The sequence below is a fragment of the Geotrypetes seraphini genome, chromosome 2, assembly GCF_902459505.1.
Source record: "Geotrypetes seraphini chromosome 2, aGeoSer1.1, whole genome shotgun sequence".
Taxonomy (NCBI): Eukaryota; Metazoa; Chordata; class Amphibia; order Gymnophiona; family Dermophiidae; genus Geotrypetes; species Geotrypetes seraphini.
In genome coordinates this window covers 519,092,758-519,236,936 of record NC_047085.1, presented here as the reverse complement: position 1 = coordinate 519,236,936, position 144,179 = coordinate 519,092,758, and the positions used below count along the sequence as shown (strand labels likewise).

The window sequence follows — 144,179 nt, the reverse complement described above, 5'->3', positions numbered from 1 at the left end:
ATTCTTGGCCAAATATTTGTCAATATAGTAACCCACCAGAGCTAAATAAAATCTACAAGCAAAAGTCGCTGTAAGTCCCGCTAACAACAGAAGGGAGGGACATGGTTCCAGAGCTGGCAAGCTTGCTGCTCACCGGCTCACAGCATCACGTGATCCCAGCGATGCACTTTTAAAGTGGTCTGTACCAGGGCTCCATCGGTGACGTCACCCCACATGTGAGAATATGTTGCCTGCTTGTCCTGGTGAAGTAAAGGCTGCTTTGTTTACCTCATTGGAATAACTACGAGACGGCATTGTATCTTCCAAAACAGACAATATTTGTTTATTGTTAGTATAAAAACTTACAAAATTACAGCAGCAAAGGCATAGCAGAAAAATGTATTGTCAGTTCAGAATATGCAATGGAGAGAAGAACTTACACAACCATATGCCTAGCAGGGGGCTAGCATCTCCCTGCTGGCATACCCAAGTGAATTTCTCTCTGGCCATATCTGTGATGCACATGTTTTTTTATACAGAGAAATTCTTCCTTTGTTCCAAAAAGTACATCCCCGAATTCTGGTCATGTGACCCCCTATTGGTACAAAAAATGTATACCTAACTATTCCTCCTCTCAGTCCACGCCTCTCTCACTCCCCCCCCCCCCCCCGAGAGGGGCCTGACCAGTCCAGAAACAGAGAATTCTTGAACTTTCTTCCTCCAGCTCTGAGATCCTTATCACTTTGCTGAGGCTGATTTGTGGCTCAGGATAGTGTCCTTGTATGCTGAAAGTTGAAACAAAGATGCAAGGGTGACCTTCCAGCAGCCCAGCTGCACCTGGTTCCCATAGGAAAATGTCCAGCATGTTCTTTTAAAAGTTCTGACTTGGTATCAGTCGCCTAAGTCTTCTGCAGAGGATGTTGCTCATTATAAATGGTTTATGGCTTTCCAGGGTGCTTTGCATCTGTGAAGTCATACAGCACTGATAATAGCTCAGCAGAGCCTTAGAGAAGTATCCTCCCAGCAGGGAATGGAGACAAAAACTTTGTAGCAGAGGTCAGCTGGGTTAGCATTTCAAAGGATACATATGTTCACAGATAGCAAAGTACAGGCTGTTCCATCTGATTAGCTTGTAAAGGAAGGCTGTGGGAAAATATGTGTTAAAATGTCTGTAGTGTCCAGCATACACAAGTGAGGCCTGTATGTCCAGTTTATTCATCTGTATGTCCAGGTTATACATGTCACTGGGATAATTCTTATTATGTTTTTTTCCTTACTTTAAAGTACATGTAAACCGTGCTGAGCTCTGTCTTTATAGAGAGGATGCGGTATATAAGCTTAAGGTTTAGTTTAATTTAGAAATTGAGTAATATCTGTTTTATTTCTTAAATCATTAAGAGGGAATATAACTGATTTTTTCCAATTACCTTTATAACCGGAGTATTGAGAATATAAAGCGGTAATATGAATAAAGGCTGGGAAAGATGTTGCAGAGTTTCTGAGGAATAATATGATATCATCAGCATATGTGGCAATTTTAAAGTTCCCTTGATAAGGAAGGAATACCCTGTATTAGTTTAGACTAGCGGTCTCCAACTCAAACCCTTTGCAGGGCCACATTTTAGATTTGTCAGTACTTGGAGGGCCTCAGAAAAAAATAGTTCATGTTTTATTAAAGAAATGACAATTTTGCATGAGGTAAAACTCTTTACAGTTGATAAATCTTTCCTTTTGGCCAAGTCTTAATAATAATATTGTCATTTATAGCTAAAGAGACATATGATCAAGAAACTGCTTTATTTTACTTTTGTGATTATGATAAACATACTGAGGGCCTCAAAATAGGACCTGGCGGGCCACGAGTTTGAGACTACTGGTTTAGACTGTCTGAGTGCCAATAGCAAGGGTTCCAAGGTGAGGTTAAAGAGAAGGGGAGATAAAGGGCACCCTTGGTGAGTTCATCTTTGTTTTTTTTGTTTGTTTTTTTTAAATTTTTATTTCTATTATTCAACAAAATTTTACAAGAATACATCTTGTTACATTAAATACAGGAAAGAAAAAACAATACAGAAGTATTACAGATTCATACTTATAAAAATAATTTTTCCTTTCTTAGACCACCAAAATAGTGGGATGGTCAATCGGAACTTTTTGAGAGAAATTTAACGAGGAACTTAATTAAACGATTAGGCTTTATGTTCTAAACACCAGCTATTAATTTCTATTTTCCCTCAGTCCTTGATGATTTTCTTTACATCCAAGAATTCCTTCAGGTGATTAGGAGAAAAAAATGTATATTTATCTCCCAAATACCTAACTAAGCATTTACAGGGGTATGCTAACAAGAAAGTTGCTCCCAATTTTATAGTATCTTGACGCATAGAAAGAAATTCTTTCCTCCGTTCTTGTGTAGTCTTTGCGACATCAGGATATATCCAAACTTTTTGCTCCCCAAATAATTTCTGTGAATTTTTAAAGAATAGTTTCATAATCATGTTCACGTCTTGCTCAAAAACGAATGATACTAAGAGCGTAGCTCTAACAGTATCAGTAGTAACTGTTTGTTCAAGAAGAGCAGTCACATTTGCAAATTCTATTTCATTATTTTCCCTCCTTATCTCTTTCTCAGTCTCGTTTTCTCCTTCTTGTCTTCCGGGTATCTTCTTATTTGGTAAATAGTAGATTTTATTTATAGGGGGAATACAATTTGACGAAATCTTTAAATTTTCAATCAGGTATCTTTTTAATAAGTCCAAAGGCAATATACCCGGAATTTGAGGAAAATTTAAAATACGGAGGTTCAAACGCCTGTTGAAATTTTCAAATTGCTCCAATTTCTTATTTATAAGGAAACTATCTTTAATTGAAGCCACCTTGAATTGTTGTAAATGCAATATATCCTCCTGCATCTGCTTAGTTTGAGCACTAGAATCCCTTTTCATTATTTCCACAGTTTCAGTCAACGAGTCCAATTTTTCCACTATTTTTGTTACCTTTTCAGATGATTTTTCCATTTTTGACTCCATCCGCTGAAGCAAAGACCAGATGCTTTGAAGAGAGACCTCCGTCGGAGAGGACAAATCCCCCTCTCTCTTGTTGGCTTCCATCAGCAAACTGTCTCCAGACGCTGTGCCCTCGTCGGAAGACCCCGCGCTTCCACTTCCGGGGTCGGGTGTCTCTCGCCACATCGTTCCGGCAGTTGCTGGACACGGAGGAGTGTGGGAAACCGGAGGAGACAGCGATGTTTCTATGCCCGAAAGGGCAAGCGACTCCCTCTCTTCGCCGCCCAACGCCGGGCTCTCCACTCCGCATATTGCTGGTGCCGGAGGAGCCAAAAAGAAGCTTTCCATCGTTAGCTGCCGGGGGGTAGACGCCAGGACCGGCGAGGAAGGTCCCCTGACCACCCCTTTTCTCTTCGGAGGCATAAAGAAAATGAGGTAAATAAATCAGGCAAAAGCTAAAGCTAAACGTGGAGAGATCTTAACGCGTCTCTCACAGCTCCTCACATCGCTGCCATCTTGACCCGGTGAGTTCCTCTTTGAAGTGAAATAGGGTTCAATAACGAACCATTAATGAGAATTTTAGAAGATGGCTGCCAGTAAAGGGAGTGTATCCACGAAACAAAGCTTTCACCAAAATTGAACCCTCTAATAGGAAATTAGCTAAACATTTTTTTGAACCCTGCTAAGCTGATTTTACCACATTCTCCAGCAACAAATTTTATTTATTTGTTATCTATCCTGTCCTCGCCACAGAGCTCAGGATGGGTTACAGGTTAACATACATAATACACAGTTAAAAGGTTACAATTTGCATTATTAGTTACAGTACAAGTTTTTATCCTAATTCGATTTAGGCTGTTTACACTATACATATAATAAGGAATGCCATAAACTTCTAGGATAGAACTATTTCACACAATCAAAATGAGAAATGTATATATCTATATACACACACACACACACTTTGGCATATCTTTCAGGGTGCCAGTATGGATTCTGAGTCTCTGACGTCCTTTTAAATTGCTGTATCATCTGAATTGTGGGTGGTATTGATTTTGCCGCGGGGTAAGCTTAATCACCCTGGCCAGGGTCCTTTATGCCACTTGGACAGGCTTGGGAGAGCCGCCCATGGTTTAGCTCCCGTTAGCAGAAACGCAAAAAAGAGGTGTGGAACTAGACAGGCCATGCGTCGATCGGGGGCATTACCTTAACTTCCAAGCAGACATTGGCACCAGGTTGGCGTTGGCGAAGGTCTCAAGAGTATATGCTATTTTATAAATCATGCCTAACGTTAAGATTATAACATATCTCCAGTGCCCATTTTTGAGGTGCTAAATATAGAATTTAGCCCTCAGTGAGTGTACATGGTTTATCTCCCATGTGGATTCCCTGGTGTTTTTTTAAGCCTGAAAGCTGAGTGAAGCTTTTATTGCACTCAGTACATGTAAATGGTCTGTGCTCTGTGTGGATCCTCTTGTGTTTGTTTAGATGTGACTGCCGAATGAAGCTTTTATTACACTCAGTACATGTAAATGGTCTTTGACCTGTGTGGCTCCTCTGGTGAACTTTTAGATATGATACGTAAATGAAGCTTTTATTACACTCAGTACATGCAAATGGTTTCTGCCCTGTGTGGCTCATTTTGTGTTTTTTAAGATACGAAAGCCGAGTGAAGCTTTTATTGCACTCAGTACATATGTTTGGTTTCTCTCCTGTGTGGATCTTCTGGTGAACTTTTAGATAGGGAAGCTGAGTGAAGCTTTTATTACACTCAGTACATGCAAATGGTTTCTGCCCTGTGTGAATCATTTGATGTCTTTTTAGATGTGAAAGCCAAGTGTAGCTTTTATTACACTCAGTACATGTAAATGGTCTTTGACCTGTGTGGATCCTCTTGTGCATGTTTAGATATTTCCGCCGAGTGAAGCTTTTATTACACTCAGTACATGTAAATGGTCTTTGACCTGTGTGGATCCTCTTGTGCATGTTTAGATATTTCCGCCGAGTGAAGCTTTTATTACACTCAGTACATGTAAATGGTCTTTGACCTGTGTGAATCCTTTTGTGCATGTTTAGATATTTCTGCTGAGTGAAGCTTTTATTACATTCAGTACATGTAAATGGTCTGTGACCTACGTGGCTCCTCTGGTGAACTTTTAGATTTGAAACGCAAATGAAGCTTTTATTACCCTTAGTACATGCAAATGGTTTCTGCCCTATGTGGCGCATTTTGTGTTTTTTAAGATACGAAAGCCAAGTGAAGCTTTTATTGCACTCAGTACATGTAAATGGTTTGTGCATTGTGTGGATCATTTGGTGTTGTTTTAGATACGAAAGCTGAGTGAAGCTTTTATTACACTCAGTACATGGAAATGGTCTGTCTCCCGTGTGGATCATCTGGTGACATTTTAAGCGTGAAAGCAAAAGGAAGCTTTGATTACACTCGGTACATATAAATGGTTTGTGCCCTATGTGAATCATTTTGTGTCTTTGTAGATGTGCAAGACAAATATAGCTTTTATTACACTCAGTACACATAAATTGCTTCTCTCCAGTATGAATCCTTTGGTGCCTTTTTAAGTGTGAAAGCAGAGTGAAGCTATTAGTACACTCACTACATGCATATGGTTTGTTTACCATATGGGTCTTCTGATGACTATTTAGAGATGAAAGCTGAGTGAAGCTTTTATTGCATACAGTACATATGTATGGTTTGTCTCCTGTGTGGCTCCTCTGGTGAATTTTTAGAGCTGAATGATAAGTGAAGCTTTGATTACACTCAGTACATTGAAATGGTCTGACTCCCGTGTGGATCATCTGGTGACGTTTTAAGCGTGAAAGCTGAGTGAAGCTTTGATTACACTCAGTACATGGAAATGGTCTGACTCCCGTGTGGATCATCTGGTGACGTTTTAAGCGTGAAAGCAAAGGGAAGCTTTGATTACACTCAGAACATGGAAATGCATGGATCAATTTGTGTCTTTTTAGATGCGAAAGCCGTTTGAAGCTTTTTTTACACTCAGTACACGTAAATGGCTTGTGTTCTGTGTGGATTAATTTGTGTAGTTTTAGACCTGAAAGCTCAGGGAAGCTTTTATTACACTCAGTACATGGAAATAGTTTGTCTCCCGTGTGGATCTTCTGATGACGTTTTAAGCTTGAAAGCTGAGTGAAGTTTTTATTACACTCAGTACATGGAAATGGTTTGATTGTGGTGCGGGTCTGCTGGTGAATTTTTACAGTTGACAGTTGAGGGAAGCTTTTATTACACTCAGTGAATGTAAACGGTTTCTCATTTTTATGATTGTTTTTGTGCTTTTCGAGTTCTGAAAACAAGGGGTAGCTCTTTTTACTTTTAGGACGAATAAAGTTGAAGCTCCTCTTATATTCCAAACACGTAAGTTCTTTCTGGCGTGTTTTTCCTTTCCTCTTACCCTGGTGGAATTCAGAAGTCACTTGATCACTATTATTAATTTGGAAGGGTCTCTCTGTCAGGTGAACATCCTTCGAGTCTCCTGCAGGCTCTCTTTGATCCTTTGAGTTCTGGGAAATATTCTCACAGACATTTTCCGATTGTCTTTGGACTTGTTCTATTTCTACAGGATCTTCTCCTTGCTTCTTTGCTCTCGTCCTTTCTTGTGTGATCCGATCATCTGTTGGATATAAACAGAAGGTCTTAATCATGTGCTAAAAGTCAGTGCTGGGTTATAAGATATTACCTGTGTATAATAAGAAGGACTGGATATTTTTTTATTTAAAAAAAAATTTATAAATCAAAGTGATGTACAAAATAACATACTGTACATATTATAAAGAGAAATCATATGTACATCGAACAAAATTAATATATCAATCTTTATCAAGCTGGAGTTCCTTCATCTTACGAAGTCCCTACATTAACCCATAGGGACAACACAATGGCAGATTTATTCAGTGTTCAGTCTATACATATTACATAAATGCATCGACGAACAGTTGCGTTTTCAACTGCTTCTTGAAGCTTACGATCTTGACAGAGTCTCATAACATTCAGATTTTCTAAGAGTAGCTTAAGAATTGGTCTGTTTCTTATTTGCAAACCATTGGTTGAAGGGTTTTTTTCTACACAAACTCCGGGAGGAGTGTGTGGTGCAATGGTTAAAGCTTCAGCCTCAGCACCCTCGGGTTGTGGGTTCAAACCCCACCCTGCTCCTTGTGATCCTGGACAAGTCACTCAGTCCTCCATAGCCCCAGGTACATTAGATAGGGACAGATAGGGAAAATGCTTCAGTACCTGATTGTAAATAAACACTTGGATAACCTTGAGAGCTGGTATATAAAATTCCTTCAGAGCAGCCAACTCAGTTCCCCTGAGGTTGTGAGTTTCATTCCTACGGCAAATCACTTAACACTTATTTTGTACCTTGGCCAATTAAGTTTCGGTCTAAATATGTAAACCACAAAGAAAAAGCCTTACACAAGTCCCATCCCCCTTTACCTTCCTTGGAAACGGCATGAGTAGAAGCGGACCAAGTTTCTGTTTCGGTTACGATGCTGAAACAGGCCCCAAATCCTTTTTCTGCCCAATTTTGGTTTCAGCCAAAATGCTAGGCCCATGGTTTCAGTTTTGGCCGAAACTGACCGTGCGTTTTCAGTGGAAGCCAAAATTTGAGCTTTGCCCTGCTCCATTTCGCTCTCTCTAAACACGAGTTGCTTCTCCCCCCCTACTCCCGTATAGATGCCCCCATTTGGGCCTATCTTACATTCCCTGGTGCTCTAGGGGTATAGGCGAGGCAAGAGTGATCCCCAGTCGCTCCCACCCATGAAAGCCATGATCTTAAAACAACCTCTAGTATCAATCTCATGAAACTGCTGCAAGAGATCATGAAAACCATGAGAGTTGAGCTGATATGGGCAAGGATGACTGAGGATTATGCCAGGGTTTGTAAGATAGTCTTCGGGGGCGGGGGCTATTCTTTGTATTTTTTTTTTTCACTGAGATGAATACACTTCCCTCTCCATTTTCACGGGGGTTTGGGGCAGAGCCGGCCCGCGAATATTAAAAAACCGCAAATAATATTTGGGCCAGTTCTGCCCATAACCCCTGCTTCCCCCGGCTATTTTAAGCCCTGAAAGCCCCCCCCCCCCAAGCCTTACCTGGTGGCCTAGTGGGTTTTCAGGGCAGGAGCAATTTTTCTACACTCCTGCCCCGTGCAGATTGCTCACAGGAAATGGCTGCCTTGAGCTCCCGTAGTCTCTTGAGCCATTTCCTGTGAACGATCAGCACGGGGCAGGAGCATGGGAAGATCGCTCCTGCCCCGAAAACCCGCTAGACCACCAGGTAAGGCTTAAGGGGGGGACTTACAGGGCTTAAACTAGCCTGATAAATGAAAATGCATTTCTTGGTTTAAAACCGCGAATAAGCAAATCCGTAGATACGGAATTCGCGAATACGGAAGGTGAAATGTGGTGCGCTCCAAATAAAGGCTTTTGATACAAAAGTTTAGCAGAAATTTAAGTCTGCAAATTTGGGATGATAAGCTCCTGTGGAGATATGATAACAGCCGCCACTCCAAATGTGGAACAGAGTCAACCATTGTAAAAAAGCACTTTTTAGTTTCAGTTTTCATTAGCTTTGATCCATGTGGAGACTTAGAGGTAAAATACAATCTTTCAATAATTAAATTATTATATACTTATATATTCTAGCTTGGAAACTATTTGGGCGATTCTAGAAGAATTTCTAGGCTTTGTTGGGTAAGATGAAGACGCAGAAGCTTGATTCTATGAGAAAGAAACCGGCAGCGATTGTTTTCAAGTTCAAGAACTGGTCAGCTTAGCTTATAGTGTTGGTAGGGAAAGGATACTGCACTGAAATAAAGTTTATAGTGGCGCTAAAAAAGGTTCAAGAAGAGCAACCAAGATGGTAAAGGAGATGGAACTCCTCTCGTATGAGGAAAGACTAAAAAGGTTAGGGCTCTTCAGCTAGGAAAAGAGTCGGCTGGGGGAGAAATATGATTGAAGTCTACAAAATCCGGAGTGGATAGATCAAGTGGATCGATTTTTCACTCCGTCAAAAATTACAAAGAGTAGGGGATACCCGATGAAGTTACAGGGAAATACTTTTAAAACCAATAGGAGGAAATTTTTTTTCACTCAGAGAATAGTTAAGTTCTGGAACACGTTGCCAGAGGTTGTGGTAACAGCGAATAACGTAGCTGGTTTTAAGAACGGTTTGGCCAAGTTCCTGGAGGAAAAGTCCATTGTCTGTTATTGAGAAAGACATGGGGGAAGCCACTGCTTGCCCTGTATCGGTAGCATGGAATATTGCTACTCCTTGAGTTTTGGCCAGGTACTAGTGACTTGGATTGGCCACCGTGAGAACGGGCTACTGGGCTTGATGGACCATTGGTCTGACCCACTAAGGCTATTCTTATGGGCCCCATTTTCAAAAGATAAAACATCCAAATCACCATTTTTGGAACCGATAGACTGTTTTCTATGCTATTGTTAGTTGGCATAAACCATTCGAATTGACACAAACATTTCTGTCTATCTCTGCCGCTGCTTAACCGTTAGCAGAATGTTCTACCTCAGATCTTTGCACACAGGTGAAAACTGACAGCTACAGACCCAAAAAGAAACCAGGCCGATCAAAACATACGAGATGGACATGCAGTAGAAGAACCAGACTAAGCTGCAGATACAACCATTATCTTCCACAGGAAACTGGAGGATGAGCAGAGAGTTGCTGTTCCTTACTGAAGTGCTTTAATTCCTGAGAGATACTGGATGTAATCATACAAGGTATATGACCCCACAGATACAAGAACACTGTTGTCAGCCTAAAGAGAAAGGAAGGGTAAGACACTGTACGGAGTGGGGGGGGGGTGGAAAGGAAGGGAAGAGATGCAGCACCGGCTGGGGAATATTTGAGAAAGGAGGGAAAGAGATGCTACACGTGCTAGGGCAGGGATGGGCAACTCCGGTCCTCAAGGGCCAGAATCCAGTCGGGTTTTCAGGATTTCCCCAATGAATAGGCATTGAAAGCAGTGCTTGCAAATGGATCTCATGCATATTCATTGAGAAAATCCTGAAAACCCATCTAATATAGAAACATAGAAATAGACTGCAGATAAGGGCCACGGCCCATCTAGTCTGCCCACCCTAATCCCTCCCCTACCTTTGCCCTGTGAATAGATCCCATGTGCCGATCCTATTTGGCCTTAAAATCAGGCACCTGCAGTGGAAGACTATTCCAACGATCAACCACCCTTTCAGTGAAAAAGAATTTCCAGGTGTCACCTCGTAGTTTCCCGCTCCTGATTTTCCACGGATGCCCTCTTGTTGTCGTGGGACCCTTGAAAAAGAAGATATCTTCCTCCGCCTTGATGCGGCCCGTAAGATACTTGAACGTCTCGATCATGTCCCCCCTCTCTCTGCGCTCCTCGAGCGAGTATGGCTGTAGTTTGTCAAGCCGTTCCTCGTATGGAAGATCCTTGAGTCCCGAGACCATCCGGGTGGCTATTCTCTGCACCGACTCCAGTCTCAGCACATCCTTGCGATAATGCGGCCTCCAGAATTGCACACAGTATTCCAGGTGGGGCCTCACCATGGATCTATACAATGGCATAATGACTTCCGCCTTACGAAACCCCTTCGTATGCAACCCATGATTTGTCTTGCCTTGGATGAAGCTTGCTCCACTTGATTGGCAGTCTTCATGTCCTCACTGATGATTACCCCCAAGTCTCGTTCTGCTACCGTTTTTGCTAAGATCGCGCCATTAAGGGTATAAGACTTGCATGGATTTTGGCTGCCCAGGTGCATAACTTTGCATTTTTTGGCATTGAAGTTGAGTTGCCAGGTCCTAGACCAGCGCTCCAGTAGGAGTAGGTCGTGCATCAAGTTGTCGGGCATTGAATCTTCGTCCGTTGTGCATTTGCCCACTACATTACTTAGTTTGGCGTCATCGGCGAATAATGTTATTTTACCTCGAAGCCCTTCTGCCAAGTCTCTTATAAAGATGTTGAATAGGATTGGGTCCAAGACCGAGCCCTGTGGCACTCCACTGATCACCTCCGTCATTTCGGACGGGGTGCCGTTCACCACTACCCTTTGAAGCCTACCTCCAAGCCAGTTCCCAACCCATTTTGTCAATGTGTCACCTAATCCTATAGAACTCATCTTGCTCAGCAACCTGCGGTGTGGTACGCTATCGAATGCTTTGCTAAAGTCCAGGTACACGATGTCCAGGGACTCCCCAATATCCAGCTTCCCCGTCACCCAGTCAAAGAAGCTGATCAGGTTGGATTGGCATGATCTCCCCTTAGTAAATCCATGTTGTCAGGGATCCCGTAGATTCTCCTCATCCAGGATCTTATCCAATTGGTGTTTGATTAGAGTTTCCATTAGTTTGCTCACTATCGATGTTAGACTCACTGGTCTGTAGTTTGCTGTCTCCATCTTTGAGCCTTTCTTGTGGAGTGGAATGACGTTAGCCGTCCTCCAGTCCAACTAAGGGAGAGGTTGAAGAGTGCGGACAGTGGCTCCGCCAAGACTTCACTTAGCTCCCTAAGCACCCTGGTCCGGCCCCATTGTTTTGACAGCTCACCGTAGACACTGCTGGGCGTAAACTCAAAGTTGCTAAACGGGTCAACTGAGCCAACCCTTGTCTGTAGCTGAGGGCCAAGCCCCAGCACTTCTCGGGTGAAGACTGAGCAGAAGTATTCATTTAATAATTGGGCTTTTTCCGAATCCTTTTCCACATAGTCTCCGTCTGGATTCCTAAGACGTACAATCCCGCCTGAGTTTTTACTTCTGTCACTGATATACCTGAAGAAGGATTTATCTCCCTTCTGGATGTTCTTTGCCAGAGACTCCTCCATGTGGAATTTAGCCTCCCTGACTGCTGTTTTGACGGCTTTTGATTTGGTCAGGTAGTCTGCTCTAGAGTCCCGTTTCCCCGATTGTTTGTAAGAGATGAATGCTTTTTTCTTCTCCTTGATGAGGTCTGAGATCTCCGCAGTAAACCACTGAGGCTTGTTGTTCCTTCGCCGTTTACTTACTAATTTAACATAGCGGTTTTTTGCTTCCTGCATGGTGGCTTTCAAAGTCGACCACATTTCTTCCACGCTATTGGTTTATGCTTGGCTTTGTAGCACCTGGTGAACAAAGGAACCCATGTCTTGGAAGTTTGTGTCCTTGAAATTGAGGACCTTGGTCAGTGTGGTAGATTTAGTGAAACCTTTCCTAAGATCGAACCATACCATGTTGTGGTCATCTAGATTCCGGCCATCAAGGACCAGAGTTGCCCACCCTTGGGGATGGGAAAGGAATGAAAGATGCTGCTGGTGGGTGGGTGGGTGGGAAGAGAAAAGGAGAATGGTTGGATATGGATGTGTAGAGCAGGAGGGAGAGAGACATATTGGATGTTGTGGTGGAAAGAGAAAGGTGAGGCAGATGGAAGGAGATACAAGAGGGAGGAATGTTGGACATGGTGGTGGAGGGGATGGAGGGAGAGAGACATATTGGATGTTGTGGTGGAGAGAGAAAGGTGGGGCAGATGGAAGGAGATAGAAGAGGGAGGAATGTTGGACATGGTGGTGGAGGGGAGGGAGGGAGAGAGACATATTGGATGTTGTGGTGGAGAGAGAAAGGTGGGGTAGATGGAAGGAGATAGAAGAGGGAGGAATGTTGGACATGGTGGTGGAGGGGATGGAGGGAGAGAGACATATTGGATGTTGTGGTGGAGAGAGAAAGGTGGGGCAGATGGAAGGAGATAGAAGAGGGAGGAATGTTGGACATGGTGGTGGAGGGGAGGGAGGGAGAGAGACACATTGGATGTTGTGGTGGAGAGAGAAAGGTGGGGTCCACAAGGCTAGTCCACTGTTAATGCAATTTCTAGAACTTCCTTCCAACACGCATAGCAGTCGCTGGCCGCATCCCCGAGCCACTGAGGTATCAGCATCTGTGACTCAGGGACGCTGTTGCTGCCTACCAAACGGGACCCTCGACCACCTTCAAAGGAAGTCCTCAACTGACAGAGCTTGAGAGTCCTCATCAGCTGGAGCATTTATTTTTTATATTTACATTAGAGGCTCTGGCAGAGACCCATTTATAAAGTATGTATTCTTCCCAATTAACATTTCCAAATTAATAAAGCGTCTTTGCTTATTTGTTAATTCAGTAGCATAATTAAATGAAATAACTGCTTAAGTTTATGTGAATGGAAGAGATTGCAGCGGGAACGGGTTCGATTTCCAGCAGGGACGGGTTTGATTTCTGGTCCCGCACAACTCTCTAGCTTGGATAAGAAGAGAAGGAGGGAGATGAGGCGGTAACTGGAGGGGCAGATGGGGGTCTAGTGAAGGTTTTTTGAGGAAAGGTGTTAACTATGGCATTTTGAAGACATCAGGCACAGTTGCAGTGGAGAGGGATAGGTTGAGGATGAGACAGATAGGAGGGATGACAGTGGGAGGGACAGTGCTGAGTAAGGTGGTGGGGAGCGGATCGGTGGAGCAGGTAGTGGGTTTGGAGGAGGCGAGAAGAGTAGTTTCCTCTTCAGTAATTTCAGAAGAAAGGCAGGGATTGAGGGGAGGTTGGCAGAGGGAACAGATGGAAGGAGGAGGGAGGTGATCTGGTTGAGAACTCAAGGTGAATTTTCTGAACCTTGTCATAGAAGAACTCAGCCATGGTCGGGGGGGCACTTTGAGAGTTGAATGTAGAAAAGAGACGGCGAGGGTTAGAGCCAAGAGTTTTAGTTAAATGAGCATAGTATTATTGTTTGGCAAGTGAGAGGCAGACTAGAAGGATGTCAGCAGGAATTTGAAGTGTATGATGTCAGCATATCGAGCACAGGTAGCGGAGGTTGGAGGTCAGCCAGGGCTGGAGTTTGGTATGCCTTACAGAACTCGAGATGGGAGGAGCGAGAGTATTTAGAACAGAGGAGAGAATGGTGTTATAGAAGACAGCTGCACTCACAGACTTGAATGACTTGGTAGAAGGGAGGGATGATACAGTGGTGGAGAGAGCGCCAGGATCAATAGTCTGATGATTCCTAAACGTATTGGTAGTGATTGGCCGGGTCTGAGGGGGAAGGTGGTGATTTGTGAACATTAACAGGTGATGGTCAGAGAGGAGAAGACTTGAGGTGCAGAAATTGGTGGTAAAGCAGTTGGAGGAAAAAACAAGGTCAAGGCTACATAAATGACCTAGAGGCGGGAACTAAGTGTGAAGTCATTAAATTTGCAGATGACACCAAACTATACAGCAGGGCTCAAACCAAGGAAGACTGCGAGGATCTCCAAAAGGATCTAACGCAGCTGGAAAAGTGGGCCGAAAAATGGCAGATGAGCTTCAACGTGGGGAAATGCAAGGTCATGCACGTGGGGAAAAAGAACCCGATGTTCACATACAAAATGGGGGGAACACCACTAGGGGTTAGTAACCTGGAGAGAGACCTGGGAGTGATGGTAGACGCAACACTGAAGGCATCGGCGCAATGCGCCACAGCCTCTAGGAAAGCAAACAGAATGCTGGGTATCATTAAGAAGGGTATTACAACCAGGACGAAGGAAGTTATCATGCCGCTGTATCGTGCAATGGTACGGCCGCATCTGGAGTACTGTGTCCAGTACTGGTCGCCGTACCTCAAGAAAGACATGGCGGTACTTGAGGGAGTACAAAGAAGAGCAACCAAACTGATAAAGGGAATGGAAAATCTCCCATATACCGACAGATTGAAGCAGTTGGGACTTTTCTCCCTGGAGAAGCGAAGACTTAGAGGAGACATGATAGAAACCTTCAAGATCCTGAAGGGCATAGAAAAAGTAGACAGGGACAGATTTTTCAAATTAAGGGGCACCACAAGCACAAGGGGGCATTGGGGGAAATTGAAAGGGGACAGGTTTAGAACAAACGCTAGGAAGTACTTTTTCACTCAGAGGGTGGTAGATACATGGAACGCGCTTCCAGAGGCTGTTGTAGACAAGAAAACACTAAATGGTTTCAAAGAAGGTTTGGATAGATTCCTAGAAGAAAAAGGGATTGGGGGGTATAGATAGGTATAGACCATTGCTCAGTCAATGGGCCTGATGGGCCGCCGCGGGAGCGGACCGCTGAGCAGGATGGACCTATGGTCTGCCTCAGCGGAGGCAACTTCTTATGTTCTTAAGGCAGTGGCCATCTTGGGGGCAAATTTCAAAAGAAATGGTGTTAGCACACCCTGAGTCATCCATCCCTGTCGATTTTTGACAAAAATCGAGGGGTTTTAAGGAAGATAGAGGCTTTAGAAAAAAAGATTGTTTAAAATCCAAGATGGCTGTCGCCAGAAAAATCACACCAAAATCATTCATGGAGACTTAATTGAAAACCTGAAAAATGCTGAAACACAAGTTTTAGAGGTGGGGGACCTGAACCCTGACACCAGAAACCCTTAAAATGAGATTTTGTTCAAATGATCACACATAATTGGAAGAACCATGACAGGATTAATTATACTTTTTGGTGGGTAAATGTGTGTACCATATATAAGTATGAAAGAATGATGGCGGAACGGCTGGGGACTAGTAAGTCCTTTAATGATGTATGGAGTCCATTGACTACTTTTGTTTCTTCCCCTTTCATTAGATTTCTTTCCACATCCAGGGAGGGTGGGTGGGGGGAGGGAAATATACTTTGAAGAGTTAAATTATTTAATTATAAAATTGCAAGTACATTATATGTATTATTGTATTAATAATTAAGTTGAGGAGTGGGCATAAATGGGAAGTACTCAGACTGGGAGGAAGTGACTAGTGGTGTGCCCCAGGGCTCGGTACTTGGGCCGATCCCATTTAATATTTATATCAATGACCTGGAAGACGGAATATCCAGTGAGATCATTAAGTTTGCAGACGACACAAAGCTATGCCGGGCAATCAGATTGCAGGAGAATAGCGAGGAAGTCCAGAGCGACTTGTATCAGTTAGAGAAATGGGCAGAGCAATGGCAGATGAAGTTCAACGTGGAGAAATGCAAAGTAATGCATTTAGGTAATAAGAATAAGGAACACGAGTATAGAATGTCAGGCGCAACTCTGGGTAAGAGCGAACAAGAAAAGGACCTGGATGTACTTATAGATAGGACCCTGAAGCCATCAGCACAATGCGTGGCAGCGGCAAAGAAAGCAAACAGAATGTTAGACATGATAAAGAAAGGAATCACGAGTAGATCGAAGAAAGTCATAATGCCGCTTTATAGAGCAATGGTCAGACCACACTTGGAATACTGTGTCCAACATTGGTCTCCCAACCTAAAGAAGGATATAAAACTGCTGGAGAGGGTGCAGAGACAAGCAACGAAGCTAATAAGAGGTATGGAGAACTTGGAATATGAGGAACGACTCAAGAAACTGGGACTGTTCTCCCTTGAGGCTGCGAGGGGACATGATCGAGACGTTCAAAATACTGAAAGGCATCGATAAAATAGAGCAGGAAAATAAATTATTTACATTGTCCAACGTGACACGGACAAGAGGACATGGTTTGAAGCTAAGGGGGGACAAGTCCAGGACAAATGTCAGGAAGTTCTGCTTCATGCAGCGAGTGGTAGACGCCTGGAATGCTCTCCCAAAAGAGGTTATTAAGGAATCCACTGTGCTAGGATTCAAAGGCAAATTAGATGCACATCTCCTTACGAGAGGCATAGAGGGTTATGGGTGACTAAAACTACATCAGGTGTATACCTGACAGGGCCTCCGCGTGTGTGGATCGCCGGACTCGATGGACCATGGGTCTGATCCGGAAATGGCAGTTCTTATGTTCTTATGAGGATGGGAGAAAATGATTGTTTAATGCATCGATTGTATAGTTAATAATGTGTTTCATGTAGTTTTCCTGATTAATCAAAGTTTGAAAATCAATAAAGATTTAAAACTCAGTCTCATACTATTTTCAGATCTCAAACATTTTCTGGGTTGATAAGATTTAAAAAAAACCAAAAACTAAAAACCTTTAGTACCATTGGAGAAACGTGATATAAAATTTGCTGTATGATTGAAAGAACCTTAAACTGTGAAAGAATCTGTCTGTTAGCTCTCACTGCAGCTGGGAGAAATGGAAAGGACTTTTTGCCTCAAACTTCCAAAAACGACCCCAAAACTGGAAGTCTTCAGGCCTGCCAGTCAGCCGGATCCTGTCAGACACCTCAATCCTAGAAGCATGACCGGAGGAGGAAAGATGCAAATTATACAGCCAGCGTCCTCTTACCCAGAGGGTTCTTATTCAGGGCACCCACAACCTGTGCTCAAGCCACTGGAAAAAAATCTGAAAGCAAGCTGGCTCCCAGTGGGAACAGACCCTGAGCCCTAAAGTAGTAAACAGCAAGCGGGCCCTACTGGTCTACCCAAAGGTTTGCTCTGCAAGCTTTAGTTCGGCTCCACGGAACCCGAGTCCTATCCCTTGCAGCAAATCCTCAAATATGGGGTCCCTCGACACTGAAGCCTCAGAAAAACCAAACTTAAATCCTAAAATTTAGAAACCCCAAAGCAGAAACACCTCTGCACAATTGGGTTGCAGAAGGAAAATCTGAAGGGCGCTATACTCCACTGGCAATGTGTGAGGTGCTGAAAGCTGTATCACACGTCTGCAAAACCCAGTTTGCGGGAACTGATTGATCACCTAAGGCAGTGGTTCCCAACCCTGTCCTGGAGGACCACCAGGCCAATTGGGTTTTCAGCATAGCCCTAATGAATATGCATGGAGGAGATTTTAATGCCTGTCACTTCCATTATATGCAAATTTCTCTCATGCATATTCATTAGGGCTAGCCTGAAAACCTGATTGGCCTGGTGGTCCTCCAGGACAGGGCTGGGAACCACTGACCAAAGGTACTGACTCCCGAGTAGGTGTACCAGAATGTCAGTTGTGTATTTTTTCACTAATGTGATCAACTGAGTGTGACAGTGCCTCAACATAACATTTTTCAGCATTAATATATTTTTGTTTTGCTGTGTGATTTTTTTCCCCCCTTTCTCCATTTGCTTTTCAGCTTTCTAATGTCTTAATACAACTAAAAAAATGTAGATTAATCTCTTACCCAGCGAGATCAGGGTCTCATAATTCTCCTTCATCACCTCCATGTAAAGCTCTTTCTGCTCTTCATTTAAATAGTCCCACTCCTCCTGGGAGAAGGAGATAAAGATCTCCTCAAATGACACCCACATCTGAAACACAAACCAGAAACACACTCAGCATCTTCTGCATTGCATCAATCAGGCGACCTCCCAGTGCCGGTGCTCACTGGTGAGGGGGAAAGTTTGATGGGTGTATTTAATTTAGAAGCAAGTGAGACATATTCCCAGAACAGGGTAACATTTCAGAGAGTTGCTAAGCACTGGAGAAAGAGCAAAAGATTAGGTTCCTATCTTTGCTAAATCTTCTTTCTTGTAAATCCACACTTATTCCGGGGCCAGTGGGTTATTTTCCCATACTTGCCAGGACTTTGTAGAAAGCCTCAAATTTCAGAGACTTAAGCTCCACCCCTTTCACCTCAGCACTGGCCCCTTAGGAATCAGTTTGTACTAAAGCAACCAGGAACATATGTAGAAGACAAGAACAAGAAACACTGACAAATAAGTCTAATCTGCTCATATCAATAAATGTAAAACAGCAACAATTAAAAACAATTGAACCAGGTCATGAATCATTAGAAACCTGACAGAACAAAAACAGTGCTATAAGGTAGAGAATGACATGGGGACAAAATTGTCCCCGTCCCCACAGGAACTCAATTTCCCCATGAGTTTTGTCACTGTCCTTGTCTCTACCCCATTCCTATAAACTCTGCCTTTACTACACAAGCCTTGAACACTTATGATTTTAAAGTGTTTGAGGCTTGTGCAGATGAGGACGGAGCTTGCAGGGATGGGACAGGGACAGGAAAAGAACTCAACGGGACACGAAAATGAGTTCCTGCAGGGACAGGGAAAAATATGTCCCCGTATCATTCTCTACTATAAAGAGACACAGGCTGTGCTGCCAGAAGAGTGCGCCTGAACTAAGGGACCCGCCCAAATATAAGTGCTGAACCCATTCTAATGGCACTCTTATAAAGGCTGGTCAGAAATCCCGCATGCCAGTACCTGGAAAGGCAGACAATCAGCGAATCAGCAAAGCACAGGGAGGGTTCCTGGAAAAAAGTGTGGATTTACAAGAAAGAATATTAGCAAAGGTAAGAACCTAATCTTTCATTCTTGTACAATTCCACTTTATTCTGGGACTAGTGGGACGTAACAGAACAGTCCCGGAGAATCAGGGTGGGACTGATGAGCCCACTGCCAAAACAGAGGAACCAAAAGCAGAATCCTGCTCGGCTGCCATATTGACTCTGTAAAACTAGGTGAAGGTATGCAAAGAGGACCAGGTAGCAGCCCTGCAAATCTCTGCCAAAGAGACTGCCGACAACTCTGCCCAAGAAGATGATACCTCTGGTAGAATGGGCCTGCACCACGAGGAGTGGGCTTCTTGCCTGCCACAACGTAAGCCACAGAAATGGCCATACAGATCCATCTGGAAATGGTGGCCTTAGAAGCTTGCCTGCCCTTGCGGGTAGGACCCACCAGAACAATAAGATGGTCAGAACGATGAAAATCATTTGTAACCTCCAGATATCGTAACAAGAGCTTGCGTACATCCAAGGACCGCAACACCCAATTCTGCTCCCTCAAGCCGAAGGAAACAAAAGCAAGAAGCCGTACTTTCGGAAGAAAAGAAGGAATAGTATGCAGCAGCACCACACCAGAATCCGTAATACGTAGAAAAGGATCTTGGCAGGAAAGAGCCTGAAGCTCTAAAATCTTGCAGGTGAAGGTAATGGCCACCAGAAAAACAGTCTTGATCTTAAAATCCATTAAAAAAGGCCTGCGCCAGTGGCTCATGTGGGCGAGCCAGAAAGCGGAGAATGAGGTTCAGATTCCAAGACGGACAGGGAAGTCGCAATGGACTCCGAAGCCCTGCGTGAGGTGAGAGGGATAAGGGAGCCAGAGCCTGATCCTATTGGAGCCGAACCAAGTCAGCATACCAATTGGGTGCAAACAAGGATCACAGGACCTCTGTGGACTGCAATCCTTCGCAACAGATGCCCTATCATGGGCCATGGGGGGGGGAAGACATACAAGAGACCTTCCTGCAGCCAGGGCTGAACCAGAGCATCCAGGCATTTGTACTGGCCTCGTAATGCCGACTGAAGAACTGATCGGCTTTCTTGTTGGCTGCAGTTGCCACGAAGTTGAAAATGGAGTGACCCCACAGGCCCACTATACAATCGAACGCCCTTTGAGATAGGGACCACTCTCCGGGGTTCAGAGTCTGACGACTGAGAAAATCTGCCTGAACATTGTCGAGTGGACACAAGGTGTCTCTCCACCCACAGGAAGAGAAGTTGAGCCTCCATGCTCAGTGAAGCACTACTGAAGCCCCCTGCTGGTTGATGTAAGCCACCGCCGTGGCATTGTCCGAGAAGACTTGGATAGCTCGATGACAGAGGTGACTTTCAAAGTGGAGAGCCAGTTGAATCACTCAAAGTTCCAGGCGATTGATCGACCACTTGTGCTCCGAGGGAGCACACTGGCCCTGAACAGAGATGGTCATACACACCTCTCCCTAGCCTTTGACTCGCATCCATCGACAGAATCACCCTGTCCGAAATCCAAAGGGAAAGACCCTTAGAGAGTGAGAGAGTTCGCAGCCACCAGTATTCCCTGACAAAACTGAAGACATTGATAAACATTGCCATGGTAGGCAAGACACTTGCCTTAACTACTCAAATTAGTCAAACATGTTTCCCTCTAGCTCCCAACGTCTACCAAAGGCATGGGGGCGGGGGTTGTTCGGGGAGCATCTGGCGTCAGGAGGGAGTAGGCATCCCTCTTGCCTTTTTTTTCCTGGTATGAAGGGGGAGGGGAGGGTTCAGGGGGGCTCCTGTGACAAACGGACGTCTTTCCCAAGGTTTGCCACAGGGAAATTATGGAAAGTATATAAACCCCAGTGCAGAAGGGCTGACCAGGTCAGTGCCCAGGACAATAAATTAGCTGACTACCTGGTGAGTGACAATGAAAAGGAAATAGAACAGGAAGGCTTAGACTTACCTGAAACAGTCCCAAAGCCAGGCAGGAAGAAGCTGCCTTGCTATTTTCCATTGCCTGTAAGGCAGAAAGCTCACAAGCAGTTTCCCCTCAGAGAAACGGCATGGGCTGAGGAAGGAATTCCCTTCCCCCATCCAAAGCCAAGGGGGAGTGGTTCTTCCCCTCAGCTTAAAGCCAGGCTCGTTAGAGAGCAGAGGGAGGAAGGAGGAGGAGCAGAACGCGGCTTGGCATTAGAGCAGAGGCAGGACGGGGCTGAGCAGTTCCTCAGCACTGACTGGGAAATGACTGAGGAACAGGCTGGTAATTTGGCCACTGAATTCCTTTCCCCAGAACCCATGATGTTGGAGGAAAGTGGGGCTATACAGGAAAGCTGGCCAGAGGAGATGGAGAGCTGAATATCCTGGAAAGGTCTGTGAACAGAGGTCTGGTTTAGGCTGTATTTTGCTGTTTGCTCTTTGAGTTAATGACTGTGGGAGTTACTAGGGAAATAATCCTGTATTGCAATTTCACATGCTGTTTTGCTGGAGTGTGAAAAGGATACAGTAATCTCCTCTGCAGGTTATGTGCACAGCTGAACCAAACGCCAGGCTGTAATGCTGGCTAGTTTAAAGCCCAGAATTTCCTGACTTCCACACTCCGTGAAAGTGCCCAGCTGTAAAGAAATTGCCATAGCAACTAACTAATTCAATTAGTCTGCCGGCCTCATAGGAAGAGTGAAATTAACCCTCTCAGGGAAAAGCCTGCTCGGGACTAGGGAGAAAGTCCAGCCCAGCTGGAGAGATTAAGAGCACTGTAGGACAGCACAGAATATTTCTCAATCATGAACAAGAATGTCTCTCCTGTAAAGCTACAGGAGAAAATTATTGGTGTTAACTGTTTCACTGCCTAGCCTCATGGCATATTAAGGACTGTATGTGTTTTACCAATCAAGTCCAGAGCTGCTTGCTTGGTGACCATGAGAGAAAGAAACTTTTCCTGTTGTTTTTGTATGATGTTCCTGCTACCAGGAAAACCTGGAGTGGCACAGTAATTCCACAGCCGGTGGCCAAATAAAAGCTTATGTTTTCACCAAGGCCATTCTGACAAAGTGTGATTTTTTCCAAAACCCTCGGAGAATAAGCTTAGTTGGGCATTTGCCAGCGACTACCAACTTGAAAGGTGACCCTAATTCTAAAGGGACCACGCCAGTAACAAGCTTCATGTCACTACCCGACGGCTCAAGGTGTTCTCAGAGAGCGTGGGTGTGACACTCCATTGGCAATTTTCTCTTGGAGGGGATTCCTTATGCCACGTTTGTGGGGAGTTACTGGGAAGGGCTCGTTGGGGGACTTTCTTGAAAAACACCAGGCAGACCTGTCTGTTTTTTCAAATAGCTAAAACCTCTGTTTGTTTTTGCATAGCCATTGGCACATCAATTGCTTGGCTACTTTAAATGGGGTTTTAGCTAATTTGCATTGCCAGATCAGTAAACAGGCGATCAAGCGGAAAAACACGTGGTAAAAGTGACGATCGCTGACTTTAGTGCATCTAGCACAAAGTCCTGGCAATTAAGACGGAAATAGCCCACTGGCTCCAGAATAAACTGAGAATGTACAAGAACGTGCTGCTATTCAAGAGTTTGGTCCTATGAGTCCCTAAAAGCAGCATCACAGCAAAATGCCGGCCGCTGTCAGTGGGACCATATTAAGAACATAAGCAGTGCCTTTGCTGGGTCAGACCAGAGGTCCATCATGCCCAGCAGTCCACTCGTGCGACAGTCCAGGACCTCTATAGTAATCCTCTATCCCCTTTTCCTTCAGGAAATTGTCTAATCCCTTCTTGAACCCCAATACCGTACTCTGTCCTATCACGCCCTCTGGGAGCACATTCCAGGTGTCCACCACCCTTTGGGTGAAGAAGAACTTCCTGGCATTGGTTCTGAATCTGTCCCCTCTTAATTTTTCTGAATGCCCTCTCGTTCTTGGAGTTTTTAAAAGTTTGAAAAATCTGTCCCTCTCCACTTTCTCTATGCCCTTCATGATCTTGTTAGTCTCTATCATGCCCCCTCTAAGTCTCAGCTTTTCCAGGGAAGAGCCCCAGTTTCTCCAATCTTTCAGTGTATGAAAGGTTTTCCATACCTTTTATCAAACATGTCGCTTTCTTCTGAACCCTCTCGAGTATCGCCATATCCTTCTTAAGGTATGGCGACCAATATTGGACACAGTACTCCAGAAGCGGGTGCACCATCGCTCGATACAACAGCAGGATAACTTCTTTCGTTCTGGTTGTAATACCTTTCTTGATTATACAGTGGTGCCTCGCATAACGGACGCCTCGCACAGCGAACGCTGCGCACAACGAACTTTATGTCTTGATTCGTACAACGAACTTCGTTTCACACAACGAAGTCGCCCGAGCTGCATCCTTCCGCGCAGGCACTGCGCTTAACTGCCCTCTCTCCGCCTGGCTCCCTCTTGCTCCCCCCGACACGATCGGGGCAAGAGGGAGCCCAAGCCCTCTTGCCCCCCCGACTCCCCGACACGATCGGGGCAAGAGGGAGCTCAAGCCCTCTTGCCCCCCCCCCGACTCCCCGACACGATCGGGGCAAGAGGGAGCCCAAGCCCTCTTGCCCCCCCGACTCCCCGACACGATCGGGCCAGGAGGGAGCCCAAGTCCTCCTGGCCACGGCGACCCCCTAACCCCACCCTGCACTACATTACGGGCAGGAGGGATCCCAGGCCCTCCTGCCCTCGACGCAAACCCCCCTTCCCCCCAACGACCGCCCCCCCCAAGAACCTCCGACCGCCCCCCAGCCGACCCGCGACCCCCCTGGCCGACCCCCACGACACCCCCAACCCCCTTCCCCGTACCTTTCTGTAGTTGGCCGGACAGACGGGAGCCAAACCCGCCTGTCCGGCAGGCAGCCAACGACGGAATGAGGCCGGATTGGCCCATCCGTCCCAAAGCTCCGCCTACTGGTGGGGCCTAAGGCGCCTGGGCCAATCAGAATAGGCCCGGGAGCCTTAGGTCCCTCCTGGGGGCGGGGCCTGAGGCACATGGGCCCAACCCGACCATGTGCCTCAGGCCCTGCCCCCAGGAGGGACCTAAGGCTCCCGGGCCTATTCTGATTGGCCCAGGCGCCTTAGGCCCCACCAGTAGGCGGAGCTTTGGGACGGATGGGCCAATCCGGCCTCATTCCGTCGTTGGCTGCCTGCCGGACAGGCGGGTTTGGCTCCCGTCTGTCCGGCCAACTACAGAAAGGTACGGGGAAGGGGGTTGGGGGTGTCGTGGGGGTCGGCCAGGGGGGTCGCGGGTCGGCTGGGGGGCGGTCGGAGGTTCTTGGGGGGGGGCGGTCGTTGGGGGGAGGGGGGGTTTGCGTCGAGGGCAGGAGGGCCTGGGATCCCTCCTGCCCGTAATGTAGTGCAGGGTGGGGTTAGGGGGTCACCGTGGCCAGGAGGACTTGGGCTCCCTCCTGGCCCGATATTGTCGGGGAGTTGGGGAATCGGCGGGGCAAGAGGGCTTGGGCTCCCTCTTGCCCCGATCGTGTCGGGGAGTCGGGGGGGGCAAGAGGGCTTGGGCTCCCTCTTGCCCCGATCGTGTCGGGGAGTCGGGGGGGCAAGAGGGCTTGGGCTCCCTCTTGCCCCGATCGTGTCGGGGATTCGGGGGGCAAGAGGGCTTGGGCTCCCTCTTGCCCCGATCGTGTCGGGGAGTCGGGGGGGGGGCAAGAGGGCTTGGGCTCCCTCTTGCCCCGATCGTGTCGGGGGGTCGGGGGGCAAGAGGGCTTGGGCTCCCTCTTGCCCCGATCGTGTCGGGGAGTCGGGGGGGCAAGAGGGCTTGAGCTCCCTCTTGCCCCGATCGTGTCGGGGGTGCCAGGGACCACACGGAGTCACCCACCGTACCACCCGATTCGGGTAAGCGCAGGTATCGGTGGGTGGCTTATTTGCGGGGGGGGGGGTGCCTTATTTTACATTTTTTTCTAAAAAGGGGGGGCTGTCTTATTTGATGGCCCTGCCTTATCATCGGGGAAACACGGTAGAAAAAAAAAAAAATGAACAGTTAAGTCCCAGTTTTTGCCGCTGAGATTCTGCCCTCTCTCACTGTAAAATTAGACTCTACTTAGTCTGTCTTTAAATTTAAAAAATGTGTGTTGTTTTAAAAAACAATTATGTTTTTAGATGTATCTAAATAAAAATAATAACCAAAAATTTATCTTTTTTATGTCATCTTAGCATATTTTATGCTGCAGAACGAATTATTTTTTTTTACATGTATTCTTATGGGAAAACGCGTTTCACATAACGAACGTTTCGCATAACAAACTTGCTCCTGGAACCAATTAAGTTCGTTGTGTGAGGCACCACTGTACCTAGCATTCTATTCGCCTTCTTAGAGGCTGCTGCGCACTGTGACGACGGCTTCATTGTCTTGTCCACTATAAGAACATAAGAAGTTGCCTCCGCTGGGTCAGACCAGAGGTCCATCGCGCCCAGCAGCCCGCTCCTGTGGCGGCCCATCAGGTCCATGACCTGTAAGGTGATTTTTGTCTGAAACCCTTCATTCCCTGTTCCCTTCTATCTGTTAACCTTCTTAGTCCTACCTCTATTACCCCCAAGTCCCTTTCTTGGGTACTTTCACCCAATAACAGCCCCTCCCATCGTATAGCTGTACTTTGGGTTTCTGTTTCCTACATGCAAGACTTTACATTTCTCTACATTGAACTTCATCTGCCATCTCGTCGCCCACTCACCTAGTTTGTTCAGGTCCCTTTGTAAATCTTTGCAGTCCTCTTTAGTCCTAGCCCAACTAAATAGTTTGGTGTCGTCTGCAAATTTTATTACGTCGCATTTTGTCCCTTTTTCTAGATCATTTATAAATACATTGAACAGCAGCGGTCCGAGCACCAACCCCTGCGGAACACCACTCATGACCCTTCTCCAGTCCGTGTAGTGGATCTTCACTCCTACCCTCTGATTCCTACCTGCCAACCAATTCTTGATCCATCTGTGTACGTCTCCTTCCACCCCATGGTTCTTCAGTTTCCGAAGTAGGCGTTCACGGGGTACCTTGTCAAAGGCATTTTGGAAATCTAAGTATACGATGTCTATAGGGTCCCCTTTGTCCATCCGTTTGTTAATTCCTTCAAAGAAGTGCAATAAGTTCGTTAGGCACGATCTTCCCTTGCAGAAGCCATGCTGGCTTGTTATCAGAAGTTTATTCCTTTCTAGCTCATCGATGCTGTCTTTAATCAGCACTTCCGCCATTTTCCCCGGAACCGAGGTCAGACTTACCAGTCTAGTTCCCCGGGTCACCTCTTGATCCCTTTTTAAAGATTGGCGTAACATTGGCTATCTTCCAATCCTCCGGGATCACGCCTGTTTAAAAGGATAGATTACAAATTTGCTTTAGTAATTCCGCTATTTCCTCCTTTAGTTCTTTCAGTACTCTAGGGTGGATTCCGTCCGGGCCCAGAGATTTGTCAGTTTTTAATCTTTCTATCTGCTTGTGTACGTCTTCAAGGCTTACCTCCATGGATGTTAATTTTTCTGCTTGGTCTCCTTTTAAGATTTGTTCAGGTTCCAGTATGTTGGATGTGTCCTCTATTGTAAATACTGACGAAAAGAACATGTTTAGTCTTTCCGCCACTCCTTTCCTATCTCCATCATCCAGCGGTCCCATCTCCTCCCTAGCCGGTTGCTTCCCTTTAACATATCTGAAGAACGGTTTGAAATTTCATGCTTCCCTGGTTAGCCTCTCTTCTGGATCAGTCAACTCCTGTGTTTTGCCTGTTGTGTCTTCCCAGCATTTTTCCCACTCAGTATCCTCAAGGGATACCTTCTTCCAAATCATTCTGAAAATGTTTTAAAGCTTTTATCACACCTTAAGCACAGCTAAGTTTGTTATTTTTACTTGCACCTGAGTTTGTTATGAATTTTAAGGAAGGTTTTTTTTTGTGCCATTTAAGTGACTGTGCTTTAAGTCAACTGATGATCCTAAGTCATTAACAGTGAGGCTCTGATGCTTTTTCTTTCCCACATTTTGTATTATCTTTTGAAGAAGTCAAGGCGTAAAGCAGAAAAAGAGTCTGTAGATCTTATATTTCAGATCTCCCAAAGCTGGGAGTAGACAGTGTTTTTTAGGCCCAGAGTAGGGTCATAGTTTAAGTTTGGTTGATTCTGTTTTAAGGCTTTGTTTGGTTTAGCTCCCAAACATATTAATTGAGCTTTTCTCTTTTGCAACCAACAGACATAAGAGAAACTCACATCTGAATTTTGTTTTTCCGCCTGTTAGAGGATGTAAACTTAAAAAACATCATCAAAATCTTTTTTCATATCAAGCAGCGTTATGGGGTAAGGATTTAGAACAATTGCTTTTGCTTACTGACACTTATGGGGAATTTAGGAGACATCGAAAAACATATCTGTTTTCGAAGTATTTAGACATCTAATTCGTAAAATTTTTATTATGCACTATTTTGATTATTTGAGTGTCTCTAATTATTGGCTTTTAACTTTTTCAGTTCTATTCAACTTCTTTTATTGGTTTTAATTTGTTTTTTTAAACTTAAAACAGTGTTCCCCTGTGAATTCGCGGTCCCAATCATTCGTGGTATTTTCCAGACCGCGAAGGGGAAGCAGGAGAGGGCAGCTGGTGTGCCAGCGCATGAAGGAAATTGCTCGCAGTCTGCTCCGACTGCCTCCTCCTGATTGGCGAGGCCCGACTTTAGTACAGGAAGACGCGGTTGCTGCAGACTGCGAGCGATTTCCTTCACGCGCTGGCGCTCCAGCTCCCCTCTCCTGCCTCCCCAGACGAAAAACCGTATTTGCGGTTTTTTGATATTTGCAGGGGGGTGTCTTGGAACGGAACCCCCGCGAATATCGCGGGAGAGTACAGTACTGTAAGCCACATAGAACTTTACGGCCTTGCGGTATATAAACTGATTATTATTATAATAGTCAGTAAGCCTGTTACATTAACGGGTGCTAGAATAGATGACCTTCAATGACATAAGTACATAAGTAGTCGCCTCCGCCGGGGCAGACCAGAGGTCCATCCAGCCCAGCGGTCCGCTCACGCGGCGGCCCATCAGGCATATTGCCTGGTCAGCGGTCCCTGACTAATTTTATTGCCTACCTCTACAGTTATCTCTAAACCTTCCACTGCTCTTATCTGTACCCCTCAATCCCTTTGTCTTCCAGGAACCTATCCAGGTCTTCCTTGACCACCTCAACTTCTTGGTAAAAAATGCTTCTTTAGTCTTCATATGCTGAGGAAAGTGAGATCGTACTTTCATCATTCTCACTTCGTCGTCCTTGTTCAATCCACCATCCTCTCTAGACTGGATTATTGCAACTCCATCTATTTAAGCCTAACTAAAAAAGCTCCATAGACTTCAGCTAATCCAGAATGCCGCGGCCAAGCTTATTTTCGCAAAAGGCAAGTTCAACCACGTCTCCCCACTCCTATCCGAACTTCACTGGCTCCCAGTTCATTCCAGAGTCCTCTTTAAATGTGCCTGTTTAGCCTTCAAGATCCTACATGGCATCCTCCCTCCCGTTATCCCACTCTTCTGGAACTCCTCTAACCCTAATTCCACTAGATCCTCCCAAAAACTGAAACTATCATTCCCCTCTTCAAAAGGTATAACCCGCGTAGGAAAACTAGGAACATCCCTCCCCTTTAGAACCACAGAACTCTGGAACAACCTCACATCCCTGCTCAGAATTTCAAGCTCCCTCCAATCCTTCCGCAAACACCTGAAAACTTGGCTCTTTTCAAAAATCTAACACTTCCCGCTCTTTGGTTCTTTATCTTCCTAGCTCCTTTCCTATAACCCTTCATTGTAGCTCCTTTTCAACCTAACCCTGTAAACGGTGCCGAGCTCTACGCTTGTGGAGATGGCGCGGTATACAAACCTAAGGTTTAGTTTAGTTTAGATGTCTGTCTTTGTTTCTGTCTCTCTCTCTCCTTGGCGCTGTATTTTTTCTTTGTCTCTCTCTCTTTGGCTGCTGGCCGGCTGCCTGTCTCTCTGGCCCCCTGTCTGTTGTCATCTTTCTGCCTGTCTCTCTGGCTCCCTGTCTGTTGTCATCTTTCTGTCTGTCTCTCTCTGGCCCCCCGAGCAAACCAAGATTGCTGCCAGCCCCCCCAGCACACCCCTCCCTCCAAAGAAGCCCCTTTTCCCTCTTCCCTCCACTTCCCTGTGCAGCAGTAGAAGCCGGACGCATCGCAGCACCTCGAAGGACACCCTCCTGCCATTGCTCTTGCCGCCACGCACCGCAAATCGAACACAGCCACGGAGTCAGGGATCACGCCGTTGTAAGTGCGCATGCGCGCTTAGGGTTTTATTATAGAGGATTTCTTTCAGGAAACTTCCCAGGGCTGAGGCTCAGCAGAGGGAGAAATTTGGGTGGATAGGAAATATAACATAGTAACATAGTAGATGATGGCAGATAAAGACCCGAATGGTCAATCCATTCTGCCCAACCTGATTCAATTTACATTTCTTCTTCTTAGCTATTTCTGGGCGAGAATCCAAAGCTTTACCCGGTACTATGCTTGGGTTCCAACTGCCGAAATCTCTGTTAAGACTTACTCCAGCCCATCTACACCCTCCAAGCCATTGAAGCCCTCCCCAGCCCATCCTCCACCAAACGGCCATACACAGACACAGACCGTGCAAGTCTGCCCAGTACTGACCTTAGTCAATATTTAATATTATTTTCTGATTCTAAATCTTCTGTATTCATCCCACGCTTCTTTGAACTCAGTCACAGTTTTACTCTCCACCACCTCTCTCGGGAGCGCATTCCAGGCATCCACCACCCTCTCCGTAAAGTAGAATTTCCTAACATTGCCCCTGAATCTACCACCCCTCAACCTCAAATTATGTCCTCTGGTTTTGCCATTTTCCTTTCTCTGGAAAAGATTTTGTTCTACGTTAATACCCTTCAAGTATTTGAATGTCTGAATCGTATGTTCCCTGTCCTTCCTTTCCTCTAGATCAGGGGTAGGGAACTCCGGTCCTCGAGAGCCGTATTCCAGTCGGGTTTTCAGGATTTCCCCAATGACTATGCATTGAAAGCAGCGCATGCACATAGATCTCATGCATATTCATTGGGGAAATCCTGAAAACACAACTGGATTCGGCCCTCAAGGAGGGACTTTGGGGACCTCTGATGTATAGGTTACGTCTCTTACATGTTCTATATCAGGGATCTCAAAGTCTCTCCTTGACGGTCGCAATCCTGTCGGGTTTTCAGGATTTCCCCCATGGATATGCATTGAAAGCAGCGCATGCACATAGATCTCATGCATATTCATTGGGGAAATCCTGAAAACACGACTGGATTCGGCCCTCACGGAGGGACTTTGGGGACCCCTGATGTATAGGTTACGTCTCTTACATGTTCTATATCAGGGATCTCAAAGTCTCTCCTTGACGGCCGCAATCCAGTCGTGTTTTCAGGATTTCCCCCATGAATATGCATTGAAAGCGGCGCATGCACATAGATCTCATGCATATTCATTGGGGAAATCCTGAAAACACGACTCGATTCGGCCCTCAAGGAGGGACTTTGGGGACCCCTGATGTATAGGTTACGTCTCTTACATGTTCTATATCAGGGATCTCAAAGTCTCTCCTTGACGGCCGCAATCCAGTCGGGTTTTCAGGATTTCCCCCATGAATATGCATTGAAAGCAGTGCATGCACATAGATCTCATGCATATTCATTGGCGAAATCCTGAAAACACGACTGGATTCGGCCCTCAAGGAGGGACTTTGGGGACCCTTGATGTATAGGTTACATCTCTTACATGTTCTATATCAGGGATCTCAAAGTCTCTCCTTGACGGCCGCAATCCAGTCGGGTTTTCAGGATTTGCCCCATGAATATGCATTGAAAGCAGCGCATGCACATAGATCTCATGCATATTCATTGGCGAAATCCTGAAAACACGACTGGATTCGGCCCTCAAGGAGGGACTTTGGGGACCCCTGATGTATAGGTTACATCTCTTACATGTTGTATATCAGGGATCTCAAAGTCTCTCCTTGACGGCCGCAATCCAGTCGGGTTTTCAGGATTTCCCCCATGAATATGCATTGAAAGCAGCGCATGCACATAGATCTCATGCATATTCATGGGGGAAATCCTGAAAACCCGACTGGATTCGGCCCTCAAGGAGGGACTTTGGGGACCCCTGATGTATAGGTTACGTCTCTTACATGTTCTATATCAGGGATCTCAAAGTCTCTCCTTGACGGCCGCAATCCAGTCGGGTTTTCAGGATTTCCCCCATGAATATGCATTGAAAGCAGCGCATGCACATAGATCTCATGCATATTCATTGGGGAAATCCTGAAAACCCGACTGGATTCGGCCCTCAAGGAGGGACTTTGGGGACCCCTGATGTATAGGTTACGTCTCTTACATGTTGTATATCAGGGATCTCAAAGTCTCTCCTTGACGGCCGCAATCCAGTCGGGTTTTCAGGATTTCCTCCATGAATATGCATTGAAAGCAGTGCATGCACATAGATCTCATGCATATTCATTGGCGAAATCCTGAAAACACGACTGGATTCGGCCCTCAAGGAGGGACTTTGGGGACCCCTGATGTATAGGTTACATCTCTTACATGTTCTATATCAGGGATCTCAAAGTCTCTCCTTGACGGTCGCAATCCTGTCGGGTTTTCAGGATTTCCCCCATGAATATGCATTGAAAGCAGCGCATGCACATAGATCTCATGCATATTCATTGGGGAAATCCTGAAAACCCGACTGGATTCGGCCCTCAAGGAGGGACTTTGGGGACCCCTGATGTATAGGTTACGTCTCTTACATGTTGTATATCAGGGATCTCAAAGTCTCTCCTTGACGTCCGCAATCCAGTCGTGTTTTCAGGATTTCCCCCATGAATATGCATTGAAAGCAGCGCATGCACATAGATCTCATGCATATTCATGGGGGAAATCCTGAAAAACCGACTGGAATACTGCTCTCGAGGACCGGAGTTCCCTACCCCTGCTCTAGATACTTGGATCTCTCAGGGCTGCTTGGGAAGTGCAGCAGAGTTTGCACCAAGATGGAGGCGGGGGGGGGGGGGGTGGGTTAGGGACGGTCTCTTACCCTCGCAGAAGCTCGTGCGGGCATTTTCCCGAATCAGAGGCTGTTTCTAGCGCGGGATTTGTCTCGCGCACCGCCGGAGGGAGGGAGAGAAGGACAAAAAGGGCGATTACGCTGCCAATGAGATGGACGAAAGAACGAAACAAGCTCCGTTGCGCAGTCTACAGACTCATGACATCACATCTCTTCTAGTGCTGATTGGTCAAAATGGTGGGGAGAGGAGGAGTTTGGATTTTGTCCTTCCCTGCTGCTCGTCTCCACAGCACTACCTGCAGCCCTGGCTCCTCCCTCCCATGACATCACAAAGGAGAGGCGGAGCTTCAGAGTGAAAGCTGAGATGCAGCCCTTTCTTCTTGGGTCCAGCCCTTCTAGTGCTGATTGGTCAGAGGGGTCCCGGGGCGGGGAGAGGAGGAGCTTGAGCCTAGTCCTTCCCCCATTTACCAAAGCATCACCTCTAGCCCTAGCTCCTCCCTCCCATGACATCACAAAGGGAGGCGGAGCTTCAGAGTGAAGGCTGAGAGGCGCAGCCTTCTCTGCTTGGGTCCATCCCTTCTAGTGATGATTGGTCAGAGAGGTCCCGGGGGCGGGGAGAGGAGGAGCTTGAGCCTTGTCCTTCCCCCATTTACCAAAGCATCACCTCTAGCCCTGGCTCCTCCCTCCCATGACATCACAAAGGGAGGCGGAGCTTCAGAGTGAAGGCTGAGAGGCGCAGCCTTCTCTGCTTGGGTCCATCCCTTCTAGTGATGATTGGTCAGAGAGGTCCCGGGGGCGGGGAGAGGAGGAGCTTGAGCCTTGTCCTTCCCCCATTTACCAAAGCATCACCTCTAGCCCTAGCTCCTCCCTCCCATGACATCACAAAGGGAGGCGGAGCTTCAGTGTGAAGGCTGAGAGGCGCAGCCTTCTCTGCTTGGGTCCATCCCTTCTAGTGATGATTGGTCAGAGAGGTCCCGGGGGCGGAGCTTGCGCCTTGTCCTTCCCCCGCTGCCCATCTCCACAGCAATACCTCCAGCCCATTTCGGGGTTGGGGAGATTAGAGCGGGTCTAGGGGTCTGGCAGCAGCGGAGGGGGGAAGTTGAAAGCAGCGCGAACGACGGCCAGAGCGGGGCCTGGCCACAGCTATCCAGGCTTTGCCAGGGGGAGGAGACGGTCATGACGTCACAAGGGGGAGGGTGGAGCTTCACGAAGACTAGAGCGCGCCCTGCCAGCTAGTCTAGAGTCTCCTCCTCCTGGGAGGGGCGGAGCTTGTGGAGAGAACGCACTGAGAACCGCAACGCTGGGACGGACGAGCCAATGGCAAGGCTGCCGCTCGGGAGGGCGGAGCCAGGGCTTGGAGAACGGCCTCGGCCTCCTTCCCTCCTCGTCTCGCCCTAGGAACGGAGCCGACCAATGAGTGCCGCAAGGGGCAGAACCCGCCCCAGGAATATTCGGACCAATCGGTGCCAAGAGGAAGCTCGGAAGCTTCCGCGCCGCCAAAGCTTCGGGCCAATCCGAGTCGGGAGGCCGTCCGTGACGTCACCATCCGGCGCCCAACTGCAGGCGAGCCTTGAGTTGCTGCTTCCGCCCTGAGGCTGAGGAAGAGCCTCGCCTTCGTTTGTGATCCTGGGAAATGGCCGCAGGAGCTTCTGCCCAGGTGGGTCTTGTTGAAAGGAGAGAGATTTGGGCTGGGCCGGGTTTCTCGGGCTGAGAGAATCCACCATTCCAAAATGACAACCTAAATTCATTCAAATGATCCAAAAATGTAATAAGAACATGAACATTAAAATATATCCCAAAACTCAGAGGAATTTCACCACATTCGCATATCTCCAAAGTGAACAATGAACAATACATTCATATAATAAGAACATAAGAACCGCCATCTCCAGATCAGACCTTCGGTCCATCAAGTCCGGCGATCCGCACACGCGGAGGCCCAGCCAGGTCTACACCTGGCGTAATTTTAGTCACCCATATCCCTCTGCCTCTCGTAAGGAGATGTGCATCTAGTTTGCTTTTAAATCCTAGAACGGTGGATTCCACAATAACCTCCTCTGGGAGAGCATTCCAGGTGTCCACCACTCGTTGCGTGAAGCAGAACTTCCTGGACTTGTCCCCCCTTAGCTTCAGTCCATGTCACAATCTCAGCTCTGGAATGTTGCTACTCTCTGGGATTCCGGAATCTTGCTATTCATAAGAACATAAGAAGCACCATCTCCAGATCAGACCTTCGGTCTATCAAGTCCGGCGATCCGCACACACCGAGGCCCAGCCAGGTGTACACCTGGCATAATTTTAGCCACCCATATCCCACTATGCCTCTCGTAAGGAGATGTGCGTCTAGTTTGCTTTTAAATCCTAGAACGGTGGATTCCGCAATAACCTCCTCTGGAAGAGCATTCCAGGTGTCCACCACTCATTGCCTGAAGCAGAACTTCCTGATATTTGTCCTGATATTTGTCCCCCCCCCCTACTTAGCTTCAGTCCATGTCCTCTTGTCCGTGTCACAATCTCAGCTCTGGAATGTTGCTACTCTTTGGGGTTCCGGAATCTTTTGTTACTCTTTGGGATTCTGGAATGTTGCTACTCCATTGCAACATCACTGATGAGGTTGCCTCTGAGGCACTGTGGAATGAGGCATTATAAGAACTGCCACCTCCGGATCAGACCTTCGGTCCATCAAGTCTGGCGATCCGCACATGCGGAGGCCCAGCCAGGTGTACACCTGGCATAATTTTAGCCACCCATATATCCCTCTATGCCTCTTGTAAAGAGATGTGCATCTAGTTTTCTTTTAAATCCTAGAACGGTGGATTCCGCAATAACCTCCTCTGGGAGAGCATTCCAGGTGTCCACCACTCGTTGCGTGAAGCAGAACTTCCTGATATTTGTCCTGGACTTGTCCCCCTTGGCTTCAGTCCATATCCTCTTGTCCGTGTCACGTTGGACATTGTAAATAATTTTTTTCCTGCTCTATGTTGTCGATTCCTTTCAGTATTTTGAAAGTCTCGATCATATCCTCTCGCATGGTGGGGAAGAAGATCAAGAAGAGGATTAGCACTGTAAACACACTAGAGCAAGCATGGTCCCTTTTTAAGGACATAATAAAATAGTTCACTATTGTCCTTTTTGGAGATATGCGAATGTGGTGAAATTCCTCTGAGTTTTGGAATATATTTTAATGTTCATGTTATTATTAAATCATTGACTCATTAAATTATTGGATCATTTGAATGAATTTATATTGTAATTTTGGAATAGTGGATTCTCTTGATTTAGAGCTCCTTTTATCAAGCGCGCTAGCGAGGTTAGCACGTTGGACATTTCATCACGCGCTCACCCCCGCGGCCGGCTAAAAAACTAACGCCTGCTCAATGCAGACATTAGCAGCTAGCACGGCAGGCGGTTTAACACGCGGTATTATGTGTGTTAAACCCCTACCCGCAGCTTGATAAAAGGACCCCTAAATGTATTTGATTAGTTGGGAATCTATATGATTTATGTACTTTCTCTCTCAGGGGTTTTTTGTTTGTTTGTATAACTGAATTATATAAACCCAGAAACCCTTCCCTCTGCCCTGAGAGGTCTCCCAAAATAAAACCCAAAACATCTCCCTCTGCCTCACTGAAACAGAACTAGTCTGGGACTGTGTGTTATGTGAAGGTAAATTTTGGTGCAGTGGTTAAAGCTACAGCCTCCACCCTGAGGTTGTGGGTTCAAACCCACGCTTTTCCTTGTGACCCTGGGCAAGTCACTTAATCCCTCCATTGCCCCAGGTTCATCAGGTAGATTGTGAGCCTGCCGAGACAGACAGGGGAAAATGTTTGAGTACCTGAATAAATTCATGTAAACCGTTCTGAGCTCCCTGGGGAGAACGGTATAGAAAATTGAATAAATAATAATAATTTTTTTAAAAAAAAATTTAGGGTTACCATATGGCTCCAGAAAAAGGACGGATTGAGACATCCGGGTTTTACTTCATTTGCTTGCACAGGAAGTAAAACCCGGATGTCTCAATCTGGCCTCCCTTTTTCTGGAGTCGTATGGTAACCTTATGTAAATTTCCCTCCACCCTATGAGCATCAACCCTGGGAGGCCTCTTTCTTGGAAGTGCTGCAGAAGATGAGCATGGTGTTTCTGGTTTCTATTTCAGATGCAGGTGACGTTTGAGGACATCGCTGTCTCTTTTTCCCAGGAGGAGTGGGAGTATTTGAATGAAGAACAGAAGGAGCTTTACAGGGAGGTGATGAAGGAGAATTATCAGACCCTGATCTCACTGGGTAAGGGAGACCTTGGCATCATTACAAAGAGAGAGTGATCCCTTGATATCCTCTCAGGACTGCGCATGCTGGGGTCAGTACTAGGGACTGAGGGGCTGAGTGTTTGGCTTCTACCATGAGATGAATGAGAATATATTTCATTATATGGCAATGCAGTAACGAATGAGGTGTGCAGAGAGACTGTTCAGTCCTGGGCTGTCTGCCATCATATTCAGTGGCTGTATTTGCAGGGCTTCAGTTAGACATCTGGTCAACTAGGGAAGGAAATGCCAAAATGGGGCTCTGTAGAATCAGGTTGTTGTTTTATTATTCAATTTCATACTGGATATAATTGATGTTACCACTCGGCCCTGATTTATTGTGAGAGGCAGAATTTTAATGAGGAAATGATTTTTTTTTGTTCGTTTTCACTTCACACCTTTTATTAGTTTTTGAGGCGGTCATGAGCACTTTAGCACTTGTGTTTATTTGGCACTGAGAAATTCTAAATCTCTACAAAGTATTTTGGGATACCAAATGAGGTAAAAAGAGACCCAAAATGAAAGCCTAAATTGTTGTGCGTCTTTTATTTTTTCTGATCTGTAGACCGCTATTGAATTTAGTGATTCTCTTACTGATATAGCCCAAGAATTAAACATAAAAATGACTTGTCATATGGTTTCTTATTTTTCCAGTGCCTGTTTTAGGTTTTTCAGGCGTGCTGCAATCCCCTTATGCTCTTTGATTGGTTTATTTCTTCTGTTAAAAGGTTTATGCTATTCTGACTTCAGCAATGCTGGCTACTTTGATCATATAGTAGCTGTGATTCTCTTATAGTTATGCAGGCAGTCACGCAGCCTAGGGACACTCTGATGCAGACCGAAGTCCCCTGGGGTTGTAATTTTCATGGGTAGTGGTGATGCTACAAACTCGCCGAAGATAGCCAAACATCTTTCTCAGATTGTTTCCAAATAAATAATGCTAATGATATATATATATATATATATATATATATTGTAGCGGAGCCGGTACCTGTGACTTCAGTGTTGCCGGTCTCTGCTCATTTCAATGCAACCTCGACGCGCTTCCTTAAGGTAGGAAGTCCTGCTGGAACACTCTTCATAATGCAGAATACAAAATCAGTACAAAAACAGTTCGTGGTGCAAAATCAAGTCCCTTTATTATGTACTGGAATGCTGGAGTCTATTTTCCCACGCAGTCCTGACTCCACAATTATAAGGATATTCCACAAACAAAAAATATAGCTGAGTCCAAACAGTAAGGCTCAGCCACCACCTTAATGCAGGTAAGTAAAGTCATAACATAGTCCAACAAAAAACCTTGGCCTCAGATAGTCCAAATAAACATCCAAAAGAAATGCTGCTGCTTTAAACTCCAATAGTCTTTCAGCCTTATAGCCAGTACTGTTAGTAGTGCTGGAACCAAGCCCTGAAGTTCAGCTGGCTTCTTCCCAATCAGCTTCCCTGAACTGATTTGGGGGAGGGGAGTAAGTGAATCCACTATTAAACTTTTCTGTAAAACAGAATGCCACGAATGGCCCCACTAACCCTCCTTGTATGGAAAGTGGATTCTCCCCAAACTACTCACTTCCCTCAGTTAATTATAACCGCCAGAAAGAAAACTAAATAAACTTCTGATCTTCTGGTATTTAAAGTTTAGAACAGAACAAAAACGTTTTTTTTTCTTTCTGCTTTAAATCAGCATAGCAGTATCACACTCATTCCACTCACAGGGTAATTTGCTTTAAGCAACACACAGAGCAATTATTACTGCTACCTTGTAACCTAAGCAGACCTGCCACTTAACTTAGATCCATGGAAGAATCTTCAGGCAGTCCCTCAGTCTGGGTCCAGTCCATGGACTCTGGAACTGTTTGCTGGCTGGTCACAGAGTCAGCGTCAGCTCCCCTCATCTCAATGTCCTGTATCTTGAGAGCAATATCAGGTGAGTACTCTCCTGAAGCAGGTCCAGGAGAAACTAACTTTTTCCTCCTGAGAACCTCCTCTAAATGGCACAACCGAGCACGCCCCGTTCTTAGGGAAGGAGGAGCTATCTGTACTGCAGGCTTAGCTCTTCCTGGTTTCTTGATTATTCCCTTCAGCTGGGGACTAGCAGAGAGAGCAGGCTGCCTTAGAGGCTGTTCCAGGCTATTCCCCAGAGTACCCTCTACTCCCTGAAGGTTATTTGTTTCTACATTAAAGGGCCAGTCAGTACTTTCTTTGCTACTGCTACTCACCCTATCTATTTGAAGAGCCTTTTGTAACCTAGGGCTAGCTTTAGCCCTAACAAGGCTAGGCACGAGTCTAGCTTTAGGGCTAGGATCGTGACAATATATATATATATATATATATATATATATATATATATATATATATATATACAGTGGAACATTGGTTTACGAGAATCTTGGAGAGAACTAGAGCCCAGTCGGGGGAGAGGCATGATCTTCAGGCACCGGCACCTCCTGTGGGTTGGTGCTGCGCGCCGATGCCACATTGGGGGTAAGCATTCAGTTTGGGTGGGGGATGCTGGTTCACATGGGGGGGGTTGAGCGTTCACGGGGGGGCAGCGTTTGTGGACGTGGGGGCGAAGCTGGTTCACGGGCAGGGGGACTTGCAAATTGAGTCATGATTTGTGAGAATGTTTTGCTCGTCTTGCAAAACACTCACAATCTGTGGCACTCATAAACCGAGGTTTGACTGTATATGTGTATGTTTATTTAAAATTTGATTTACCGCTCCTGCATTTTACTGACCTAAGCGGTTTACAAAGTATGAAACGAAAATGAAATTCGGTACTTGAGAAAAACAACTCGATCTGTCCCAAAGGCTCACAATCTAGCTAAAGTACCTGATTAAAATTAATAATAATAATAACTTTATTCTTCTGTACCGCCACAGTCGGATGACTTCTAGGTGGTTCACATCGAAGAAGGCTGGACAATCAGCGAATTACAGAATGCAAGAAGTGAGGGTACAACTTATTACACAAGAAATAGATAAAAGGACAGCATATTACACCGAGATTGACAGAGGGAAAATATAACTTAGTAAGTGGTGAGGCTTCTGTTTAGGAGATGAATTTGTCAAACAGTACGGTTTTAATTGCTTTCCAGAATGCGCTGTAGGTCAGCCTGGTTCTATGAATGTAATTTCCCAGCTCAAAAATCATAGAAATAATGAAAGAAGATAAAAAATTAAAAATAAATCAAATTTAAGAGATAGAGAAGTCTCTGAAGCGGCCTGATAGCAAACAATCGTATTTTAGTGCAGGTCTTAATACAACTCCCGGCACAGATCCGTCACTGGCAGAGCTTGAGAGCATCAAAGAAATGAATATTTCTAAAACATCCACTAAAATTATTATATAGATAGAGTTAAGAGCCATAACCTGTGGGTTCAATTTGTGCAAGTTGCTCAATCCCCCATTGTCCCAGGTACATTAGATAGCGAGTGAACCCACCATGACAGATAGGGAAAATGCGTGAGTACCTGAATGTAAACCGCTTAGGCTATAAGCGGTATATAAATATTGAAATAAATATCTTTATTAAAGAAGAATAAATATATGTGATAATAATGGGAAAGAGAATGGGACTTCTCTACCACTTTTTTTGTGGTTACACATTCAAAGTGGTTGACATATATGCAGGTACTTATTTTGAGCCTGGGAAAATGGAGGATTAACCACGTCCCCTTTTACTAAGCCGAGGTAGAGGTTTCTACTAGTGCTGCCCAATTCAGGAAAAAAAATTTCAATTCGATTCAGCCCATTGAATCGATTTTTCGATTTGATTTTCTTGCCCAATTGGATGTTTTTTTTCAAACATCCCGGTGGGTTTATTTTATAGCCTCTTCACCCCCCTTTGTCTTCTAACCACACTGGCGCTGTGGTATAAACAAAAAAAGACTTTTGCTCTCTCTGTTAAATCCTAGCTCACGTTTGCAGTCTAACACCAGCTCTGGCAGGATACACGTTTCAAATCTGACATATTGTAATCACAAAACAGAAAATAAAATTATATTTTTTACCTTTTGTTTGGTCATTATTCAAATCTTGTTGGTCCCAGTCTTTTTTAAGATCTGACTGGTATTGAGAGTGCGTAAGTTGCTTTCCCCAGGAAAATTTTGGCACGTTAGTCAGTGTTTTGTGTTGCCCCATTTGAATTATTGCAATGGCCTTTTTTGCGGTGTTCCAAAAACTAAACTAAACCTTAAGTTTATATACCGCATCCTCTCTATAAAGATTGAGCTCGGCACGGTTTACAGGAACTTTAAAATAAGGAAGGGAAAACAAAATAAGAATTGTAGGGATGGAACACAGCACACACACACAGGCAGAGGCGTTGCCGTGGCAAGCTCCAAACCCCTTTTATTATGCTTCTGTGCTAATGACATTATAATAACTCCCTTGAGTACATCTCTAACGATTGGTGGATACAAAGTCACACGCATTTACATCGTGTCACCCTCAACTCTGCACGTAGGCAATACCTGAGTCTTTGCACGTATTCAATGCCTGTCAGCTGATGTCCTTTCCCAAATAAGGACTAATTAAATAAGATAAGGGTTAATTTGTGACAAGGAAGGGGGAGAGAGGGAATGATTCAGCATTCTTTCACAGGGGCTTAGAAATCAGTGTGCTGACCTCGCTCTGATTCAGAATGGCGTCCTTTGGTCAAAGACCAGTGCTCTATTTGAGTCTAGCCTTACTTGCGTATGTCCTGTTCCAGTAGGAACTTATCCAAATTCCTTTCTTTCCGTAAGGCTTTGAAAACTTATTTGTTTCAGGAAACTTTAGTAATTTAAAGGGTGAGGTGTATCTGCAGTATCTGTATGTACATTGTTATTTTAATAATAATAATAACTTTATTCTTGTATACCGCATTACCATGGAAGTTCTATGCGGTTAACAGATGAAGAGACTGTACATTTACAGCAAAGTTACAATTTCGTTAATGTTACATTTACATTTTAGACGATACATATTCGGTCAAGTTACCTTTACATTTTAGACGATAAATATATGGTGAAGTTATTTTTGCAGCTAGGTTATATGTTCGGAGTAGTTACATTTGCTATAAGTTAGATACAGCGGTGATACAAATAGCATTGTTACATACGGCGGTAAAGGGTCTGGGGGGAGTAGAGGTCAGAGGAGGAGGGAGGATAAATCAGAGGAATTTGTCAAAAAGGTAAGTTTTAGTTAACTTCCTGAATGTTTGATAGGGGGGGGGGGAATTGGAGATGAGAGTAGAGAGGCATTTGTTCCATTTGCCCGCTTGGAATGCTAGGGATCGGTCAAGGAATTTTTTGTAGAGGCAGCCCTTCAGGGAGGGAAAGGAAAACAGGTAGGTATTTCGAGTACGAGAGGAGCCAGCAATTTCAAGGTGCTCAGATAGGTAAATTGGTGAAGAGCCTGCTAAGGTTTTGAAACGGAGGCAAGCGAATTTAAATGTGATTCTTGCCTCCACTGGCAGCCAGTGGAGTTTGGCGTAATAGGGGCTAACGTGGTCATATTTTTTGAGGCCGAAAATGAGGCGGACAGCGGCATTTTGTACTATTCTTAAACGTTTGATGGTGTTTTTATAGTCTCCTAGGTATATGATATTACAGTAGTCCAATATGCTTAAGATTAATGATTGGACCAGTAAACGGAAGGAGAGGTGGTCGAAGTGGTGTTTGATGGTGCGAAGTTTCCAGAGGGAGCAGAAGCATTTTTTGACCTGGGCACTGGTATGGTCTTCGAAGGTCAAGCATCTATCTAGGATGACTCCGAGTATTTTTATGAAGGGGTTGATAGGATAATCTAGGCCGTTCAGTTTCATGGAAGTGTTTGTTATTTTAATGTGTGTAGTTGTCTGTTTTAATGCTTTTGTATGTACATTGTAACCCACAGATTTTTGTGATATGCAGGATCAAAATATTATAGATAAATACATTTGAATGTTGGCATTGATTGGATCCAATTTGATTTGTTGTGATTTTATTTTATCGTGCTTTCTAAATATTAGGTTTGAATGAATGTATATTTATCGAAGCATGGTTGATTCTTTCACATTTTCTTTCTCAAGCCACACATAGAAAATCTTGGGGCGACATAACCTGTGTGTGACAAGAGGGAGGATAGGTTATATCTTAGAAACCACTGCTGAGTTTTTTTTTAACTTGTGAGTAATATCATCTGTTTATATCCAGCAGATAATCAGATCGCACAAGGATGGAAGAGAGTACAGAATCAAGAAGATCCTTTAAAACTGGTACAAAACCAAATTCGGTCAGAAAAAGTCTGTCCGAATATTTCCCAGGGACCTGAGAGGATTAACGCAAATAATTGCAAGCAAGAATCAAAGAAGCAGAGACACCCTGCAGGAGACTCAAGGAATGGAGTTACTGAGAGAAATGACAGGGAACTCAGTAACATCCTTGAGGACCAGAGACCCTTCCAAATTAATAATAGTGATAAAGTGACTTCTAAATTCCACATTGGCAAGAGGAAAGGAAAGAAACACCAAGATGAATTTACATGTAATAAGAGCTCCCCTGTAATTTCAGAATTCCAAATGCACAAAAGGAATCATAAAAATGAGAAACTATTTATATGTACTGAATGTAATAAAAGCTTCACTCGAATTTCAAATCTAAAATGCCACAAGAGGATCCACACGGGAGACAAACCATTTACATGTGCTGAGTGTAATAAAAGCTTCACTCAACTTTCAGGTTTAAAAAGACACCAAATGATCCATACAGGGAGCAAACCATTTGCATGTTCTGAGTGTAATAAAAGCTTCACTCAGCTTTCAAATCTAAACGTTCACAAACAGACCCACACGGCAGTCAAACCATTTACGTGTACTGAGTGCAATAAAAGCTTCACTCGGCTTTCAAATCTAAAAGTTCACAGAGAGACCCACACGGCAGTCAAACCATTTACGTGTACTGAGTGTAATAAAAGTTTTACTCAGCTTTCAAATTTAAAAATTCATGAACAGATCCACACGGCAGTCAAACAGTTTACATGTACTGAGTGTAATAAAAGTTTTACTCAGTTTTCCGTTCTAAAAAGACACAAAATGATCCATTTAGAGTACAAACCATATAAATGTACTGACTGTAATAAAAGCTTTGCTCAGATTTCAGCTCTGAAATTTCACCAACAGATCCATGTAGTAATTAAGCCATATACATGTACTGAGTGTAATAAAAGCTTCACTCTGCTTTCAAATCTAAAATGTCACAAGAGGACTCACACGGGGTACAAACCATATACATGTGCTAGATGTAATAAAAGCTTCACTCGGTTTTCAAATCTAAAATGTCACAAGAGAATACATACTGGGTACAAACCATATACATGCACTGAGTGTAATAAAAGCTTCACTCGGTTTTCAGATCTAAAATATCACCAGAGGCTCCACATGGGAGATAAACCTTATACATGTGCCCAGTGTAATAAAAGCTTTGCTCTGCTTGCTTATCTAAAAAGACACAAAAAGATCCACAAAGGGTCCAAACAATAAGCTTCACTCAGCTTTTAGTTCTAAACACTCGAGCGCAGACTCGCACAGTAGTCAAATCATGTACATTATTCATATACTAGTCTTTAAGTCTGTTACATTAACGGGTGCTAGAATAGATGTGTCTGTCTGTCTTTCTTTCTGTCTCTCTGTCTCCTTAGCCGCTGGCTGTCTGTTTGTCTGTCTTTCTCACTCCTTGGCCGCTGTCTGTCTGTCTTTCTTTCTCTCTCTCTCCTTGGCCGCTGTCTGTCTTTTTTTCTTTGTCTCTCTCTCTTTGGCCGCTGGCTGTCTGTAATTCTTTCTATCTGTGTCTCTCCCTGGCCCCCTGTCTGTCTGTCTTTCTTTCTCGCTCCTTGGCCGCTGTCTGTCTGTCTCCCTGTCCCCTTGTCTGTCTGTCTTTCTTTCTGTTTGTCTCTCTGTCGCTCTCCATGGCCCCCTGCCTATCTCTCTCTGGCCCCCCGAGCAAACCAAGATTGCTGCCTGCCCCCAGCACACCCATCCCCCCAAAGCAGCCCCTTTTCCCTCTCCCCCTCCACTTTCCTGTGCAGCAGTAGCAGCCGAACACCTCTCAGCACCTCGAAGGACACCCTCCTGCCGTTGCTTTCACCGCCGCACAAGCCGCAAATGGAACACAGCACGGAAGCACAAATCACGGTGGCAAGGATCCATGCCATTTCAACTGCATGCGCGGGTAAGGGTTTTATTATAGAGGATTTAGGGGGAGTGTGTGGCGCAGTGGTTAAAGCTACAGCCTCAGCACACTGTTCCTTGTGACCCTGGGCAAGTCACTTAATTCCCCCCCCCAATACCCCAGATGCATTAGATAGATTGTGAGCCTACTGGGACAGACAGGGGAAATGCTTGAGTACATAATAGCCTTACTGGGTCAGACCAATGGTCCATCAAGCCCAGTAGCCCGTTCTCACGGTGGCCAATCCAGGTCACACCTGGCCAAAACCCAAGATGTAGCAATATTCCATGCTACCAATCCAGGGCACTCAGTGGCTTCCCCCATGTCTTTCTCAATAACAGACTATGGACTTTTCCTCCAGGAACTTGTCCAAACCTTTCTTAAAAACAGCTAAGCTATCCGCTTTTACCACAACCTCTGGCAACATGTTCCAGAGCTTACCTATTCTTTGAGTGAAAATTTTTTTTCCTCCAATTGGTTTAAAAAGTATTTCCCTGTAAATTCACCAAATATCCCCTAGTCTTTGTAATTTTTGACAGAGTGAAAAATCGATCCACTTGTACCCATTCTTCTGAGCTCCCCTGGGAGAATGGTATAGAAAATTAAATAAATGAATGAATAAATAAATACATATACCTGAATGTAATAAAAGTTTCATTCAGGTTTCAGGTCTAAAACTTCATCAACAGGTCATAGAAACATAGAAAGATGACGGCAGATAAGGGCTACAGCCCATCAAGTCTGCCCACACCATTGACCCACCCTTTTAAGTCTACTGGCCCCCTTAAGTCAGATCATACTGCCACTCTACTGACCCGCTCTATTAAGTCTATACCCTAGTGACCCTATTCATTGGTATGACCCTCGCAGGGATCCCACATAGGTATCCCATTTATTCTTGAAGTCTGGGATGCTGCGGCCTCGATCACCTGTACTGGAAGCTTGTTCCAATGCTCTATCACTCTTTCCGTGAAGAAGTACTTCCTGACGTCTCCACAAAACTTCCCTCCCCTGAGTTTGAGCGGATGTCCTCTTGTGTTCGAGGGTCCTTTGAGAAGAAAGATATCATCTTCCACCTCGAACTGTCCCATTTACATGTACTGAGTGTAGTAAAAACTTCATTCTGCTTTCAACTCTTAAAATTCACCAAATGATCCATAGAAGAGACAAATCATATAAGGGCAGAGTTGGGCAGTAATATATTGCTATTACTTTTAAAAGCATGAATAAGAACTCTCGAGTATGTTATGTTCCAAAAGTAATGTAAAACGGTCACTAATTTTGTTAGGAAACAGCAATGTTACAGTTACAAGTCTAGATAGGTTTCTGGTATCCTGCAATTTCCCACAAGGAATCAGTGCGGCAAGAGGATTTTACATTAATGACTCAAGGCTTAGAAATAAGCGAATTTAACATTGATGACTCTGTTTTAGAGAGAAAAAGGTAGATAAGGACGGAGACGAAGGCAATGCACAGCATTTAGTTAGTTACAAGCGGAAAAGGTATGTCTTTAACTTTTGCCTGAAGTGACAGTATGTGGTGGGTTTGCCGCAGATATGTAGGTAGACTGTTCCAGATGTACTGTTACTTTTCGACATTCTTTCCTCTCATATTTCGGTTAATTGTCTAATGTTCATTGCTTTATCTCCTCAGGACAGACGCGTATTAAATTGTAATACAATTCTCCCTCAATATTTGCGGGGGTTAGGGACAGAGCCAGCCCGCAAATATTGAAAATTTGCGAATAACTTTTGGGCCGGCTCTGACCCACCCCCCGCCTTCCCCCCCGGCATCCTGGACCTTACTTGGTGGTCTAGCGTGCTTTCGTGGCTGGAGTGATCTTCCTACGCTGCTGCCCTGTGCAGATCACTCATACAAAATGGCTGCCGTGAGTTCCCGTTGTCTCTCTCGACTACAACGGGAACTCCCCGCAGCCATTTTGTATGAGTGATCTGCACAGGGCAGGAGCGTAGGAAGATCACTCCTGCCCTGAAAGCCTACTAGACCACCAGGTAAGGTCCAGGGAGGTCAGGGGTGTAGTGTTTCTTGTCCCCCCCCAAAAAAAATCACGAATAACCAAATCCGCGGATACTGAAACTGCGGATTCAGAGGGAGAAGTGTAAATAATAAACCATAAGATGTGACTCAGTATATTACTTGCACAATTCTGTCTGTTTACTGAGTGTAATAAAAGTTTCGCTCAGCTATTCTAGGTTTGTGTTACCACTGTATATACTAGGTTCCGCAACTGTCTGTAAGCAAGGTTTTATGTTTATTAAAAGTCTTTATATTCCACTTAATTTACCAACCAGGATCAAAGCAATTAACAAAATGATTCAGAAATTATTGAAAAGAACGTAATTATAATAGGAAAGGGCACAGAGGGAGAAGAAACAAAATCACAATTTACAAAAGAACATAATTCTAACTTAATTACAATGCATCAATACAACTGCGTGCTTCCATGATCTCTGATCTGTGAGATGTAGGTCTGTGGCCACAGGAGTGCGCATGCGCGAGTCCCCAGCCTTACTGCTTCCCAGCCACCAGCGTTGGACTCCCTGCTCTCCAGATCGCGGTGTCGGCTCCTCTCATGAGCCACACCAGCGTAGGAGAAGGCTTCCGACGCTGGCGGGGATCGAGAGGAGCCGCTGCAACACTCGCCCGGAGCAGGCCAGACCGCGGGCCGGGCAGGGAAGCGCCGAAAGAGACTCCAGCTGCGAGCCGCTCAATGGGACCAGGCAGGCAGCCACGCGAGGGAGAGAAACAGAAACAAAAAGGGTACGTGCAGGGAGAAGCTGGGCCTTCCTGCGGGAAACATAATAAGGGAAGGGGGGGCCCTTGGAGCAGGCTACACCGCGGGAGGGAAGGGGGAGTGGCCAAAAGGAGCAGGCCACATCGTGCTAAGAGTAGGTAAGGGGGGTGGGGGAAAATGCTGATACTGCTGCACAGGGACCTGGAGGGGAAGGGAAATATCTGCTGCTGCTGCACAGAGAAATGGAGGGGAGGGGAAGGGAAATGCTGTTGCAGCTGTACAGGGAAATGCAGGGAATGAATGACAGACAGACAGCAGGAGGGAGGGAGACAGAATGAAAGGAGGAAACACACAGGGGCAGGGAAAGGGACAGAAAGACAGAGAAAGGGGGCCAGGGAGAGAGAGAGACAGTGGGAGGGAGAGAGACAGAAAGACAGACATACATATATTCTAGCACCCGTTAATGTAACGGGCTTAATGACTAATATATAAATAAAATAAGTGCAGTTGAGCTTTTGAGAAATGCCAGCATAGAGGCTAAGCATGCTGAAATCAACTCAATCCTGCTGCACACTAAGAACTCGCCACAAAAACAGATCTACAGTGAAATTAAAATACAAAGAAGAAACGTCAGCAAACAAATCTGGCAAATGGCACAAACCCGAGCCAAATTCTTCTAAAGCTCACTCGGGTCAAACTTGAAGGACTTGCTTTGCAGGAAATCATGGAAACGGCGGCAATGAAAAGAAGATCTCGCCACCTTGACTACCGAGGTATTGCAATTTCAAGTACATATTTGCCACCTTGAAACTAAGGGCTAGATTCACAAAGCAAACCGATCGTGTACCAATCAGTTTGCGACCCTTTTATGACCAAATTTCCCTCCGACCTGATTCACTTACCTCTCCTGCGATCCGCTTCCAATCCGTGCATGCAAATGAGGGGAAACGCATGCAAAGTAGACAGGGACGCGATTCACCAAAGAAATTTTGTGCTGGCCGTTAAACACAAGAAGCGACTGCTGGGGACCAGTCGAAAATGTCTTTCCGACTCTCCTGCTCTCTGCACGCCCTGCTCTGCCCCATCTGTCTCCTGCATGCTCGCCCTGAATGCCACCTTGCTCTGCCCCATCTGTCTCCTGCCTGCTCGCCCCGAATGCCGCCTTGCTCTGCCCTGCACCACGAGCCCATGGTTTTAACCCGCGGGTTAAAACCACAAGCTCGCTGAGCTACAAAAGTAAAAATAAAAAAACCTCGCAGCTCACAGGGGTCTTGACGCATGCACAGACCATCTACAGATAGCGCATGTGTGGGATTGCAGAACAGCGATCCGTGTAGGCCAGATGAGGGCGTTCCTCCAAGCGCCTTCATTTGAATGTTTCCATTTTGTGAATTCATCAGACCTGCCCGGATCGGGGCCCAATCGGGCAGGTTTGTGAATCTAGGCCTAAGGGCCTCTTATATGAAGCAAATTAGCAAGCGCTGCCACGGTAAATGCCCCAAAGACCATAGGGATTTAAAGGGCCTCGGGGCTTTTGCTGCAAAGAGACCTTAAAACCACAATGGCTGAAGAAAATACAGTATTATTGGCTTTACCCACCAAATGAGGCACGTGGTGCGATTAGAAAAAGAAACTGAGGAGGCTAATAATCACTCACGCAGAAGAAATTTCAGAATTCTCGGTCTCCCTGAGGGTAGAGAAGATCACGATGTACCTAAACTCTTAGAAAAATTAATACCTACATTTTTTTTTTTTTTTAATTTCTATACCGTTTATAAGTAAACGGTTTACAGAATTACATACATTACTCGATCTTTTATTAGTCAACTTTTTTTTATTGATGACGCTCCAATACAGCAATAAGAAGGTAGAAAGCTACGACTCAAGTCATCCATCCTAAAATATTGAGTAACAACCCCCCTCCCTATTCTCTCACAAAGTTTGCAACAATCCCAATGGTCCCATGAGGGAAAGAGAAAAATGTAGAAATAACATATGCAAATCAACAATGGAACCTAGAAACCTCATTGTCAGAAATACACCCCCTTCTCCCAACCCAACGCATACTAAATTTACACAGGTCTCTGATGTCCTCAAGGAAAAGATCATAACGAAGACAAGAACAAAGCAAGAAAATTAATTACCATCCACATCTCTCCCCCCACCGATATCCTGTGCCACCTGACTCTCATAGCTAAAGGCTTATTTGATCTTAATTTCACAAAGAAATGTGAAATCTAGGCAGGCTCAAGGGCTGAGTGCTGGGTTAGTAACAGGAAGCTGAGGGTTCAAGTCTCAGCTAAGGAATTGGGGCTAATACTTCTCCAAGTGAAAAGAATGTCACAAAGAAATTTGAAATCGAGAGGGTCCACAGGGTTCCATCTCATTAACATCCCAATGACAAATCCCCATGCTAATTGTAGTCAAACTTGTGCGCTATTCTCAAGTCGTTGAGATCCAGAGAGCTAAGATTAGGGTGCCCATCAAATTTGACTTCTGGTTTTGCCTGACCTTAGTAAAAACCCGGCACAGATTAGGAAACTATTGCAGGTAGTCCCCAAGTTACAGACGCCCAACTTAAGTACGCAGTTGCAGCTTCATTTGATTTCACTGAGCAGTATTTCCATTGGCATAGACTCCTACACTTCTCCTGTAGCAGATTCAGGAATGATGCATGGTCACATTAAGAACAGTGTGTGGTTGTGCATGCTGTACCTTAGAGGGAACACTGGTAGGGACAGTCAGCCTTTTTGTCAGCTGGGAGTAGAGGTAAGAAGCAAGAATCTTAAAATCTGCAAGCTCCAAGTTATATACAAATCCGACTTAAAAACAGCTTTAAAAATGTAACTCATTCTTAACCCGGGGAGGAAATATTTTTTCACTTGGAGAATAGTTAAGCTTTGGAACACATTGCCAGAGGTTGTGGTAAGAGCAGATAGCATAGCTGGTTTTAAGAAAGGTTTGGACAAGTACATAGTCTGTTATTGGAGGAAAAGTACATAGTCTGTTATTGAGAAAGACATGGGGGAAGCCACTGCTTGCCCTGGATCGGTAGCATGGAATGTTGCTATTCCTTGGGATTCTAGAATCTTGTTGCTCTCTGGGATTCTGGAATCTTGCTATTCTTTGAGATTCTGAATGGAATGTTGCTACTCCTTGGATTTTGGCCAGGTACTAGGGTCCTGGATTGGCCACCGTGAGAACAGACTACTGGGCTTGATGGACCATTGGTCTGACCCAGTAAGGCTATTCTTATGTTCTTACTCTCTGTTGTTGTTTGAGAGCTTCTATACCACTAGTAATGACTGGGGAGTCAATTCAGAGTGGTTTGCATGAGCTTCTGTAATGGTGTTACAATACAGAGCTACAAAGAGCTTCTGTGAGGTGTTACAGTACATGGGCTCTACACAGAGTTACAGGGGCTTCTGTAGTGGTGTTACAAAACAGAGTTATTAATACCGGCATAATTATGCTCTAATCAATCATCTTGCATACGCTACTGACACATCAATCATCCTACTTGTATGCATACGTTTATACAAAATCAATCCTACCTACCGTATATTCACATATAATACTAGGTTTACTACTGCAGCTAAGTACACAAAATTTACACACCTTCTAAGGAGGTTGACCATATTAACTAAATATGATGTTTTATAACTACATAAGAATTGCCACTGCTGGGTCAGACCAGTGGTCCATCGTGCCCAACAGTCCGCTCCCGCAGCGGTCCGTAGGTCAAAGACCTAACTGAGACTAGCCTTACCTGCGTACGTTCTTGTTTAGTAGGAACTTGTCTAACTTTGTCTTGAATCCCTGGAGGGTGTTTTCCCCTATAACAGCCTCTGGAAGAGCGTTCCAGTTTTCTACCACTCTCTGGGTGAAGAAGAACTTCCTTACGTTTGTACAGAATCTATCCCCTTTTAACTTTAGAGAGTACCGTATTTTCACGTAGATAACGCACACCCGTGTAAAACGTGCTCACGGGTATAGCACGCGAAAAACACATGTACAGAAATTTTTATATACCGCGCACACCCGTATACCACGCATGCTATCCGACTCTCCTTTCGCCCGCCCCGACTCTCCTCTGGCCACCCCGACTCTCCTTTCGCCCGCCCCGACTCTCCTCTCCCCCTTGAAGTCCTGTCCCCACCCTGAAAGCCTGATGCCCCCCAACGTCCGATTCACCCCCTCCCCCCGCAGGACCGCTCGCACCCCCACCCCGAAGGACCGCTCGCACGCACCTGCACCCCACCCCGAAGGACCGCTCGCACGCACTCCCACCCGCACCCCCACCCTGAAGGACCGCTCGCACCCCCACAGCCTCCCAACCCCCCCCCCATCATGTAGAAGCTCCTACCGGTGTCCTGCTGCTTCCTCTTGGCGGTCCCGACTCCCCGACACGATCGGGGCAAGAGGGAGCCAAACCCGGCGCCTGTCCGGCAGGCAGCCAACGACGGAATGAGGCCGGATTGGCCCATCCGTCCCAAAGCTCCGCCTCTGGTGGGGCCTAAGGCGCCTGGGCCAATCAGAATAGGCCCGGGAGCCTTAGGTCCCTCCTGGGGGCGGGGCCTTGGGCACATGATTGGGTTGGGCCCGCGGGTCGGCTGGGGGGGCGGTCGGAGGTTCTTGGGGGGGGCGGTCGTTGGGGGGAGGGGGGTTTGCATCAAGGGCAGGAGGGCCTGGGATCCCTCCTGCCCGTAATGTAGTGCCGGGTAGGGGGTCGACGTGGCCAGGAGGGTTTGGGCTCCCTCCTGGTCCGAACAACTAGCGGGGGGGGGGGGTGTTGCCAGGGCCAGGAGGACTTGGGCTCCCTCCTGGCCCGATATTGTCAGGGAGTTGGGGAGTCGGCGGGGCAAGAGGGCTTGGGCTCCCTTTTGCCCCGATCGTGTCGGGGAGTCGGGGGGGGGGGCAAGAGGGCTTGAGCTCCCTCTTGCCTCGTTCGTGTCGGGGGTGCTGCGGTTGGCTGGGGCAAGGGGGGTGCCGCGGTTGGCTGGGGCAAGAGGGCTTGAGCTCCCTCTTGCCCCGATCGTGTCGGGGGTGCCACGGTTGGCTGGGGCAAGAGGGCTTGAGCTCCCTCTTGCCCCGATCGTGTCGGGGGTGCCGCGGTTGGCTGGGGCAAGAGGGCTTGAGCTCCCTCTTGCCCCGATCGTGTCGGGTGTCGGGACTGCCAAGAGGAAGCAGCAGGACACCGGTAGGAGCTTCTACATGATGGGGGGAGGTCAGGAGGCTGTGGGGGTGCGTGCGGTCCTTCAGGGTGGGGGTGCGGGTGGGAGTGCGTGCGAGCGGTCCTTCGGGGTGGGGGTGCAGGTGCGTGCGAGCGGTCCTTCGGGGTGGGGGTACGAGCGGTCCTGCGGGGGGGTGAATCGGATGTCGGGGGGGAACTATGTAAAAAAAAATTTGTACAACACGCTCACGCATATAACGTGCAAGGGTATGCGTGGTACGTAAAAACCACGTATAACGCGCGCGTTATATGCGAGAAAATACGATATCCTCTCATTCTCTCTACCTTGGAGAGGGTGAACAACCTGTCTTTATCTACTAAATCTATTCCCTTCATTATGGCTTGTTTTAGGATTGTATTGGCACTCAAGTATACTTATGTTGTGTGGGATGGTGGCCTCCTGCACTTTTATGAACTTAATCACATGATGATAGGTTAATTTTCACTAAATAACATCTTATATTGTAGATATCAAATAAGAAGAAATACTAATACACTATATGCTAATACTTGTATATTTCAACTGATGTATATGAAGCACATTCAGTCAGTCAACATAAATACCAATTAGCTTATGTCTCTTAATATTATATCTTTTTGTTAAGGGTATGCATAACCCGATAAAGAAGAAAAAAAATCTTCTCATACCTAGGTTCTGCTTCTCCTGATACAAATTCTATTACAAGAAACTCACTTAAATAGCCCTGAATCTTCTAAACTACAAATATCTTGGGTCACATCCTGCTTCTTCTCCTTCAGAGGGGAGGAAGAATGTCATGGCTACATTGGTAAGAAAAAGACATGTTTGTCATACCAAATTCTAATGATACAAATCGTAGATGTCTACAAATTAATATTGCCTTTAATCGACAAATCAACTGTTAACATTTATGGTCCTAATGAAGATTGTCCTGAATTTTTTAAGGATTTGGCTAACCTAATTGTTTCTGATAATAATACAGACTTCATTATTGGTGGTGATTACAATCTTATCCTAGATCAGGGGTAGGCAACTCCGGTCCTCAAGAGCTGGAGCCAGGTCAGGTTTTCAGGATATCCACAATAAATATGCATGAGATAGATTTGCATCTCAAGGAGGCAGTGCATGCAAATCAATCTCATACATATTCATTGTGGAGATCCTGAAAACCTGACCCGGCTCTGGCTCTCGAGGACCGGAGTTGCCTACCCCTGATCTAGGATAAGATTGTAATCACCACCCCTGTCCTAGATCAAACTATTGATAAACAATCTAAGATTAACAAGAAGCTCAAATCCTGGAACACTTTATAAGATTTAATTGATCAATTCAAACTTGTCTGTACCGTTCATTCTGTGAGCATTTTCCTTGTATGTAAGTGACCTGGCAACACACTTATAAGGGCCCGTGAGGCAGGCTTGTTAGCCGAAACATGGCCCATGTCGAGTCATGTGAATGTTTTGCATTATCTGGTTGCTAATAAAGTTCTCTTGGTTTAAAGCCCTGGTCTTTTCTGCTCTTTCGATTCCATTGCTTACATGTGTGCAGAGAGTTATAGCCTCCATTTGCTGGTGGACTGTTCATTTGGATGGTACAATACCCTAATAATTAAGAATTATTCTTCTCACCTTTTCTTAATTGATAGTTCAAGTTCTCCTCATGTAATCAGATCAGAAATTAAAGAAATTTCCATTTCTGATCATGCAGCAATATTAAACTAAAAGGCTAGACACAGACTTGTAAAAACAACCAATGGCGATTCACTTCATCCTTAATTAAAGAAGATGATTTAATCAAAAGCATTCAGGTAGCCATAAAATAATTGTTTGATCTAAATAAACCTGAACATTTTCTCTGGTAAATTATGGAGGCGAAAACAGGACAGAAAGAAGATTGACTCATTTGCGCTTTGGTGCTGGAGAAGAATTTTATACGTGACATGGACCACCAGAAGAACTTACAAATCGATTCTGGAAGAGATCAAACCGGCTATGTCAATCGAAGCTCAAATGAATTTATGACTGTCTTATTTTGGTCACACTGGCAGAAGAGAAAGATCATTGGAGAAGGACATCATGTTTGGGACGATCGAAGGAACCAGGCGAAGAGGGCGATCTGCAATCAGATAACTGGACATGTTGAAAACACCTAAGGGGGAGATGCTGGAGGACCTTACTGGATTAGCACAAAACCAATATCTTTTTAGATCAGTAATTTATCAAGTCGTTAGGACTCGAACACGAATCAATGGCACATAGCAACAAAATTAATTTTTTGATCCAAATAAACCTGAACATACAAATTATATTGCAAGGATAGAGTAGATCAAATTGGGAGGGGATGGGGGAATTGAATCAAACAAAATAAACATTCTGCATGACATAACTCCTCGTGCCCTCATGCCCATAAATTAAAACTATCCTTCCCCTCCCTACATGGTATTCTCCACGCAGGTAAACTGGGAAAATCACTTCTTTTCAAAATCACAGGTCTCTGGAATGACCTTACTATCCCGCTGCGGAACCTGAGCTCCCTCCATTTATTCCGCAAGCAACTAAAAACCTGGCTCTACTCTAACATGTAATTTCTTTTCCCTTACTTTTCTACTCGATTTATAAACTTATGTAAACCTTTCCCTATCCTTTCTCATTTTAAGTTTTTGTAAACCGTGCCGAGCTCTACTTCCGTGGAGATGATGCGGTATATAAACTTAAGGTTTAGTTTAGTTTAGTGTGGAATCCTTATGGATAGAAATTCCATGTGTGAAGGGAAGGAATATGAAGGTAGGGTTATACTACCATCCCCGGGACAAAATGAGCAGACAGATGAAGAAATGTTTTCAGAGGAAAGGAATTGGGCAACAGTATAATAATGAGTGATTTCAATTACTAGACATCAAAAGAGCATGATCGATCCACCAATATCTCCAAAACATGCTCTATAGCTACACTAGAACTCTTCTCTTAAATCAGTCCTACCGAGATAAACATCAAAGTATTTTTACAAAGAAACAAACTGGAGAAAAAAACACAACTCACTCCACTTTGTCAAATGTCCAAGTTCACATATAACCAATCAATGTAGTAATGATGAATCTCATCAAAGGCTATCCGCCTTCTTAGAGAAAATCAGCTCAAAAAAATGTTCACACACAGTTCAAATTCAACAACAGTACTTAATTCTTAGTTCATTCATTGTAGCAAGGCAAAATAAAGCAAAGGGGACACTTGGGGGTCTTTTTATCAAGCTGCGGTAGGAGTTTAACGCGTCATACCGCACGTTAAACTCCCTGACATGCTAGCTGCTAACACCTGCATTGAGCAGGCGTTAATTTTTTAGCCGGCTGAGGGGGTTATCGCGTGATGAAATGTCCGATGTTCTAACCCCGCTAGCGTGGCACCCTTAGCTGTGCTCCTCGTTCCACAGCATTAATCCAACTGTCAGTTTCACAGTGTTCACTGGGACGCTGCCATGTCCCACCAATCCAATTACTCCAACATTGACTGGATAAAGGTTACATCAAGGAGTGCTAGAGAGGTAAAATTCCTAGATATCATCAATGACTGCTTCTTGGAGCAACTGGTCCAGAAACTGACAAGAGAGAGAGCTATTTTAGATTTGGTCCTTAGTGGAATGCAGGACATAGTACAAGAGGTAGCTGTGCTGGGTCCTTTGGGAAACAGTAATCATAATGTGATTTGAGCTGATATCCGGAGTGATGTTGCTAAAGAAATGTACTGTAGCAGCATTTAATTTTCAAAAGGGTGACTATGCTAAAATGAGGAAACTGGTTAAAAAAAAGCTAAAAGGATGAGTTGCAAAGGTTAGGACTGTAAACCAGGCATGGATGTTATTTAAAAATACCATCATGGAAGCCCAGACCAGATGTGTTCCCCCTTCTGCAGGTCCTGTAGCTTTCTCCCTTCCCTTCATAGGTTAAGCACCTCTCACTCCCTTACCTTCAGCTCCATCCCCCCCTCCTGCGCCAATTCCTCCATCTACTTTGCCGTACATTGCTCCCTTGCTTCATCGGGGCCGATGGCTCCAGATCCCCCACTCGCTTGTGGGTCCAGAGGCTCCAGATGGCTTCCCTCCCTCCCTCCCTGCTGCTAGCACACCCTTGCAGAGCGTGTCAATCTCTACACAGGCTTGCTCAATGATGCATGGGAGTATGTGGTACAGTGGTTAGAGCTACAGCCTTGGCACCCTGAGGTTGTGGGTTCGAATCCAACAATGCTCCTTGTGACCTGGAGATTGTGGCCTTGGAAGCAGGCATGCTTCACTTAGATGAATGAGTCAGCACAAACAGATAGAGATCCTAAACTTCGCTATCCCTCTAGATAGCGAAGAAGCAATCTTCTCATGTTTAATTTGAGCAAAATGTAGTCCTGTTTCCTAGAACCTGTAGGTTGGAAAACAGGCAAATGATTGATATGAAATGCTGACACCGCCTTCAGCAGAAAAGAAGGAACTGTACGCAGAAAGATTCCAATCTCTGAAATTCTGAGGAAAGGTTCTCAACAAGAAAAAGCCTTGAGCTCCAAAACTCGCCATGCTGATGTCACTGCTACCAGAAAAAAATTGCCTTAAGCATCAAGTCTAAGAGGTACAATTCCTCCAGAGGAAACAGAGGTTTAATGCAGAGAGCACCCTTCATTAATTTGGTGATGTCTGGATGAGATAGTAACATAGTAACATAGTAACATAGTAGATGACGGCAGATAAAGACCCGAATGGTCCATCCAGTCTGCCCAACCTGATTCAATTTAAAAAAATTTTTTTTTTTTTTTTTTTTCTTCTTAGCTATTTCTGGGCGAGAATCCAAAGCTTTACCCGGTACTGTGCTTGGGTTCCAACTGCCGAAATCTCTGTTAAGACTTACTCCAGCCCATCTACACCCTCCCAGCCATTGAAGCCCTCCCCTGCCCATCCTCCTCCAAACGGCCATACACAGACACAGACCGTACAAGTCTGCCCAGTAACTGGCCTAGTTCAATCTTTAATATTATTTTCTGATTCTAAATCTTCTGTGTTCATCCCACGCTTCTTTGAACTCAGTCACAGTTTTACTCTCCACCACCTCTCCCGGGAGCGCATTCCAGGCATCCACCACCCTCTCCGTAAAGTAGAATTTCCTAACATTGCCCCTGAATCTACCACCCCTCAACCTCAAATTATGTCCTCTGGTTTTACCATTTTCCTTTCTCTGGAAAAGATTTTGTTCTACGTTAATACCCTTTAAGTATTTGAACGTCTGAATCATATCTCCCCTGTCTCTCCTTTCCTCTAGGGTATACATATTCAGGGCTTCCAGTCTCTCCTCATATGTCTTCTGGTGCAAGCCTCCTATCATTTTCGTCGCCCTCCTCTGGACCGCCTCAAGTCTTCTTACGTCTTTCGCCAGATACGGTCTCCAAAACTGAACACAATACTCCAAGTGGGGCCTCACCAATGACCTGTACAGGGGCATCAACACCTTTCTTCTACTGACTACGCCTCTCTTTATACAGCCCAGAATCCTTCTGGCAGCAGCCACTGCCTTGTCACACTGTTTTTTCGCCTTTAGATCTTCGGACACTATCACCCCGAGGTCCCTCTCCCCGTCCGTGCATATCAGCTTCTCTCCTCCCAGCATATACGGTTCCTTCCTATTATTAATCCCCAAATGCATTACTCTGCATTTCTTTGCATTGAATTTTAGTTGCCAGGCATTAGACCATTCCTCTAACTTTTGCAGATCCTTTTTCATATTTTCCACTCCCTCTTCGGTGTCTACTCTGTTACAAATCTTGGTATCATCTGCAAAAAGGCACACTTTTCCTTCTAACCCTTCAGCAATGTCACTTACATACATATTGAACAGGATTGGCCCCAGCACCGAACCCTGAGGGACTCCACTAGTCACCTTTCCTTCCTTCGAGCGACTTCCATTAACCACCACCCTCTGGCGTCTGTCCGACAGCCAGTTTCTGACCCAGTTCACCACTTTGGGTCCTAACTTTAGCCCTTCAAGTTTGTTCAACAGCCTCCTATGAGGAACTGTATCAAAGGCTTTGCTGAAATCCAAATAAATTACATCTAGCATATGTCCTCGATCCAGCTCTCTGGTCACCCAATCAAAAAATTCAATCAGGTTCGTTTGGCACGATTTACCTTTTGTAAAGCCATGTTGCCTCGGATCCTGTAACCCATTAGATTCAAGGAAATACACTATCCTTTCTTTCAGCAACACTTCCATTATTTTTCCAACAACTGAAGTGAGGCTCACCGGCCTGTAGTTTCCTGCTTCATCCCTGTGACCACTTTTATGAATAGGGACCACATCCGCTCTCCTCCAATCCCCAGGAATCACTCCCGTCTCCAGAGATTTGTTGAACAAGTCTTTAATAGGACTCGCCAGAACCTCTCTGAGTTCCCTTAGTATCCTGGGATGGATCCCGTCTGGTCCCATCGCTTTGTCCACCTTCAGTTTTTCAAGTTGCTCATAAACACCCTCCTCCGTGAACGGCGCAGAATCTACTCCATTTTCTCGTGTAACTTTGCCGGACAATCTCGGTCCTTCTCCAGGATTTTCTTCTGTGAACACAGAACAGAAGTATTTGTTTAGCACATTTGCTTTCTCCTCATCACTCTCCACATATTTGTTCCCAGCATCTTTTAGCCTAGCAATTCCATTTTTTATCTTCCTCCTTTCACTAATATATCTGAAAAAATTTTTATCTCCCTTTTTTACATTTTTAGCCATTTGTTCTTCCGCCTGTGCCTTCGCCAAACGTATCTCTCTCTTGGCTTCTTTCAGTTTCACCCTGTAGTCCTTTCTGCTCTCCTCTTCTTGGGTTTTTTTATATTTCATGAACGCCAACTCTTTCGCCTTTATTTTCTCAGCCACTAGGTTGGAGAACCATATCGGCTTCCTTTTTCTTTTGTTTTTATTGATTTTCTTCACATAAAGGTCCGTAGCCATTTTTATCGCTCCTTTCAGCTTAGACCACTGTCTTTCCACTTCTCTTATGTCCTCCCATCCTAACAGCTCTTTCTTCAGGTACTTTCCCATTGCATTAAAGTCCGTACGTTTGAAATCTAGGACTTTAAGTATCGTGCGGCCGCTCTCCACTTTAGCCGTTATATCAAACCAAACCGTTTGATGATCGCTACTACCCAGGTGAGCACCCACTCGAACATTAGAGATACTCTCTCCATTTGTGAGGACCAGATCCAATATCGCTTTTTCCCTTGTGGGTTCCGTCACCATTTGTCTGAGCAGAGCCTCTTGAAAGGCATCCACAATCTCCCTACTTCTTTCCGATTCCGCAGACGGAACATTCCAGTCCGCATCCGGCAGGTTGAAATCTCCCAACAGCAGAACCTCCTCTTTCCTTCCAAACTTTTGGATATCCACAATCAGATCCTTATCAATTTGCTGCGATTGAGTCGGAGGTCTGTAGACTACACCCACGTAGATAGAAGTTCCATCTTCTCTTTTCAGAGCAATCCATATCGCTTCTTCCTCTCCCCAGGTCCCTTGCATTTCGGTCGCTTGGATATTGATCTTTACATAGAGAGCTACTCCTCCACCTTTATGACCATCTCTGTCCTTCCTAAAAAGATTATATCCCGGTATGTTTGCATCCCATCCATGTGATTCACTGAACCATGTCTCTGTGATAGCAACAATATCTAGATCTGCCTCTAATATCAGGGCTTGCAGATCATGAACTTTGTTGCTTAGACTGCGAGCATTTGTGGTCATCGCTTTCCAGCTATTTTTCAGCGATAATCTCCTTCTTCGTATGGATTTTTGTGTCGTTTCACTTTCCGTTGCAATACTAAGAAATGAGTTGCTGATATTGCTTATGTTGCAGCCTTTACTACTATCACATCTTTTCTTTTGCCGGGGGTGGTCTTTATAATTGTCCTTCGTACATACACCACCCCCACCTTCTAGTTTAAATGCCTGGAAAAATATTGTCTAAATTTCTCTGCAAGGTTTCTTTTTCCTGCTGTAGTAATATGTAGCCCATCAGTGCAATATAGCTTCTTGTCCTTCCATGTATTTCCCCATCCTCCTATGTACCTGAAGCCTTCTTGATGACACCAGGCTCTGAGCCATCTATTAAAGTCCTCTGTGTTTTTCACTCTTTGCTCTCCTTTTCCATATGCAGGCAGTATTTCAGAAAAAGCTAAAGTCTTTACAAAAGGTTTCACGCCCTCACCAAGCTCCCGAAAAGCTTTCTGTGCTGCAAGTGTGGAGTTGTTGGCCAGGTCATTTGTTCCCAGATGGATAACAACATCAGTGTTAAAATCCTTAGTTTCTTCCTTAACTATAGTCAGTATTTGCCTGGAACTCCTGGTAGCTGAGGATCCTGGAAGACATTTCACTATTTTGGACTCCTCGCCCTGTGTTCCAAGGTTAATGCCTCTGATGATGGAATCCCCCAACAGTAATAGTTTTCTGTTTTTGGCTTTTTTATTTGTACTTAGGGTGCTCTTGTTCTCTTGAGTTTCCTTCATTGGTTCCAGTCCCACCTCCCTTCTGTTTTCCTGAGTATCGCAGTGCACTAGTGGAGCGAAGGAATTCTGTAGAGGTAATATTAGTGAAGGTGGATGTTTCTGTGTTACATGTCGCAGTCTTCCTGAGCCTACTGTGACCCATTTATTCCTGGGCTGTTTTATTCTTTGAGGTAGAGGTGGTAAGTTGGTATGATTTTGTGGAGTGATGGAAGCTGCTTTAATTGTATTCAATTCCTGTTTAAGTTTGCAGAGCTCCTCCTTAATACTGGCAAGTTGAAGACAGATGGGGCAAGCCTTAAGCCTCCAAATAGTATGTCTTGGAATTAAAGCACCACAGTGATTGCATAGAATAAAGGTCATCTTGATTGGTTGTGAAGTCCTGATTATATGGGTCTCTATATATGAATAGTGGTCCCTGGGGTTGGTGGGACTATAAGTAAGACTACTAGTAAGGCAGAAATATAGGCTCTATACCACCTAAAACACAGTATTTTAAACAAAACTGCAGGAAGAAGAAATAAGATTTAACAGAGGAAAGAGAAGGATTTTTTTGTGCTTTTTTATATTTTTTTTTTAGTAAGAAACAGGGAGGAGAAGAGAAATTAAGCAGATATAATGCTGAAAACCAGTGAAAAGAGCAGAATATGAAATTGTAACTTAGCTTTTAGAAGTTCACAGGGCAGCCTTGTTTCAGCAATGTCCCAAAGATAATGCAATTAACCTTAGAAGTAAAACAGAACCCCTCCCTTCTCCACCTAATCAGCAGAAAACAATGGCTGAATACTGGTAAGACAGAAATATAGGCTCTATACCACCTAAAACACAGTATTTTAAACAAAAATGCAGGTTCTATCAGTGCTACCCTAAAACACAGGATTTATAACAGGATTTTCCCTACTTTAGTCACCCTGAGCCACAGGCACCAGAAATATCAGCTCTATACCACCTAAAACACAGTATTTTAAACAAAAACGCAGGTTCTATCAGTGTTACCCTAAAACACAGGATTTATAACAGGATTTTCCCTACTTTAGTCCCCCTGAGCCACAGACACCAGAAATATAGGCTCTATACCACCTAAAACACAGTATTTTAAACAAAAATGCAGGTTCTATCAGTGCTACCCTAAAACACAGGATTTATAACAGGATTTTCCCTACTTTAGTCACCCTGAGCCACAGGCACCAGAAATATCAGCTCTATACCACCTAAAACACAGTATTTTAAACAAAAACGCAGGTTCTATCAGTGCTACCCTAAAACACAGGATTTATAACAGGATTTTCCCTACTTTAGTCCCCCTGAGCCACAGACACCAGAAATATAGGCTCTATACCACCTAAAACACAGTATTTTAAACAAAAATGCAGGTTCTATCAGTGCTACCCTAAAACACAGGATTTATAACAGGATTTTCCCTACTTTAGTCACCCTGAGCCACAGGCACCAGAAATATCAGCTCTATACCACCTAAAACACAGTATTTTAAACAAAAACGCAGGTTCTATCAGTGCTACCCTAAAACACAGGATTTATAACAGGATTTTCCCTACTTTAGTCCCCCTGAGCCACAGACACCAGAAATATAGGCTCTATACCACCTAAAACACAGTATTTTAAACAAAAATGCAGGTTCTATCAGTGCTACCCTAAAACACAGGATTTATAACAGGATTTTCCCTACTTTAGTCCCCCTGAGCCACAGACACCAGAAATATAGGCTCTATACCACCTAAAACACAGTATTTTAAACAAAAATGCAGGTTCTATCAGTGCTACCCTAAAACACAGGATTTATAACAGGATTTTCCCTACTTTAGTCCCCCTGAGCCACAGACACCAGAAATATAGGCTCTATACCACCTAAAACACAGTATTTTAAACAAAACTGCAGGAAGAAGAAATAAGATTTAACAGAGGAAAGAGAAGGATTTTTTTGTGCTTTTTTATATTTTTTTTTTAGTAAGAAACAGGGAGGAGAAGAGAAATTAAGCAGATATAATGCTGAAAACCAGTGAAAAGAGCAGAATATGAAATGGTAACTTAGCTTTTAGAAGTTCACAGGGCAGCCTTGTTAGTGTTAGTGACAGTCCTGGGCCCTGAAACAAGAGAACCCAGTGACTTGTGAAGCCATGGTGAAGCACTTGTCAAGGCCGGCTTGGAGAAAAGCAAGCACCACTGGAACCGGACTTGAAAATGGCTGCACATGTTCCAATGCTGAAAGGTCTTCCACTCCAGAAACTGCAGTTGACTTTTTAGAATTAAGAAGGGTGACAATGACCATGTCTGAATACCCTTTATGGTCTAACAAAGCGGTCTCAAACTCAAACCATTTGCAGGGCCACATTTTGGATTTGTAGGTACTTGGAGGGCCACAGAAAAAAATAGTTACTGTTTTATTAAAGAAATGACAATTTTGCATGAGGTAAAATTCTTTATAGTTTATAAATCTTTCCTTTTGGCTAAGGCTTAATAATAATTTTGTAATTTATAGCTAAAGAGATATATGATCAAGAAACTATTTTATTTTACTTTGTGATTATGATAAACATGACGAGGGCCTCAAAATAGTACCAGGCGGGCCGCATGCGGCCCCCGGGCCACGAGTTTGAGACCACTGGTCTAACGCATCGTGTTCACTAGCTATGCTGTACGAGCAAAGTAATCCAGATCCTCCATGCATTCTGGACCCTATGAAAGCAGGTCTGCGTGCACCTGCAACTTTGGTGACATGACTAAAGCTTGCCAGACAATCACGCACAGACAAATGCACGCAGGACGTCAGCGCGCCAGATTGAAAGTTAAATTTAAAGTGCTCCAAGGGGGGGGGGGGTGGGCACTCCCGGGGGGGTGGGCACTCCCCCAGTTTACTTAGAAGTGTTGGTGCTGTCGTTGGGAGTGGGTGGGGGAAATCCCCCCCCCTTACAGAGGAAACTCATTTTTCCCTAAAACAAGTGGCTTGTGTACCCCTAAGGGTACGTGTATCAAGAAACTCTGGTCTAGAATGACACACCTATTGCATTGGAATATCATTTTCCAAGTGATAAGGCCAAAAGCTTTGGGAAATGAATGGGATGACCTCCCTGGTCCCTCTGGTAGCAGATGTGAATCCAGATGTTGACATAATTGTGTATTTGTGGTCAGAGAAGGTGGGTGAACAAAGCCCAAAAGTGCCCCTCAGGAGGGAGCCAGGGCTGGAGATCACCTGAGGAGGGGAGGGAGACGCCTGGTTCTCCTCCAGGGCTCCATGCCCAGCCCTGGCTCCTCCTTCCCTTCCAGCAGAAGCTCAAACGCCTCCGGGAACATTCTGGCCAATGACTAACAGAAGAAACCAAAGAGCCTTCTTTTTTCCCCTGCCTCCGCCAATCAGGACCAGAGGGCGGGACCTTCCTCTACTCTCCCCGCCCCAGGGACCATTCTGACCAATCAGCACTAAAAAAGGGATTCAACCCGTGCGTGGCTCTGGAGATTCAGCCCTTAGTGGGAAGCGCCGCCCTCTTTTGTGACGCCATCAGTCTGTGCCGAACAGGAAGCCTGGTGTTTTTTCCTTTCTTTGTTCGAGATCTGCAGCTCCCAGTCTGGGTTTCTGCCCTTCTCTCCCTCCCTCCCCGCAGCCAGGAAGGAAAATGCAGGTAGGAGACTGTCCTTTTCTCATCTGGCACTTGGGAGAGATCAGAGGTTCCCCCAAGGGAGGTTTTCTCCACACCCCAATCTCTCCCTCTGCTGAGCCTCTCCAAGAAATCTGGGCCTAAAGACACCAAACCTCTGTCCCTCGGCTCCAGGGATCTCAAAGTCCCTCCTTGAGGGCCGCAATCCAGTCAGGTTTTCATGATTTCCCCAATGAATATGCCTTGAAAGCAGTGCATGCACGTAGATCTCATGCATATTCATTGGAGAAATCCTGAAAACCTGACTGGATTGCAGCCATCAAGGAGGGACTTTGAGATCCCTGATATAGAACATGTAAGTCCTTCCTTGAGGGCTGAATCCAGTCGGGTTTTCAGGATTTCCCCAATGAATATTCATGAGATCTATGTGCATGCACTGCTTTCAAGGCATATTCATTGGGGAAATCCTGAAAACCCGACTGGATTGCAGCCCTCAAGGAGGGACGTTGAGATCCCTGATATAGAATATGTAAGAGACATAACCTATACCTCAGGGGTCCCCAAAGTCCCTCCTTGAGGGCCGAATCCAGTCGGGTTTTCAGGATTTCCCCAATGAATATGCATGAGATCTATGTGCATGCACTGCTTTCAATGCATATTCATTGGAGAAAACCTGACTGGATTGCGGCCGTCAAGGAGGGACTTTGAGATCCCTGATATAGAACATGTAAGAGACGTAACCTATATATCAGGGGCCACAAAGTCCCTCCTTGAGGGCCGAATCCAGTCGGGTTTTCAGGATTTCCCCAATGAATATTCATGAGATCTATGTGCATGCACTGCTTTCAAAGCATATTCATTGGGGAAATCCTGAAAACCCGACTGGATTGCGGCCGTCAAGGAGGGACTTTGAGATCCCTGATATAGAACATGTAAGAGACGTAACCTATACATCAGGGGTCCCAAAGTCCCTCCTTGAAGATCGAATCCAGTCGGATTTTCAGGATTTTCCCAATGAATATGCATGAGATCTATGTGCATGCACTGCTTTCAAGGCATATTCATTGGGGAAATCCTGAAAACCCGACTGGATTGCAGCCCTCAAGGAGGGACTTTGAGATCCCTGATATAGAATATGTAAGAGACATAACCTATACCTCAGGGGTCCCCAAAGTCCCTCCTTGAGGGCCGAATCCAGTCGGGTTTTCAGGATTTCCCCAATGAATATTCATGAGATCTATGTGCATGCACTGCTTTCAAAGCATATTCATTGGGGAAATCCTGAAAACCCGACTGGATTGCGGCCGTCAAGGAGGGACTTTGAGATCCCTGATATAGAACATGTAAGAGACGTAACCTATACATCAGGGGTCCCAAAGTCCCTCCTTGAAGGTCGAATCCAGTCGGATTTTCAGGATTTCCCCAATGAATATGCATGAGATCTATGTGCATGCACTGCTTTCAATGCATATTCATTGGGGAAATCCTGAAAACCCAACTGGATTGTGGCCCTCAAGGGGGGACTTTGAGATCCCTGTCAAGAGTCTGCTCTGCTGAGCCCCAGTCCAGGCTCTTCTGAATTCTAACCCCACTGGGGGAGTCTAAATGGTAGACATCCAGCAAAGCTTTCCCTGCACCAACATTGGGTGATCTTTGCCATTCTGAGTGTGTTTCTGGTTTGTGTTTCAGATGCGGCTGAGGTTTGAGGATATCTCCGTCTCTTTCTCCCAGGAGGAGTGGGGTTATTTAGCTGAAGAGCAGAAGGAGCTTTACAGGGAGGTGATGAAGGAGAATTATCAGACCCTGATCTCACTGGGTAAGGATTCAACTTCCATATTTAGCAGAAGTATTGAAACATGTTTATAAAGCCAAAAAGTAAATGGAGAAAGAGGGGAAAAATCACAAAACAAAACCAAAAGATATTAATGCTAGCCCCTTCCTTTCCCTTGTTAAAAAGCAGACTGAAAACCCACCTTTTTGATATAGCTTTCAATCCAGCCCGCTGTTTACCATTCCCCTTAACTGTATCCATGATATCCTGTTTAGATTGTAAGCTCTTTCGAGCAGGGACTGTGTGCGTCTGGTAGCATTATAGAAATAATTAATAGTAGTAAAAAGCACAGTTACTTACCGTAACAGGTGTTAACCTGGAACAGCAGACAGATATTCTCACATATGTGTGACATTATCCATGGATCTCGGTTTGGACAGTGCTAAAGTGAAGCTTCAAGACTAGAGAGTTGCACAGGACCGAGGGCAACGGGAATCCTGCGGAGTCTGTGGGGCTCCCCTCCAGACTCGCGGAACGGGTCATCTTTGTTTGGGGCTCCTGTGGGGATGGTACCTTCCCCTGGCGTCGGGTTCCATGTAGGCGCACTCGTTCGCTCTTTACAGGCCGCTGCAGCATTCCTTCCTCTACACCAGACAATTCAAACTCTACGCCAGGCATTTCAAACTTTATAGTAAATCTGGCCTGCCGGCACAAATCGCTGCCGCCACTGCTGCTCTTCATTCGCATCCGCCTTCACCTGGTCTCCTCTTCAAAGCTGCCTGCGTACAGGATTGCATCAGAGGGAGCGTGCTACTGACGTGAAGAGCGGCCTGTGAGGTTCACTACAGCCAGCCGGCGATCCTCAGCAGGCTGCTTTGAAGAGACCAGGTGAAGGCGGATGCGAATGAAGAGCAGCAGCGGCAACGGTTCGTGTCGGTGGGCCAGAAGAGACCAGGAAGCCAGGATGGAGGGAGGGTAGGAATGCCGGGCCTATTCTGAAGGTGAGACCGGGAAGAAGAAGGGGGGGGAACATACAGGCTTTCAGGACAGGGATGGGCCCTGGTGTAGAAGTACCCAGAGGGAGAGAATAAGGGGTCCAGATGTGCATATTCCGGACTGAGTGGAGGGTGGGGAAGAAATAAAACAGAGGAGAGGGAGAGAGGGAAGGAACAGAAAGAGAAAGAAGTTGGACACAAGGGATGGTGTGGAGGGAGCATAGAGATACTGGATACAAGGGTAGTTGGGAAGAGAAATGGAGAGATGGTAGACCCTGGGTGGTGGGGAAGGAGGGAGAGATGCTGGATGAAAGAATAGTTGAGAAAAGGACAGATGGTGGATCTAGGGATGGTGGGGGGGTCCATTGCTGCTGCAGCAGATATGGACATGAAAAAAGGAAAGATGCCAGTCCGCTGGAGGAGGGAAGGGAAAAGGAAGGGGAGGACAGAATGGAAGATGGATGGTTAGCAAGAAGAAAAGGGCAGGAGACCCTGGCAAGCGAGTTATCAGAAGACAACTAGATCCTGGGGACCAACAAAATGTAGAAAAAATAATTTTATTTTCTGTTTTGTGATTACAATATTTATTTTGTTTACACCACAGAGCTGGTGTGGGGTTGGAGACATTATAACCCTATACTTCTACTAAGACTAAGCCTTAGTCACTTAGGGGTCCTTTTATTAAGGTGCGCATTTAGCGCATGCTAAATCGGTTAGTGTACTTTAATTAAATGACCTCTAATTATCTTAATTAAAAATTTGGCCCGCGGCTTAGCCTTTTTTTCAGATTTCGTCCTCTTATGTGATTGAGTTTGACACCCCTGCTCTACACTATTAGCAACTGACCCAGAAACCTTCCCTCTGACGCATTTTGCATAAGAGGGTGGGCTTCCCTCTGATGCAAAATGCGTCAGAGGGAAAGCTCAAGGTCAGCTTCCAGTAGCATGAAGGAGTGAACGAATGCTGCCGGAGGCCTAAAGAGAAAGGCCAGTAAGACGCTGCTCGGGGTGGGCAGGTAGAGATACTGCACACATTGGGAGGGGGTGTAGGGAGGGAGGGAAGAGTTAATGCATGGGCTAGGACAGGGTCATCAACCTGTGGCTTTTCTCCCATGGCCTTCCTAGACCCACTGAAGTACCCCCAATGGGGGTCTTTGAAGTAGGAGCGTAGCTCTTTGGCTCCTGCTTCCTCATGGCTGCCACGATCTCTTATGGTACCACTGGAAATGCAGCAAGCACCCGGAAAATGTCATCACAGCCATTTTATTAGTCTGCCATGAGAAGGCAGAAGTGAAAGGACTGCGCTCCTACCTCGAAGACCACCAGTAGGGGGATACTTCAAATATGGCGAAGTGGAGGGGGGCAGGGGCATTTAGGGTTGAATTGCTATGAGAGGGCCATTCTCCTGCTCCCAAGATCCTCCCGTTGGACCCAGTGCCCAGGAAGGCCCTTTTTTTTTGGGGGGGGGGAATCGTGGGTTGATAGGGAGAAAACAAGGTCGGGGCCTGGAGAGAGAGAAGACCATTATCTCCTGGCAACAACTTACCACAGCTGTTCTTGACAAGATGGCTCCAATTAAACTTGTAAGAGTGAAACAGAAAAATAATCCCTGGTTCACGAATAAATTGCTAGACTACAGGAAAAGTGTACGAAAACAAGAACGGGCATGGTAAAAATGCAAATCAGAGGAACTCTATGTCATTTGGAGATCAGTTGCAAAGGTTAGGACTGGAAACCAGGCGTGGATATTATTTAAAAATGCCATCGTGAAAGCTCAGACCAGATGTATTCTACGTATCGGCAAAGGTGGAAAGAAGAGGAAACGAGAGTCGGCGTGGTTAAAAGGTGAAGTGAAAAAGGCTATTAGAGCTAAAAAAAAACATCCTTTAAAGAATGGGAAAAGGATCGGAATGAGGAAAATAAGAAGAAACACAAGCACTGGCAAGTTAGATGCAAAGCAATGATAAAGAAAGCCAAGAAAGAATATGAAGAGAAACTTGCAAACGAGACAAAAACTCATAGCAATTTTTTTAGGTACATCAGAAGCGGAAAACCTGTGAGGGAATCTGTGGGATCGTTGGATGATCAAGGAGCAAAAGGGGCGCTCAGGCAGGATAAGGCCTTAGTGGACAGATTGAATGAATTCTTTGCTTCGGTCTTTACGGAAGATGTAAGAGATCTACCTGAACCGGAAATGGTTTTCAAGGGTGATGATGCGGAGGAACTGAAAGACATCTCGGTGAATCTGGAAGATGTACTAAGCCAAATCGACAAGTTTAAAAGTGATAAATCACCTGAACCAGATGGTATACATCCCAGGGTACTAAAAGAACTCAAACATGGGGAGAGTCACGTGATGCTGTGAGCTGAACGGCTGCACGTTCGTTCGGCTCCGTTCGGCTCCGGAGCCCTGCACCTCACTTCACTAAACTTTGAGCATCGGCACGAACAAATATTGCCCCCATTGTCGGCGGAATTATTGCGCTATCTATAGACAGATTTCTGGCACATTCCCCCGCTGCAATGACATTGAAATCCGCTAAAAAAGATCGGGAGAAGGTGAGGCCTGGGGAGGATAAGATGGCGGCCACGCCTCGTGCGGAGGCACCGGCGGCCACTTTCTCGCCCGAAATGTTATCGGAGTTGCAGCGGGTGATTTTACAGGCATTGGGGCCTCGCATGGAAACAATTTCATCACAACTGACCAAGTTAGAATCTCTTCTTGCAGATAACGCTAAGCGCGTCACGGAACTGGAGACACGAGTTTCGGCAGTGGAAGACGGAGCCCTAGCCCTGGACACTACTGTGTCAACATTAACAACTCAGCTCCGTGTCTGCCAAGATAAACTAGAAGATTTAGAGAACCGGTCTCGTCGTGGGAACTTACGCTTTATCGGATTACCTGAGACAATTGCAGATTCTGTACTTCTTTCGGTGGTGGAATCCTGGTTGGCAAGTGAACTCTCAATGCCTTCCTCATTAGGCCCAGCTAGATTTGAGAGAGTACATCGTGTGGGCCCTCGAGCAGGATCTCACCAGAGACCCCGAGTGGTCATAGGCAAGCTTCATAACTACAGACACAAAGTGGAGCTGCTGCGTGCATTTAGGGCTAAAAGAGACCAACTGACCTATGACTCTATGCCTGTGAGAATAGCCCAGGACTACTCTGCCGCACTCACTGAAAAGCGTAAAGTTTTTCATCCGCTTTGCACTAAACTTGTGGAACAAAAAAGGAGGTTCATGTTTCTTTACCCTGCAGTCCTGAAAATCCAGCAAAATGGAAAGTGGCATGTATTTGAGTCTGCAGACTTAGCGGGAGAGTTTATTAACCGCCCGGACACTAGTTCAGGGGAAGCTTGATTATGGAATGTGCATTTTACTGTAACATGGGTAATGGGGGTTTACCCTTCTGTATTACAAGTTGATAGTTGTTTGTGTATGCATTTTGACACCTTTTGTGAGGGCAGGGCTCTGATAGCCTCAGAGATGTGACCTGCTTTCCTATAACCTGGAGGGTTTTGGGAAAGACCAGGAACCGAATGGAGGGGGGAATAGGGCTGGAGGGAAAGGAGTTAGAGGGAGGGGGTTGGGTGGGAGGGGAGGGGAAGGGGGGTTAGGTTTAAGGGGGTTGGGACAAGTGTTTTATTTATGTGCAGTCCGATCCGGTGCAGTCTCTGAGCTGTTTCCTTGTCAACAAACTTTACTTATATTGCTGGTTAGTTTACTGTATGGTTTTCCCTGGTATGGCTGGGAGCCGGGGGGGAACTAATATGTGTAGTTGGGCAATGTACTTCTCCTTTCCTTATCCATGAACCCATCTACCTTTCGCATTCTCTCTTGGAATGTATGCGGGATTACTTCTCCAGTGAAGCGTAGTAAAGTCCTTCAGCGACTTCAACATCATAAAGCTGACCTTGCATGTCTTCAGGAGACCAGACTTTCGGACTCTGAACATGCTAAGCTCTTGAGAAACTGGGTGGGACAGGTTTTCTATGCTTCCTCCCCTAATAAAAAAGCAGGAGTGGTACTGCTGGTCAGGAAGGGGTTTCCGGGGAAAATTGAACAACTGTACAAGGACGCTTTGGGAAGAACATTGCTTTGTAGGATTACTATGTCCGGGTCTACCTTTAACTTGTTAATGATCTATGCTCCTAACCAATACGACCTCTCCTTTTTTGCCAACTTGGCGGGGGTGGGTTTACGTGATCCTACTAATCCATTGATATTAATGGGAGACTTTAATCAGGTGTTAGACCCAACAGCGGATAGAACAGGCCCGGGACCTTCACAGTCTGGAGGCCCAACCAGGGGAATGCCATACTTGTGTGATACCTTAGATCTTATAGACCAGGGGTGCCCACACTTTTTGGGCTTGCGAGCTACTTTTTAAATGACCAAGTCAAAATGATCTACCAACAATAAAATAAAAAAAACCCACAAAGCACACTGTATGCATAGAAAATGTTAATCATCATTCCTATTCCAGGGTTTTTCAAAGGGGTCAAAGCAGATGACTCTAAGCACTATCACCTCAGTAACAACCATACAAAAATAGACAAATATACCCCCTCTCTTTTTACTAAACCACGATAGCAGTTTTTAGCGCAGGGAGCTGCGCTGAATGCCCAGCGCTGCTCTTGACACTCATAGGCTCCCTGCGCTAAAAACCTCTATTGCGGTTTCGTAAAAAGGGACCTTAGTGTAAAATATAGACAGCAGATATAAATTCAGACACATTTTGATCACTAAATTTAAAATAAAATAATTTTCCCTACCTTGTCTGGTGATTTCATGAGTCTCTGGTTGCACTTTCTTCTTCTGACTGTGCATACAATCTTTCTTCCCTTCTTTTAGCCTGTATGCTTCTTCTCCTCCAGACCTCATTCCTTCCCCCCAACTTTTCCTTCCTCTTCCCTGCCCTTTCTTTCTCTCTGCCTCCCTTTCATTTTTTTCTGTTTCTCTTCTTTCCTTCTGTCTCCCTGCCTGCCCTTTTTCTTTCTTTCTCCCTGCCCTCCCCCAAGCCACTGCCATTGCCATTGGGGACCAGGACCCAAACGCCACCAATAACAGGCCCCAAACTCTCCCCGACGTCAATTCTGCCGTCGGGAAGAGGAAGGCTGATCAGCCCAAGATCGTGATCAACCTATTGGGGGAAATGCTGCCGGGTCCTGCCTTCGCGGAAACAGAAAGTAGGCAGGACCCGGCAGGAAGAAGAACAAATGCTTCACTAGCCTGTCTCCCGCATTAGCCCGTAGCGAACGCTTGCTTCAGGGCTCTCAACATGTGCGTGCAGGCTTCCCTTCTCCCCCTCCCCCCCCGGACATAACTTCCGGTTTCGGAGGGAAGAGAAGAGAAGCCTGCACGCACACGTTAGAGCCCGGAGCATAAGTTCGCTAGGGGCTGAAATTTCCAAGCCGGTTTTTTTGGGGGGGGTTTTAATGTTCAGCAGCGGCAGATGATAGCTGGGCGGACCGCCCAGCTAAAAGGCCCTAGGGAGAACACTGGAGAGGAAGGCTGATCGGCCCGTAGATCAGGACGGCAACACGAGTGCGATCGACTCGAGTTGCCTTCCTGAGCTACTGGTCGATCGCGATCGACGCGTTGGGCACCCCTGTTATAGACCCCTGGCGTGTCCTACATCCTACGGAAAAGGACTATACACACCAGTCTCGAGCACATCATACGTTTTCTCGCATAGACTACATTTTACTTACCAAAAATCAGGGCTTCCATGGTGGGCCCCTTATCAGTGTCCGATCATTGTCCTATCTGGATTGATATTTTAAGTGGCACTGGCTCAGTGGGAGGAGCTTGGAGGTTTCCATCCTATTTAACTAAAAATTTGGATTTTCAGAAATATCTTTCACAGAAATGGGATGATTATTTGACCTTTATAGACCCTTGCTCTTTTGGGAGACGGCGAAGTCCGTTCTCCGGGGGGACATTATATCCTATGTTAGTGCACACAGACGTCGTATTTCCAGGGGTGTTTTGCAATTGGAGCGTGAATATCAACGCTATAAGCGAGCCCGTATTTCTATTTCTATGTTTCTATATTGCACGTCCTACCTCGCAGTCCCAGGAAGCCATGACATCAGCTCTGACTGCTCTGAACACTTTATTACATGAACGTACCCAACATTATTTCCACTACTGTCGCTACAAGTTTTACAGATTTGGGAACAGGGCGGGGCGCCTGTTGGCCAACTTGACTAAACCCCATCGCCCTAATCGTTATATTTCCCGCATCTTACTCACATCGGGTAAGGAATTAACTAATACGCCTGACATCGCGGATGGTTTTCTACAGTACTACAGAGAATTTTATGCCTCTAGGGATAACCTGGGAGAGCCTGAAGTAGAGGATTACTTGATGGATGCAGGGGTCCCCCGCTTGTCGTCCCAGGATAGATCGTTTCTGAATCGCCCCATTCAGGGTAAGGAACTGCAGGTAGCAGTACAACAGCTTAAAGGGGGAACATCACCTGGCCCAGATGGATTTTCTCCAGAGTTTTACAAACTTCTCTTTCCTGCTGTAAGTGGACCCCTGGTGGCATATTACACTGAGGCACTGACAGGTGGATCCTTTCCCTTAGGAGCTAACCAGGCATATATTACACTAATACCTAAGCCGGGAAAAATAGAAACAGACATCGAATCCTATCGACCCATCTATTAATTAACGTGGATATAAAACTTTTAGATAAAATTCTGGCTAATCGCCTATCTACTCTTGTTCTGCCACTAATTTCATACAGGTGGGATGATCAGTAACACTCAGAAAAGCACCCAGACAATATAAAGCATAAACAATAACACTTTATTATACATATATATATATATGATAAGAATTAAATACCTTCACCGTATCCCAAGCAAACACTCCCTTCCCAATTGGAGAATCCATACAATTGATAGGTGAGTGGACACGGGAGACTGACCCTTTAGCCTCGTGGCTTCTGTTCCTGTAGCCGGCTAGGATTCTACTGTCAGGGTCAGAATCCCGGTCTTATATAGGATGCACACTGCGGAGTTCATAGTAAAAGTATAAACAGCTGGTCCTGCTGTTACAATTAGTCCTGCTCTTTTGTTCTGTGTTTTGACAACACCCAGGTCAGGATGTCAGAAAGAGGTGTTTGCAGTAATTGTTTTCCCATGAGACTGGTTTCACTGTCCCTTTGAAGATCAAGGAGGTTAGGATGTTCACTGTCCCTTTTCTTTTTGATGTAGTTTCCCATCTGTCTTTACTGATGTTAATTAAGCGGTAAGGAGGTCAAAAGAGGTCAGGATCTTAAATAAGCAAGGAGGTGTTGCAGTTTATTGTCTCTTTGATGCTATCCAGTTGTCACTCAAATAAAGGAAGTCAGGATAGGTGTTGCACTGTCTCGTTGATGCTATCAAGAAGGTGTTACAGAGGCCATCTGTCTTTACTTATCCTTTTGGTGTGGTCAAGGAAGTCAGATCAAAGAGGTCAAGATCCTTTTGATGTTACTGGCCTCTTCCTTGTGATGTAGTCTCCCATCTGTCTTTACTGATGATCATCTGGTTTTACTGTTCTTTGGAGGTCAGGAGTTCAGGTAAGCAGACTTTAGGATACATATCATTAATATTCTGAACATGTCAGTAAATAATATGCTGAACATGTCAGTAATATGCTGAGGTCACGTCCATTTACCCCCTGGGCATAACAACTCTGTTACTGAAACTAATAGTGCCCGAACAGGTGGGTTTTGTACAAAATCGCCACTCGGTACTTAATGTTCGTAGACTGCTTACTGCATTACAGCGTACTAGGGACTCTGGTGCTCCTGGGATACTGGTGGGCCTAGATGCAGCTAAGGCTTTTGATCAGGTCGACTGGACCTACTTGTTTAAAACGCTGACTTATATGGGTTTTACAGGGTGGTTTCTGGATATGCTACATTTGCTCTATAAGGATCCCACGGCTTGTATTTTGGTCAATGGTACCCGTTCCCCCGTATTCCAGATAGAGCGGGGAACGCGCCAGGGCAGTCCGCTTTCTCCACTGCTTTTCTTACTGTATTTGGACCCCTTTTTGCGGACTATACTTCATGATGATACATTACAGGGCATGCCGGAGCGGGATTCTCAATTACGAGTATTGGCAAACGCTGATGATCTATTATTAACCTTAGGAACCCCTATGACTTCTCTTCCCAGAGCGTTAGAACTGTTAGATGAATTTAGTATGTACTCAGGTATGCTGGTGAATAAATCAAAATCAATGGTGTTGCCCCTGACTCCAGAGGTGCAGACACAGTGGAGGGGTACATTTCCACTAGTGTGGGCGACGGATCATATCACCTATTTGGGTATTGTAATATCAGCTGACCCGTCTCAATTGTACACCCTTAACATAGACCCCCTGGTTCTCAAAACGACTCAAAAACTGGAGAATTGGAGGGTCTATCCACTATCTTTACTGGGTAAAATATGTAAAGCCACTGAGGCACAAGCATGATGCTTGTGCCTCAGTGGCTTTACATATTTCAAATGATACCAGTATTACTTTCTGCTCTCCATGACAAGTTGATTGGAAAGTGTTTACAAAAATTCTTGTGGAATGGGAAAAGGGCTCGCTTGTCTTTGTCTCATTTGGCACGCCCTCGGGACCGGGGAGGCTTTGGACTCCACAATCTTCGGTTGCTGTCTCGGGTGTGTCAGATGAGACACTTAAATGACTGGTTTAGGGGCACTGAACATTTTTCGGCCACCCAACATGAACTGTTACTTTGTGAACCTTACCACTTTAGTTATTTGCTTCATGTTTCTCAATTGCCCCGGAAAACTTCTTCAGCCCGGGATCTCTTTCTACTGCCATTGCGACGTCTCTGGAAATTGCTGTGTCAACAACTCAGGATCCCGTACCAGGTGACTCCTTACTTGCCTTTGAGGGGTAACGGTGCATTCACAGTGGGACTGGCCCCGGTGTCCACCGGGGTGTGGAGTTCGCATTCTAACCAATATATCTTTCAATTGGTCCATTCAACAGGATCTTTAAAAACGTTTGCGGAGTTACAAAGAGACAATGGCTGGAGGCAAACCGACTGGCTTTCCTACCTTCAACTCTCTTCATATGTGGCCTCATTGCCGAGAGTATCCCTCACTGATAGCAGAATGGAGATCCTCTCGGAAGCATTGAGCTTATCGGCGCAGGTGCAAATTCCCCTGCGATTCCATCATCGCCATCTACAGGAACAACTGGGGGAACCATCTTATGAATCAATTGCTACGCGCTGGACTCAGGATCTCCCTTGCATAGTGACTGCATCCATGATTCGCAGGGGGACTTTACGGTCAGCCCGGGTGACTAAAAGTGTCCTTTTGTTTGAACTTAATTACAAATTTCTACATAGGTTATATAAGTCTACTTCATATCAATTTCGGGCAAAAATGTGTCCGTCTGATCGGTGTCTTAAATGTCAACAACCCTCATCCACTTTGGGTCACCAGTTTTGGTCTTGTGTTCGGATTACTGACTTTTGGCATCAGCTCAATGTACATATTCAAACAATGTGGAATTACAACTTTTTACTGGACCCTGTGATGCTGTTTACGTTGGAACATGTTCCTCGGTCTGCACCGAGGGGATTTCGCAGTTTTCTGTCTAGAGCGGTACTACTGGGGAAGAAAGCGATTTTGCTGTGCTGGATTACAACAGATTCACCAACACTTTCGCGCTGAAGAACATTGATGATTAATCAAGCTTCTATGGAGAGGCTTGGCCTTCCTTCACTGGATTCTGCTCAAGGAAGGGTATTCTGCCTTTGCTGGGCGCCCTTTTGAGAAACTTTAACGCCTAGAGCACGCAGCCATTTACTGAATGCTTAAAGTGTTGAGTTGGGTCTGCACTGGACTGGACTATCTGTTTTCTACTGGTTTATACTGTTTGGAGTTGGGAATGGAGGTGGGCTGGGGAGGAGGGGGGGACAGGTCTGGGACAAGGTGAAGTGGGGCTGTGTATTGGTACTTTTTCTTCTTTGTTGTACACCTTGCATTTTGTGTCTAAAAATCAATAAAATATATTTGACAAAAAAAAAAAAAATGAACTCAAACATGAAATTGCTGACCTGCTGTTAGTGATTTAGTGTCACTAAAATCGTCTGTAGTACCTGAAGATTGGAGGGTGGCCAATGTTATGCCGATTTTTAAAAAGGGCTCCAGGGAAGATCTGGGAAATGACAGACCGGTAAGCCTCACTTCAGTGCCAGGCAAAATGGTAGAAACAATTATAAAAAAATAAAATTGTGGAACACCTAGACAAACATGATTTAATGAGTTGGAGTCAGCATGGGTTCAGCCGAGGGAGATCTTGCCTCACCAATTTGCTTGACTTCTTTGAAGGTGTGAATAAACATGTGGATAAAGGTGAGCTGGTTGATATAATGTATCTAGATTTTCAGAAAGATTTTGATAAAGTTCCTCAGAAAATTAAAGTGTCATGGGATAGGTGGCAAAGTTCAGTTGTGGATTAGGAATTGGTTATCGGATAGAAAACAGAGAGTAGGGTTAAATGGTCATTTTTCTCAATGGAGGAGAGTAAACAGTGGAGTGCCACAGGGGTCCGTACTAGGATAAAACCTTTCGCCCAGTGTGTAGCGGCGGCCAAAAAAGCAAACAGGATGCTAGGAATTATTTTAAAAAGGATCAAGTTAAGTTATTTAAAATATTTTTATACCGCCTAATCAGACTTCTAGGCGGTGTACATCAATGAAAAGTAGTATGCAAAGTACATTACAATTAAGATAAAATAATTAAATTAGTAGGTAGAACATCACTAGGGTGGATTAATACACCAAATAAACTGACAGGACGTACGTCCACAAGAGGGAAGGGGGGAATGAACTACAATACTGAGAGAAAAGGAACATAAAAGGGGAAGACAAGAGGTAGGGGACAGTTAAAGTCCAAAAGTGTCAGTAAACAAATGTTAACAGAACTAAGAATATTATAATGCCCCTGTATCGCTCCTTGGTGCGACCTCATCTTTAGTATTGTGTTCAATTCTGGTCTCCTTATCTCAAGAAAGATATAGCGCTAGAAAAGGTTCAAAGAAGAGCGACCAAGATGGTAAAGGGGATGGAACTCCTCTCGTATAAGGAAAGACTAAAACAGTTAGGGCTCTTCAGCTTGGAAAAGAGACAGCTGAGGGGAGATATGATTGAAGTCTACAATATCCTGAGTGGAGTAGAACGGGTACAAGTGGATTGATTTTTCACTCCGTCAAAAATTACAAAGACTAGGAGGACACTCAAAGTTACAGGGAAATACTTTTAAACCAATTGGAGGAAATTTTTTTTCACTCAGAGAATAGCTGGTTTTAAGAAAGGTTTGGACAAGTTCCTGGAGGAAAAGTCCATAATCTGTTATTGAGAAAGACAAGGGGGAAGCCACTGGTTGCCCTGTATCGGTAGCATGGAATACTGCTACTCCTTGGGTCCCACTGGTCAAGACTCGTATGCTTTTCTACTAGAAAGAAGATTATCAAGGTAAGTAGCTAATCTTCCCTTAGGGTGCCTAGTGATGCCTAAGTCAAGGTGCCCTCCGATGCCTACCTGAAAAGTAGTCGTGATTAGGGGCGGAGACTAGGCATGGTTGACTTAGGCGTTGCTAGGCATCTTCAGATAGGTGCCGATAAATTAGGCCTGTGAAACCCTAATGTATTAGCTCAGGGTTACATGCCCTCAGCATTTTCTTGTTTCCTTCACTTGGTCAGGAACTTGAGTATAGGCTGTTAGGCTTCAATAGCATCCGACGAGGTTCTCACAGTGCCGGCTGCAGTTTCGATCCCCTCTCCTCGTTGTGGCATCGAGGGGGGTGTGGAGGATCAGTCCAACTCAGGTCTGAAGACCTCGGCGTGAGAGCTGACTGGTGAATTGAGGCAGAAATCTTTCCAGATCCAGCTACTCTTTCAAGTAGCTGAATCAGGCTGCAGCACCTTCCCTAAGTCTGCTTACACACCAATAGGTATGATTGTATAAAAAAAGCCCTGCACAACATACGGCTCGCGGGTTGCATGGGGCCCGATACAGCTCTCACTGCTGCCCACGCCAGGGTGAACTCCTACCGTCCGCCCACCCTGGTAAATCTTTGGGCAGCTACTGTGTCAATGATCAACGAACAAAGGAAAAAACTGCAGGAGTGGTGTACAAGATGCCAAGTATTTAATCAACGAACATAAATATGAACATAAAACAGTTTGTATCCCAAATCTGGTCCTCCATCCTCAGTAGACTAAATTTACAGAAGATAAACCTTCCATAATGTAAATCTAAAACCCACCTTAAAGACAAAAAGTATTAGCTGCATGCATTGAAAGGACCGTAGAGGAGGATGTAAAGGGGTCTGCTCCTTATGCGCTGCTCCTGTCATGAAGTTGCCTTGGGGTCGTCCTTCCTCTGACCAGGTTTGTAAGTATTATAGGACAGTGACACCACAAAAGGGGGGTGGAGCCAAGTGGCATCAGAAAAGGGGGTGGAAATATCCACAAGTCTCAAAGGCAGCTGATAAGATTTACTTTGTGTCTGCCGAATGTCGTCTACGAGGTGGCAAGTCAAATGCGTGCAAGACAAAAGCGTGAGGACAATTGCGGTGAAGACAACTGAGCGCAAGACAATTGAGCTCAGGACAACTTGGCTCAGGACAATTGCGCGCAGTGGGATACAGGTTGCTAAAAATGACATTACATTAGGGATTTCTGTTCCGCCATTGCCTTGCGGTTCAAGGCGGATTACAAAAGAATTACAAAAAACGTATTACATGAAGAAGATATCTGGTAATTTCTAGAGGAGATAAAGAGTAGATGAGGTTGCTTTGGGGAATCGGAAAGGTATTGGGAAGTGGGAATTTCTTGAAAAGTAGAGTCTTTATTTCTTTTCTGAATGTTTTGTAGTCTGGGGTCATAATTAGTAGATTGGAGAGTTGGTTGTCGAGTTTTGCTGCTTGTGGGACTAGGAGGCCATCATATCGATTTTTCCGTTTGACTTCTTTGATAGGAGGGCGCGTGAATGGAGTGTGGGTTTTCCTATGTCTAGTTGATGTAGTTTGGATGAGGCGGTTGCTCAGATAGGTTGGGCTGTCACCAATGTCAAGAAATACCTAGATTTAGAATTGAAAAGAAATTAAAAACCATGAAACGGGTATCTGCTAATGTTACACATTGGGAACTACAATTAAAGTTTGTGCTACGTCTTTTTATATCTCCCATGCGAGCTTAACAGATGGCCATCGCTCCAGTACATACTTGTCCCAAATGTTCTTGTCTCCGTGCCTCTTTGGGACACATGTTCTGGTCATGCCCGTGTATTTCCCAGTTTTGGCAACGTTTGGGACAATATACTACAACCCTGTGGGGCAGACGATGGACACCGGCCCCGCGAGACCCTTTTTGGACATTACATCATTGCATCTGTGAAACCTAAAGGACGGACTGTTTTTATTGCAAGGGTGATGCTTCTTGGTAAGAAAGCTATCTTGACTAACAGAGTTCTCAATAATGTGCACAAAATAAACCATTACGCCCATCTCCCCCTCTCCACACCATCAGCAAATCAAGAGCGTCAAGAAGAGAGAGAAAGGGAAAATCATAAATTCAAAAGTCTACTGCGGTCATGAGGAGTAAGGTCCATCCAAAAGTGTTCCCAGATAGAGCAAAATCGCCATCCAGGATGAGTCCAGGTCACCAATTTGTCTACGCTCCAGGGAGGCATGTATAATCAGCAGCGATCTCCATTGAACCACCGTCTTATGTCCAATGGAGATCGCTGCTGATTATACATGCCTCCCTGGAGCGTAGACAAATTGGTGACCTGGACTCATCCTGGATGGCGATTTTGCTCTATCTGGGAACACTTTTGGATGGACCTTACTCCTCATGACCGCAGTAGACTTTTGAATTTATGATTTTCCCTTTCTCTCTCTTCTTGACGCTCTTGATTTGCTGATGGTGTGGGGAGGGGGAGGTGGGCGTAATAGGTTTATTTTGTGCACATTATTGAGAACTCTGTTGTTCGTCTCTTTATTGCTTGCTGGCATTTTCTTGAAATCTTTAATAAAAATATTTACACATAGAATTGAAAAGCAATCCTTACTGCTTTAGTGTAAGAGAATCTCTAAAACGGCTGACTTTTACTGCAGGAAAGAGTTCATATTGGTCTGAATGTTTGTTTCACTGTATTCCAGATGTATTGGATGAGATGGAGATCTGCATGTTATATAAAGAATAAGGAAGCTCACTCCTACTTAAATGAGGCAGATAATTTTTTGTGTTATATAGAGTGGGAACTAGACTATCACAAGCTCCTCTGAAGATCTGAGTATTTTTGTTTCTTGAAATTGGTGAAATTCTTTACGCTGGAAATTGGGTTTAAGTCTTGAATTTGAGGGAGTCCAACACTAAATACTTTTGGGAGACCTAATGCAAATTTCCTTTCCCCAAGAACAGGCTCTCCTCTCGTCACTCCTGACATTATATCCCACATTGAACGAGGGGAAGAGCCGTACGTCAGGGATGAGCCAGGATCGGAGGAAAGAGAACCTGGGAGAAGCAGCTGCTCAGGTGAGTGCAGAATAAGAGGGACCGAGGGAAAGTGTGGCATTGTAACCTAACTTTCCAAACCTGGCTCATCTTTATCTGATCATTCATGACATACTCTAGTTCTTATATGAGGGGCAAAGATGCATGTTATGTAAATATAATCTTCTTTTTTGCAATATTTTATTTATTCAAATCATAAAAATCATATATTAAACGCTGCAAACCCAGCCAACAGTTACCCACATTAAAGGCCTACAAACTGTATTCTACAAGTGATGTATTCTACAAGTTGGTCTTTACCGACCAACTGACAAAACCAGTTCCTTCACGCATTGTGTTTCTAGTACTGAAAACTGAATGAATGCTGTCATCCCTAACGTATTTTCTTAGATTACTCCAGAGCCTTTTACTATCCCAGCGTTTAAATACTACATTATCCTGTCCCGGCCTGAAGTCCACATTACCTACCAGTGGCAAAAAGGCCATACCATATGGAGAGAGGCCCCAGAGAGATAATCGTCTCCAAGCACTCCAAAGCAGCCAGGCCAGACAGCTACTCACCCCCGGGACCGGGTAAAACTGTACCTTTCCAGTGCAAAAGAGAAATCAAACTCCAAGGAAAGAAGCTACATCTGTAAACCGAGAGCTATCCAAAAACCAGTCTCTCAGATGTCGAAACAGACAGGCCAGATTATAAAATTGTAAATTAGGGAGTCCCAAAGCCCCCAGTGGACCTTGAACCCTGCAGGAAAATCCTATTCATCTAGATTTTCCTGCCCCCCCCCCCCAGCAAAAGGAAACAACTAGCCAACGAAGACGCTCGATATCTTTTGTTAAGTTTCACGTTTTTATTAAAATTTGATTTTGTCGCTTATCCAATTTCTAAGCAAGATACAGAATAAAATATTGGCGGGGAACAAAAAATAAAAATAAGAAACAAATTTCAAAACGCCGCTAACAATATAATTTAAAAGGAGCATAAAAGACAAATGGCGTGACTACTGCTGACGAGTTGGACTGGAATAACGCGAGACAAAAGGAAGAACGTGAAGAAATACAGTTCGTATAGGATAGAAAACAGTTATGGAGAACCCAAGAGGAAGGGGGGACGAAGTAATTTGTTTCTATTGAAAGATTGATTGAGAAGAATTTAAAGGAGGAATTAAGTGTTAAAGGCATATTTAAAAAGATGAGTCTTGAGTAGCCCTTTGAAGTGGGAAGATTCTGCCAGCGTCTGAGGAGCGTCTTAGTCTCAGCCTGCAATTTGTTAAATAGTCAATCGATGCAGAAATTTAGCATCAACGGGCAGCTGGATACTGAGAGAGTGGAATGAGCTTTGCGCCCATCGCAGCGGGAATGTGGGTTCCCTCTCAATTCATCTCGCAGGGACTCTGGAAAGGCCAAGGCCTCCAACTTCACGTAGTTGAGCCAGAAGCCTGAAAAGTCCCCATACTCCCGGAAGCTATCCCAAGAGGATAGGTAACGAGACCCTGGGCTCAGTCAAATAAACCAATATATATATACATAGAGTAACATATAGTAAATGACGGCAGATAACGACTGAACGGTCCATGCAGTCTGCCCATTAGTTATACTCATTAAAAAGACACGATTCAATTAACTTGTCTCTTCTTTGATATTTCTGGGTCATAGACTGTAAAGACCACCTGGTATTGTCCTAGGTTCCAAATGCTGAAGTTGACGTCCAAGCTCACTCTAGCCTATCTAACCATCTTGTTTGCAGGATATCTACCATAAAATCTGGCCAGTAACATGTTCCAAGTTAGTGGAGTTCCCATCGATGCCCTCCCCAGTCCAATCCTATACCAAATCATCACATAGTGGACACAGACATAGTAACATAGTAGATGACAGCAGAAAAAGACCTGAATGGTCCATCCAGTCTGCCCAACCTGATTCAATTTAAATTTTTTTATTTTTTCTTCTTAGCTATTTCTGGGCAAGAATCCAAAGCTTTACCCAGTACTGTGCTTGGGTTCCAACCCGCCGAAATCTCTGTTAAGACTTACTCCAGCCCATCTACACCCTCCCAGCCATTGAAGCCCTCCCCAGCCCCAGACTGTGCAAGTCTGACCAGTACCGGCCTTAGCTCTTTAATTTACATTCTTTGTTTTCTAATTATAGATCCTCTATGTTTATTCCACGCTTTTTTGAATTCTATCTTCGGCTAAGGCTGCGACTTTAAAATGATGGGCTCCTGATTGTCCTTGAATCTCCTGATTGTCCTGTATGTCTCTAATAGGAGGATCCAGGGTCAGTATAAATAATAATGTTTCAGCCTTCTGTAGAAACTACGCACGCTAAAACCCTGCTTTGACTTCGCATCGTTCAGATTGTTAGTTCAATCACTGATCGTATGCTCCCTGGACTACTGCAACTTAATCTACCTAGGATCCCATAAAAAAAACTCATAAAAAGACTGAGAATGATCCAAAACATGGTGGCAAGACTAATTTTCGGACTGAAAAAGTCCGACCATATCACCCCATATTTCAGAAAACTCCACTGGCTACTGATCGAGGCCAGAATTATCTTCAAGTTCAGGTGCCTATGTTACAAGACACTCTTCGGAACCTCACCCACCTACCTTCTGAGACACTTTGTCCTACAGGTTAAACCCCGCCTCTCTCACAAACCATTACTATTCGCTTTCCCGAACCCCAACGGATGCTAAGTCAAAAGATTCCTGGATAGAGCTCTATCCTTCCAAGCAGGCATCTGGAACGACACCCTACGGGACCTCCTTCTGAACTCCACAACATACCAATGTTTCAAAAAAGCTCTGAAAATCTACCTATTCGACAAATTAGTTTGAATTTCCTACCTCCTCCCAATGACTAAACTACCAACATACTCCCTTTTTATTTTCTTTACCTTGCTTCCATCCATCGATCCACACCCCAAACACATGTTGTATTGTCGCGATACGCCTGTACTCTCCACAAAACTGTAACGGAATCAATACCATGTCATCACGCTGTTTGCTTCAACACTATATACCATCTTGAACTGAAAAGGTATGACGGGATATAAATAAAGCTATTATTATTAAGGGGGAAAGGGGGCATCCCTGACGTATACCCCTACAGATTGAGAATGGTTCCAAAAGAACATCGTTCGCCCACACCTGCGCCCGCGGATCTTTAGAGATGGTACTGAGCGCTTGGATAAACCGGGGTCCCCAGGCATTTCATTCGCTTGGATATCTGTCTTAGAGAGCGCTACTCTACCTTTTCGACTATCTCGGTCCTTCCTAAAGAGATTAGAGCCCGGTATGTTTGCGTCCCATCCATGGGAATCACTGAACCAGGTCTCTGTAATCGTTACACTATCCAAGTTTGCCGCTAACATTAGGGCTTGCAGAGCGTGATTTTTGTTACTTAGACTGCGAGCATTTGTGGTCATTGCTTTCCAGCTACTTTGCTGTGGCAATTTTAGGTTTTGTCTAGTTTTTTCGCAGTGTAAGATAACCAGTCCTTATTTTACAGAGGTAATATCATAGAACCTGCCATGGTCTTCTGGCACATGATTATATATTATCTATGTTTATATCCAACAGATCATCAGATCACACAAGAAAGGAAGAGAGAAAAGAAGCAAGGAGAAGATCCTGTAGAAACAGAACAAGTCCAAAGACAATCGGAAAATGTCTGTGAGAATATTTCCCATGGAACTGAGAAGATTAATTCAAAGAACTTTAAGCAGGCATCAAAGGAGCAGAGACACCCTACAGGAGAATCAACGGCTCAACACCTAGCAGAGAGACCCTTCCAAATTAATAATAGTGATAAAGTGACTTCTGAATTCCACCATGGCAAGAGGAAAGGAAAAGCACAGCAGAAAGAACGTACATGTATTGTTTATAAGGGGTGCTTCAAGTTTATTTCTCCCAAATATAATGAGAGCTTCCCCTTGTTTTCGGAACTCCGAATGCACAAAAGCAATAATAAAAACGAGAAACCATTTACATTCCCTGAATGTAAGAAAAGCTTTTCTCAACTTTCCACTGTAAAAGTTGACTGCCAGACCCAAACAGTTGTCAAACCATTTACATGTACTGAGTGTAATCAAAGCTTTACGTGGCTTTCACATCTTAAAATCCACCAGAGGAGCCACACAGGAGACAAACCATTTACATGTACTGACTGTAATAAAAGCTTTGCTCAAATATCAAATTTAAATGTTCACCAAAAGATTCACACCGGGTCCAAACCATTTACGTGTACTGAGTGTAATAAAAGCTTCACTCGGCTTTCAAGTTTAAAAATTCACGAAAAGATTCACACGGGGGAGAAACCATTTGCATGTACTAAATGTAGTAAAAACTTCACTCGCCGTTCACATCTACAATCTCACCAGAGGATCCATATGGGAGACAAATCAAATACGTGTACTGAGTGTAATGAAAAATTCACCCAGCTTTCACATCTACTATATCACCAGAGGATGCACACGGTAGATAAACAAAATGTATGTACTGAGTATAATAAAAGCTTTCTTCAGCTTTCACATCTACAAGATCATCAGAAGATCCACATGGGAGACCAACCATTTACATGTACTGAGTGTTATAAAAGCTTCACTCAAATTTCAAATCTAAAAAAACACCAAATGATCCACACAGGGTACAAACCATTTACATGTACTGAGTGTAATAGAAGCTTTGCTTGGCTTTCAGATCTAAAAATTCATCAGAGGATTCACACAGGAGACAAGCCATATACATGTACTGAGTGTAATAAAAGCTTCACTTGGATTTCAAATTTAAAAGTTCACCAAAAGATTCACACAAGGTACAAAGCATTTACATGTACTGAGTGTAATAAAACCTTCACTCGGCTTTCAGAGCTAAAAATTCACCAGCGGATCCACACGGGAGACAAACCATTTACATGTACTGAGTGTAATAAAAGCTTCACTCAGATTTCACATCTAAAAAAACACCAAATGATCCACACAGGGCAAAAACCATTTACATGTACTGACTGTAACAAAAGCTTCACTTGGCTTTCAGAGCTGAAAATTCACCAGAGGATCCACATGGGAGACAAACCATTTACATGTACTGAGTGTAATAAAAGCTTCACTCAGATTTCAGGTTTAAAGATTCACCAAAAGATTCACACAGGCAACAAAGCATTTGCAGGTACTGAATATAATAAAAGCTTCATTCAGGTTTGATTGCAGAAAAGATATCCTTATTGGAGTGTTGTGTTAGATAAGGGAAAGGGTGGGGTAGAGGTTGAGTGGGGACATCTTGATGAGTCAACTAGAGCAGGGGGGAAGGGGTGTGTGTTTATAGCTGAGGCTTTTCATTGTTGTATTTTTAAGAGCATTTTGATTCCTGCACTCTTGACCGATTCAACTATTGTCTTTCTCGTATTCTTTCTTGAACTGTTTATATTGGTTTGAGAAATTTTTGCTGATGCTTGCAATCTGTCCTTGTTGCTAATTGTATTTTCTGAAATGCTAATAAAAATCTAAAGTATAAAAAACAAACAAAAAAGCTTCAGGTTTCACAGCTAAAAAATCACCAGAGGATCCACACAGGAGACAAACCATATACATGTACTGAGTGAAATAAAAGCTTCACTCGGCTTTCACACTTAAAAATACATTAGAGGAGAGAGGCCATGTTGTCACAGCCCAGGATGGCTGCTCAATTTTGGAGCTCTGTCGGGGCTGCAAGAATTTTCTGAGCAAATGTTTTCAAACACGTATAATTTCATACTTTGGTGGTGTACATTATAGTGTAAACCGGTGTTCTTCAACCTTTTTACACCAATGGACCGGCGGAAATAAAAGAATTATTTTGTGGACCAGCAAACTAGTAAGACCGAAATGAAATAACCCGTCTCCACCCTGTTCTCGCAGACCATCCAATCCCATCTGCGGTGGTAGGGGTGCTGATTATGACCGTAATCCCTCTTGAATGCTTCCTCCAGCTCCATCTTCCTAATGGTCTGGCCCAGCGCTACAATGTGCGGTGGGGGGGGGGAGCATGAATACCTCTCCTGCCTCCAGTAATATTCTGCACAGCCGCAGTGATGGGAGAGATTAGGCGGGCTTGAGGCAACACGGAGCCACAAGGTACTGCCGTGAGAGTTGAGCATCGGACTGGAGCTGGAGCCTTCATTTCTCGCTTGGTTTGTGACAGTCCAGTTTAGTTGCAGCAGGAGTCTGCTCTCATCGCTTTCCTCCAGGGTGGGCCACAGGCCATACCAGGTAAGAAAATGCAATGCTGACGAGCTTTGGTGGAGATGGGCTCTGAGCCTGACTGAAAAGATTCTAAAATAATGTTTTATATTTAATTTCAAAAGTTTTTTTTTTTTTTTATTGAGGACAAGAGCAACAAAAAAACAAACATGTGTCTCTCAGTTTCCCTTTTCTCCCCAAATCTCCCACCACTGGAAAAAGTGCAAAAGAACATCCAATCAGGTAGAATCATTGCATAGAATTTTGTAGACCAAACCCTCCACCAAATCAACAAGCCAAGCAGGATATCATAGGGACAGAAACAGAAGATACCAGTATGAGCAAAACCGCCATCCCCGAACCCCTCCCCCAATCCAACATGAAAACCGACAGCAAGTAGATATACAAGAAGAAAAAAGGGGAAGAGAGAAAATATATATAAGAAAGAGACGAGACTCACGGTTGCCCACCAGACAACAAAGGAGCAGGAACACCACCTTTATGAGACAAAGAAAATATCTAGGGTCTCCAGATTTGAAGAAAACTCTTTTTCCTCTTTGGGGTAGATCGAGCCATTCTATGCTCTAAGATCAACAATGCATGTAGACGGTTCCTCCATGCCCAATTTCTTTCTTGCCAAGTATTGCCACCTTCTTCATAAAAAGACGGGCTTCCCTCTGAGGGAGATGAAACGGTTCATATTTATCCAATAACAACCCGGCCGTGGACATAGGAATAGGACTCTGTAAAAGACGCGCCACATAATTCACAAGTTGCTTCCAAAAAACCCGAACTGTAGGGCAGGACCACAAAGTATGTATAAAGGAATGGGTGTGTTGAGAACATTTTTGACAATCTGGAGATTCACTATAGCCAGATTTATGCAGTCGATCCCGGGTAAAGTATGCTCGACGTAGCACATGAAATTGACATTCTCTCAAATCAGCGCTCACCGAAATGCGTGGTATACGCCAAATTGGTGCAATTAAATTTAAAGACTGTTCAGGTATCTGCACATCCTGGCTCCATTTACGACTCAACAAATCTCTGCTGACAGGGGCAACCATCAATTGTAAACTCCTATGTAGAAAACCATTTTCCAAAAACGGAGCAACCAATTCCTGGAGCCTAGCCTCAATGGGAAAAACTAAATCAGCTCGTCTTAAGGAACCGACATAGTGTTGTAATTGTTTGTAGGCAAGAAAATCCCCCAAGTGCAATGCATAAGTGCCTCGGAGCTCTTCCCAAGACCACAAGGTCCCATCCTCCTGAAGGACATGAGTCAACAATCTCACACCGCCCTGTAGAAATTTATAAAACATAGCATTCTCTGAACTTGGTGAAAATTGCGAATTCCCCAACGGCAATATACTAGAGGAATGACTATTACCATGCCAAAACTTCAATAATTCCATGCAAGCGAACCGCAATGAGCAAAGAAGGATGCTAGATTTAGCAAATGGGAAGCAACGAAGATGGAACATGCAACAAGGAAAGCAGGCTACACGGTGCCCACAATGCCAACTCCAAAGACTTCAGGGTAAAATCCTGCCTTTCCGAGAACCATTCTCCTAACACCCGTAATAAGCAAGCCAAATTATAGAGAGGTAAATTAGGAATGCCCAGACCGCCCTGTGACCAATTAAGAACTTAAGCGCCATTTTGGGTTTACGGTGATTCCAACAATATGTAGATGAAAGCGAAGATAATCTCCACAAATCCTTGTTCAAAAGCCAAAAGGGCAACAACTGTAAAGTATATTGTCATTTTGGTAACAACGTCATAGCAAAAAGATATACACGCCAATGAACAGACAACAGTAATGAGGTCCAGCGAGACAAACAGTCTTCAGTATATCTCAATAATGCATCTATATTTGTTCTATATAAAGTGGAAAGGGACAAAATCAATTTAATCCCCAAATATAGAAACATAGAAGATGACGTCAGAAAAGGGCTATAGCCCATCAAGTCTGCCCACTCTGCTTACCCACCCCCTGTCTATGCCCTAATGACCCAATTTCCTTATCTTGACCCTCGTAGGGATCCCACATGGGTATCCTATTTATTCTCTAAAGTCTGGCACGCTGTCTGCCTCGATCACCTGCACTGGAAGCTTGTTCCAATGATCAACCACTCTCTCTGTGAAGAAATACTTTCTGGTGTCGCCATGAAATTTTCCGCCCCTGAGTTTGAGCAGGTGCCCTCTTGTGGCCGAGGGTCCCTTGAGAAAGAAAATATCATCTTCCACTTCGACACGTCCCGTGAGGTACTTAAATGTTTCAATCATGTCTCCCCTCTCCCTACGTTCCTCGAGAGTGTAGAGCTGCAATTTGTTCAGTCTCTCTTCGTACGAAAAGAAATGGGAGCCCATTGAAGCGGGAAAGGCCCTACCCAATGTAAACGGACTTGCAGTAAAGGTGCTAACACCAAAGATTTATCCAGATTCAGTCGGAATCCAGAGAAATCACTATATTAAATAGTTTGATATTTACGGCCTCTTTTACAAAGCTGTGCTGCGCTAACAGCCCCAAAGCCCATATTTAAAGGGCTTCGGGGCTGTTGCAGTGCGGCTTTGTAAAAGAGGCCATTAATGCTGGTAGGTTTCTAGGTGGGGGGTGGGCTAGAGCTCACCGTCACCCTGAAACTTACCAACATTAAATATAAAATATATTTAAAATTTTTTTTTATTAAAACCATCTTGGGTTGACCAGGATGGTTTTAATAAAACAACAAATAGTTTTAATTAAAAAAAAAGCAAACCAAAATCTGTTTTATATTTAATGTTGGTGGGCTCTAAAGTACCCAGGATGGTTTTAATTAGCTAAAAAGAAAGTTTGATATGTTTATGTTGCTGGGCTTCTGGGATTGTTTTACGAGGGTCATTTCATAAATGCACTTTTTTTTTTTTTTTCTAAATTTACATCTTATTTTTTCAAGTAGAAATACCTAAACAATTGACCCGCTCTCCCTCTCCCTCCTCCCTCCCTATTCCACCTGAACTTACAGCACTGTTATAAATATAATCTATCTTCATCTTATCGTAACTTTACGTTGCTATTTATCCCCAACAGGTCCTGTCGGACATTACCTACTAAAATGTACAGATTACATTTTCGCTCAGCAAATTGTATTTCTATACTATTGCCTCCTGAGGTCTCTGATCTCTGTATTTCCTCTGAATATCTACTTATTGTATTTTGCTGAATGTCCAGCACTCTTGATTGTAAACCACCTAGAAGTCGCAAGATTGTGGCGGTATAGAAGAATAAAGTTATTATTATTATTATTTACAATCCTTCAATATAGTCTCCTTGCTTTCCAATGACCGAGTCCCAACGTCCGGGAAGCGTCATTATTCCATCCAAGACATCGTTTTTGTTCAGTTGCTGAATGGCTCGGGTACCAGCGAAAGAAAGCTCTTCCAGAGATGCAAAACAATGTCCACGCATAGGTTGTTTCAACTTTGAAAAAAGATCAAAGTCTGGTGGACTCATGTCTGGACTGTAGGGAGCATGAGGTAATACCTCCCAGTGGTATTCGCGTAGGTTTTCAATTACGAAATTCCCTGTGTGCGGGCAAGCGTTGTCTTGAAAAATGAGTGGCCCAGCCAAGAGCAATTGAGGTCAGGTTTTGTGCATTTTTCTGTGCATTTTTTTGAAAAAAATCACAATAATACACTGCTGTGACACTTCTTCCACTTGGAACTTTGTTTGTGATGATGATGCCTTCATGATCATAAGCAGAAATCATAATTTGTTTGACTTTTGATTGAGCTCGTCAAAATCTTTTTGATCGTGGGGAAGATGGAGCTCTCCACTTGTTGGATTGTGATTTCAGCTCCGGCTCAAAGTCTCTGACCCACGTTTCATCAATAGCAACAATGCAATTGAAGAACGCCTGACCTTTTTGCAAAGTTGAAACAACCTAGGCGTAGACATCATTTTGCATCACTGGAAGAGCTTTTCTCCACCGGTACCCGAGCCATTCGGCAACTGAACATAAACGGTGTCTTGGATGGAATAATGAAGCTTCCCGGTTGTTGGGACTCGATCATTGCAAAACAGGGAGACTATATTGTAAAGAAATACTTGAAAAATAAAACGTAAATTAAAAAAAAGTGTGCTGGTATGTTTCTGTTGGGAGGTGCTGACACCATGGGGAGGAAGTAAAGAAAGGTAGGGGTAAGCTGATGCTGTGCTACAGGGAGGGGTGAGGGGTGAGGGAGGGAAGGGTAAGGCTGATTCGGGGCCGATGGGGTGGTAGCAAGAGAAGGGTAGCTGGAGTCGTCGCTTTGCCATTTTGGAGGAGGAGGAGTATTAGTGGTGCCCAACCAGGCTGCTTTCCTGGCTCCCTTTGCTGCATAACATCAGGGATAGCTGCCCCGTTCAGTTCTTTCCCCTCCTCAGTCCCGGCTTTGCAGGTCCAGACTTTCAGCCTGAGTGTCAGCCCCTAAGAGGGCCCCAGTTCAGCAGAGTAAATAGTCAACTGGAAGCTAAGACATAGCGCTCCTGCTCTCAATATGTACGGCCCAGAATGCTCATCTGTCCTGGGAGCTGGAACGGAGCATTGAAACTTCTCTGTGTTTGCAAGTCTGTTTTTTTCTCTGCTGACACACACACAAAAAAGAAATAAGAACATAAGCAATGCCTCTGCTGGGTCAGACCTGGGGTCCATCGTGCCCAGAAGTCCGCTCACGCGGCGGCCCAACAGGTCCAGGACCTGTGCAGTAATCCTCTATCTATACCCCTCTATCCCCTTTTCCAGCAGGAAATTGTCCAATCCTTTCTTAAACCCTAGTATCGTACTTTACCCTATTACGTCCTCTGGAAGCGCATTCCAGGTGTCCACCACACGTTGGGTAAAGAAGAACTTCCTGGCATTTGTATTGAATCTGTCCCCTTTCAACTTTTCCGAATGGCCTCTTGTTCTATTATTTTTTGAAAGTTTGAAGAATCTGTCCCTCTCTACTCTCTCTATGCCCCTCATGATCTTATAAGTCTCTATCATATCCCCTCTAAGTCTCCTCTTCTCCAGGGAAAAGAGACCCAGTTTCTCCAATCTCTCAGCGTATGAAAGGTTTTCCATCCCTTTTATCAGACGCGTCGCTCTCCTCTGAACCCTCTCGAGTAACACCATATCCTTCTTAAGGTACGGTGACCAATATTGGACGCAGTATTCCAGGTGTGGGCGCACCATCGCCCGATACAACGGCAGGATGACTTCTTTCGTCCTGGTTGTAATACCCTTCTTGATTATATCTAGCATTCTATTCGCTCTCTTAGCAGCCGCTGCGCACTGTGCCGTCGGCTTCATTGTCATATCCACCATTATCCCCAAGTCCCTTTCTTGGGTACTCTCAGTCAATAACATCCCTCCCATCGTATAGTTGTACCTCAGGTTTCTGCTTCCCACATGTAATACTTTACATTTCTCAACGTTGAACTTCATCTGCCATCTCGTCGCCCATTCCCCTAGTTTGTTCAAGTCCCTTTGCAATTCTTCGCAGTCCTCTTTAGTCCTAGTTCCACTAAATAGTTTGGTGTTGTCCGCAAATTTTATTGTCTCACACTTCGTCCCTGTTTCTAGATCATTTATGAATATATTAAATATTAAATAGCAGCGGCCCGAGCACCAAGCCCTGCGGAACACCACTCGTGACCCTCCTCCAGTCTGAGTAGTGGCCCTTCACCCCTACCTTCTGTTTCTTACCCGCCAACCAGTTTCTGATCCATCTATGTACATCTCCATCCACCCCATGGTTCCGGAGTAGACGCTCGTGAGGCACCTTGTCAAAGGCTTTTTGGAAATCCAGGTATATGATGTCTATGGGGTCTCCTCTGTCCATCTGTTTGATAATTCATTCGAAGTGCAATAAGTTAGTTAGGCACGATCTCCCCCTGCAGAAACCATGTTGGCTTGTTTTCAGAAGTTCGTTTCTTTCCAAATGTTCATCGATGTTTTCTTTTATCAGTGCTTCAGCCATTTTCCCCGGAACCGAGGTGAGACTCACCGGTCTGTAGTTTCCCGGGTCACCTCTTGATCCCTTTTTAAAGATGGGCGTGACGTTGGCTATCTTCCAATCCTCCGGAATCACTTCTGTTTTCAGGGATAGGTTGCAAATTTGCTGCAGTAGTTCCGCTATCTCCTCCTTTAATTCTTTCAGAATCCTTGGATGGATTCCGTCCGGACCCGGGGATTTGTCAGTTTTTAGTTTTTCTATCTGCCTGCGCACAGTTGGTTTTGTGCTTGATGTTATTTTCAGAACATGATTAATGCATGAGGATAGTGTGTGATCCTCTCTGTCCCCACCCGTCCCCGCCAGGTTCCTCTCCGTCCCCACCCATCCCCGCAAAGGAATTACCTCCATCCCCGCCCGTCCCCATAAAAAGCAGCAATTACTTCTGACAGGATCATCAATTCCACAGTTTCTTTTGTGTTTTCGCTGCTGTTTTCCTTGTGGAATCTCTTTGGTGGAACCCTTTTTTTGTTTTCTGTTCAGGTAATTAACTTATACACCCCCTCTTTTACTAAGGCTGACGTGTGCATTATATTATATGGACGAACCCTGCTTCCAAAGCCTTCCATCCCCGTGGGAGTCCTGTGGGTTAGGGGGGATTCCCACGGGACCCGCGGGATTCCCGCGATCCCCGTTCCCATGCAGACCTCTACTCGGGGTGAGGAAGGATCTATACTTCTATTAAGACTAAGGGCTCCTTTTACTGAGGTGTGCTAGTGTTTTTAGCGCACGCAAACCCCGCGCTAAACAGAAAATACTAATGCAAGCTCTATGGAGGCTCTAAGCGCACGCTAAAACCAATAGCACACCTTAGTAAAAGAAGCCCTTAAGTCTCTTAATAAAAAATTTGGCTCGCGGCTTAGCCTGTGTTTTAGATTTCGGCCTCTTATGTGATTTGAGTTTGACACCCCTGCCCTAAAATAACTAAGACAGATTTGCTGAAATTTAAGTAAATTACATCTAGCATATGCCCTTGATCCAATTCTCCAGTCACCCAATCAAAGAATTCAATCAGATTCGTCTGGTTGGAGGGTAGAAAACAAAGGGTAGGAGTGAAGGGTCACTACTCCGACTGGAGGAGGGTCACGAGTGGTGTCCCGCAGGGCTCGGTGCTCGGGCCGCTGCTATTTAATATCTTCATAAATGATCTAGAAACAGGAACGAAGTGCGAGATAATAAAATTTGCGGACGACACCAAACTATTTAATGGAGCTCGGACTACAGAGGACTGCGAAAAGTTGCAAAGGGACTTGAACAAATTAGAAGAATGGGCGGCGAAATGGCAGATGAAGTTCAACATTGAAAAATGTAAAGTATTACATGTGGGGAGCAGAAACTCGAGGTACAACTATACAATGGGAGGGATGTTATTGAATAAGAGTACCCAGGAAAAGGACTTGGGGGTAATGGTGGACATGACAATTAAGCCGTCGGCACAGTGTGCAGCGGCCGCTAAGAGAGCAAATAGAATGCTTGGTATAATCAAAAAGGGTATTACAGCCAGAACGAAAGAAGTTATCCTGCCGTTGTATCGGGCGATGGTGCGCCCGCAATTGGAGTACTGCGTCCAATATTGGTCGCCATATCTTAAGAAGGATATGGCGTTAGTCGAGAGGGTTCAAAGGAGAGCAACACGTCTGATAATAGGTATGGAAAACCTGTCATATTCTGAGAGATTGGAGAAGCTGGGTCTCTTTTCCCTGGAGAAGAGGAGACTTAGAGGGGATATGATAGAGACTTATAAGATCATGAAGGGCATAGAGAGAGTAGAGAGGGACAGAAAGAGAGAGAGAAAGGGAGACAGAGAGAAATAGAGAAAGGGAGAGAGAGAAATAAAGAGAGAGAGAGGTAGAAAGAAAGAGAGAAAGGGGGAGAGACAGAAATAGAGAGAGAAAGGAAGAGAGAGAAAGATTGGAGAAACTGGGACTCTTTTCCCTGGAGAAGAGGAGACTTAGAGGGGATATGATAGAGACTTACAAGATCATGAAGGGCATAGAGAGAGTAGAGAGGGACAGATTCTTCGAACTTTCGAAAAATAAGAGAACAAGAGGGCATTCGGAAAAGTTGAAAGGGGACAGATTCAAAACAAATGCTAGGAAGTTCTTCTTTACCCAACGTGTGGTGGACACCTGGAATGCGCTTCCAGAGGACGTTATAAGGCAGAGTACGGTACTGGGGTTCAAGAAAGGATTGGACAAATTCCTACTGGAAATGGGGATAGAGGGGTATAGATAGAAGATTACTGCACAGGTCCTGGACCTGTTGGGCCGCCGCGTGAGCGGACTGCTGGGCACGATGGACCTCGGGTCTGACCCAGCAGAGGCATTTCTTATGTTCTTATATGCCTCAGATCCTGTAACCCATTTGATGTCACTTCATCTTTCTTTGGCACTTTGTCCAGGTTTCAAAAAGCTGTGTCGGGCAGGAAGTCCGCACAGGCGCGGCCATCATGCGATTACATTTTTTGGATAATAGCCACATTTTCAGATGTTTTCAAAATAATTGGAAAGAGCCCAAGTTACACAGCTGGACAGGAAACTTATTCCAAAGCTCAGTAACTTTAAAATAAAGAGATTTCTCTAATTTTTCAATATAGATATCACCTATTAACGAGGGAAAAGATAATTTAAGCTTTTGGATAGATCTGGTAATATCAGGTCTCGCAGAATTCCAAGATTGAGAAATTAAAGGACAATTTCTGCGGTTATGCAGGATTTGTTCGTCTCGGGCAGATTTAATTATTAAAGCTGATGAAATGAAACAGCAATTTGAGGCCAGAGGCTATCCTGGATCAATGATCAAAAAGGCATATAAGTGTGCCTTGTATGTCCAACGTTCTACTTTCCTTGAATCCACTGTCAGACACCTGGTGTGTGTGTTACCTCACACCCAATATGCCTTTAAGATTAAACAAATCATAAAGTCAAATTGGAACATTTTACGTTACCACCCAATTTTTCATATTCCTCCATGATTTGCCTTTTCTAAAGGTAAAAACTTATGTCAGAGATTGATGACGTCTCAATTTAAGATGAATGGTAGGGGTGGAAATGAGAGCAGAAAAGGACATTGCAGTTGTGGAAAATGCAAAATGTGTGAATACAGTGCCCCTTTGAGAGATATGCTTCAAACAAATTCAGTACTACTCGAAAGGGTCCAGAGAAGAGCGACTAAGATGGTTAAGGGGCTGGAGGAGTTGCCGTACAGCGAAAGATTAGAGAAACTGAGCCTCTTCTCCCTCGAACAGAGGAGATTGAGAGGAGACATGATTGAAACATTCAAAATACTGAAGGGAATAGACTTAGCAGATAAAGACAGACTGTTCACCCTCTCCAAGGTAGAAAGAACGAGAGGGCACTCTCTAAAGCTGAAAGGTGATAGATTCCATACAAACGTAAGGAAGTTCTTCACCCAGAGAGTGGTAGAAAACTGGAACGCTCTTCCGGAGGCTGTTATAGGGGAAAACACCCTCCAGGGATTCAAGACAAAGTTAGACAAGTTCCTGCTCAACTGGAAAGTTCGCAGGTGAGACTGGTCTTTGACCTAGGGGCCGCCGCGTGAGCGGACTGCTGGGCACGATGGACCACGATTGCCGCTGTTGGGTCAGACCAGTGGTCCATCGTGCCCAGCAGTGCGCTCCCGCAGCGGTCCGTAGGTCAAAGACCTAACTGAGACTAGCCTTACCTACGTATGTTCTTGTTCAGCAGGAACTTGTCTAACTTTGTCTTGAATCCCTGGAGGGTGTTTTCCCCTATAGCAGCCTCCGGAAGAGCGTTCCAGTTTTCTCTGGGTGAAGAAGAACTTCCTTAGGTTCATTTGAATCTATCCCCTTTCAACTTTAGAGAGTTCCCTCTCGTTCTCCCTACCTTGGAGAGGGTGAACAACCTGTCCTTATCTACTAAGTCTATTCCCTTCATTATTACCTGCCCTTCTCCTCCAGGGCTCCATTCCCAGCCCTGGCTCCTCCCTCCCTTCCTTCCAGCAGAAGCTCAAACTCCTCCTCCAGGAACATTCTGGCCAATGAATAGCAGAACGAGCGAAAGCTCCTCTTTTTCTCCCCTCCCTCCCTCAATCAAGGGCAAGAGGGTGGACTTTGTACAACTGTCCCCGCCTCAGGGCCCATTCTGACCAATCAGCACTAGAAGGGATGGACCCAAGAACAAAGACTGCGCCTCTCAGCCTTCAGTGTGAAGCCCCGCCTCCCCTTTGTGATGTAATGGGAGGGAGGAGCCAGGGCTGAAGGTGGTGCTGTGGAGATTAGAGAGCTGCACGGGAACGGGGATGACGGGAATCCCGCGGGACCCGCGGGGATCCCGCGGGTTCCCCCTTTGGGTCACGGGGATCCCGTGGGGACGCCCCCTAGGGTCGCGGGGATCCCGTGGGGACGCCCCCTAGGGTCGCGGGGATCCCGTGGGGACGCCTGCGAGGGTCGCGGGGTTCCTGCGGGGTTGGATCGCAGCGGGGTTGGTCGAGCCGCGAGGGTAGTCTCCTTCTCCTTACCTGCCCTGTCGCAGCACACATCCGAACAGAAATCTTCCCGATGTCAGCGCTGACGTCGGAGGGAGGGCTTAAGCAAAGCCCTCCCTTCCTCCGACGTCAGCGCTGACATCAGGAAGACTTCCGGTCGGCTGTGTGCGGCAGGGCAGGTAGGGAGAAGGCAATGGCGTACGAAAGAGGGGGGAGGGGGCGGATCGCCCCGGAGAATGTGCACAGCCGGTCAGATCCCCCGATCGACCGACAACAGGCCCGGCCGACAAATCTCCCTGCCCTGTAGCCGCGAATCTAAATTACCTCTTACAGCAGCTTCACTACTCCAGCTGCTGTAAGAAGGTAATTTAGATTCGCGGCTACAGGACAGGGAGATTTGTCCGACCGGGCCTGTTCTGTTGTCGGTCGGGTGCAAAAGCGCCACAAAGGTGGAGGCAGGGAGGGAGGAAAGGTGGAGTGGAGAAGAAAAGAGGCTTAAGGGGGGAGAAGGCCGCTGAAAGCACTGGGGAAGACAAAGGGGTGGAAGAGAACGCTGAAAGGACATGGGGTAAACGGGAGGAAGGGGGGGGGGAAGGATCCTGAAAGCACTGGGGAAGACAAAGGGGTGGAAAAGAACGCTGAAAGGACATGGGGTAAACGGGAGAAAGGGGGGGAAGGACCCTGAAAGCACTGGGGAAGACAAAGAGGTGGAGATTGCCACTGAAAGGACATGGGGAAGACAGAGGGGGGAGAAGGCCGCTGAAAGGACATGGGGAAGGCAGAGAGGGGAGAAGGATGCTGCCTGACAGGACATGGGAAAGATGGTGGGGGAGAAGGACACTGAAAGGAAATGGGGAAGAGGGAATGGGAAGAAGACGCTGGCAGGGAAGAAGACAGAGGTGCCAGACTATGGGGGGAGCGGAGGGAAAAAGATGGGTGCCAGACCAATTTGGGAGGGGGGAGAAAGGGAGAGGCACAGTAACAGAGCAAATGGAAGACACAGAGAGAAGAGAGGCAGTGGATGGAAGGAATTGAATGAGAACATGAAGAAAGCAGAAACCAGGCAATAAAGGTAGGAAAAAAATTATTTTTATTTTTTTTTTTTGCTTAAGGATAAAGTAGTATATTAGTTGTGTTGATAAAAATTTATAAACATTAGAGGCTCTGGTAGAAACCCGTTTACAAAGTATGTATTCTTCCCAATTAATATTTCCAAATTAATAAAGTCTTTTTGCTTATTTTTAAATGGGTTTCTACCAGAGCCTTTAATTCAGTAGCATAATTAAATGAAATAACTATTTCTGTAGTTTATAGGGACGAGCGGGGACGGAGGGGATTCCTCGCGGGGACGGGCGGGGACGGAGGGGATTCCTCGCGGGGACGGGTGGGGATGGAGGGATTCCTCGCGGGGACGGGTGGGGACGGAGGGATTCCTCACGGGGACGGGTGGGGACGGGTGGGACTTTGGCGGGGACGGGTGGGATTTCTGTCCCCGCGCAACTCTCTAGTGGAGATGAGCAGCAGGGAAGGACAAAGCTGAAACTCCTCCTCTCTCCACCATTCTGACCAATCAGCACTAGAAGGGATGGAACTAAGAGCCTTCACTCTGAAGCTCCGCCTCCATTTGTGATGTCATGGGAGGGAAGAGTCAGGGCTGGAGGTGGTGGCGTGGAGAGGATCTACGGAGACGGACAGAGCTCAACTCCTCTCCCCGCCCCCGGGATCATTTGACCAATCAGCACTAGAAGGGATGGAACAAGAAGAATCGACTGCGTCACTCTGAAGCCCCGCCTCCCATTTGGGATGTCATGGGAGGGAGGAGCTAGGGCTGGAGGTGGTGCTGTGGACTGTGGAGATGAGCAGCAGGGAAAGACAAAGCACAAACTTCTCCTCTCCCCGCCCCCCGGGATCACTCTGACCAATCATCATGAAGGGATGGACAGAAGAAGAGAAGACTACGAAGCTCCGCCTCCCCTTTATGATGTCATGGGAGGGAGGAGCCAGGTGGTGCTGTGGAGATGAGCAGCGGGGAAGGACAAAGCACAAACTCCTCCTCTCCCCGCCCCCCGGGATCACTCTGACCAATCAGCACTAGAAGGGATGGAACCAAGAGCCTTCACTCTGAAGCTCCGCCTCCCATTTGTGATGTCATTGGAGGGAGGAACCAGGTAGTGCTGTGGAGATGAGCAGCAGGGAAGAACAAAAAGCTCAAATTCCTCCTGTCCCCGCCCCACAGACCATTTTGACCAATCGGTACAAGAGAGGAGGGACCCAAGAAGAAAGATTGCGCCTCTCAGCCTTCAGTGTGAAGCACCGCCTCACCTTAGTGATGTAATGGGAAGGAGGAGCCAGGGCTGGAGGTGGTGGCGTGGGGAGGAGCACCGGGGACGGACAGAGCTCAAATTCCTCCTCTCTCCACCATTCTGACCAATCAGCACTAGAAGGGATGGAACCAAGAAGAATCGACTGCGTCACTCTGAAGCCCCGCCTCCCATTTGGGATGTCATGGGAGGGAGGAGCTAGGGCTGGAGGTGGTGCTGTGGACTGTGGAGATGAGCCCCGGGGAAAGACAAAGCACAAACTCCTCCTCTCTCCGCCCCCCGGGATCACTCTGACCAATCATCATGAAGGGATGGACAGAAGAAGAGAAGACTACGAAGCTCCGCCTCCCCTTTATGATGTCATGGGAGGGAGGAGCCAGGTGGTGCTGTGGAGATGAGCAGCGGGGAAGGACAAAGCACAAACTCCTCCTCTCCCCGCCCCCGGGATCACTCTGACCAATTAGCACTAGAAGGGATTAAATGTTAAGCGCCTGTTAGTAGCATGGGGCTCCGCCCCCTCATGTGACGCCATCAGTCTGAGCCGAACAGGAAGTATCGAGTTTCCTTCCTCCTTTGTTCCGGTCGTTCGCAGATAAACCGGCAGATCTCCGGCTCCCATTCTCGGTCTCTGCCCTTCTCTCCCTCCCTTCGCTGCTGCGAGAGACAAATCCTGGGCCAGAAAGGAAAATGCCTGCAGGAGCTTCAGAGCAGGTAGGAGGGGGAGGAGGAGGAGACTGGCCCTCACATCCCGCCATCTTATTGCAAACCAGGTTCCCCAAAGGGAGATTTTGTGCAACAGTTTCTCATTTGGGACTGTGAATTTTACACACACACAAAGCTCTCCCTACTCTGGGCCTAAATCCACACACAGAAACCTGTCCCTCTGCTGATCCCGGCTGGGAAGTCTCTTCCCAAAGAAATCTCACCCTAGGCTGAGCCTAAATACACACAGAAACCTGTCCCTCTGCTGATACCGACTGGGAAGTCTCTTCACAAAGAAATCTCACCCTAGGCTGAGCCTAAATACACACAGAAACCAGTCCCTCTGCTGATACCGACTGGGAAGTCTCTTCCCAAAGAAATCTCACCCTAGGCTGAGCCTAAATACACACAGAAACCAGTCCCTCTGCTGATACCGACTGGGAAGTCTCTTCCCAAAGAAATCTCACCCTAGGCTGAGCCTAAATACACACAGAAACCTGTCCCTCTGCTGATCCCGGCTGGGAAGTCTCTTCACAAAGAAATCTCACCCTAGGCTGAGCCTAAATACACACAGAAACCAGTCCCTCTGCTGATACCGACTGGGAAGTCTCTTCCCAAAGAAATCTCACCCTAGGCTGAGCCTAAATACACACAGAAACCTGTCCCTCTGCTGATCCCGGCTGGGAAGTCTCTTCACAAAGAAATCTCACCCTAGGCTGAGCCTAAATACACACAGAAACCAGTCCCTCTGCTGATACCGACTGGGAAGTCTCTTCCCAAAGAAATCTCACCCTAGGCTGAGCCTAAATACACACAGAAACCAGTCCTTCTGCTGATACCGACTGGGAAGTCTCTTCCCAAAGAAATCTCACCCTAGGCTGAGCCTAAATACACACAGAAACCAGTCCCTCTGCTGATACCGACTGGGAAGTCTCTTCCCAAAGAAATCTCACCCTAGGCTGAGCCTAAATACACACAGAAACCAGTCCCTCTGCTGATACCGGCTGGGAAGTCTCTTCACAAAGAAATCTCACCCTAGGCTGAGCCTAAATACACACAGAAACCAGTCCTTCTGCTGATACCGACTGGGAAGTCTCTTCCCAAAGAAATCTCACCCTAGGCTGAGCCTAAATACACACAGAAACCGGTCCCTCTGCTGATCCCGACTGGGAAGTCTCTTCCCAAAGAAATCTGACCCTACTCTGGGCCTAAATACACACAGAAACCGGTCCCTCTGCTGATCCCGACTGGGAAGTCTCTTCCCAAAGAAATCTCACCCTAGGCTGAGCCTAAATACACACAGAAACCAGTCCCTCTGCTGATACCGACTGGGAAGTCTCTTCCCAAAGAAATCTCACCCTAGGCTGAGCCTAAATACACACAGAAACCTGTCCCTCTGCTGATCCCGGCTGGGAAGTCTCTTCACAAAGAAATCTCACCCTAGGCTGAGCCTAAATACACACAGAAACCAGTCCCTCTGCTGATACCGACTGGGAAGTCTCTTCCCAAAGAAATCTCACCCTAGGCTGAGCCTAAATACACACAGAAACCAGTCCTTCTGCTGATACCGACTGGGAAGTCTCTTCCCAAAGAAATCTCACCCTAGGCTGAGCCTAAATACACACAGAAACCAGTCCCTCTGCTGATACCGACTGGGAAGTCTCTTCCCAAAGAAATCTCACCCTAGGCTGAGCCTAAATACACACAGAAACCAGTCCCTCTGCTGATACCGGATGGGAAGTCTCTTCACAAAGAAATCTCACCCTAGGCTGAGCCTAAATACACACAGAAACCAGTCCTTCTGCTGATACCGACTGGGAAGTCTCTTCCCAAAGAAATCTCACCCTAGGCTGAGCCTAAATACACACTGAAACCGGTCCCTCTGCTGATCCCGACTGGGAAGTCTCTTCCCAAAGAAATCTGACCCTACTCTGGGCCTAAATACACACAGAAATCGGTCCCTCTGCTGATCCCGACTGGGAAGTCTCTTCCCAAAGAAATCTCACCCTAGGCTGAGCCTAAATACACACAGAAACCAGTCCCTCTGCTGATCCCGGCTGGGAAGTCTCTTCCCAAAGAAATCTCACCCTAGGCTGAGCCTAAATACACACAGAAACCTGTCCCTCTGCTGATCCCGACTGGGAAGTCTCTTCCCAAAGAAATCTCACCCTACTCTGAGCCCAAAGACACACACAGAAACCGGTCCCTCTGCTGATCCAGGCTGGGAAGTCTCTTTCCAAAGAAATCTGACCCTAGGCTGAGCCTAAATACACACAGAAACCTGTCCCTCTGCTGATCCCGGCTGGGAAGTTTCTTCCCAAAGAAATCTCACCCTACTCTGAGCCCAAAGACACACACAGAAACCTGTCCCTCTGCTGATCCAGGCTGGGAAGTCTCTTTCCAAAGAAATCTGACCCTAGGCTGAGCCTAAATACACACAGAAACCTGTCCCTCTGCTGATCCCGGCTAGGAAGTCTCTTCCCAAAGAAATCTGACCCTACTCTGGGCCTAAATACACACAGAAACCGGTCCCTCTGCTGATCCCGACTGGGAAGTCTCTTCCCAAAGAAATCTCACCCTAGGCTGAGCCTAAATACACACAGAAACCTGTCCCTCTGTTGATCCCGGCTGGGAAGTCTCTTCCCAAAGAAATCTCACCCTACTCTGAGCCCAAAGACACACACAGAAACCGGTCCCTTTGCTCTGCTGAGCTCCAGCACTGGGTGTTCTGAAGTATCCTCCCAGCAGGACAGCAAAGGCCAGCTGGGTTAGCATTTCAAAGGATACATGTGTTCACAGACAGCAAGGTACAGGCTGGGCCAGGCTATGGGAAAATATATGTTAAAAATGTCTGTATTGTATAAAGTTTAATTATAAGATGTCAGGCGTATTTGAAAGGTAAAATGTTATTTTGATTTGATTGTACTTGATTTGAGTTTTGAAATGAATAAAGTTAAAAAAAAAATGTCTGTAATGTCCAGCACAAGTGAGGCCAGTATGTCCAGTTTATCCATCTGTATGTCCAGGTTATCCATCTAAGCATCAACCAAGGAGACAGTCACCAACAGAACCCAATGGAGCAGAGCAAAGAGAGCAAAACCCAGGCTGGCTCTCTTCTGAATTATAACCCCATTGTGTGACTGTGTCTTATGTGATTCTAAGTTGGGTACACACAGCAAACTTTTCCCTGCACCGGTGGACGCCAACATTGGATGATCTTTTGATCTCTGCGATTCAGAAGAGTCTGAGTGTGTTTCATGTTTTTTTGTTTGCGTTTCAGATGCGGCTGAGGTTTGAGGATATTTCCATCTCTTTCTCTCAAGAGGAGTGGGGTTATTTAGATGAAGAGCAGAAGGAGCTTTACAGGGAGGTGATGAAGGAGAATTATCAGACCCTGATCTCACTGGGTAAGAGATAATTTTACATTTTTTTTAGCAGTATTGAGAGACATCATTATAAAGCTAATAGGAAAAAAAATCACATAGCAAAGCAAAAATATATTAATGCTCAAAAATAATGTTATGTAGAAACACTGTTAGTTGATTACATCAGTGATAAAATAGATAGCATCCCCGCTCATCCCCGCTCAGAAATGTTAGCTCCTTCCAATCCTTCCGTAAACACCTGAAAACTTGGCTCTTTTCAAAAATCTAATTACCCCCCGTTCTCTAGTACCCTGTTCCCTCCCTATCTTCTTATTCCCTCTCCTATATCCATCTTTGTAGTTCCTTTCCTCCCAACCTCTGTAAACCGTGCCGAGCTCTGCGCTTGCGGAGATGATGCGGTATACAAACCTAAGGTTTAGTTTAGTTTAGTTTATAGTCTCCCATCATAAATTGGCACCTTCAATCTCAGATTTAAAAAATTACATCTTTTGTTAATACCGTTAAACTTGTTACATACGAGGGCTGTTCATAAAAATATCAGAGCTTTATTCATAAAAAATACTCGCATTCAGATACAACAATCTTATACTAATCTCCTTCAAAGTAGTCCCATTGGGCTGCCACACACTTCTTCCAACGGTTCTGCCTCTGTCGGAAGCAGCGCTGGAACGCCTCTTTTGAGATTGCTCGCAACTGGTCTGTTGAATTCTACATGATTTGACTGAAATCTGGTCCCTTTCAGGGGCATTTTCAGCTTGGGGGAAAAGCCAGAAGTCGCACGGAGCCATGTCGGGGAGAGGGGAGCCTGAGGAATTACAGGTGTGTTTTGTTTGGCCAGGAAACTCCATATCAAATGTCAAGAATGGGCAGGTGCGTTATCGTGATGGAGCTACCAATTGCCCGCTGCCCACGGGTCAAGCTATTTGCATCTCACAGCGTTACAAAGGTGATGCAGAACCTCTTGGTAATACCCCTTGGTGATGGTTGTACCGTGTGGTGTGTACTTGTGATGAACCACACCACTGGAGTCAAAGAAGGAGGTCAGCATGACTTCGACATTGCTGTGGACCCGCCTTTCTTTTTATGGCCTCAGGAATGTTGAATGCTTCTATTGGGTTGACATCAACTTGGTTTCTGGGTCATACCCATAAACCCAGGACTCATCGTCGGTGATCACTGTGCTGAGGAAGTTGGAATCACTGTTCACAGTCTCCAGCATATCCTGTGCGATCTACAAATGGAGTTGCTTCTGGTTGATTGTTAGCAGCTTTGGCACAAGCTTAGCTGAAATTCACCTGAAGCCCAAATCCTTAGTCAAAATGAAATGAATGGATCCAACGCTGATGCTCGCCTCATCTGCAAGTTCTCTGATCGTCTTCATTTGGTCAATGACGATCTCATTTCTGGTTGTTGAGGGCCTACCAGAATGTGCTTCACTCTCCACTGATGTGCGGCCATCTCTGAAGCGGTTGTACCACTTGTTTATCTGTGTGGTTCCCATTGCTTTGTCTCCGAAGGCCTGTTGAATCTTATGGATCGTTTCCACTTGGGAATCGCCAAGCTTTACACAAAATTTAAAGCAGTAGTGTCGTTCAACTTTTTCTGTCATTTTGTCAAAAACAAAAATTCAGCGGTGCTCACTTACACGTCCTCACTCATCGGCGGTCTGCCGGGGACTGACAGCTTCTGTAGGCGGTAAAAAATTCAAGGATGCGCATTAGGGTCGTGTACATACGTGCAGCAAACCATGCCTCCCTAGCTTTATTTGTTTCCGAAAGAAAAATTAAGGTCTGATACTTTTTGAACGGCACTTGTATATTAAAGGAAAATGTCTTCTCATGATAGTGCTTAAACTACTTAAATAGTAAAAATACTTTCAAACCCAACTTTATTCATATTCATGGATAATCAAAATACAGGTTATGATTGGGATGCCCTGGATGGAGCTATGCTATGCTATGGGTGTCTTATATACTGCTTCATCTCCTCGATTCAGAGCCGTTTACAAACAGGTGATTAGATATATGTCTGATTTCCATTTATGGGCAAAATGCTCTGCAGGAAAATGCCTATCTATGTACTTTCGACCCCTAACTGTAATATTGTAATATAACCACTAGCGGCTTCGGTGGCCATTTTGAGAGCTGCAGCCACCTAAATGGGAGTGAATGGGCATCACTTCCACACCACTAGGCCCCAGGGACAAGTAAGTCCAAGGAGTGTATCAGGGGTGGGGGCCTGATGGATTGGGCATTTTGGGGAGTTCTGCCCTTAAGGGGGGAGGTCGCAGTTGATAAAACATGGTGGGTGCTTAATGGGGGTTCTTAATGGCGATGGCTGCTGCCAGAAGGATTCTGGGCTGTATAAAGAGAGGCTTAGCCAGTAGAAGGAAGAACGTGTTGATGCCCCTGTACAGGTCATTGGTAAGGCCCCACTTGGAGTATTGTGTTTAGTTTTGGAGACGGTATCTACTATGTTACTATGTTTGTATCGGAAAGTATCTGTTAGAGGGGGAATTAACCTGTGGGATTGATGCTACAGGATTGTGCATGGGGGAGATTTGATGTTGCTCAGGGTATGTGCATTGACGGATGGGGTTCATGGAGCTAAGAGTGTGTGTATAGATGTGTTGATGCTGCTCAGGGTCTGTCCACAGATGGGGGAGCAAAAAGTTGGAAATTTTGAATGGATTGAAGGGGGAAGAGATGGTTATGTGGAAGACCTATGAGAAGCTTGTTGCTGTAGTCTAGGCTCCCAATACAAGCATGAATATTATTCAAATTGTACTGTCTACTATTCAAAGTCTTGAATGGAGATGCCCCTAATTATTTGAACAATCGCCTCACCCGGAACAACTCGACCAGGCCAAGGAGAACTCAGAAACCATTTACTCACTCCCCAATCAAAGGCACACAGCGCAAGAAGATGTTCGATGGCCTACTAGCTACTCAGGCAGCGAAAGTAGACCTCCAGACTACAAAGACAAACTAATACTGTTCCTTAATAATCCCTGAACCTGTAACTTCCGCATAAGTCACAGACCTGTCATTTGTTCCTGATCCTGTAATTCACCTGGAAATGTCCAGATGACCTCTTTTGAAATCCGCCTAGAACTGGAAGGTTAAGGTGGAATAAAAGTCACTAATGTAATGGAATAAGAGTTTTGGTAGTGTACTCAGAGAGGAAGATTTTGATTTTGGAGATGTTATAGAGATAGAAACAGGTTTTGGCAAAGAAAGACAGTGTTCAAACACTGCTGAAACATATAGTAAATCATCCTAGGGAAAAAGGAGGCCTTGGTGGAACATAATTTAGTCATATAAATACTGGTGAACCGAAAAGTAACATCTTAGAGCAGTGTTTTTCAATCTTTTTGTACCTATGGACCGGCAGAAATGGAGGAATTGTTTTGCGGACCGGCAGTTGAGTGCTGGTGTGGGCTCGGGTGCCGCTACTGGACTGCCAAGGGAGACCAGGGGGGGGTGTGACTTTTCCTATTAGGAGGATTCTCCTCAGTCTACCTGGGGGCTCGGGAGGTCGCGTCTTGCACTTTGTCTTGCTGCTCCGGTTCTGTGCCACGTGTTGCAGCAGCGGGACCTTCATTCCTTTTGGCCGGGTTTGGGATCGGGAGGACCTTCTGGGGAGGACCTAGAGGAGAGCACAGGCCGGGGAGGCGGTGGCTTTCTGTGCATGCACAGCAGATGCCTTCGGGCAGCACGGTCAGTGGACTCGCCGCGTGGCACCTGCTTTGCGCGCCTCCGGCCTTTGACCCAGAGTTGTCCATCGGCCACTGCACCAGGTTTGTGTGAGCTCCCTGTTGGCGGCCCCGGCGCTGCCTGGAGGTGTTGGGGAGGACGGCTGCACTGGTGTTTTTGCCTGGATGGTCTACGAGGCGTTTGCAGTGAGCCACCTTTTTAACTTGGTGCTTGCAGGGGACGCAGGAGATTTTTGCGGACCGGCGGTTGAAGAACACTGTCTTAGAGGTCAGCGATGAAGTCTTGACTGAAACCAGGATGCTGGGCTGGATGGATCTTTGATTGAAGGGCTCTGCTAACATGATCATGAAATCTTCTGTGCTAATTCCTTTTTTTTTTAATTCTTTATTTATCATTTTAAAGATATATTAACAAGATTCACTCTTGAAACAGAAACACGGATAAAAATTAAATCCAGGAAACTTTCCATCAATGAATATACAAAATATTATATCTAATCCTCCTTAGACCACAAATTGAGAATGGGGTGCATCTAATGAATCAAGAGAGAAAAAGAAAAAAAAGAAATATAAAGGAAAAGGCTAATAACAGAACCATCGAGCAATTATTTTATATCGTACTTTAGCTGATTCTACTCCCCTCGTGATCTTTTTCAAGTCTATAAAGGCCTTCAAATGTTGAAATTCAAAAAATACGTATTTTAGCCCAAGGTATTTCACTACGCATTTGCAAGGGGACATTAGAAGAAATGAGGCTCCTGAGTGGTCTTTGTAACATCTGGATATATCCAGATCTTTTTTCCCAAGAATAATGACTGTGATTTTCTTTTTTTATTTATTTATTTATTTGTAAGATTTTCAATTTTAAATACAAGCATTGCTTTACACGATGCTACAGATCCAGAAATTATATTCAATAAAAGTTATAAAGGAAACATTAACTATATTTTATTTAGTCCACAAAAATGAAGATCAAGAAAAGAAATAAACTTCCAAATACAAATAACTAAGTTAATTAAGGTCACGGCATTAGATCCCCGAATTACAGCCAGCTGGCAGGTCATACATCATTAGACATGGTTACCAATCTTTCTTTTGATCCAATAAATTCCAAAAGTTGTTCAGGCTCAAAGAAAAGAAAATTCTTATCTTGATAAGATACATAACACTTTGCAGGAAATTTAACAAGAAACGTAGCCCCTAAGGCTAGAGTTCTAGGCCTCAAGGACAAGAACTCCTTCCTACGTCTCTGAGTCCTCTGAGCTAAATCTGACTGTAGCCTTGGAGAGTGATAGGGAATTTATTCTTCGTATGTATTTCCATCATTTACGGCAGCCACACACAGCTTCAACGCTCCGGCTGCTGTAAGAAGGCAATTTAGACTCGCAGTCACGAAGGTAAGAGGCAGGGAGGGAGAAAGGGAGCTGTTTCAACTCGGTGGCGGCAGTAAGGAGGGAGGGAGCGTGATAGATGACCGCGCTTGTTCCCTCCCTTAACTGTGGGAACAAGGCCATTCACCGCTCCAGGGGAAATCTTGAAAACCAACTGGATTTCAGCCCTCAAGGAGGGACTTTGAGACCCCTGCTCTAGACTGTTTCAAGAGTCCTGGCCATATCTTCTTCTAGTGAAGTTATCAATCAACTTAAGCACAAACAAAAAAATAAAATGAAGCCACAGCCATCTGTGGACAAGGTCGTTAAAGGACATTTGCTTCTTTTTGTTTTTAGTTTGTGCTTCAGTTGGTTGATAACTGGACTAGAAGAAGATTTGGCCAGGCGCATCAATACACTGTGCTCAGGTGGAAGACTTACAGAGTGAATGTTAAGACAGATAAGACACCCGAGCCCAAAGCAATAGGACTTATTAGGCTGTTATGTAGACATTATAGAGACCAATGAACCCTTGACTCTGCAACTCTGCCTTAGGGCGTTTCAGGTATGTTTCTCACTCGGGTATTACATCTGCGGTTCCTGTTTTCCAAGTCTTCAATACTTGTATAAAAGATTACTGGGTCTGACACTCTGTCAACACCTCGGCCTGTTCTATTTCCTCTGTGCGGCGACTTAGTTAGAAACATAGAAATAGACGGCAGATAAGGGCCACGGCCCATCTAGTCTGCCCACCCCAAAGACCCTCCCCTACCTTTCTCTGTGAATAGATCCCATGTGTCTATCCCATTTGGCCTTAAAGTCAGGCACGCTGCTGGCCTCAATAACCTGAAGTGGAAGACTATTCCAGCGATCAACTACCCTTTCAGTGAAAAAGAATTTCCTGGTGTCCCCGTGCAGTTTCCCGCCCCTGATTTTCCATGGATGCCCCCTTGTTGCCGCGGGACCCTTGAAAAAGAAGATATCTTCTTCCACCTCGATGCGGCCCGTGAGATACTTGAATGTCTCGATCTTGAATCTCTGCGTTCCTCGAGTGAGTACAGCTGCAACTTATCCAGCCGTTCCTCGTACGGGAGATCCTTGAGTCCCGAGACCATCCGGTTGGCCATTCTCTGGACCGACTCCAGTCTCAGCACATCCTTACGGTAATGCGGCCTCCAGAATTGCACACAGTATTCCATGTGGGGTCTCACCATGGATCTATACAATGGCATAATGACTTCAGGTTTACGGCTGATGAAACTCCTGCGTATGCAACCTATGATTTGCCTTGCCTTGGATGAAGCTTGCTCTACTTGATTGGCAGTCTTCATGTTCTCACTGACGATCACCCCTAAGTCTCGTTCTGCTTCAGTTCTTGTTAGGATCTCGCCATTAAGGGTGTAAGTCTTGCGTGGATTTTGGCTGCCCAGGTGCATGACTTTGCATTTTTTGGCATTGAAGCTGAGTTGCCAGGACCTAGATCAGTGCTCCAGTAGGAGTAGGTCGTGCATCATGTTGTCGGACATTGAATTTATGTCTGTTGTGCTTTTGCCCACTACATTGCTTAGTTTGGCATCATCGGCGAATAATGTTATTTTACCTCGCAGCCCTTCTGCCAAGTCTCTTATAAAAATGTTGAATAGGATCGGGCCCAGGACCGAGCCCTGCGGCACTCCACTGATTACCTCCGTCATTTCGGAAGGGGTGCCATTCACCACTACCCTCTGAAGCCTACCTCCAAGCCAGTTCCCAAACCATTTCGTCAATGTGTCGCCCAATCCTATAGAACTCATCTTGCTCAGCAACCTGCGGTGTAGTACGCTATCGAATGCTTTTCTGAAGTCCAGGTATACGATGTCCAGGGACTCCCCAACATCCAGCTTCCTCGTCACCCAGTCAAAGAAGCTGATCAGGTTGGATTGGCAGGATCTCCCCTTAATAAATCCATGTTGATGGGGATCCCGTAGATTCTCCTCGTTCAGGATCTTATCCAATTGGCGTTTGATTAGAGTTTCCATTAGTTTGCACACTATTGATGTGAGACTCACCGGTCTGTAGTTTGCTATCTCCATCTTGGAGCCTTTCTTGTGGAATGGAATGACGTTAGCCGACTTCCAGTCCAACGGGACGTTACCCATACTAAGGGAGAGATTGAAGAGCGCGGATAGCGGTTCCGCCAAGACATCACACAACTCCCTGAGCACCCTGGGGTATAGGTTGTCAGGCCCCATTGCCTTGCTAACCTTAAGCTTTGACAGCTCGCAGTAGACACCACTGGGTGTAAACTCGAAATTACTAAACGGGTCATTTGCGTCAACCCTTGTCTGTAGCTGAGGGCTGAGTCCTGGCGCCTCGCAGGTGAAGACTGAGCAGAAGTATTCATTTAACAGTTGGGCTTTTTCCAAGTCCGCTTCTACATAGTCTCCGTCTGGTTTCCTAAGACGTACTATCCCGCCTGAGTTCTTATTTCTGTCACTGATATACCTGAAGAAGGATTTATTTCCTTTCTGGATGTTCTTCGCTAGAGACTCCTCCATGCGGAATTTGGCCTCCCTAACTGCTGTTTTGACAGCTTTTGACTTGGCCAGATAGACTTCCCTAGAGTCCTGTTTCCCTGATTGTTTGTAAGAGATGAATTCTTTTTTCTTCTCCTTGATGAGGTCTGAAATCTCCGCAGAGAACCACTGTGGCTTATTGTTCCTTCGCCGTTTACTTACTGATTTAACATAGTGGTTTGTTGCTTCTTGTATGGTGGCTTTCAAAGTCGACCACATTTCTTCCACGTTATCGGTTTCTGCTTGGCTTTGTAGTGCCTGGTGAATGAAGTCTCCCATTTCTTTGAAGTTTGTGTCCTTGAATTTGAGGACCTTGGTCAGTGTGGTAGATTTAGTGAAACCTTTCCTGAGATTGAACCATACCATGTTGTGGTCACTGGAGGCCAATGTGTCGCCCACCGAGACCTCTGAGACACTTTCTCCATTGGTAAGTATCAGGTCCAGTATTGCCTGATCCCTTGTTGGTTCCAATACCAGTTGCCTGAGTCTTGCTCCCTTCATAGAGTTTAATAGCTTCCTGCTGCTGCCGGAAGCAGAGGAAAGATTGTCCCAATCCTCAACAGGCATGTTGAAGTCACCTAACAATACTGTGTCCCCACGCAAGGTGATATTCTCTATATCTCTGATTAATTCCATATCTAGGTCATCCTGTTGTCTTGGGGGGTCTGTATATTACGCCAAGATACAGGCATTTGTCCTTCCCTCTGGCCAAATTTACCCAAAGGGATTCCCAGTGTAGTGGACATCTGTGATTCTGGTGACCTTAATGTCATCTTTAGTATATAATGCTACACCTCCTCCCATTTTGCCCTCCCTGTCCCGGCGAAGCAAGTTGTAACCCGGTATGACCATGTCCCACCCATGGGAGTCCGTGAGCCAGGTCTCAGATATCGCCACCACATCCAGGTTGGCATTCCTCATTTCTGTTTCTAATTCCAGGATCTTGTTTCCCAGGCTGTGGGCATTTACGTACATAGCCCTCCATGTTGTATGTTTGTTACGTCTCAGTGGGGATGTTCCCGCTTGAGCTACTTGGACACCTTTAGCATTATTCGCATGTTTTGTACTTTCCCTAGACCCAGAGTTACAACGTGCACCTATCCCGGACTCCCCAGACTCAGAACTACAGTGTGTTCCTATCCCAGACTCGGAAATATGTGTACCCTGTGGGGGTATTCCCGCTTGGGCTACTTGAACTCCTTTAGTACAATTTGCAATGTGTACCCAGAATTACAATGTGTACTCCCTCTAGACCCAGAATTACAATGTGTACTTCCCCTAGACCCAGAATTACAATGTGTACTCCCCCTAGACCCAGAATTACAATGTGTACTCCCCTTAGACCCAGAATTACAATGTGTACTCCCCTTAGACCCAGAGTTACAATGTGACCCAGAATTATAATGTGAGCCAACCCCAGACTCGAAAGTGTGTATACTCTCCCCTGACCCAGATCGGTGTTTACTTACCTTAGTCTCAAAAAAGTATTGGCAGCTTAGCTCGCCAGGTAGGGTGTTTGTGCCCGTACCCTCCCCCAACTTACCTAGTTTAAAGCCCTGTGTAGTAGGCGGGCTAGATGGTGTTCAAGGATGTTCTTCCCTCTTCTGGTCAGGTATAACCCGTCTGGTCCCTGTAGTCCTTGCAATGCCTCTCCATGGTGCAAAAACCCAAAGTTCATCTCTTTGCACCATCTCTGCAGCCAGTCGTTTGCCCTCTGGATGCGATCCTCCCTGGCACTGCCCTTGCCCCTTACTGGGAGGATCGAGGAGAAGACCACCTGCGCATCCATCCTCCTCAGCTTCTCACCCAGGGCTCTGAAGTCTTCAGGTATGCTCCTGGCGGTGTCGTCGGTTCCAATGTGGATGAGAATCATGGGGAAGTGGTCACGGGGCTTGATGAGTCTGTCCAGGCAAGCGGTTACATCCCGGATCCTGGCCCCTGGCAAACAGCAGACCTCTCTTGATTGCAGGTCTGATCTACAAATTTCATAAATTTCCCTGCAGAGGTCTGCCACTAGGGACCACCACGGTGTCCACTTTAATTTCATATAGCACCTGCCAGAATTCTTCAAGGGCAGGTGTAGTGATTACTTCCCGATCTCGGGCTTCTGGCTGCCAGTCCGTAGCTGGACTGCCATCATGCTGCCGCACTGAACCATTGAGAACACATGGAGCCGGTGCCATCTTGTTTACCATGGATGAGCCTGTTCGTTCTGATATATGAGCAAAAGCTGTCAAGTCCTTGATGACATGATGTTTGCTCAATGCTCCAGTTCCGGGCTTTACGAGAGCTGGAGCATTTGTTTGCTAAACAATTATTTACTGCGGCTTGTTTGGAGCTCGCCGCTCATTGGAAGGGCAGGCTGTTACCAGACATGCAGAAAGTGCGTGCTATTTACATCTTATGTCCAAGATGACTGCCATTAGACGTCATACTCTACACCAGGGGTGCCCACATTTTTTGGCTTGTGAGCTACTTTTAAAATGACCAAGTCAAAATGATCTACCAACAATAAAATTTTAAAAAACACAAAGCACACTGTACGCAGAGAAAATGTTAATTATCATTTGTATTCAGGTTTTTTTTCAGAGGTCAAGGCAGATGACTTTATGCAATGTCACCTCAGTAACAACTATACAAAAATAGACAAATATACCCCCTTCCCCTTTTACTAAACCGTGATAGCGGTTTTTAGCACAGGGAGCTGCGCTGAATGCCCCTCGCAGCTCCTGACGCTCATAGGCTCCCTGTGCTAAAAATCACTATCGTGGTTTAGTAAAAGGGGGCCATAGTGCAAAATATAGACAGCAGATATAAATTCTCAAAACGGACACATTTTGATCACTAAATTGAAAATAAAATTTTTCCTACCTTTTTGTCTGGTGATTTCATGAGTCTCTGGTTGCACTTCCTTCTTCTGTAAATCCAATATTTCTTTCTTTCTGTCTTCCCCTTTTCTTTCTTTCTCTCTCCCCCTGCCCCCCTCTTTATTTCTGTCTCTCTCCCACTGTCTGTCTTTCCTTCTCTCTCCCCTGCCCCCTCTTTATTTCTGTCTTTCTTCTTCCCCCGCCCCCCTCTATTTCTCTCTCCCTCTGCCCGCCTTTCTTTCTCTCTCCCTTTGCCCCCCCCACAGCCATTGCGCCAATTTCTCCACTTCCCTGATTCTTTTTCTCTCTCCCTGCCACCCTCCCCCTAAGCCATCAACCTCCCCCTAAACCACCACGCCGATTTCTCCCTGCTTTCCCAAACCAGGCCTGGCGCGGAAAAGCGCCGGGCCCACAAGCCTTCACCTTCGACGTCAATTCAGGTGTCGGAGAAGAAGTTCCAGGCTAGTCAGGCAGCGATTGGCTGGCCCAAAACTTCCTCTCCGATGTCAGAATTGACGTCAGAGGTGAAGGCTTGTGGGTCTGGCTCAGGAAGGAAGGAAGAACAAGATCTCAAAGGCAATGCGATCAACTCACATTGCCTTTGTGATCTACTGGTCGATCGCGATTGACCATTTGGGCATTCCTGCTCTACACCATTATTTTATTTTATTTTTTTTAAAAAGCTGTCGAGTCCCCCGGAGCAGTAGTTGTGTACAACATAGAAAACTGGTCTACACAAGGTAAGGGGAGACACCTGATTAAAGTTATGAGCGAAAAGCTGTGAAATGCTCGGGAAATTAGCTTTAAAGGTCAAATGTGATGCAAAGCTCTACAGCAGGGGTGTCCAACCTGCGGCCCTGTGAAGTATTTTGTGTGGCCCCGGTCGAGGGCGATGCAGTGTTTTCCTCTGCTTCCCCCAGGTGTTTACCATCTTGCCTGCTCCCTCCGTTGACTTGTTGCAGCGTTTGCGCAGCCCCAGAAAAATATTTTTAAGCCAATGCGGCCCAAGGAAGCCAAAAGGTTGGACACCCCTGCTCTACAGCATAATTTATTTATTATTATTTATGTTTAAAATTTATATACCGGTTTATAAATAATTACATACATAAAATATTATAAAATTCAGAACAAGGTTAAAACAAAACAAACGGATCAATCCTTACATAAAATCAATTTCTCAAAGAAATGCATCCACAAATAATTGTGTTTTTAGCATTTTCCTAAATGAGCTCTTATCACTTACTCCAGCTGACACTTGGGAAATTGCATTAAGTCTTGAATTTCAGGGAATCAAACAATAAATTATTTTATGAGACCTAATGCAAACTTTTCTTTCCCCAGCAACAGACTCTCCTCTCGTCACTCCTGACATTATATCCCACATCGAACGAGGGGAAGAGCCGTACGTCAGGGATGAGCCAGGATCGGAGGAAAGAGAAACTGAGAGAAGCAGCTGCTCAGGTGAGTGCAGTAATAAGAGGGACTAGGGTAAAACTGCTGGGATGAAGAGGGAAACTAACCTTACTTTCCAAACCTGGCTCATATTTATCTGATCGTGCGTAAGATATTTGGTAGAGAATGACACGGGGAAAAAATTTATCACCGTCCCTGCCCTGTCCCTGCCAGCTCAGTCCCCGTCCCTTCGAGCTCAGTCCCCATCCCTGTCCCATCCCCATGAGCTCAGTCCCCGTTCTGCAAGCTTGGTCCCTGTCCCCACCCTGCAAACTGTCGGATCCCTCCCGCACAAGCCTCGAATAGTTATGATTTTATACTTTTCTTATTTTATTAAAGTATAAAAAGAGACTATTCTGTACAATTGTCATTTTATATACACAAATAATACCGAGCAAGGATCATCAAAACTCCTGTCTCCCCTCCCTTTCACAAATATCCCCTCCACTATTGTGAAAACTAAGCAAACCAAATTACTACAGAATGCTACATAGAAAAATCAAACTAAGAGAATACTTCAGTCACACATGGCAAGAATAATGTTAGGGGAGTGCAACTAGGGCAACTGCCCCCTGGTCAGAGAGAGAGACCTAAGCCAGCTGGAAGCTAAAGAAGCACAGCCTGAACTTTGCGGTCCCCAGTTATGTCTAATACCAGCTCTAGCAGGATACATATTTCAAATCTGAAATATTCTAATCACAAAATATAAAATAAATTTATTTTTTCTATCTTTTGTTGTCTGGTAATTGTATTCTTCAAATCACATTGGTCTCGGGCTTTGGTTTTGGGTTCCTTCTGTCTTCATCGTGGCATGGCTGGCTCCTGAAGGTAAAATAGGCGCAAGAGGACCTGGGGAGGAGATGCCAAGTCTGACACAGGTGCAATTTTTTTACCACAGGAACAAGATTTTTCACTGCTCCCACGGGGCGGTAAAAGGTCTTGTCCCCATTCCTGCGGTAAACCAGTTGCCAATGTCTCCATTCCTGCGTATTTACTGCGGTGACCACGGTTTACCGCGGTAAATGGTGCCCTGTGTCATTCTCTAATATTTGAGTCCTTTGATGGGTGTAAAGATCCATTTTATGTGAAGATATCTTTTATCTTTTTATTTCTTCCACCCATAAATCACAAGTTACTTTAAACACTTCAAAACCATCCATCAATACCAACATTAAAGGCTACAAGTTGTGTATTCTACAAGTGATGCTGTTTTCCTTTTACCAACCAACCGACAAAACCAGGGCATATAATATATAAACCGCTTTGACTGTAACCACAAACAGGATGTATATCAAATACCATATGGTTTATGTGGGACTGTGAAGGAGTGGATGGTGTAATGAAGAGCACTCCCTCACTGATATCACAATTAAGCCACCTTACAGGAGGCGGCGCTGGCTCGCGGATGCTAAGGGTAAGCCACCTGCTAATTCAAGGGGGCGGGGCTCAGGCAGGGAGGAGCAAGGCTAAATAGATGGACAAGGCCCCGACTACAAACATAGTAACATAGTAAATGACGGAAGATAAAGAGCCGAATGGTCCATCCAGTCTGCCCAACCATATACCCTCTATAAAATGAATTATTTAATTTAAATTGTTCTTTTTCTTAGCCCGGTACTGTGCTTAGGTTCCATCTACTGGAAAATTCTCCGTCAAAGCTCACTTCAGTCTATCTACACCATCCCAGCCGTCAAAGTCTAAGACCTTAGGAAATCGGAAGACTAGGCATCCAATTGGCAGATGAAATTTCAAAGGCAAAGTGATGCACTATGGAAAGGGTAACCCAAATCATAGTTAGCAGATGCTAGGGTCAACCCTGGGGGTTAGCACCCAAGAAAAGGATCTGGGTGACATTGTTGACAATACGACGAAACCTTCCGCCCAATGAAAGGTATTGGCGGGATAGAAGACATCAATGTAATGTAATATAATGTGTGGCGGCATCCAAAAAAGCAAACAGGATGCTAAGAATTATTAAAAAAGGGATGGTTAACAAGACTAAGAATGTTATAATGCCTCTGTATTGCTCCATGGTGCAACCTCTTCTGGGGTATTGCGTTCAGTTCTGGTCTCCTTATCTCAAGGAAGATATAGCGGCGCTAGAAAAGGTTCAAAGAAGAGCGACAAAGATGGTAAAGGGGATGGAACTCCTCTCGTATGAGGAAAGATTTAAAAGGTTAGGGCTCTTCAGCTTGGAAAAGAGATGGCTGAGGGGAGATATGATTGAAGTCTACAAAATCTTGAGTGGAGTAGAACGGATACAAGTGGATCGATTTTTCACTCCATCAAAAATGACAAAGACTAGGGGACACTCGATGAAGTTACAGGGAAATACTTTTTTAAAACCAATAGGAGGAAATATTTTTCACTCGGAGAATAGTTAAGCTCTAGAACACATTGCCAGAGGATGTGGTAAGAGTGGATAGCGTAGCTGGTTTTAAGAAAGGTTTGGACAAGTTCCTGGAGGAAAAGTCCATAGTCTGTTATTGAGAAAGACATGGGGGAAGCCACTGCTTGCCCTATATAGATAGTTTTTCAAGTTTTATTAGGATTTTATATACCGCCTACCAAGGTTATCTAAGCGGTTTTACAATCAGGTACTCAAGCATTTTCCCTATCTGTCCCGGTGGGCTCACAATCTATCTAACGTACCTGGGGCTATGAAGGATTAAGTGACTTGCCGCCCAGGATCACAAGGAGCAGCGCGGGGTTTGAACCCACAACCCCAGGATGCTGAGGCTGTAGCTTCAACCACTGCGCCACCTTGGGTTCTGGCCAGGTACTAGTGACCTGGATTGGCCAATCCTGAAAAGGGGTTTCTGGGTGGTTTTCCTGCATGCCCTAAAACCTCCCCCCCCCCCCCCCCACCTCTAAAAACATAAAATTGCTTTTTTTTCCAGGGTTCCCTGTGTTTCTCCCAGGCTATTTTAGGGCAAAATCGGCACCTGTGGCAGCCATCTTGGATTTTTTTCAAACTTTTTAAAAGTGTATTTTTTTGCACTTAGGTGCTTCATTTTCCCTCCAAACTTTTCACATGGCCTGCTCAGGACTTGATGGCATGGATTCATGCCTTGTTTGTGGCAGATGGCTGTCAGATTCGCAGCCGTGTTCCATGAGCGCCGCAGCCTGCAAGGCGGGGGTGAGGTGTGCACGTATACCATGCCTTCCACCCCTGGAGAGGTCTCTCTTGGACCTAATGCTGTGAAATTTGCGCCTGGTGACCCTAAAAAGTGTGAGAATGGCGTTCCGGTGAAATGCAAGCGCAGTTCCGGGGAAAAGTCTTATAAATCTTCTAAGCACTGTAGATTTGATGTGCATAGTGCAGCCTTTGACACAGGGGATTTTTTTCCCCCTTGGAATTTGTGAATATGATGTAGTAGGCATATTTGTTTAAAAAAAAAAAGGTCCTCTGATGGGGCAGCCCTGACAGATGCTCAGGACATGTGAGTAGATTTTATTCTCCAACGCCTTTTTGATTCTGCAGTGGCCTGGGTCAGAGTACCCGCGACCATTTTCTTTGTTGCCTGGGCGTACCATTTCCAACTGCGCCACAATCCTGATAGCATGGCTTTCCGTGATCTGTATTTTCTCATTTCCGGAGTGGATTTTCTGGCGGACGCCTTATATATCTTGATGAAGGTCTTCACCAAGCTGTGTCTGCCAGTAGAATGTTGTGAATATGATAGTAGTCCTGGGTGTCCTCCTCTAAGGCCCTTCTGAGCAGATTACTCTTCAAGAGGCAACGCCTGTCCGGCCAAGGTCTGGCTGACCTCATGGTGAGGGTTCAGGGCCATAAACCTCAGGTTCCGCTGGGTAACAGACTTCGCCCTCTAGGAGTTCTAGGCGTCCTAATTTTTGTCCCTTCCAATGCCCATGTCAGTACGCCAGACCTCCAGCCACGGGTTAAAGATTCCATTCTTCAGGGCCACGTTTTTGGAGGCCCATCAAAAGTCCACCCGCTTCCATGAAAAAGCAGTTCTGATGCCAGGCCTCTGGCCTCTCTCCCATACATCGTAGGGCAACTATTGTGCTTTCGGGCAGAGTGAGAGACAGTGACCCTGGACCTATGGGTCCCGGAGGTCCTACGCAATGGCCTGAAGTTGGAATTTTACCGATCTCTGTCATTTCTTTCTGGTTACTCCTACGGGATGTTACGAAAAGGCACTCAGGGTGTTTGTACGGTTCACAGGCTGCTAGATCTTGCATCCATCAATCCTGTTCCAAAGGATAACCATGACTTGGGGAGATATTCCATATACTTTATCGTTCTAATGAAAGGCTCCGACGATTGGAGACAGATTCTGGACCGCAAGCTCTCCTGTGCTCTCAGGGTATCCTGGTCCATCCATATTTGGCCAACTGGCTGATTAGAGCTCCCTCCCTGGCTACATACCCTTCAGGAGTCTGCAATGGGGCTCGTTACTTGCACCGCTTCCCTGGATGGTGGTGGCACGCAGCAACATGCAGTGGTGGTTGAGTCCTGTGATTCTGTCTAAGGACCTGCCGCTTCGGATTTCAGACTGGGTGATTCTCTCCGAAGACGCAAGTCTTTCCGGTTGGGGGAGCAATTTGTATGTATGTCTGCCCTGGTGTAAGGCCGGTAGTTGCCCTAGGAGAGCAAGTGGTTGATTTGCCTTGCATTTCTATTTTCCAAAAGTTCTCCATCACCAGGTTGTCTGAGTGTCCTCAGACAATTCCCCAGTGGTGGCATATTTCAACTGTCAAGGAGGCACCAGGAGTGCACCTCTGCACAAGGAAGCCCGGCTACTCTTTTCCTGGGCGGGAACGCGCCTAGTAGTTCTGTCCGCGGCACACGTAGCGGGCGTAGAAACATTTATGCGGCTTTTCACAGTCGACAGATGCTGGATCCCGGAGAGCGTTCGAGTGCATAGTGCTTGGCGACAGCCAAGAGCAGGAAACAGAAACTTATTCAGTACTATTCAGGGTTACGTTCTATAGGAGAGATAGATTGAAGATAAGTCTCACAAATGGAAAAAATAACTTTTTGCTTCATAGAATGATTCTGTACTTCGTATGACTTCTGGACCATTAAAGCATGTAACTTATTCCTCCAGTACCAAAAGGAAGGAGTTTGTTTGTTCACAGAGCCAATGGTTAAGAACACATTTTTCCCTACTATGTCTTACATAAGAACATAAAAATTGCCGCTGCTGGGTCAGACCAGTGGTCCATCAAGCCCACCAGACCACTCACGCAGTGGCCTCCAGGTCAAAGACCAGTGCTCTAAATGAGTCCAGCCTCACCTGCATACGTTCCAATTTAGCAGGAACTTGTCCATACCCTGAACCCTCTATAGAAGCTAGAAGCAAGGCACATTAAAAGGAATTCCAACTCCTGTCAGCTGTAGAAGAGATCCTAATATCTGTTATAGTAATTGACCACAGCCACCCAAAAGGCCCTAATCCACCTGCAACTCCATAAAGCATGAAAAAATATGTTATCATGAATCTCATTTCAAACAGCATAGTGTGCCGGCAGGTTTTACAGCCATTGGCTAGAGGCCAGCAGAGAAGGCCTGGACACTCTGATGCAGTCCTGGCCTCAGGGTGGTCTCCTCTACGTCTTTCCCCTGTGGCCCTTGATAGGACGTGTTTTGAGTAGCATTGCAGAACACTGGGACCCGGTGATCCTGGTGGCCCCAGTATGGCCGAGGAGACCATGGTATGCCGATTTACACCTCAAACTGAAGACTCATCTGTTTGACAATTAACTGTCTTAGCTTCTATTTTAGCTACTTTCTATCCTCCTTCTTGCACCTAGGCCTCCCCTTATCTTCCAAGTCCCCTCCTTTCCTCCCCCTTTTCCTCTTGATCACCAATCGGATGCCTAGAACTTGCAAAGGTTTGTGCGACTCACAAGTGGAAGATTAGATTAGATCTAGTGCGGCTCCAGCACAGTAAGGGACTTCGGCTGCCCTGCAGGTTCTGGACCACCTTGGTCTTACGGCATGGCTCTTGAACGTGCGGTCTAGACAACCAGGGGCCACTCGTCCACGGTTGTTACCAGGGCTTCGGAGTCGGAGGAAATTTCGGGTACCTGGAGTCGGAGTCAGAAGTACAAAAAACTGAGGAGTCGGAACATTTATCTACAGACTCCATTTTTGAACTTGGCATACCAATCATGAGCGATTCTTTCAGCTATAGCACCCACTATATACACAGCACAAATGTTGCGAGCAGCTTCTGCGGCCTTAGAACCTTGATTAAAAGCAAAAAGAAGGTGGTGTCAAAAATGCTCATTTCTCTCAACTTGACATTCCATTTTAACGATCTAAAAATTAACCAGTGCTGTGGAGTCGGAGTCGAAGCAGACACCGACAGCGTGGAAGAAATGTGGTCAACTTTGAAAGCCACCATACATGCATGGTCATGCATGGTCATACTTGTACACCTTTACCAAGTTTTCTCAGATTGAGGTGGCAGCCGAGCAAGATGCTGCTTTTGGGGCATCGGTGTTGGTGGCAGGCTCATCAGTCCCACCCTGATGTTTAGGGACTTCTCTGTCCCACCTTTTCCCAGCATAAAGGGGGATTGTACAAGAACAACAGATTAGGTTCTTACCTCTGCTAATCTTATTTCTTGTAAATCCACCCTTTATGCTGGGCAGCCCGCCTTATTTTTGACTGATTCGCAGGTCGCCTGGCCGATTACCGGTATGCTGGATTTTGGTCTCAGACCAGCCTTTCTGGGAATGGCATATTTTAACTATGGAATCAAGTTAGCGGGGTTCCTGGGTTTTCTCCCCCTTCTGTATGGGCTCTGTCTTCCTATAACCCTGGTTTCATGTTCAGGTCTTTGATGTTTAGTAATCTGTTTTCCAATTTGAATGGTTGCTTTTTTGAATATGTTAACCTGAGCAGAATTAATTATTTGGCAGGGAGTTCCCCATTCCCTCTCTCTCTTGTTTCTCCTGTAGAGATTTCTAGCTGCTTGAAGACTTAACTGGTGACCAGAGAGCATTCTCCAGCAGATAAGCACAGTAAGAGGGGCTGAATTTCTGTTAGTTGAAGTTCCTACAGCCCCTGGCAACAGGGAAACACTACTTCCCACATGTTCCCAGCATAAAGGGTGGATTTACAAGAAAGAAGATTAGCAGAGGTAAGAACTAGAGAATGACACGGGGAAAAAATTTGTCTCGCTCCTGTCCTATCCCCGCGAGCTTGGTCCCCGTTCCCGCAAACCATCTGATCCTATTCACACAAACCATCTCCCTTCTGTGTTCCTATTTTCACCATTTCAAATATCTCCCTTCTGTATCTGTGTCTGGCATTCCCCCCACCTGTGTCCATATACCATCCCCATGTATCTCTCCTTTATGCCTCTGTCTCTGTTCCTATGCACATAATTTTCCCTGTTTCTGTAACCTTCCTGTGTCTAGATTTCCCCTCTCTTCCTCTTCCACAGCAATGTCTCTCTCCTCTCCAACCCCATCTAGTTTCTTTCCTTCTTTCTCCCCCCGCTTCCAGCATCTGGCTTACCTGCCTGTCCTCCCTTTTCTCTTTCCTGCAGTGGGTTCAATATTTGTCTCCCTCTTCATCCCCTTGGCCCAGCATCTCTTTCCCTTTCACTCCCTCCTTCCTACTGTGAGGGAACACACGCGGTCACAGATCGCGCAGTCCAGCAACGCCCGATCACTGCGTCCCGCCATCTCCCTCCTTTCCCCTCACCTTATGTGGCGAATTTAATTTTTCTTCTCCCAGTGGTACGCTTTCAACAAGTTGCGCGAGTTGAATTTTCTCTGACGCAACTTCCTGGTTCTGGTTGCGTCAGAGGAGAAGATTCAACTCAAGCCAGTCACTCGCACTCATTTAAAGAAAATAAGAATGAATAGAAAAACTGAGTAAAAAAAAAAAGAGGAACATAGATTAGAGTGGAGATCTGTCAAACATAAATACAAGACTCAACTAATGATGACTAGGAGATGTCCTTATACTTCCATCATAGGTTTGGCACATATACACAGTAAGAAATAATAATTTTCTTTGCATCTTGAGAGAGATACCACTTCTTCTGGAGAGTTAGCTAATCATTTTCAGGATAAGATAAAAGAACTGCCAACAGAAGTCATCAAAATCCACATTATTAAGTCCCATCTGCTACTAACTTAGGGGATAATATGATTCCAACGAATAGAATTTGGGAGACATTTCAGTTAGCAACTCAGCAGGAGGTAAAAATGTTGTTTACTAATTATGCAAAATATGTTGCTGTATTAGATATTTGCCTAACTTATTTATTTATAACGGTCCCATGTGTTTTTTTATTGATATGATAATCAGGAAAAACTATCTCCACAAGTTACTACTATACAATAAAGGGTATACAATAAATAAGTAAAAAAACTAAGTAAAGTGCATACAGTATTGATATGATAACCTTAAATGAAGAGCTCAACTGTGCAGGTTTTGATATTCTTGGAGGAAACATCATAATTACTCATAAGAACATAAGAATTGCTGCTGCTGGGTCAGACCATCATGCTCAGCAGTCCACTCACATGGCGGCCCTCTGGTCAAAGACCAGCGCCCTAACTGAGACTAGCCCTACCGGCGTACGTCCTTGTTCAGCAGGAACTTGTCTAACTTTGTCTTGAATCCCTGGAGGGTATTTTCCCCTATGACAGACTCCGGAAGAGCGTTCCAGTTTTCTATCACTCTCTGGGTGAAGAAAAACTTCCTTATCTTTGTGCGGAATCTATCCCCTTTCAACTCGTTCTCTCTACCTTGGAGAGGGTGAACAACCTGTCCTTATCTACTAAGTCTATTCCCTTCAGTACCTTGAATGTTTCGATCATGTCCCCTCTCAATCTCCTCTGCTCAAGGGAGAAGAGGCCCAGTTTCTCTAATCTTTCGCTATGCGGCAACTCCTCCAGCCCCTTAACCATCTTAGTCGCTCTTCTCTGGACCCTTTCGAGTAGTTCTGTGTCCTTCTTCATGTATGGCGACCAGTGTTGGATGCAGTACTCCAGGTGAGGGCGCACCATGGCCCGGTACAGCAGCATGATAACCTTCTCCGATCTGTTCGTGATCCCCTTCTTAATTATTCCTAGCATTCTATTTGCCCTTTTCAACGCCGCCGCACATTGCATGGACGGCTTCATCGACTTATCGATCAGAACTCCCAAGTCTCTTTCCTGGGAGGTCTCTCCAAGTACCGCCCCGGACATCCTGTATTCATGAATGAGGTTTTTGCTCCTGACATGCATCACTTTACACTTATCCACGTTAAACCTCATCTGCCATGTCGATGCCCATTCCTCGAGCCTGATTATGTCACGTTGCAGATCTTTGCAATCCCCCTGTGTCTTCACTACTCTGAATAACTTCGTATTGTCCGCAAATTTAATCACCTCGCTCGTCGTACCTATGTCTAGATCGTTTATGGTCAAATATATTTTATTGAGCTGAACAAGAAATCAAGCAAATGCACAAAAGGAACCACAAACAGGCTCAAAGTTTTGTTTTACAAAACCCCACACTCAACTCCACCCCCCATCCTCCTTTCAAGTACAACACCAACAGAGACAATGATAAAATACAAAAGAATACAGGCATACCAACTGAAACATAGTAATACAGGTATACATGAAATCAACAATTGAGCAATTGGCTGCAAGCCAAGGGAGTCATTGTGGTCCAAAAGGGTTCCCAGGTGCGCTTAAAAACGCTTCCTGAGAGAGAGGAAAAGTCCGTCACATCCCTTCGTTCCCATATCAGGAGAGTAATCATCTGGCACCGCCAGACAGAGTAATCCAGTGCTTCACCCTCAAGCCAGTTAAGCAAGATACATTTCAGGGCAATAAGGAGAGTCCACTTGAGGGTAATAATGGGGAACAGCTCCAAATAAAACTTGAGGGTAATAATGGGGAACAGCTCCAAATAAAACCAAAGGAGAGCGCTGAATTGTAATGGTCCAAATACTCTCTACAAAAAGAGAAATGGCATTCCAAAAGGATCGAATATTAGGACAAGTCCAGAACATATGTCCCAATCCCACATCAGGGGCCTGGCATCTCGGGCAAGCAGCCGATTCACGAAACCCATAAAGATAAGCCTGTCCAGATCGTTTATAATGATGTTGAAGAGCCCAGGTCCAGGGCTCTTCCAGTCCGAGTATTGTCCATTTACCATTTGTGTAGGGGGAGCAGCATCTTCTTTTCAGCGGGGAAAGGTAGGGATGGAGCAGGATAAAAGCACAAATTTTGGCATCCGCTGAAAAGGCATGGTCGATTTTAGGCAACTAAGGTACTGAAACAGAAATTTGGTCAGCTTCTACTCCTACCTGACCCAAGGAACATCTCGTGATTTCAGAAACCTGCAGTGTGTTAGAAAAACATTTCAATAAAAGGTTTGCAATTAAGAAATAGACCAATTCTCAAACCACACATAGAAAATCCCAGTGTAAGATACCTCTGTATAATAAGAAGGACTGGTTAATATCTTTGAGTCACCACTGTCTTCTTTTGGTTTTTTTTTTCTTTATTAAATAACATAACATAACTTTTATTTTTCAATACCTCCTTAATCAAAAGAATTCTAGGTGGTTTCCACAAAAGAGAAAAACTGGACAATCAGTGAAATACAAAATAATAAGAAAAGGAATTCAGTCTTATATTAAAAAGTCATTAAAAACTGATGGAGTAAAATTAATTATGTTAAAGATAAAAGCACAGATTAAGAGATAAATTTGTCAAATAATACCGGCTTAATTTCTTTTCTAAAAGCGCCATAGGACAGCATGACTCTGCTGATACAATTACCCAACCAGGACTTTTTGTTTGCAATATAAAAACATCCAATACAAACAATCAGAGGGAAATACACTAACCCATAATGCACCCAATTTCTCGGTACAAACTAAAGATATCAATTATCCATACACCCTCTGAAACACACCACACCCATCCCCCCCAACCTGGTGAGAGGATGTGCGTAGAATAATCATAAAAAGATCAAAAGTCAATGGTATTACCCACTTGGGAGCTAGTTCAAGTATCATAAGCTCCCCAAATAGTAGCTGATTTCTCCGGAGAGCACTCAGTGTAGACATTTGTTGTATAAATTCTACTTTGGTCAACAGTACTTGAAACGCCAGAAGATGTGGTTGTTTCCAGGCAGATGCCAAAACGAGCCAACCTGCTGTCAATATCAGATGTATCCATTTCCTTTGCCTGGCACCACTGTCTTCTAACACAATTAATACCGTTTGCTTATATCTAACAGATCATCAGATCACACAAGAAGGGAAGAGAGAGATAAAGCAGGAAGCTCCTGTACAACCAGAACAACTCCAAAGACAATTAGAAAATGTCTGTGAGAATACTTCTCAGGAAACTGAGAGAATTAACACTCAGAAATGTAAGCAAGCATCAGTGGACCAAAGTGCCCCTACAGGAGACTCGAGGGATGGACATCTGGCAGAGACACCCTTCCAAATTAATAATGGTGATAAAGTGGCTTCTTCTTGGTGTGGTTTTCCCGTCCTCTTGCTATGGTGCAATTTAGAACCTACACGTATTGTTGATAAAGATGAAGCTCCTCTTATTTGTCCTAAATGTGAAAAGAGCTTCCTCTTGTTTTCAGAATTCCAAACGCACACAAGGAATCATGAAAATGAGAAACCATTTACAGGTACTGAATGTAATAAAAGCTTTACTGGGCTTTCAAGACTAAAAAGCCACCAAAGGAACAGCGTGAACAAGCCATATTTATGTACTGAATGTAATAAAAGCTTCACTCAGCTTTCAGGTCTAAAAGCTCACCAGAAGAGGCATACGGGAGACAGACCACATACATGTACTGAGTGTAATAAAAGCTTCGCTGGGCTTTCATATCTAAAAAGACACCAAAGGAGCCACAGTGGAGACAAGCCATATTTATGTACTGAATGTAATAAAAGCTTCACTCGGCTTTCAGGTCTAAAAGCTCACCAGGGGAGGCACACGGGAGACAGACCATATACATGTACTGAGTGTACTAAAAGCTTCACTTGGCTTTCAGATCTAAAAGTTCACCAGAAGATCCACATAGGAGACAAACCATTTAAATGTACCGAGTGTAATAAAAGCTTCACTTGGCTTTCAGGTCTTAAAGCTCACCAGTGGTGCCACATGGGAGACAGACCATATACATGTACTGAGTGTAACAAAAGCTTCACTCAGCTTTCAGTTCTAAAAAGTCATCAGAGGAGCCACAAAGGCTACAACCTGTACACATGTACTGAGTGTAATAAAAGCTTCACTTGCCTTTCACATCTAGTAAGACACCAAATAATCCATACAGGCTACAACCTATATACATGTACTGAGTGTAATAAAAGCTTCACTCAACAGCCATCTCTAAAAAGACACCAAATGATCCACACAGGGTACAAACCATTTACATGTACTGAGTGTAAGAAAAGCTTCACTCACGCTTCAGACCTAAAAAGACACAAAATAATCCACACAGGGTACAAACCATTTACATGTACTGAGTGTAATAAAAGCTTCACTCGGCTTTTGTATCTAAAAAGACACAAAATGATCCACACAGGACACAAACCATTTACATGTACTGAGTGTAATAAAAGCTTCATTTGGTTTTCAGATCTAAAAACTCACCAGAAGATCCATACGCCAGACAGACCATATTGTATTGAGTGTAATAAAAGCTTCAGTCGGCCTACCGGTCTTAAAGCTCACCAGAAGTACCACATGGGAGACAGACCATATACATGTACTGAGTGTAATAAAAGCTTCACTCGGCTTTCATATCTAACAGTTCACCAAAGGAGCCACACAGGAGTCAAACCATTTACATGTACTGAGTGTAATAAAAGCTTCACTCTCGCTTCAGACCTAAAAAGACACACAATGATCCACACAGGACACAAGCCATATACATGTACCGAGTGTAATAAAAACTTCACTCAGCTTTCAGCTCTAAAAATACACAAAATGATCCACACAAAACACAAGCCATTTACATGTAGTGAGTGTAATAAAAGCTTCACTTGGCTTTCAGTTCTAAAAAGTCACCAAGCGATCCACACCGGATACAAACCATTTACATGTACTGAGTGTAATAAAAGCTTCCCTCGGCTTTCAGATCTAAATGTTCACCAGAGGAGGCACACAGGAGCTAGACCATATATATGTACTGAGTGTAATAAAAGCTTCACTCACGTTTCAGATCTGAAAAGACACACAATGATTCACACAGGACCTAAGCCATTTACATGTAGTGAGTGTAATAAAGGCTTCACTCGGCTTTCAGCTCTAAAAAGACACAAAATGATCCACAAAGGACACAAGCCATTTACATGTAGTGAGTGTAAGAAAAGCTTCACTCGACGTTCAGATCTAAAAGTTCACCAGAGGATCCACACGAGAGACAAACTTTAAACATGTAATTAAAGCTTCATTTGCCGGGGAGTCACGTGATGCTAGAGAGCTGAGCGGTCATGTTTCCCAGCTGCTCCGGGTCCTGCCAGCTTTTAACACCCAGTAACTTATTCCCTTCGTTGTTTTTCTGCATTTCAAGGGTAGTCTTGTGCTATTTCTAACTCTGGATCTGTTTGGAGAACTTCCTGATCCGAGACGGCTGCATTATGTCTGTTAAATGGTCGAGTGGGCTTGAAGGATAAACAGAAGAATCAAGACACTACAATGGCAGAGGTCCACGAGATGCCTGTTTTTACTCTACAACAGGGGTAGGGAACTCCGGTCCTTGAGAGCCGTATTCCAGTCGGGGAAATCCTGAAAACCCGACTGGAATACGGCTCTCGAGGACCGGAGTTCCCTACCCCTGCTCTACAAGAAGCCGCGGTATAAGAACTTACCTGGTCGCTGACAGTGGTTATGGAAGACAAGTTGGCAAAAATACACACCATTATGGAGGAAATAAAAGAAAGTTTGAACTCTCAAGCCAATCGTTTACAAAAAGGAGGAAACTGACAACTTTGAGGAATGTCTCAGGACTTTGGAATCTGTGAATAGAACACTGGCTGAGCGGCTTGAGGACCAAGAACCAGAGGAAGGCATAATAACCTCCGTTTTATTGGCATTGCTAACTCGGTCTGCGACGTGGACCTTTGCTCCTGCCTGGATTCATGGCTCCCATCGGCCCTCAAGCTCCCTGCGGGTCAGGAGCCGATACTTCTGGAGTTCGCACACCGAGTTGGCAAGCGACGTAAGAATGACAACCGTCCTGGCCCGGTTTTTGAATTATGCGGTCAAGGAGAAGGTTTTTTCCCATTACTGGCAACATAAGGACTTGCGCTTTAAGGATCATACCATTCTCCGCTTTCAAGATTTTTCACCCCAAGTCTCTTCTTGCCACATCCGTATTTCCTTGTTATATCCGGCACGGGCAAGAGTGGCTTATAACAATAAGATCCTTTATATGGACACCCCGAAGGAATTGGAGGCTTTTGTCAGCAGGCTCCCTCCGCCTGTGGATGCGTCTACGACTGCTACTTGAGAGCTTTCTGGACGGAGATACTGGGAGTAAGTTCAGATGTCCTTGTCGGATAGGATCCAATTGAAGTGAATTTGAGCTCCGAGTTCATTGTTTCGATGTGTACGGGAGTTTGGAGGTCGGCATTCTGCTCCCCTGTTTCTTTCTTTTTGGTGGGGTTTCTTGAGCCTTTGGGCCTCGTGAGTGTTACTCTGCTCACAGCGGCTGTTTTCACTTTATGGATTTATTTCTTTGCCTGACGATTTCTAGGTTTTGACTCCACTGCCTCTAGTTTGAGGTTTCCTGCTATTTCATGTCCTTTGTTTATTACTCTTGCCGGAGCCTTCAGATAGGACAGCTAACTCGTCGTTTTCCTTTTGGACTGGAGCCGGTGCAAGCCTTTATTTCACTTCTATGTTTAGTAAGCTTTGCCTGATCTTTTGATGGTGATGGCTGAATATGGAGACTTTTCGGGTTTTCGGCTGAATCTCGAGAAGTCCTTGGCCCTTCCTACCCTCCCAGAGCTTCGGGACACCTGGCCGGGGGTCTTCCCGCTGAAATGGGCTGACCGGGCTTTTCGTTATCTTGGCATTCAGTTGACTTCTTCCGTTTCTTCTCTTAAACAGGCTAACTTGCATTTGCTCTTTGACACAACACGTCGCCGCTTGGATGGCTGTAGTTGCTTTCCCTTTTCGGTTCACGGTCGTATTCATCTTTTTAATATGGTCATTTTTCCTCACTGTTCTTCAGATGTTACCCATCCGCCTTCTGCAGAAGGATCTCCATGCGTTGCATCAGCTTCTCTCTCGGCTTCTTTTTGGGGGGGAGAAAGCCTCGCATGGTTTTTCGTTACTTGTTGGGCTCTTGGTCATGGGGAGGCATGGGGTTTCCTGATCTGAAGAAATACAATCAGGCTTGCTTGCTTTGTTACTTGGCATCTGTCTTCTTTGTTACATGCTCCTCGATCTTCTCTCCCATCCCACCTGAAATCGAGTCTTTTGCTGGGTTCTCTCCGTGATTGCTGGAGGGCTTTGGTGCTCGGCCTGGAGTGTCTGATTTACTGCCCCTGCAGGGACATCTTCACTTCTTGCCTGGCCGGATGTCTGCATCCTTTAGACGCTGGATTCGATTGGGTATCACTTTGCTGGAGCACGTTCTTACCCCGGAGGGTTCGCTTCCCCCTTGACACACTTTTCAGCTACGCGATGGGATTCGCGATACTGATTTTTTTGCTTACTTACAATTGGATCATTATGTATGCTCTTTGGCCGGGGAAGGTCTGCAATTGGGTTTGGATGGTAAGCTGCGTGGCCTTTTTGATCCCTTTTCAGAAGATGGTCTGTCAGTTTCGGCGTTACATCAGGCATTGAATGACGTTGCCTCGCCTCTGCTGTGGGACTCCCTGTGTGCTCGTTGGGCTTCGGACTTGGGCATGCGACTCGCAGATCTGGATGTGGCCTGCCTTATTAAGTGTATTCCGACCCTTTCGGCTTCGGCTGAGCTCCAAGAGTGTCAGTTTCAGGTATTACATCGTGCTTATTTTATGCGAATCCAACTTTTTCACTCGGGTTTCGCAGACTCCCCGCAATGTGAGAAATGTACCAGTGCTCCTAAGTCGTTTTTCCATGCCTTTTGGAGCAGTTCTGTGGTCCGGGCTTTCTGGAGACGGGGACTTGCTACTTGGATCTTCTGTTGGGCCGCTCTATACCTTTGACTCTGGCAGGGTTTTTGTTGGATAAATATGAGGCCTTTCGTTTTCCCCCAGGAGCAAGTAGGTTATTTTTGTGGAAAGCTAGCTTAGTGGTTAAGAAGATTATTTGGGGGGAATGGGTTTCGGATCGGGCTCCTTCTTATTGGGCTTGGTGTAACCGTTTGCATGCTCTGATGCTGCTTGAGAGCGGTCGAGTGCGTCATTCTTTGTGTCAATTGAAGTTCTTTTTTGCAGGTCTGGGGTCCTTATATTTACTCTTTGTTTCCTCGAGCCTGCAGTTTGATTCTTAATACTTTGCCTATTTGATTCCTGATTGGTGAGGGGTTCGCGGCCTTGGGGTGGCCTCTTCCCGGCTTTTCTTTCCTTTTTTTTTTTCTCTCTTTTTTCCTCGGGAGGTCTATTTTTTGCTTTTTTGGGGCTCATCAGAGTCCAGGGCTCTGAAAGTTCTGCTTTTGCTTGGTTTCTGTTCTGACCTTCGTTCTTGAGTTGTTGATTTTTTTTGTTCTGGTTGGGCGGGGGGGGGGGGGGGTGTTCTTGGGATATCGTTGCTGTGTGGCTTTTGGTGCACCTGTATCTTTTTTTCTGCTGTGGTTGTGTTCATTGCTTCGTTCTTTGCCTCTATAACCCTCCCCTTGCAAGCTGAGGTCCATCGGACACCGGGACCTGGGCTTCTTCCCGCATTGTTACCTTGTTGATGTCCTGTTGCTATGCGGGGGGGACGTCTGTGGGGGATGGGTTCTATTGTGGTTGTTCTCCCACATTTGATGATGTTTTGTTTGCTCTTTCTTTGGATTTATCATCCTTGTTGTTATGCCTTCTTGTCTGCTGTTTTCTTGTTGGTGCCTATTTTCATCAATAAAAATTGTTTGACCTAAATAAAGGAGCGCACCGATGTAGCGTTCCTTCGAGAAACGCACTTGACGGGGGTAGAGCACGCCAAACTCAGGAGGGACTGGGTGGGTCAAGTGAGTTATGCCTCTTTTTCTCCCCGGAAACGTGGGGTAGCGATCCTCATACATAGATGCATTCCCTATAACATTCATAAGCAAATTGCAGATCCCCAGGGGCGTTACATTATACTAGTGGGAGAGTTGTGGGGACATAATATTGTAATGGCCAATATATATGCTCCAAATTTTTACTTATTATGGTGGGCTTATTATCTCCCTTTGGTGGGTACCTATCTGCTCTTGGGAGGTGATTGCAATATTGTAGCGGATCCTGCCATAGATTGTAAACCGCCAAAATCTGCAGCACCAGGCACTAGCACTCGAGGAGTGAATTTTCATATGCAAGAACTAGGATTATAGGGGAAAACACCCTCCAGGGATTCAAGACAAAGTTAGACAAGTTCCTGCTGAACCAGAACATACGCAGGTAAAGCTAGACTCAGGGCACTGGTCTTTGACCTAAGGGCCGCCACGGGAGCAAACTATCCAGCAGTGGCAATTCTTATGTTCTTATGATTATTGGATGCTTGGCGAGTACTCCACCCCAAGGATCTGGATTATTCCCTTTACTCACACCCCCAAGGTGTATAGTCCCGTATCAATTACATGTTGGTATCCGATTCTTTGTTCCCTAAGGTGCTACAGACTACGCTATCTCCTCCGGTGCTCTCTGATGCCTTTTTGGGGGTTACTATACAGTTTAGGCAGTCTCCCTTGCGAGGTGTCTGGCCTATTTCACCTAGTCTTTACCTAGTTGGCCATTTCCATTCTTATTTGCAGGGTAAATGGGACAAATTTTTTGCTACTAATTCTGTTGATGATACAGGACCGCTTATCTATTGGGAGGCGGCTAACGCTGTAATGCGAGGCCATATTCTGGCATACTCGACTGTTTTGAAAAAGAAAAGAGAGGCGGCTCTCCTGTTGCTCTCCAAGGAGAACACTATTTCAATACACGGGTCAGCCCGGGGATGTTTCACAGATAATACCTTCTTGGGTGTATGACTGTGACAGCTGGTGCATTAGGGACGTGTCCTCACTGCAAGCTGTGAGACTGAGGGCTTCCCATTCCCACTCAATAATTTGTGGTAGGTTGTTTTGGTTGGACTGCCTCTGCCCTTCACCCTGTTTTTGGGTCAGGGGAGACTTGTTTTCTCGCTCTCCAAGGAACTACAGTGAATCCGCCTGTTACATAGTACTACTCTTACCCCTGAGCTGAAGGTCACGGTAGGGAACCTTAAGTCACAAATTAATAGCCTCCTCAACCAGAGAGCGGAGCGCAGTATCTACTATAAATATAGGTTACATAGATGGGGCAATAAAACCGGGCGTCTGTTGGCTAATCTGGTCCAACCTTCTAAACCCAAATATATTATTACTGCTATCAAAGACAAATCTGGTAAGCTTCATATGTGCCATCAGGACGTCACCAAACAGTTTGTCGATTTTTACGAGTCCCTGTATGCGGCTCAGGGTTTTGACGAGAGTGAGCGAGATAAGTTTTTTGCCACTTTAAGAACATAAGAAGTTGCCCCCGCTGAGTCAGACCAGAGGTCCATCTTGCTCAGCGGTCCGCTCCCGCGGCGGCCCATCAGGCCTAGTGCCTGAACAGTGGTCCCTGATTAATTTTGTAACTTAACTCTAATCCCATCCCTATAATCTACCTTTACTCTTATCTGTACCCCTCAATCCCTTTGTCTTCCAAGTACCTATCCAAAGCTTCTTTGAACCCCTGTAGCGTGCTCCTGTTTATCATATCCTCTGGTAGCGCGTTCCATGTATCCACCACCCTCTGTGTGAAAAAGAACTTCCTAGCGTTTGTTCTAAACCTCTCCCCTTTCAATTTCTCTGAGTGCCCCCTTGTACTTATTGATCCCCTTAATTTGAAAAATCTGTCCCTGTCTATTTTTTCTATGCCCTTCATGATCTTGAAGGTTTCTATCATGTCTCCTCTAAGTCTCCACTTTTCCAGGGAGAAAAGCCCTAGCTTTTTCAGTCTGTCAGTATATGAGAGGTCCTCCATGCCCTTTATTAGCTTAGTTGCTCTTCTCTGGACCCTCTCAAGTACCTCCATGTCCTTCTTGAGGTATGGCGACCAGAACTGAACACAGTACTCCAGGTGCGGGCGCACCATAGCACGATACAGTGGCAGGATGACTTCCTTTGTCCTGGTCGTGATACCCTTCTTAATGATACCCAACATTCTGTTTGCTTTCCTTGAGGCCATGGCACACTGCGCCGACGCCTTCAATGTTGTGTCTACCATCACTCCTAGGTCTCTTTCAAGGTTGCTCACCCCTAGCGCTGATCCCCCCCATTTTGTAAGTGAACATCGGGGTTTTTTCCCCTATATGCATGACCTTGCATTTCCCTATGTTGAAACTCATTTGCCACTTTTTGGCCCATTTTTCCAGTGTTGTCAGATCTTTTTGGAGATCTTCGCAGTCCTTTAAATCTCCCTTGGTTGATCTTAGACCAGAGGAACATGCTTAATGCGCCGATTGCTGGACTGGAAATTCAGATGGCCATCAAAAATTTGAAGCTTGCAAAAACACCGGGCCCTGATGGGCTAGGCCCTGAGTTTTATACTAAATCCTGCAGTTGTGGGCCCATTGCAGGCAATGTTTACGGCCTTACGTCTGGGCACTTCCCCTGGAGATAATCATAACAAAGCATTTGTGATTGTGTTACCAAACCCAGGCCGCCCCTCTGACCAACTGGACTCTTACAGACCGATTTCGCTATTAAACCAGGATGTCAAGTTACTGGCAGCCATTCTGGCCGCACATCTTATCAAACTGCTTCCCCTTTTAATTCATGAAGATCAAGTAGGTTTTGTGCCTGGTCGGCATGCTTCTCTCAACTTACTAAAAGTTGTTACGGTCTTACAGGCCCCTCATGCTGTTTCTGACCGATCACTGATAGTGAGCCTCGATGTCGAAAAAGCTTTTGATATGGTCTCATGGCAGCATTTTTTTCTGGTTGCTGGGCTGCTATGGATTTTGTGTATTGGGTGATGGCTTTATACAAGCGGTCTCAAACATGCGGCCCACAGGCCGCATGTGGCTCTCCAGGTTTTATTTGCGGCCCGTGGTCTGGAGGCGATCATTCTCTTCCTTTTGGAGCAGCAGCCGGCTCGTTCGTTCAAAGCCGCGGGGTGGCGGCTCACAACATCAGAGAGGCTTCAGACGCAGGCACAGATCTCGCAAGGAGCCGCCACTCGCGGCTTTGAACGAATGAGCCGGCCAGACACGCTGCTGCTCCAGTGGCCTACCAAGGGGGGGTGCGGTCCACTGTTCTCCCTAGAGTGCGGCTTGTCTAGAGCAGTGGTGTCCAACCTGCTTCCCTTCCCTTCTCACTGCTGCCATCGTGGATTAGGTCGGCACCGTGCTCTTTGATCTCCCTGCTTCTCTTCCCTGCGGGGCCGACCAACTCTTGCGGCCCGACGTCAATTCTGATGTCGAGAGGACGTTCTGGCTAGCCAATCGCTGCCTGGCTGCCCGGAACATCCTTTCCGACGTTAGAATTGACGTCGGGCGGCGAGAGTTGGTCGGCCTCGTGCAGAAGAGAAGCAGGAAGATCTTGGCCTGTTCCCGATAGCGGCAGCTGCAGCAGCCTATTCCGCGGCGGCGGTGGCATGGGGGAGGGCAGGAAGGAAGGAAGGAAGAAAGAAAGAAGGTGGGGCGGGACAGGGAGCCAGAAAAAAAGCAAAAAATGGGGCACGGAATCAGAGAAAGACAGACATAGAGAAAGAAAGAAAAAGTTGGGGGAGGGAATGAGGTCTGGAGGAGAGGAAGCATACAGGAGGCTGAAAGAAGGGAAGAAATATTGGATGCATAGTCAGAAGAATAAAGTGCAACCAGAGACTGATGAAATTACCAAACAAAGGTAGGAAAATGATTTTATTTTCAATTTAATGATTGAAATGTGCCAGTTTTGAGAAAGAAAAGATATTGAACTTTAAATGTGAGTGCTGCAGAAAAAAATAGAGTACTTGGAGGGCCGCAGAAAAAATAGTTAATGTCTTATTAAAGAAATGACAATTTTGCATGAGGTAAAACTCTTTATAGTTTATATATCTTTCCTTTTAACTGTTAAAGGAAAGTTTTATAAACTATAAAGAGTTTTACCTCATGCAAAATTGTCATTTCTTTAATAAGACATTAACTATTTTTTTCTGCAGCCCTCCAAGTACCTACAAATCCAAAATGTGGCCCCACAAAGGGTTTGAGTTTGAGACCACTGCTTTATACCATAACCCTTCTTCCCAATTGTTGATTAATGGAGGAGTCTCCGAGTCTTTTCCGTTGGCCTGGGGAACGCGACAGGGGTGTCCCTTGTCGCCTTTGTTGTTCCTTCTCTCGGTTGAGCCTCTGGCCGCTTCTATTCGTCAAAATTCTCTTGTGGAAAGGTTGGATGTGGGTACTCGGGAGTTTCATATTAGTTTATTCGCAGGCGACATGCTTTTGTACGTCAAACATGCCGATGTTCATATTCCCCATTTAATGACTACTATTAATACTTTTGGTACGTTCTCAGGTTTGAAGATCAACTATGACAAAACTGAGACCTTATTGCTACAAGATCCGGGTCCTGCACTTTGACATATGAGGTTGGGGGTACGTATCGTTTCAGAGCAATTGAAATACTTGGGCATAGTGCTGTGTCATGATCCCAGGAAGCTTTATAAGGCTAATATCACTGCGGGTATATCAAAGGTTAAAGATCTTTGTACTAGGTAGCGCTCTCTTCCTTTATCACTGATGGGTAGAGTTGCCTTAGTTAAAATGGTCCTTTTCCCAAAACTTTTATATCCATTGCAAACTATGCCAGTGTGGGTTACCAGGGTTGATGAGCGTCAGTTTCAGTCTATAATAAGATCCTTTATTTGGAACTCTAGGGCGGGGCGTCCCAGCTCTCAAAAACTGTCCTGAGCTAAACACCTGGGAGGTTTGAACTTGCCCGATTTATGCTTCTTTGATACGCTGGATAGCGGAAAGTGTTTTACTACACTTGTCATTCCCCTGAGGGGCTGATGGAAAGCTGTTGTTCCCCTATGTCCTTCATTTCTTTCATTCATGGCTTACGGGTGCTGGGAGAGGGACGGGGGCCTCCTTTGGAGTTCTTGCTACCTTTTCGTAGAGCTTTGCATTGGTGGAGAACTAAGCAGGATAAAGTTGTCTCTGCCTCCCCTTGTCTTTGCCTTCTTCACAATCCGGGCTTTTTACCTGGTATGAACTCCCTACAGGGTTTGGAGGAGAGGCTCTTTACACTTGGGGATGTATTGGACCGGGGGGGATAATTCCCTTCCTTTTCCCAATTTAGGGAGCAGTGGTGTGTATCACCTACTGGCTTGTATACTTACCTACAAATTCACCATTATTACCAATCCCTCGTACATACTCTTGCCGAGAGATGGGAGCATGGCCTGCTAGACAAGGAATTACTCCTTACCCCACCTCACTTGAATAAGATTTCCATTTGGTATAGGCTTGGAGGGGGAGTGACCTACCTTACATCGTTGGCCAGGGATTGGGCTCTGGAGTTGGGAGTCTTGATCTGCAGGGCTTTTTTCAGAATGTTTACACTTTTGTGAAGGTGGCGCCCCTCCAGGAGACCTAATTCCACATTCTACATAGGGTGTATCTCACAAGGGTGAGGGGGTGCAAGGATGGGACTTTGGACTGATGACACTTGTGTCAAATGTAAGGTGCAAGCTGGCACCCTGTTTCATTTTTTCTTTAATTGTTTGGCACTGACATTCTGGTCCGACATCTTGGCCTGTGTTGCCAGGGTATTGCTCTTGTATGATTTGCGTACCTGCGTTTGGTCTGCTCCTTCTTGTTTGTATTTTACTGTCTTTGTATACCTTTCACATCAATAAAGATGATTATACCCCCAAAAAAAGCTTCATTTGCCTTTCAGGCTTAAAAAGACACCAAGGGAGACAAGCCATACACGTGTACTGAGTGTAATAAAAGCTTTGCTCTATTTGCATATCTAAAATCTCACAAAATGATCCATACCAGCCAGAAACCTTTTACGTGTGTCGAGTGTAATAAAAGCTTTACTCGGCGTTCAGCCTTAAAACTTCACCAGAAGATCCACATGGGAGAAAAACCATATGCACTCACTGAGGGCTAAATTCTGTATATAGCACCCTGGAAAATCAGTGCTGGAAAAAAAGAGCAATTCTAGGTTCAAACAATTTTTATTGATGCAAAACAACAACAAAACCAAGGCCAGGGCACCCTACGGGTGCACAGTACAAATAACAATGCATCATATGCAATAAATAACAAGCAGGAAAAATAACAACCACCAAACTCCCCCCTCCCCCTTCCTACTCCACATAGGGCGAGCGAGAATAAAGCGGCGGAAAGCACTCCGAGGCCCTGGACTTATGAACCCCGAAGATGCCACACCACCCCTTCCCCCCACCTATACCCACTGATCCCAACCGTAACTAAGTGCCCAAACCGGCCAGTACCCCTCTCCTCCCCTACCCAATCCCCCCACCCCTCCCCCCCAATGGTACTCTCCGTCCCATCCCACCTATACTCACCATGGTTCATAGATAAAATCGCGTGAGACAACGGCGCGCCGAAGAAAAGCACTATTTTAAAGGGTTCCGATGGAGGGTGTTGGTGGGGAACCCCGCTACTTTACTTAACAGACATCTCGCTGCCGTTGTTGGGGGGGTTGTATCCCCCCTCATTATGCTTGAAACCAAACTTTTTGCCTTTTTTTAGGGAAAAAGTTCAGTTTTAAGTATAATGTGGGGGGTTACAACCCCCCAACAACGTCAGCGTGATGACACCCCCCCGTCAGAGCCCTTTAAAATAGTGCTTTTCTTCGGCGCGCCATTGTCTCGCACGATTTAGTCCCGTCACCCTCACCAGTACTCTCCCAGCCCCACTAACTGAGTGCCCAGATTAGTTCACCCAACGTAAGACCACACTGCGGCCCTTTGGATGCAAGGCTTGCAGGCTTGTATCCGCAGGAGCTTTGTAAGTCGGAAGCCCGACGTCCTAATGCCACTGTACAGAACCATGGTGAGGCCTCACCTGGAGTACTGTGTGCAATTCTGGAGACCACATTACCGTAAAGATGTACTGAGAGTTGAGTCGGTTCAGCGAATGGCCACCAGGATGGTCTCCGGGCTCAAGGATCTCCCGTACGGGGAAAGGCTGAACGAATTGCGACTATATTCTCTCGAAGAACATAGGGAGAGGGGAGACATGATTGAGACATTTAAGTATATCACTGGTCGTATCAAGGTGGAAGATGATATGTTCTCTCTTTGGGGACCCTTGACCACAAGAGGGCATCCGCTAAAAATCAGGGGCAGGAAGTTTCATGGCGACACCAGGAAGTATTTCTTCACCGAAAGAGTGGTTGACAATTGGAATGAGCTTCTAGTGCAGGTGATCGAGGCCAGCAGCGTGGCAGATTTTAAAAACAGATGGGATGCCCAGGTCGGATCTCTAGGAGGGTAGAGTTAAGGGGATGGGTCATCAGAGCACCATATCTCAAAGGGTAGCTAGGAGGGAGGGTCAATGGAGTGGGCAGACTTGATGGGCCTTGGCCCTTTTCTATGTTTTCTATGTACGGCTCCCAGATATTCAAGAGCAACATCTTTCGCTTCCTTGCCCCTCCGGTATCTGGCGCCTCCCAGATGGCCAACTGGTGCAACTGGTTCCGCCAATGCCGAAACGCCGGAGGGTCAGGGACCGTCCGGCACATTTAAAAAGAGCCATTCTAAAAACATAGGGCTCCTTTTACTAAGGTGCGCTAGCGTTTTTAGCGCAAGCAGGGAATTATCGCGCAATACGCTTCTAGAACTAGCGCGGGGCAATGTAGCACGCGCTGTTCCGCGTTAGTAAAAGGAGCCCTTAAAGTTAGACATGGTTTATAAACTAGCACTTTTTCCTGGGAACCGCCTCAATAATATGATGCAAATACCCCGGCCTAAATTTAGGCCTAAAGGCCCTAAGTCTGTAGTTATGGGCATAATTTAAAAGAATGCCCTCAACCTACTCATTTCCTCACCTTTTTTTTTTTTTGACTCGCACATAAATTTAGGTTCAGATCCTGCGTCTAAATCTACGTGCATAATAGAGGTGTCCAATTCTGTAGTCGAATCGATTTGTTTTCAGAAAAAAAATGATCTATTTTGCAGAGGCTCGTTTGGGCTTTCCCATATATGGTGATTCGGTGTAGGGTGAGCTGGGGTGGGCATCAATGGGAAGTTCACTAACTTGGAACGAGAGAGTTGCACGGGGACAGAAATCCCACCCGTCCCCGCCAGGATCCTCTCCATCCCCACCTGTCCCCGCCAGGATCCTCTCCGTCCCCACCCGTCCCTGTCAGGATCCTCTCCATCCCCACCAGGATCCTCTCTGTCCCCGCCAGGATCCTCTCCGTCCCCGTCAGGATCCTCTCCATCCCCACCCGTCCCCGCCAGGATCCTCTCCGTCCCCACCCGTCCCCGTCAGGATCCTCTCCATCCCCACCAGGATCCTCTCTGTCCCCGCCAGGATCCTCTCTGTCCCCGCCAGGATCCTCTCCGTCCCCGTCAGGATCCTCTCCATCCCCACCCGTCCCCGCCAGGATCCTCTCTGTCCCCACCCGTCCCCGTCAGGATCCTCTCCATCCCCACCAGGATCCTCTCTGTCCCCGCCAGGATCCTCTCCGTCCCCATCAGGATCCTCTCCATCCCCACCCGTCCCCGTCAGGATCCTCTCTGTCCCCACCCGTCCCCGCCAGGATCCTCTCCGTCCCCACTCATCCCCGCAAGGAATTACCTCCATCCCCACCCGTCCCCATAAAAAGCAGCAATTACTTCTGACAGAATCATCAATTCCACAGTTTCTTTTGTGTTTGCGCTGCTGTTTTCCTTGTGGAATCTCTTTGGTGGAACCCTTTTTTTGTTTTCTGTTCAGGTAATTAACTTATAAACCCCCTCTTTTACTAAGGCTGACGTGTCCATTATATTATATGGACGAACCCTCCTTCTAAAGCCTTCCATCCCCGTGGGAGTCCCATTGGCTGGAGGGGGGTCCCCATGGGAGTCCCATGGGTTAGGGGGGATTCCCGCAATCCCTGTTCCCTTGCAGACCTCTACTTGGAACATGAAGATGTTAGTGGCCAGACTTTACGGTAAATGTCTGCAAACAACGGGATGGTTGGATAGGCTGGAGTGAGTTTGAATGGCAACTTCAGCATTTGAACCTAGGACAATACCAGACTTTACAGTCTACAGCCCAGAAATATCAAAGAAGAGACAACTTAATCGAATCATGTATTTTTTAATGCAGTGATTCCCAACCCTGTCCTGGAGGAACACCAGGCCAATCGGGTTTTCAGGCTAGCCCTAATGAATATGCATGAGAGAGATTTGCATATGATGGAAGTGATAGGCATGCAAATTTGCTTCATGCATATTCATTAGGGCTAGCCTGAAAACCCAATTGGCCTAGTGTTCCTCCAGGACAGGGTTGGGAACCACTGTTTTAATGGGTATACGTTATGGGCAGACTGGATGGACCGTTTAGGTCTTTATCTGCTGTCATTTTCTATGTTACTATGTTACCCAAGCATGGAGAGCTACCCAATACAAGTGATGTAGAGCAGTGTTCTTCAACCTTTTTACACCCTTGGACCGGCAGAAATAAAAGAATTATTTTGTGGACCGGCAAACTACTAAGACCGAAATAAAAAAAAACACATTTTCGCCCCGTCTCCGCAACCTCGGTCCCCACAAACCATCTGATCCCATCTGCACAAGCCTCAGTTATGATTTTATATTGAACGTATTTTATTAAAGTATAAAAAGAAACAATATTCTGTACAATTGTCATTTTATAAATATAAATATTCAGAGCAAGGACCAACAAAACCCCTGTCTCCCCTCCCCTTCACTT

General features: G+C 45.4%; 4 protein-coding genes across 5 annotated transcripts; 3 read left to right on the top strand and 1 right to left on the bottom strand.

Annotated features, from left to right (window-relative positions):
- Positions 1–4,292: 4,292 nt before the first annotated feature.
- Positions 4,293–32,436, bottom strand: LOC117354669 (oocyte zinc finger protein XlCOF6-like). The gene is made up of 3 exons (XM_033932520.1): positions 32,194–32,436; positions 18,039–18,165; positions 4,293–6,634 (listed from the first exon to the last, which is right to left on the bottom strand). Exons 1-3 carry the CDS (start codon positions 32,215–32,217, stop codon positions 4,326–4,328), a joined length of 2,460 nt encoding a protein of 819 aa, XP_033788411.1. The 5' UTR covers positions 32,218–32,436; the 3' UTR covers positions 4,293–4,325.
- A 794-nt stretch (positions 32,437–33,230) lies between these two features.
- Positions 33,231–44,161, top strand: LOC117354668 (gastrula zinc finger protein XlCGF26.1-like). 2 transcript variants are annotated; one of them, XM_033932519.1, is made up of 3 exons: positions 33,231–33,820; positions 36,320–36,446; positions 42,647–44,161. In XM_033932519.1, the coding sequence occupies exons 1-3, from the start codon at positions 33,797–33,799 to the stop codon at positions 43,966–43,968; spliced, it is 1,473 nt and encodes a 490-aa protein (XP_033788410.1). In that variant the 5' UTR covers positions 33,231–33,796; the 3' UTR covers positions 43,969–44,161. The 2 variants fall into 2 exon arrangements, with proteins under 2 accessions (XP_033788410.1, XP_033788408.1); XM_033932517.1 differs by having other exon boundaries at positions 42,644–44,161.
- Positions 44,162–64,616: 20,455 nt separating this feature from the next.
- On the top strand, positions 64,617–88,018 carry LOC117355031 (gastrula zinc finger protein XlCGF26.1-like). The gene is made up of 5 exons (XM_033932977.1): positions 64,617–64,767; positions 66,433–66,559; positions 81,973–82,086; positions 85,646–87,041; positions 87,961–88,018. The coding sequence occupies exons 1-5, from the start codon at positions 64,762–64,764 to the stop codon at positions 88,016–88,018; spliced, it is 1,701 nt and encodes a 566-aa protein (XP_033788868.1). The 5' UTR covers positions 64,617–64,761.
- Positions 88,019–101,493: 13,475 nt separating this feature from the next.
- LOC117355030 (oocyte zinc finger protein XlCOF6-like) lies at positions 101,494–138,857 on the top strand. Its single transcript, XM_033932976.1, has 7 exons — positions 101,494–101,798; positions 105,070–105,196; positions 117,024–117,143; positions 128,377–129,555; positions 129,742–129,879; positions 130,159–130,377; positions 138,793–138,857. Exons 1-7 carry the CDS (start codon positions 101,775–101,777, stop codon positions 138,855–138,857), a joined length of 1,872 nt encoding a protein of 623 aa, XP_033788867.1. The 5' UTR covers positions 101,494–101,774.
- Positions 138,858–144,179: the final 5,322 nt, after the last annotated feature.

Coding starts and splice junctions, on each gene's coding strand:
- LOC117355031 (XM_033932977.1), top strand. Junction 66,560..81,972: donor TCAGACCCTGATCTCACTGG/GTAAGGATTCAA, acceptor CCCCAAGAACAG/GCTCTCCTCTCGTCACTCCT. Junction 87,042..87,960: donor AAAAAACACCAAATGATCCA/CACAGGGCAAAA, acceptor CTGTTCTCGCAG/ACCATCCAATCCCATCTGCG.
- LOC117355030 (XM_033932976.1), top strand. CDS start 101,775: ATGCCTGCAGGAGCTTCAGAGCAG. Junction 117,144..128,376: donor TGAGAGAAGCAGCTGCTCAG/GTGAGTGCAGTA, acceptor TATATCTAACAG/ATCATCAGATCACACAAGAA. Junction 129,556..129,741: donor ATGTACTGAGTGTAAGAAAA/GCTTCACTCACG, acceptor TTTGGTTTTCAG/ATCTAAAAACTCACCAGAAG.
- LOC117354668 (XM_033932517.1), top strand. CDS start 33,797: ATGGCCGCAGGAGCTTCTGCCCAG. Junction 33,821..36,319: donor CCGCAGGAGCTTCTGCCCAG/GTGGGTCTTGTT, acceptor TTTCTATTTCAG/ATGCAGGTGACGTTTGAGGA. Junction 36,447..42,643: donor TCAGACCCTGATCTCACTGG/GTAAGGGAGACC, acceptor GTTTATATCCAG/CAGATAATCAGATCGCACAA.
- LOC117354669 (XM_033932520.1), bottom strand. CDS start 32,217: ATGCCCGCACGAGCTTCTGCGAGG. Junction 18,166..32,193: donor CCGCACGAGCTTCTGCGAGG/GTAAGAGACCGT, acceptor TTTGTGTTTCAG/ATGTGGGTGTCATTTGAGGA. Junction 6,635..18,038: donor TGAGACCCTGATCTCGCTGG/GTAAGAGATTAA, acceptor TATATCCAACAG/ATGATCGGATCACACAAGAA.